Source organism: Excalfactoria chinensis, chromosome 4 (assembly GCF_039878825.1).
Source record: "Excalfactoria chinensis isolate bCotChi1 chromosome 4, bCotChi1.hap2, whole genome shotgun sequence".
Taxonomy (NCBI): Eukaryota; Metazoa; Chordata; class Aves; order Galliformes; family Phasianidae; genus Excalfactoria; species Excalfactoria chinensis.
Window position 1 is genome coordinate 12150367 of NC_092828.1, and position 144179 is coordinate 12294545.

A 144179-nucleotide genomic window follows, 5' to 3' on the forward strand; every position below is an offset into this window, starting at 1 on the left:
TTTGAACACCTCCAGGGTCAGTGACTTATGCCTGCTGGGGTCAGCAGCCCATTCCACTGCCTGACCACTCTTTCAGAGAAGCAGTACTTCCTAATGTCCAGCCTGAACCTCCCCTGGCACAGCTTGAAGCCATTCCCTCTAGTCCTATCACAGGTTACATGAGAGAAGATGCTGACAGCATCCTCACAACAACCTCTCTTCAGGAAGTTAAAGAGAGCAATAAGGTCTCCCCTGAGCCTCCTCTTCTCCAGCCTGAACAATCCCAGCTCTTTCAGCCACTCCTCATATGGCCTGTGCTCCAGACCCTTCATTAGCTTTGTTGCCCTTCTTAGAACATACTCCAGGGCCTCAGTGTCTTTCTTGCAATGAAGGACCCAAAACTGGAGACAGTACTTGAAGTGTGGCCTCACCAGTGCCGAGTACAGGGGGAGAAAATCCATACAGAGAAGGAAACAGTTGTGCTTTATTTGGGGCTTGGGAGGTTCCCAGCTTGCAGTTCTTTCCCAAACAAGGTCCCTGGTGATTCAGGGGCATTTTAAAGCAGTCAGATAAATTGTCATATCTCTACTCTCCACACAGCTTCTGGCTGTTCGCTCTTCTGTTGTGATCCTGTCTTTTCCAATCTTGGTGATTCGATGATTCTATTCTAATGACCTAGGGTTTAGCATTCAAGAGTTTGAACTTATTTAATCACATATTTTTTTCTGTCCACATTGTGCTAGAGTATATAAAAAGATGCAAGCATCAATAAATTAATACAACTCTCCACTGTCAATATAAACTGAGCAACACATGAAGTTCTTCACTGCTCCAGTATAAAAAAGATCATAAAAAGTCATGAGACATTCAAGTTGCTAATTAAGCCATGTGAGAATTTCTGAATACGCTTTATATTGGGCCAAATTAAAAATAACTAATGAAAACTTATTTTCAGTGATATTTTAAGCTTCTCTAAGTTCAGCAACTATCACAGAATCACAGAATGACCCGGGTTGGAAGGGACCTCAAGGATCATGAAGCTACAACCCCCCTGCCTGTCAGGGCCACCAAACTTCCACATTTACTAGATCAGGTTGCCTAGGGCCCCATCCAATCTGGTCCTGAACACCTCCAGGGACGGGGCATCCACAGCCTCCCTGGGCAGCCTGTTCCAGGACTTCACCACTCTCCTAGTAAAGAACTTCCCCCTGACATCTAACCTAAATCTTCCCTCCTTCAACTTAAAACCATTTCCCCTTGTCCTGCTAAAGTATGATTTGAAGTGCACTGCTAAGTGTACATAAATCAGTTATTTAAGTATCTGTGAACTGTTCAAGAGAAGTACTTCAGTCTGTGTGATTTAATAAAGTCACACTTAATCCAACATGTGTAAGAAAATAGAGTGTACTGGATTTTATGGATTACTGTTATTAGGATACAGAATTTGCTCTGCTGAAATCTTGTTAGCCACATAAAGTCATTATATACCTATTAATACATAAATATATACAGGAATACTTACTTATAAGTATATATGTGGTAAACAAAACTCTGCATGTGAAAATACATATATAATTCTTGCCGTAGCATAGATATGATATCCACAACTGCAGTAACAGCTCTGATAACAGAATGCATTTATTAACATGGCAGACCATTCTTGTACACAGACTCTGTTTTGAATAAGAAAATCTCTGCATTTGTAATTACATTAAAAATTAATGACATAACTGCACTATTAACCTTACAGCAAGAAGTCTCTTGAATTTGAGATGCACATTTCTCTGTGCATATTATTTGAATATATTGTAGAAGAAACATCTGAAAGCAGCAATTATCCTAAAATAGCTACTAAAAAAAAAAAACAAAAACCAAACCTTTTTTTCTCCTGACTACCTTCCTAACTACAAAAGGCTTTTAAAATTGATGAGCATTCTTCATACCTTACTGAACACATACAAGGAATAACTGTCTAATAGCTTGCTGTCTCATATGTTTTACTCTCTTTTTAGTAGTAGTGAAGTACATTATCTGATTCAGAGTGATTAGTCACCACTGTGACAGAACTGCATTTGACCCATCAAATAAAAGTGATGTTGAACCAAATTGGTGCATAACAGCAGTGTCATAGCCAGCGGACAACCACACCTGAAGATAAGAAAACTCTTGACAGTTACACTTTATTTTTAAAGAGTGATTTTTCCTCAAGGTGGAAGTGTTTATGGGAGTTTATGCTATGTGTTAAGTTGAATGTGGTGAGGATGCGCCTCAGGTCAGAGGGTCAGTTGGCAGAGCCAAGCTGGTCAATGCTCGGCATTTGTCTGTTATTTCTGCTTCTCACATTCCCTTCGCAGTTTAGTTTATATTTGAGAGGCTGTTGTAAACATGCAAAAATGCACGTTAGTGGAGTGGTGCTGGTCCTTCTTCTGACATATGATGGGAACTTCACAGCCACCAGAGCTGTGGTGGAGGTGAGGGGAGAGTTGGCTCCATAAGAGAAGAGAAGAGAAGAGAAGAGAGACTCCTCCAGCCTTGTCACCTTCTTGGCTTTTATGGCATTTGTTCCTGTGATATTTTTATTCAATAACAGCAGTGAGGCACTGGAACAAGTTGACCAGAGAAGTGGTAGAAACTCATGCTTGGAGACATTCAAGGTCAGGCTGGATGGGCCTCTGAACAACCTGATCTAACTGTAGGTGTCTCTGTTCCAGGGGTCTTGGACCAGATGACCTTTAATGGTCCCTTCCAACTCAAATGATTCTGTGATTCTGTGATTCATCCTTGTTCTCTTACATGTAAATTCAACTAACAAAAATGCAGACTGTGACAGGTATTGTGAAGATGTGACATAAGGAGGAATTAGATAAATGCAGTGCAGGGCTATTTTTTGGATTTATAATGCAAGGGGAACTGCTCTCTTTTGTGTCTGCAGCTTAGATACAGGCGAAGGCTGGAGTTCTTTTGCTATGAAAGACATTTACAAATGATGAAACCACCAAAAAACACAGAACAAAGCAACTCTTAAAATCATTAATATGAAACACAGAAGGCCATAGAGCAGATAAAGCATATCAAATATCATCTTAATAAGTAGTAAATGTTTGTTCTTTAAGCAAATGCTAAATTAAAGAGGGATTCTGCTGTCGGCAGTGACAATACTGTGGAAACTCAGCCTGACTTTACCCTTTGTAAGGAGGACACATTGTTTGAGTTGTGCATGTAGGTCAGACAAATATTACAGATGCCTAGGGCAAATCCCTTCATTGTACTAATTCCTACAGAGCAGCTCACAAAGTACAAAGCAGATTGTAGAGTTGTTTTAAATCTCACTCTTCCTAAGAAGCAGTAGTATTCTAACTAACTGGATAATAAACCACAGGGTGGCAAGATTGGCAATATTGCATGTGTGCAATCTACTCTTGACTGGACAAGGAGCCAACCCTGCAACATTTTCATGTTTTGACTTTCATTCATGTTGATAATCAATCACTCTTGCACTGCTGAGAGCATATTTTCAGCACTGCAGAGAGTTTTTGAGTGAAATCCCAGTCTGCAATGGAAACAAAGGATCTGTGATTCTGTGACATAAAATTATTGCAGAGCCTCCAGAGGAGGGCAACAAAGATGGGGAAAGGTCTAGAAGACATGAAGTATGAGCAGCAGTTGTGCCCTCTCGGTTTGTTCCGCCCAGAGCAGAGGAGATGAGGGGAGGCTGATGGTGGCTGCAGCTCCTTACAGGGAGCGGAGGGGCAGCGCTGAACTCTGCTCTCTGTGATGGCAACAGGGCCTGAGGGAGCTGTGCCAGGGGAGGGGTGGGTGGGGGTTAGGAAAGGGTCTGCATCAGAGGGCAGTGGGCATGGAATGGGCTGCCCAGGGCAGTGGGCACAGCCCTTAGCTCCTGGAGTTCTAGGAGCTTTTGGACACTGCTCTCAGACACAGGGTTTGGGTTTCGGGTGGTGCTGTATGAAGCCAGGAGTTGGACTTGATGATCTTTGTGGGTTCCTTCCAACTCAGGATGTTCTATGATTCTGCTTTTATGATCTTTCATTTAAAAGACAAAAGAAATGTCTTTGCCTTCAAATTACGTTTTTAAAGTCATTCCAAGTAGCATAATGACAGTGAAAGCATGTATGATGTGTTACAATTTTCTGTCACTTCTAAACTTGAAAAAAAAGTTGTCTTAGTACTTTGAACAATTTTGCATTCCAGAGTGATCATCTCTTCATCACCTCCTACATCCTGTGTGCTGACACCACCCACTCCATTTGGATTCCATTTCTTCAACCCATTAGCTTGTATGACAAGCCTGACCCCACCTACAACTACAGTTTGAGATATGTATATATGAGAATATATGTGTGTGTGTATATATATATATGATACATATATAAAATCAACAGAACTAATGGGCTTTTTAAATTTTAAGTGATCCATACCAGCTGTCACAGAAAATACAGAAACTTGCCAGACATAATGATTCGCCTCCTACTATTGCTGTATTGTTCCACCTTTTACTTTCTTACTAATACTCATTTCTATTTCTAATATTTATCAGCCAATGTGAATAACCAACAAAGGCTTGTACCATGTAATATCTTTACAAAACTGAGTTAAGAAGCTCTTAGAAAGAGCAAAGAAAGAAAATTCAGTACACTTTTTTCCAATGATTATCACTAGGCATAATGTTCCAGTTTGCATTTGAAAAGTTCCCTTGAATGGAGAAAACTTAAGAGCTTTGGTATTTTTCTGGAAACATAAGACTGCGTATTTGATATTTTTCTTTCCTAATAGTGTTGGGATTTCCCAATTCTATTGGACTCTGGGTCAGCCTGTAGTTCTCACTGCAACCTGTACATTTATACCAGTGTGACTGAACAATGATCCACATGGAATATCATCTAACCTCCATGAGTTATGTACGCATCTCATAAGAAGGTGAAAGATGTATGTAATAGTCAATTACAGACTACTCAGCTCCCTAGAGAAATTTCTTATATCTTGTTAGCTGAAGCTTTTCTTTTTTTCTCTTGCCTAATTTAAATTGGAATGTAACCATAAATTTAAATATCTAATCCCAATAGCACTGATTAAGTCTAGTTTGTTCCAATGAATTCTAAAATTTTAGTTATGCATTTTAAATTTTTTCCTATTCGTTTTGTATTTAATTGCTCATTGAATAAGTCCTGAGCCATTCACTGTAAAAACAAGCCATCTGTCTTGCATTCTTTTTGCCTCAGCCATATTTCATCCTTTTAACCAATTTAACTTTCCTTACCTTTCCTAAAGCATAAACAAACCTTATCATCTAACTCTTTCTATGCCTTTTTTTAAAACAAGGGAGAGAAGACATGCAATACTACGTTTTTTCTCATGATTTCCTATTGCCATTCCTTTGTCTCTTTTTTCTTTTGATTACTGGTGCAAACTGAGGAGTGATTTCAACATCAGCTCAGAGTGATACCTGAAATTCCTTCCAGCATGTTTTATACTAGATGGTGGAAGAGTATATTTGGCTTAACCCAGACTAAACATATGTAAATACATCCTGCTGCCTGAGGGACTTAAATACAAACCTGTTCTCTAGTTGGATAAAAAGAGTCTGAAGAGTTCTTTGGGTGCCTTGAAAGAAAGCTCAGAATTTGCTATTAAGGAGAACTTTTGTATTTATACATTCATTTTAAAGCATATTTTATAGAAGAAAACTGGTTCTTTTACTACATATTAGCAATCATTTGAGCATCACTGCTCAGGAGAAGACTTGAACTAACTAACTTGACTGTTAGTTACCCAAATGATTGGTCTGTCACAGCTCATGTGTGTGACAGCACTTAGATTGTCTAATCTTGATTTATAGTGGTGTGTTTTTAAAATAATTATAATTTCTTATACTGAATACCATAGAATTAAGAAAAAACTCATTAATTCTTTGGAAGAATTATATCCAAATCGCCTGTTTAATTTTTTTAAGAATGAGAATTAAAACAGCCAATATTTTCTGATGGGATACCATAAACCAGTCTCTCTCTGTACGCATATGCATATAAAATAAAAGTAAAGTTTAGTGCAAAGAGGTGAATCCATTTGAAATTTGGATTTAAGTGATTAACTCCTTGAGCTCATCTTTGCAAATGTCAGACTCTAAGGAAAATTGTATTTATTCATTCTTACAATCTTTGTCATGTTTATTTTTTTCTAATAAATAAATGCTTTCTTGTTTTCAAATTTGAACAGTAAAAATATTTCTGTTATTGATTAGTAAAAATCAGGAAGAAAAGGTTGGAAGAAGTTTAAAGAAGTGATCATCACATTTAGCATAACTTAATATTCAAGTGTAAGAAAAAAAAGTAAAACAAAAAATCAGCATCATAGAATCATATCACAGAATCATAGAACATAAAATTGTAGGTTGGGTCGGGAGGGGTTGTATAGCCCAACCAGTTCCAACCTCCTGCCATGTGCAGGGCTGCCACCCACCAGCTCAGGTTGCCCAGAGCCCCATCCAATCTGGCCTTGAGAGCCTACTGGGATGGGGCATCCACAGCTTCTCTGGGCAGCTGTGCCAGTACCTCCCGAGTAAAGAACATCATCCTAACATCTAATCTAATTCTCCCCTTTTCTAGTTTAGGTCTTATCATGATGTCTCAGTATGGCAGCTTACAAAACAGCAGATAAATTCATTCTTATTCATGTTCTTAACACATTGTAATTAAGAGGGCCTAGCAGGATTATATTTTGCTTTTTTTACTTTTTGGGAATTATCTTAAGACATCCACAAACTCCCGCAACCTCATGCACTGCTTTATTCTTAATTGTACTAACTGGAGTAGGAGGAAAATTAGCAGAATTGTAACAGAAACATGTAAAGGAGCCCTTATCATCCTCTCCCCATGTTTCTCTTAGGTCACAGCAAAAGTGACGTTAATGCAGCTTAGCTTACCAAGAAAGACAGTTGTAGTGACTCAGGTTATGCTTGATTGCTTACTGAACTGTGATAACTCGATTACAAGCCCAAGCACAAAGCCTTTGCTGTGAAATTCACCTCTTCACAGGGTTCAGTCTGTAATAACATCACTAGCACAGTACGGGCCTAGAATGGAACTAACAGCTCAGTTAAGATAACAGCTGGAATCTTGGAATTTGAAAACCTGCTTCACCATTTGGGTCTATACAGTTCAGCTTTTTAGATTGTGTTTCAGATGCTTTTTCTGGAATTGGGCTAAAAGAAAAACATGGCAGGTGTCTCCTAATCATGCTTTACTCTGATTTGTTCTTCTTGCTGTATGAGGTGATGAAAGCTGTAATAGTTTGCATGGCCATCACTGTAAGGAAAAGCACATAAAAATAGTCAAAAGGAAGAAAAAAAAATCAGTTGTTTTGGTGTTTTTTCTTGTGTTTTTTTTCTTTTTTCTTTTTTGCATTTGAGCCTGAAGATGAAAATTCTCCCATATGGCTGAAATACTCACATCTTCCCCCACTACAAAGCATATCCTTGTGAAATGAAAATTGGCTTCAAAACCTGGAGTATGAAATTCAAGTTTTATGCATATTTGAGATCTCAAGTTTTGCGCATCTCTGTACCAGAAAGTCATCTGACTGAATTTCACATCAGAAAGTAGAGCTTTAGCAACTCGAAAATCACTGATAGCAAATGGCAACTTTCTGCAAAAAAGGCCCACTGGATTCAATAACTCGTACACATCTTTATTTCTACCGCCTTTGTGCGTGGACACAGCTGATCAAGCACACACAACCCACCTGTGATGCTTGTACAAAAGAACACAAAGTAATGGTGTCTCATTGAAACAGGAGAACTGAACCTGGCCCCACACAGCACCACCGACAAACACATGGCCGCAGAGAGTTTGACATGTTCAACAAGAAAACCAAACAACACAATGGTGATATTTTCCGTGTTGTCCTCCCATTGCTGGAGAAGCTATAGCAGCAAAACATTGGAAATGAAAAACATTAACAAACAACTTTAACAACACAAAACTCTCTTCAGAGTCAGAGATGAGAAGTTACACAGTGCCTGCACATCTGCAGCTTCCACAGAAACTTCCACAGCCCCAGGCAGAGGAGACAGCAGCCACTTCCTTAGCCAGCAAGAAGAGCAGCTGCACCAGTACACATCTGGAGGCTGGAACTATTTGCAACTGAGCCATGGGCAAAGGGCAGAGGAGTGGCAACTGCTGGCAACTGCTGTCCTTGTCTGCAGCCACTGTCTGCAGAAAGTGTGGATCTGGAGTGTGTCTAACTGGGCCAAGTGATGGGCAAGGGGAACTCAGCCCCTATTGTTAATACTGCACAATGTCCTGAGCTGCGATATGAAATTGTATTGAAAATCCTTTCATCAACATGTTTATAGCTGGGTTCCAGATGGAACTGTAAGCAATTGTAAGATAATTTCATCCTGTTGAAGAAGTCCAACTGAACTGCTCTGTCAGGCCAATATGATATTTTATTGACGATCTCTGATAGGCATTACTTGTTGACAGCGTTTCTGTAATGCACATCAATGAATAGCACTGAGTGCTACATTTTTTCTAATTGTAATAATGGATTCTAGTCCAGCCACCTCATTTCAGTCAGATTACATCATCTCATGTCAGTAGCCCTAATTGCAAAGTAATTTTCAACCTGAATGAGAGGATCTGAACTTGCCAGTCTTGCCCTACAGGCAGTAGAAGAAGAATTTCTTATGGAAATGGTCTGCAGGGGTGGTGTTCAAGTTCATTTTTTACCTAGCCACCACTTAGCAAGCCTCTCGTAACACATTAGGTAGGCAACAATAGCCAATGAAAGAAGACAAATTCATTCACTACGTATACAATTTTAGAAGGGGTTTTTGAAAACACCTTTCTTCATTTTTCTCCATGGTATTTGATTAACTTCTGCATCTCATAATCAGCTGGTATAGTTCTGATTCACTCAGTTTCTTAAGAGTAGCACCAGTATCATAAATCTGAATCTTCATTCATAACTCCCTTCCTTACATGTATCTTTTTATTTTTTTTCATCTTATTTGTTGCTGAATTTCTATCCCAATGAAATAGCATAAATCCAGGCAGAAAGTCTCAGAACAATTTTCTTCTGTTACCCAGTGGTGAAAATGCCCTATTAGGTAATCTACGCTTACAATGTGTGCAGCAAATATATCACAAATAAATAAATCACAGATGCATCATTTAGAATTGCTATCGGGATCTCTGATCTTAATTTACAGTATGAAGCAAAACAATAACCATCTTATTCAGTCAGGGAAGCTTGAACAGAACAATTAATAGAAAGCAATTCTCCATTTATTTCTCTCTCTCTATATGAATATATGTATAGTCATATATACATTTATATTTTGGATATATATGAGTATATACATATATATATATATATTTAAAATCCCAAATTTATGAACTTAAGCATTAGTAAATATAACTTATGGAAGTAGCTGTCTCTACCTAAATGCTGCGCTTGCTTCTTGTGCCATATTCCCCTCTAAGAGCAGCACTAAGACTTACTGGCTTCTCATATGAAACAACTATTCAAGTGCTTATTTCCAGCCTCAACATCCAAGTTACTCAAAGAGTCAAGAAAAAATATTAGCATAACCACAAAAAATAAAGTTCATTAAAAATATCCTAAATGAAAGTCAATGGATCACCTACCACTTGGCAACCTGCTGAGCCTTGCTATCATGACATTACACAGACCTTGAGGCCAGTTTTAAAGAGCATTAGATAGCTTAGAAACTTATAAACATGGAGAAGGTCCAGAGCTTAAGAATTAAGCCCAAACTAAATTAATGTCCAAATAAGAAATAGGTTTCCAAGTTCCTTTGGAAATCCGAGTGTTAAGGAATGATGTCTACAGGGTCTCAGGAAAATTTTGGCACCTAAGACATGTTTTAAAAGGAACTTGAAAGGAGAAATTTGTTATAATTTTACACAAGCAGGAAATAAGAAAAGAAAACCAACTCCAAAGAAAAATTAACAACAACAAACACCCTTGGGAAACTTGGCATCTGATTTTCTTTTCAATGCTACACCCTACAACTACTGTCAAAGTTCTTTCCCTTCAATATGAGGGTTAGATTTCTTTTCATACTAAAAGTTCTAGAAATAGTCTTACAAAAATATGCGTACCTATTGCCAGCAAACTCAGAAACTATAGGAAAATGATAGATCACGATTTGCAGGACAGATAGAGAAACATATCAGGCCCTTCAGCTCCCCAGTTATGAAAAGCTGGGAGGTCTTCATAAGTAGGAGCGAAAAGCCAAAATAGCTGGAGAAGGACTGGAAGGTTGACAGAGTGTCACCTGTCTTCCTTACTTTTAATGTCTAGGCTTACTGACTGGGAGCAATGCAAGCCGATCCCATTTCAGGCTGGCTCACATTGATTCCTAGCAACCCTATCCCTGCTGGCACTCCTACCCATTCATCTCCTGCCAGGTGCACACACGCCTCACCATCAGCACACAACAGTGCCTGGCCAACTACTGCTCCCCACAGCCAGTATGCTTCCCCAGCTCTATGTTCCTCCACCCCACTACTTTGCAGGTGTCCAAGAAAACTTTGGCTCTTATTTATTGAAACAGCTGCTGCTACTCTGCCTCCAACTTCCCCTACATCACCCTAGCTGCTAACGAGTTCACCCGTACTCACTCAAAAACATATTCGAGGAGGAAATAGTTCATGTTGTCACATTAAAAATACAATATACTCAATGAAAAGAACACTTTTTTTTTCCCCCAGCCACCCCAAAAGAACATCCTTGTTTTACACAATTGCTTGTTTTGTTTCCCCATTGTCCACTGAAGAAGTGAAGTTTGATTCTTGCTCAGCACTTGATTTCCTCTCTTCTGGGTAATGGTTCATTTCTTGCATTTCCAAGGAAACTTTATTTCTTTTGGCAAATGCATGGCTGATCTCACTCAGTGTCTTGTTCTTTGTTTCAGGCAGGACAAAAAACAGGTAGGTTGCTCCTGCAAAGCAGATGGCAGCAAACACAAGGAAGCAGTAGTTTTGCAAACCACTCTGTGAACAGAAAACACATGGGATATGGTTACTACGTGCATCAAGGTGAAAAAAAAGCCAAAAGAAAATCAACATCAGGAATGGAGTGAAAGTCCATGTGGGTGGTATAGAGCAATTTTTAAGCAACTACAGTAGGTGCTGGCATTCACTACAAGTCAGTGTGCCTTACAAGTTCATAAAAATGCATGAATCTGCAGATCTTTCAAGGCAGGCCCAAAGACAGAGCAACAGGCTGCAGGCAGAGGTGCTGGGAGGCACAAGGCTGGGGCTGGGTGTGCAAGGAGCAGGAGGAAGTGGGGCTTCTGCTGCCTGCACAGCTTGACCCAGCCTTGCACTTGGGCAGCACTGATGGAGACAAGGCAGGTTTTTCACCAGACTGCTCTGAATACAACCTCTCAATTTCTAGGTACAAAAAAGGAGGCATGCTTTTATGATATCTTGCAGCTGTACATGACATACAAGAAACCTGTCATAGCCAGAGGCACTGGCATCACAGATGTTACAGCTCTGAGATTTGCAAAATAAACAAGGAGGAAAAAAAGGCAGACATTTCTATCATTTCCAATGTTACAAGAGCTTCAAGAAGAAAAATTTCCATGAAATTCAATTCTTTCTTGCCAGAGACAAGTGTAAGTACTATTATCCCTAACTCCTGAAGAAATTCAAAGGGTCCAGGATCCCTGTAGCTCTTTCTGAGCTCCTTCCTTTCTATATGAATTTACCTCATTCTGTGCTCTTAAAGCAAATGTCTAATGAACATTCTTACTTGCTTTAATTAACAAGGGCAAAATTAACAAAAAGTGGTTATCTCCAGATCCACAAATAAGGCAGTTTTTCCACAGTGCTTTGTGTGAAATCATGAATACTAAGCATGGGGAGAAATTCATGTCTCAGACACAATACAAGGTGTTTGAATGGAGGAAGCAGAAGGCTCCATCTTCAACTCATTGTTGAGGCAAATCAGAAATCTACATGGGAAACAACAACAGCTCATAGTCAACACTGGTTGAAATTTGTGGCTGTGAGTTCCTAGACATACATATTTATAATTGCCATTAAATCATGACAACACTAGACAATGACATAACACCAACTTCCCATAAATTTTCTACTATATGTCCACCATAATTAAATAGCGCTATACTGCAGGGTGAGTAAGGAACTCAAAGGGGTTATGCAGTTCCTGGCACTGTTGATATGTTCTGCTTGCTCAATATACATAATATCTAGCATGGAAGTAGAATACAAAGTCATGTGTGGAATGAGGAAGAAAAAGAAATAAACTTCTGCAGATTCATGGCTGCCTGGTCACAGAGTTTTCCATGGATAATTCATTACCTAGTTCAGCCCCTCAGCTCCTGACTGTAATTGGAAAGGATTGAAAGTGCATCCTCTGAAACACTGCCTGTGGACTCTTGAAATCACTGACACAGTTTTTGTTAAATCTTAGAAGCACAAAGTCCTGAACAACCTGACAATCACAAGCCAATGAGCAAGGGTGATGAGGAGGAAAAATATTCTGGGAAGGAAACTGATATGGCTTTCAAGCTTATATAGAGGCAGAAGCAAATGAATTTAGTAGACAGGAAAAAATAACTTCACAGTGCCTCATAAATCATTCTGTCATGTTAAAAAAATCCAAATTTTGCATCTGGCTTCTCTGCATGTGAAATTATTGTTCACTGCAATGGTAAGGTTCCAATCTAGAATTATGTTTTTCCTATTTTAAGATGTTCGTTGAACTAGACTTTCTCCTTGATGCAAACAAGCCATTAGTGCCCAGTTTTACTTAGCCTGGCCACTGGTTCAACGTGCATCTTTGTAATGCTGCCACAGGTTACTCCCAGCTTTCTCTCCTGATTATTTCTTTGCTGACCACTATTTGAATTGGTATTTATTAACTTCTTTGATTTGTGCTAACTGAAACCTTTTCTAATTGCACCAAATACTGTCATGACTGGGTGATTTATCTGCAATTATTTTACATAATATATTTACAATTACTGGTAATAAACTTGCTGTCCTTAATTTCTGCATTTCCTTTTTAGATATAGCCCCCAAGGGCCTCCAGATGAAATTTCAGAGAATAAGAGAAAAATTATACTTTCTTATAAATCCTTCTAATGAGTTCTGTAGGAAGAGACCATTACTTTGCACTCCACATGTTCAGCAAGATGGAGCCTTAATTCCTGGAGAGGAACACCACAGGGCAATCACAAAATGATTGTAACTTTTCTCATCAGCTAGTGTTCAGACATATTATTTCTTTAAAGCGGGTTATCATTTTACACACAAAGAAAAGACAAACATGTTCATAAGCCTTTGTAACTCAGAGTTCAGCTAATATCTTCTGAATCCGTGTCTGCAACAGAAGAATGCAAATTACATTACCCAGTCTAAGCATGAAATCTTCTATCTGCTCTGCACACTGATAAAGGCATTAGGACAGAAGTACAGAATAAAGCAGAAGGTAAATATCACATCTTGAATCCTAACTCAAAAGAAACCTTAAATGGGGCATGAAAGGGATACAGCTCAGCCTAGATTTTTAATTCATTTTTATCTTTCCCTGATGTATTCTGAACTGATTGGTACCAGAGGAATCAATGAATGGATGAGTATATCTTATGCTCCTGTCAAGAGATGCTGAAGGTAGGGCAATGTGCTGGAAAGAGAGTGAGCACTGACTTACTGCACACTCAGGCTGAGAGGGAGGTCTGTTAGGCTGGAGTAGAAGTAAAAAACTGGGGAAAAAACTTCAATGAAAGCCTTCAATGGCCATGCAAGGTACAGATGCAACTCTGTGCACTTGGCCCATTGTGTATGGTCTCAAAATCCTCTGACATGTGCATTCTCAACGACATAAGAATAATGATAGCACACATGATAAAATTCGAAAAGTTAATCTTTTTCTATACATTTGAACATTATTTCACTGATTATGTGGGATAGAAGCATGTATTTCCATCTCCTTTCCATTATTTCTTCAGTGCATCCTTCTGCATGAGCATCTGAGGTTCAAAGTTGCCAAATATTTCAGGATGTTTCCTGAACAAGCAGGCTCTATCTCTTGAGAGGCTCATAGTTATTCAGTCAGAGTCAAAGTCAGATACACAAATGCCCTTGAAGAACCATGATTTCCACGGGTTATGGAAGGCTACCTGCCTTCCTGGGCTCCCAGCAGAGGGTATGAGAAGAGCAGACATGATTTTTACTGCCATCTCTCCACCTTCGGTATTGCTAGTTAGTCAGTAGGCTAGTAAATCTTCTTCAAAGTAGAATTAAAGTGATTTTTTCAAGGATGCACAGGATATTTTCATAGAATCATAGAATCATAGAATTACTCAGGTTGGAAAAGACCTTGAAGATCATCAAGTCCAACCGCAGCCTAACCAGTAGCCTATCTCTTAAAAAAAAAAAAAAAACAACCACAAAACAATACCACAACAACAAACCTCTTCTAAATCATATCCCTGAGTACCACATCCAAGCGGCTCTTAAACACATCCAGGGATGGCGATTCAACCACCTCCTTGGGGAGCCCATTCCAGTACCTAACCACCCTTTCTGTAAAGAAGTTCTTTCTAATATCCAACCTAAACTTGCCCTGGCGCAACTTGAGGCCATTTCCCCTCGTCCTGTCACAAGTCAGTAGTGAGAAGAGACCTGCCCCACTCTCACTGTAAGAACCTTTCAGGTACTGGAAGACGGCAATAAGGTCTCCCCTCAGCCTCCTCTTCCTCAGACTAAACAGCCCCAGCTTCCTTAGTCTCTCCTCATAGGGCTGATTCTCCAAGCCCTTAACGAGCCTCGTTGCCCTTCTCTGGACCTGCTCCAGTACCTCCATGTCCTTCTTGTGCTGAGGTGCCCAAAACTGGACACAGTACTCAAGGTGAGGCCTCACCAATGCTGAGTACAGGGGCAGGATGACTTCCTTAGTCCTGCTCACCACACCATTCCTGATACAAGCCAGGATGCCATTGGCCTTCTTGGCCACCTGGGCACACTGCTGGCTCATATTCAGCCGACTGTCCATCAGCACACCAAGGTAAAGTTTTAAAGTTAAGAACAAACTTTTAAACTCATCACCTTCTATTTTCATATTGGCTTTCTAAGGAGGCTATTTAAAACCCAATGTTTCTATAAATATCCTGCCACTTGAATGTTGAATTACTCATTTTTTGTCCTCTTCGTATTTCTGCAGCTGATCAAGGCTCTGTATTCTCTGAAAAGTGGGAAATTAGGAAACGATTCATTTAAGGAATGCATTTGATTACCACAAAAAGGAATTAACGTCAAAGCACTTAACCAATTCTGCCAAATCAGATCCTCAGCACAGCAAATCAAACCTGACTCAGACAGTGGCTTGTAGCTCTGTAACTGAGGCGTGTGAATAACAAAGTGCAGCACAGCACCGTCTTTTTAAAGATTTAAGTTTAACATATTCTCGGATTGTGTAGGGCAGCTATTGGCATTATGCAAAATGTACAGGCCCAGTCTCTCCTTAAACAATCTCTCCCCATTCTCTCTTTAAACATAATGCTAAAGAACACTGATTTTTTACCATTAGGACTTAAAATGCTCAGAGTAGATGAACAAAAGAGCTAGCATTAAAATTGTGAGATCTCTAGGGTTCATAAAACAAACAAACAAACCAACAAGCAACTGAACAGCAACTGCCCCAGATTTGATCCACAGGCAATAGAAAGCTATTTACTGATTTAACTCATTTTATGGTAAAGATTAATTTCTAGGCAGAACTGCTACATTGAAAATGGGAAAACTTATTTCCTGAGCACATACAGAAAAGAAATGCACAACTAAACAAATTCTGAATCAGATTTAGCAAGCTTACCAAATAAATATTTTTAAAACAGTACATTTCACTCCCTGCAAATGTCAATTTCTTTCCAAATGTGATACCAATGAGATTTCTTCCTACTGAACTACCTTTGTAGGCTTTCACTACTCTTGGAAATATAATCCAGAAATGAACAAATGTGTATCTAGACAATGTATTTCAATTTCCATTTGAGCTTTTATTTACAGAACAGCAATATTTTATGAACTCTGCCTGATTTCTCCATCAATTGCTGCTGGGTCTCATATATGGACTTTCTGTCTTCCATCTTTGCTTTCTTATTTGCTTTTGCATTTCATGGTAGTGAAGTCAATAACAAAATAATTTTTCAATATAGTGGAGTTGGGGCAATCCTAGAAAACACACAATATCAGCCCTAAGTGTTCAACTGCAAGGCTTAAAAAAGCAGGAGATTCCTTCAGCACTGTCAAAACTTTAAGTGGAAGGCAAATGTGCCCCTTCAACTTCCCAGTCTCTAAATTCTCAACTTGAAATATCAGTGCACATTTGGCAATGGCAATGGATGCTTGCATTTGGGTGTTACCATGAAGATTAGAGTCAGTAACGGTCAAATTGGATATTTGAGGTAATGAGTTGACGTTTACTCAATCTTGAGCTAATGATAATTTGTACTCTGCCTCTTTCAGATCTCTCTTTTCTAATATAAGTAAAAAGCTTACATATGAAGAATGCGTATGAAAATTGAAACAGTGTTGTCTTTGAGTTCTGTGCTTTAAAAGCCAACTAGTGAAAATGCTCCCTATTTCAGGGATATGACCTTCCACACAGCCCTTTGCTTTACTCTCCTGTTACCTCAGTAGTTGCCTCTGCCTTTCAACATCAGCATCTGGAGCACCAGCCCTGACCTCCTACGTCAGAGAATTAGTTTCTCATTTATTATTTAAGCCTGCCCCACATCTAGTGACTTATCCACAGTAAAAAAGCACAGCCTTTTCCACTGCCAGTGAGCCAAAAAGGAATCGCAGAGGTTGTTTCTGACAGTTGCTTGTTTCTCCAAACTGAAGTGTCAGCACTCAACTATAACTTAAGACTTATATGCAAACCTTTGATTAAGGTGTGAGTGCTCATCTCTCAGATCTACAACACAATATACATTTGCTTATCAACATGCCTCAATCTACAGTTACAAAGAAACAGAACAAAACAGTACATGATGGTAGATAAATAGATATGCTATGACTTTATAAAAAAAAAAATAAATGCTTTTTATAACCAGACAAAACACTCAAAACTGCACACTGATGTTTATTAGTCCCTGCAAAAATGAGATATTCTATGCTACTGCTCTGTCAAATGTCTGCAGAACACCATGCAACTTGTAGAACTATTGCCTCAGGCTTGCTGCAAACATGTTGTAAGAGAATAAGAAATATTATCCATTGAAATAACATAACCTTCTCTTGGGGCAGAAGTAAAAGAGAGAAAACCACTGCAGTCCTCAAGGACTGTACGTAGGCCTGGAAAGGCGGAAAAGATAGAAAGTTGGTAAATGAATTCCATTCAAATTCTCTTTCTTTTATTCTAGGCAGCTACAGCAGCAAAGTTCTTTGTCATTTAGGCAGGGACCTACATCATTTCCTAGTACAACCATGTGAAGAGATCTGAGATCTCCATCAGTTGCTTCCCCAGCACTTCTCAAGTTTCTCTATCTTTCTCTGCTGCAGGCATGCAGCCCCACAGTACCGCAAGTAAAAGCCAAACTCCACCAAGGAGCAGAGTTAGCTTTGCACTTAGTGGACCTGTAAGCACATCTGAATACTCCTCTGTGATCCCTGGTAACTCCTCTTCACCCATCTCCTTATCTTTATTCCTTTAACATACTTATTACAAAACAGTTAGCATGGGATTTTAATAGAATAAAAAAGTAGGGAATGCTGAGTACACTCATGACCAATAAAAATGACTGTTTTCCTTCATTCCTCTCTGGATTGCTTCTGTTTCCACCGTGTTACTGGGAAAGTGTGTTATTCTCCTATGTAACTTAGTATATCCACTGAAATATTCCAATTTCAATAAAATACATAGGGATATTTTAATGTGTATTTTTTGAAAATGCACTCCATATACAACGTGACTGTAGCACCTTAAAAAAGAGACTCTGCAGTCTTTCTTCTAGGGTGGGAAATTACTGTGGCAGAAAACTTCTGCAGGAGAATATTGGTTTACCATGTAGTCTTTAAGTGCCCCATAACATTCTAAGAGAAGAAACTGAAAAATGAATTAAGAATGTATTAGAATACAGTGAAAAAAGCACAGTCACTTGTCATGTCCTGAAATTAACTGCTAATTCTTAGTAATTCTGTATTTTTACAATACCTTAGAAAAACAACACCATTCTCGAGATAACGTGATTTAATGTCCTGCTGAGCTATCTTGGTGCAGAAAGCTGTCACTGCAATCCTTTTTGAGGAGTAACAGCTGAACACTTGCTGAATACTACCAGAGCTTTTCAAGCATTTTTCTTCTGCTGTAGTTGGTTGTCCCATCTGCTATCTTCAGCTCATCGCATCTATTTCCACACATGTAAACACTCATATTTCTTATTTACTATACTGTCCTGTCCTTCACAATCCAGACTTCCTGAGCATAGTCATTCCTACCAGCCATCACTCACTCACAGATTCCTGTACTGCAGACTCCAGAAAAGATAGAAAAGGTCTCAGATTTTCTACCCAGCAGCGTAGAATAGAACTGCAGATTTAGAGAGGTGATGCCAAAAAAATGCCCACAAGTAATAGTTTTGAGTCTGATTGCATTAGTAGGTGTGTGCCTGTATCTGCTTGTAAATGTATAAGATTAGGGTTTTATTCATCTGAGTGCTCGGGAAATAGTTTCTGTTTATGGATGCACCTGTGAGAAAGAAAGTGCAAGAGGCTCATGAGCAAGCATGTTTGTATTACGTGTTATTTAGCTATCAATCAATCCTCTGTTTAAGAAGCTCTTAGTACTGGAATAAATACCACACAGAAGGATGAGCTCCTTATGGTTTGTGAATAACTTACAGAAATGCCAACACCTGAAATATATTCACTTGTGCTCTTCAGTCAACAATTAAAAACCTGCTCTTCAGTCAACAATTAAAAACCTATCAAAACCTTCACTCTCTTCTGTTCAGCAGAAGATTAAACAATCTGCAACAAACCATCTGATAGGTGAAGGGTGAAACTAGTTAAATTTAATGCAGGAATAGATGCAAATTTTATATTTGTCACTGTATAACTAATCGGTAAGTTTGAAAGCTACATCAAATCTTCAGTGGAAATTTAGAATTTCAAGCACAAAAACACACACCATTGTGTTAGAAAATAGAGATGCAGAAGAGATGCATGGGTTCCTCTGGTCAGTTTTATTGTTTTGTGTGTGTTTGATTGTTCTTTGCAATGAATCACTACTGCCCCAGGAAAAATGATCTGCTTCCTCTTATTATCCATAAAAGAGAAAATAAATTAAGCAGCAATAAGTTTGCAGAAGGATGACTAATATAACGTTGAAGGCCTTCCCTCAAATTTTCCTGATCAAGTTGTTGTGAAATTCACAGGGTATCCTCTGATAAGTCCGAGAAGTTTAACACCTTCTGATCCTTTTGAAAGGAAGAAAATAATTTTTTTTCTCTGTCTTCTATCATTCACAGTCAGCCTTTCCTACTTCATGTTTTTTCTCCAGGTGGAATAGTTTTAGTAACACAGCAACAAAAAAATAGTTGAAAACAGCATTCTGAGCTACTTGCTGTGTACACTTAGTGAGGAACTTCCTCTTATGAAGGCTTCAAATGTTAATAAAATCATGAGAAACCAGGAACACAGATGCCAGGCAGTAAGGTCCCATTAGAAAGGTAGTCTCAGTTCTTGTTGGACACCTGTCTATGTGTCTTTAATATGTCTTTTATAGATCTCCAGTGATGGTCAAGCTGCAATGTCTTCCCACAGTGTTACAAATACACAATAGTCTCATGATTAAAACGGTTTGCCTAACGTCATTCTTGAAGCAGAACCTGAAAATACAGGATACATTCTCAGTGCTCCATCAACTGGACCTGGACCCAGCTAAACAGAGGATGGGGAAGGAACTGCAGGTGGGTTTGGTATGCCTGCAAACTTTCTCAACTAAGTTGAGGATCAAAACACCTCCCAGCTCAAGCTGTTAGCTGAACTAACCCCTTCTCAATGCTTAGTTCATGTGGAGGACTCTGTGCTATACATCTCAAATGTGAAATTCAGTGATCCAGTGTAGAAATTGTTCAAGTTATCCATTCCATTTCAATGGAAACTACAGTTAAAAACTATCACAGGCAAATCAAGTCTTGGAAGTTTCTAGGACACAACAGGACAAAGACCTAAGAAACCTGGTTTGATCTCACAGTTGATCCTATCTGAGCAAGAGGTTGGCTCAAAGACCTCTTGGGCTCTCTTTCAGCTAAAACAGTTGTATACAATCCATAACAGTTGTATACATCCATAATTGCCCACAACTTTCTTGGTTTGCTTATGTTGCTTACATGAAACACAAAATATTATGCCCTTTCCTAATTGATGCTAAGAAGAAATGATGGAATGATTTGCTGTGAATGACTACAGGAACTCATTCTCAGTCTACTATCTGCATTAAAACAAAACAAAACAAGACAACAACAACAACAACAACAACAACAAAAAAAAAAACAACAAGGCAGATTACTCACAGGTTTACATATTGAGCATAAACTCTTCTCAAATATGAGCAAATGCTTGAAGTTTGTTTTATGACATTTCTTTTACTCCAGGTGTTAAGGCTAGCTTAGCACTACCTCAAAGAGAACCTGTTTCATATTCCTAGCAACTAAATCATCTGGAACCAGGAGCTACACCAAGAACACACAGAGAACTAGCACTCTGGGTTCAACATGCCACATTCATGTATTTTTTATGCTGATTTACCTTGTCAATATCATAAAGAAGCTAAACCTCCATTCCCATTGACACACAATATTTCAAAATGCATTGGTGAATTCCATCAGTAGGGATAACACGTAGCACTTCTCAATAACTGTCTATGAGGCAACTTCAAATCACATCCATGCACTACAAGCTCGGCTGTAATACACCTTCTGTGACACATGAGCATTATTTTTCTGGGTGATTAAGATACCTCGATGCAAATGCTTACTTTAGATCTCAAGATCTGTGTATCTAGTGGGCTCCTTTTCATTTTCAAAAATGATTTCATGTATTAAAAGGTCAGATTTTCAAAGACTGACCTGACAGAAACAAATAGAACAGTTGCACTTTTACATGCATTCCAAGTAGGCTTCCATGTAATAAAGTACTTTAAAAAAATCTTTATAGGATTATATTCACAGAAAGTATCATGGATTATTTCTAAGTCTGAACATTAAAAAACATAATATAGGGCTAAAGAAAGAATCCATATTATCTATCATGACTGTGACACAGGCCCAGTTGTTGCCCTGTAACCACATCAATTAAATCATCACAAACAGGAAACAGGGGGAAAGGATTCTGGTTTTAAAGGAGTCTGAGTTGGTTCATGGTCCAACCAGCTACTACAAGCTTTCTGTAAGGTACTGACCCCTGAGCATTTCTGCTGGCTTGTCAATGCTGCTGAAAATCAGACAAACCTTATTAAGAACTTACAGGTCTTTTAAAACATTCCACCAGATACTGTGGGGGCATTAAGGACATAGTTCAGTGGTGGGGTTGGCAGTGTGAGGTGGTTGGACTTGATCCTTCTCCAACTTAAATGGTTCTATAAAGTGAAGACACGGGGAAAATGATACTGCTGAGTAACCTTCAGTGATGTATTTGATATTTCAAAAGATCAAGCTTTGTGTTGAACACAAGTCTAAAACACATTTGGACCAAAATCAGACCTCTTATAATTTTTCTGTATGTATCCCATACAGTAGCTGTTCTGCAATTATTTTATTTTAGACTAAAACAATTCAATAAAATGTGCAGTTTGAGACCTACTAATCACACAATATTGGGTCTTCTTGTAAATTCATTACAGTGTCAGTTGTAATTTTAAGCTCAGTTCTGACTGCACAAACAATGCTTTAAACAGGCAGTGATGGGGATTGGAATTGTAGCTACATTTTAAATACATTGGAAAAATTGATTTATATAGTGGATTTTCACGTTTCATTACATTTTCATGTATGACTCAAGCCAGTGTTTTATTTTATTATGTATTTTTACAGATGGTTGAGAGGAGAAAATCTGAGCACACTAATTAACTGGTGGCCTTAGCAATACTAACTACCAGGTGATTTTTTAAATAACTCTAATGTTAATATGTATTTTTTCCCCAGGAGTTTGGGATAATATTGTAGAAGCGTGCCAGTGATCACAGAAATGCTGTTTCTCAAGCAATCAGATTAGCACTTAAATACACAGAGAGGATTATTCGTTCATTCCATTAAGACATTTTAAAGATTTTTTTTCTGTCTCAGAATTGCAAAAATAAGCTAAGGAGAGGCTACTGACACTCTATAAAGGGTCAGGTGAAACACAAGATGAATTCTGAAAATAAGGTGACTGAAACAGAAAGAAAAGAGAAAGTTAGGGAATGAGGAGATGTTATAGTTTGATCTTGTGAAAAAGGTTTTAAAATGATAGTCTGAATAACACTGCTTTCATCTTTAGGTTGTTTTTAAAATTACTTTTTAAGATCCAAAATCTCTGTATTAAATCTCTTTATTAAAACTAAACTGGTATTCCTGTAATCATATAAAGGGAACTTTTTATGATTCAAAATCATAAATTTCCCATGGCAATAGCAAAATTCATATGGATGCATACAAAAACACTCAAAAAGCATTAATGTGTATGTGAAATAAATTGAAAATGTAGTTTGCCTTTATATTTGAATTTACTGAGGACCTTTTTAAATAGCAGACCTATTGAGGGGGTTAGCAGAAGGTTACATTACAGGGAGAATCCTGAGCTGAGTAAATTCATGTTGATGCTGGTGACTAAGGTGAAGTTTTCAAAAACACGTAGGATTTTTCTAATTGTTTCTCTGCTGAATTTGGTAGATGTTCCAATGACCTCCGTGGGAAATTAATGATGTCAGTTCTACCTTCTTTTGAATATCTCACCTGAAAAGTCTGAACTGGCAAGTCCTTTATCTGAGCTATAAAACTGGTGAAGAACGCACAGACTTCACTAAGCATTAAAACAAACCCTTAACACTTACATCTCTGGGAAGTGGAATTGAAGTTAATGTTAACAGTAGCACAGTTTGGAAGAATGACAGCCTTTATTCTCATGTTAACTTTTGAAGGTGATCCAAGTAATCAAAATGATTAAAGTCATTTTCCTTTTAAAAGAAATTTTAAATTGTGTCAAATGTAGACCAAGGGTCAGATTTTGTAATTCTTTCACGTTCTCCTATAAATTCCTTCAGACAGATGATTTCCAACAGAACTACTTAATAAAAGCAGTTTCACTCTCAAATGATAGTTAACTTATACAGGCTTAGACTAAGACATAGTTTTACAGTATCTGCAAATACTGAAGATAGACAAGTAGCTCTCATGAGATCTTCAGAGATTGGGGGTGGTCCTGGGAGAAGCTCACGGTCAGGAAAAGGCCATCAGTGTGGTTTTGGATGAAAATCTGCTATAAGCCTCCTTCGGCAGATGGCTGTACATCAACTGTAATGAGGCATTTGTAGGAAGCAGGGGAAATGCTATTTTGTGTACATTTTATTCTATTTTTATTTAAAATTTTAGGTTTTTTGGACAGTAAGTACATGCTGTTAAAATACAAATGCTAGTTTTTGGGCAGCTCTTGGTGAAACTGGCCTCAATCCTCCATGCAAATAGATCAGCTGAGGAAATAAAGAAGCAACCCACTGCAAGTGAAGCTTATGTGAGCTTGAGAAAGGTGGCAGAAAGTAAGTGCAGCTTGAAGGAACCATTTAAGGAAGCTCAGACAGAAGGAAAACCAAAGATAATTTATTCACCAAAGAGAATAATAAGGATTCTCATAGCATCAGATAAACCTGAAGTTGGATGGCACAATGACTGCAGGCAGCAAGGACAGTCTGACTTACGAACACAGCCATCACATCAGACTGCATTGCTATAGCACTTCTGTTGGTAACTTGCCATTTAGGGTTGTTCACTGCTAAAATATTTGCTAATTTTTTCACAGGATAATTTTTCCTGTGACATTTGGATGATATAAGGGTAGCACAATTAAAATGCATCGTAAACACAGCAGGATTTTCATTCACTTCAATGAAAAGACGTTTCCTATTACCAGAAAATCACTATTCAAACATTATATGCTACAGCAAACAGGTGTAGCACATCAAGGATTGAGCATGAGTACCTGAATGAAAGGGAAGAGCAGTCCGACTGCAAAGTTGGAGAGCCAGTTGACTGTCCCAGCTACCATGAATGCGGCTGGCCTCTGAGACTGCTGGAAAAACTCTCCTGTGAGGACAAACGGGATCCCACCTGGAACAGGGTCCAAGAAAGTGATGGCATTAGTAAACGTCCTCTACTAACAGCTTCTTTAATAACAGAGGCAAACACACTCTGTATTTCACATTTTAGTAACAAACACCATCCTGCAGTTCTCTTTTTAGGTGCATTAGAAACTAGAAAGATGGCTCTGAAGATATCAAATAGTATTTTTGGATAGTTATTGCCTACTTAATTTCAGTAATAAAAAAAGCAAAACATTTTCTTCTCTGTAGGCACATTTTTCATTGATATTTATTTAACACATTCCCTTACTAGCTGGTACTTCTGGCAAGGTCTATTCCTCCCATCAGCCAAGGACTCTGACCTCCATAATACCAAGCTCTGTTGAATACCACATTTGTCACTCACGTTTCCTTCCACTTAGGCAGTGGGCTATTTTGTATAGCACTGGCATGTTGTTGGTCTGACAATAACCCTCGGGGAACAGCTGTCTAGATCTGAAAGTCACAATTTATCGCTGGCTTCCTTTATTTTCAGTGCAGTATTTCTATAGAAATATTTTCATAGAATAAAGCATGAATTGTAATTGCTGACTGGATACTTATTATAGTTAATTAGACATGTACAATTTGCTTGCAGGATTATTTTGTAGCTGTTTGGAAAAATGTTAGTCTCATAACATTAGTCATGTTTTTAGTAATCTGTTGCTACTAATTTCTAACTTGAGAACCTCATGTCTGCCTTTGTTATTATGCCTCCTTTTCTGCATTATCACTTATCACTTGGCTTATTAGGTAAGATCATAGAATCATAGACTCCTTAGAGATGGACAGGACCACTGAAGGCCACGTAGTCCAACTCCTCTGCAATGAACAGGGGCACCACAGCTAGATCAGGTTTACCAGGGCCTTATCTAGCCTTGCCTTGAAAGTCTCCAGGCAACCTTGAAAGTCACTGGGCAACCTGCTCCACTGCCTCACTACCCTCATTATAGAAGACTTTTCCTTATATCTAACCTAAATCGTCCCTCTTTGAGTTTGAAACCATTTCCCCTTGTTCTGTCACCACAGACCATGCTGAAGAGTCTGTCCCCTAAGATCCAATACTCATCCCTTATGTAAGTCCTTTCACTGTTTTAGGCATTTTAACAAGCTAATATAAACAATCAAAATCAAGATAATTTCAGGACATTATAGAAGACTGTCCATAGGGTCAGGGGACAGGGGAAGACATGTCCATGTTCCAGGGGAAGACATGTCCATAAGGTCTTCCCCTTACATGTTTTTATTTCATCTGTGTGCTTATATTTTGTTCTACTCTTTGAATGCAGACTGCATATTCCCTTCCCGAAGGACAGCTGTGAACACACATGTTAGTGCTGTATGGTGACGCATTGTCATGCAGCCCCTTGTGCTTCGAGCCACTGCACTTAAACACATACACTAGAAACTGTTCTAACAAGTAGGAGATAGTGACTCGTAAACAGGATATGCAGTTGACACACTGTCAGATATTCCTCCATTTCAGATCTTTCATATGCAGAGACCATGATAATGTGCGTAAAAGAAAGGCAAAGTGATGGAGAAAAAGTCTAGATTATACAGTAGTAAATGTCACTCCATTATCAACTAGTATGACTTTTTGTGAGAATATATTTACAACTGTAGCAAGTTCAACTTTCTGTCCCAAAGACTGTCAGCACAAATTACACATGAAAAATATGTAGAGCAAGTAAGTATTCCTATCTTATATGTAGGTAACAGAAATACAGAGTTTGGGCCATCTGTGCCCCAGTCTTTCCACAAGTCACAAGTAGTATCCAAATTCTTTGATCAAAAAAGTGACCACTACTACTTTGACCATGTAGAACAAGCAGCCAAACAGGCATAACTCACTGAAATTCAAGTAATGCTGATCTATCAGTCCTCTCTAGTTTACAATGCCTATTTTGTCATATACTTGGGATTGGGGTTCATATCCTAAACCATGGCAGGCAAAATAACAATCACACCTGTCCTGCTAGTATCTGTTTTAGGTCTCAAATGTCACGTGAGGCAGTGGTTTGCCAGAGCACCTGCCTCTCACAGAGATGAACTGAATGATTGGATACATAGAAACCATGGAATTTATTTATTTATGATCATTTATTCTCTCATGCCTTTGCTGTAGGACAGTCTACAGAGGTGTTACTGTTCTTGTCAGTATAATAAAAATGCTGTTCTAGATCCATTTGAGAAAATACACATTGTAGAAGAGAGGAAAAAAGCCAGAGGCAAAAATGAAAAAAAAAAAAAGCTCAGGACAGAAACATATCAGAAAGAATAAATGTTATGGAAATAAAAATGCACAAGCATTGTTAGTAAAAAAAAAAAAAAAAGGTTCCTTGAAATTCAGATGTAGTATCTAGACACATATTAATCATCACTACAGCTTATTATGAGTACTACTTATCACAAAAGCTCTTCAATCTAATTTGAAAATTAATCAATTAATCTTGTGAAGGTAAAAATAGCATATTGAAAAGGCTTAAAAAAATAAAAACAAAGAAAAAAAAATAAAAAGCAGCTCCTTGGAGCTCTCAAATGTCTACAGCATAGAATCATAGCATCATAGAATCACCAAGGTTGGAAAAGACCTAAAAGATCATCCAGTCCAAACGTTCACCTATTACCAATAGCTCCCACTAAACCATGTCCTTTAGAGAACAAAATTCAGGTGCATGGAGTATTAGGAAGCTTGTAATATGCTTCGAATTGGTCAAGCCATGTTGTAGAATATGCCACCACTGTCTCTGATGCAGGTTTGATCCTCATTCTCTATCTTTACAGAATCTGAGGATTTTCCACAGTTTTTTGAGTGGTTAAGTCATCACAACAATATGGCATCTTACCAACCGCTCCTTACAGTTAGTTTCATTGTAAGGTACGCAATGAATTAATTGGTCTGTGCTTGCTGCCGTTCAATGGTTGCTTGGAAACCACAGCCAAATGCAGTCCAACCAATCCACTGGCTTTTTGAAACAGCCTTTCAGCATTTTATCATGAGTTTTGCTGCCTTGTATGTTTAAATTTGGGTAAAATGGTTTCACCTTAAAGCTAACTGGTATTCTTTCTCATATGTGATGAATCTTGAGATAGTGTTTCTACTGGGAAATTTTCCAAGCATTTTTCAGTTGAACAGCTTTATTTTAGCTCTGATCAAAAAAATGAAAATGTATATTATGATTTCCGGTAAGAACACTTTAGCAAAATAGGTTCCGAGCATTAACTTAGAGAGGTAATGCACTAACCACAATACTTACAGCAATTCATTTCTAACACATTGCTGTTTTCAGCATTACAGTGAACAGAATGGAAGAAGCTGACATATTACAGTGCCACTAAAGACTGCTCCACCTGTTAGCATGGTACCTCTATTGGAAATTGCACATTGCTATTGCAGGCCTTGCATACTGATGGTTTAATGAAACTAGACTACGCATATATGACAGAATTTGATGTGCACCAAAACATTTATATCTATGCATTTGATTTGTTTTCTTCTGCAGTTAGTGCAGTTACACATCGATTCAGTGCCACTTGGTGACAAATATCCAGAGTTTCAACCCAACAGATTTTTGTGTTTAAAACTGGAACAATAGAACAGAAACAATATTCTTGCTGTACAAGCTAGACATTTTCAAATAGATATTTACATTTGCATGAGTATCAATACGTTTTCCTATCAAAATATTAAATGCACATATTGACTCATTTGTTCAGTAAGCAGTTAAAAAGAAATATGGATTAGCAAAAGTTACTTGCTTCAGCACAGAAGTCTGAATGCAGAAAATGTGAAAACTGAAGGAAATACAGAGATCCCAATTTTGTTTTTATCCAGTACCTAACTGGTAGTTGGTCCTAGTTATATACATGATTTATGAAATAAGACTGTTGAGAGAATAACTGCCTAATACAGGTCAGGGAGATTTATTAGATTGGTAAACTGCCTCTAGAGGCAATGGAAACTGCATCCCACAAGGCAGGGAAAAGAAGGGAACTCCAAGTTCCCTGCTCATCTCTTAGCACAGGCTTAAGACACAGCACCCTGTGTTCAGCCCCAGCTGGCAGCTGCACACAAACTGGGGTTTCAAGCTTCACAGTTCAAAGGGCAGCTGAATGCCTTCCCAATAGGAGGGCTTGCAAATCCTGGAAAGCCTGATTGCGGTAAGACCTGCCTGATCTTCCAGCCCTGCACTATGGGAAAAATAGTCTTCAAGATGAGATGTTTTGACAGAGTGTTGCAAGTACTTTGCAACAATGTTCTGTTTTGCTAAAAGATGTCTGTGTAGCTCTTGATCAGATCAAGATCAAGCCAAACAGCTTTTGACCACAAGGCAGGGACTGATATATCCTAATAGGGCTGGAAAACAGAATGCTAGCTCAATGAAAGGCTTCAGTGTGTGCAGTTCAACTGGGAGAAGACAGCTCTGGAAGACAGCTGTGGGGGAGAGACAATGGAAGTAAAACAAAGCTCCTGGAAGAAAACTGCTGGCAAAGAAACCTGATATTCTTCCGAGAGACAACAAAAGGATGTTAGTTTGTAGCCAAGCCTGAGCTGCCAAAAAGACAAAACAAAACAAAACAAAAAAACCAACACAAAAACCCAAACAGATTCACCTGAAAAATATACTGCAGATCTGCTGGTGAGGCACCCAGCATAAGCAGCAAGTGCTTTCTGTCTCTGTGAGCCTATAGATAGAACACATTGATTTTTACAGAGATTCTGAGTAGCTGCCAGGTTATTTTAGCTTGCACGTTCTACTTGGTGGAACAATATGCCCCTCTTTCTCAATAACGGTGCTACATTTTCAGATAGGACAACTGCCTTGCTAGCTAATCCTGTTTAGAGAACTGGGAGAGGAATGTGTGATAAGGGTATGCTGAGTCACAGCTTCATGCTGCAGTGCTCTTAAATGTCCCCAGCCCTCCACAGGAGAACTGTTGATCTCATCTGTTACAGCATTAAGGAAAACAGGCACTTGGCTTGTATAAAACAGTATAGCTGGTTAACAACATTATTTGTTCCATCTAAAGAGCTGGAACTCTTCTGCTTTAGATTAAAGCCCATTTGCACAAAGGATTTTTAAAGCTTCATCAGTCGAAGACAAACCAGCAGTGCAAACCATAGAACCAAATTAGCAAACATAAAAAATACAGAATCCAGCAAAACTAATAATATAGTAACAAGTACCTCATGGATATTAACATTCTTGCTTTTAATATAATGCTGTGTGGAAAAGGCTTTTGCATTTAATAACTTATGTTTGGTTTAGCATCTATAAAAGTTGCTATTCCAACAGCCTATAGAAAATAAGTCCCGGAGGCATTTGGATCTTTACTGGCGCAAGCTAAACCACCTCACTTTAGATCAGTTAAAGTAACAAAGCAAAGGAGTACAACACAAGTACACAGTGATATAGTCTGTTGCAACATCACTGGTTAAAAAAAAAAAAAATCTCAGATCTCAATTATTGATGCTGACATGTATAACATACAGCAGTAAGGCCATTGATGAACAGAAACTACATAGTATTCCCTCTATGTTCAGTTTGGTAATTATTTTTAAAGTAGATGTTCCATGTATTTTTTTCAGTGCAAACGATCTAAGTGTTCCCTTATCTGAACAATCTGATAATTTCTTCTCCCCCTCTTGAATAATAATTAATGCATTTTCTCTTAATTTTTCAGTTCTGTTCTTAGGCAGAATTTTATGAGCACCCATTTACTGACTGAATTGTTTTTATCTCAAAAATTGTTTAATGAAGGCAAAATGCATACTACGTAATTAAAAAGTAAGTTCAGTCATTTACAGATAGCCTCCTTTACTTGAGTTATACCTCTTAAATATAGCTCTGCTCTTGGAAGCTGAAGTAATAATATTTCATGGCTTTTCCTTTTCCCTATTTCCCAGATCCTCAGAACTCACTTAGTTTTGACAGTATGATCTTTTTAATGAAACCTAGACCTGAAAGCCAAGAGCAGAAAGCAGTTTTCTGCTCTGACTTCTACCTCATTTGAGCCTAACATTCACCTCTGAGTCTGCTTGCTCTTCCAGCACAAAATGTCCACTATTAGTTCATTCATAAATGTTTCAGCTATATGCAAGTTATCACACCCTGTTTCCATTATCCTTAGTTATTTCTACCTGGTGTGCATTCAACTTCAGAAGTCCAAATACCACTCCCATGGTCTTCTTCTTCACCAGTCAGACAATTTTATCACCCCTTTTTAGCACAGTCCTCCCAATCCAGCTTTGTCTCAGCATCAGAACTTCCTCATTTTGCTTTTCACAGGTTTGCTCATTATCATCTATTCCATTTTACACTCATCCCTTGCCCACGCTGTTTCTAACAACTCTTCAGTCCTGAGTTCCTAAATGAACTCTCCAGTTTGCAAAGATGAACTGTATTTGAGACTGATGCTTGGTAACACATCTTGAAAAACCTCCCACCAATTTATACAAGTATCTGGTGAAAAATTAAGTAAAGTAATCTGTAAATAATGCAACTCAGAACTATGGAGGACCAAACAGACACCAAAAACCAGTGCTCTGGCATGTGGTTATTCAAAGAAATAATTCAGCTAGATAATTTCTCTACTGTTCTGGTTTATTAGATTCAGGTCTTCCCAATCTGAAGATATTTGAATATGCTGAATATGAGCCGTTTTTCACTGCAGATTATTGCACTGCGGTGAGAAAGACTGTAAAATCAGTCAATGTCCTCTCTGCCCGTACTGGCCCACACGCACCTCATTCTCAACACTGAGTAGAGGATCTTTACACAGTTTCCCTGCTCCTTTTGTGGTTTTATGTTTTAATATTATCTGAAGATGCCTCCTTCATATCAATTATTTATTGTTAGTTTGGTCTTGGGCACTATTAACAAATTGATGCTCCCATTCTAGCGGAAGAACCTGAGAGACTGAATGAAATGTAGTGGGTGATAACACACATAAAAACTGGCTAGATGATCATATAGTCTTCTTGATCTTAGTTTCTATTAAGCAGTAGTTGATGAGATTTGTAGAGCCAGTCTTTCCTTTTTTGTTGTAATGGAACCAGCAGTCCAGACATGAGCCATTCTGCCAACTGATGCACAAATCCAAAGAATACATTTTTTTTTTTTTGATGTTTTGCTAACATTTTCATTTTTCTTGGAGTCATTTGTGCACATACATGTTGGTTTTCTTGTGTTTTTTTTTCCTGATGTGGATGCTTAGCCTAGAATTAAGTGCAGTGTTTATCACAAAACACTCAGAAAATGAAGACCAACATTACATTTCTACTGCTGTATTAGCAATAATTCTTTTTTTTTTTTTCACCATAACCATTTCCCATAACTACTAAAAAAAATACAATACAGTTCAAAAATACATTCAACTTTTAGCTGCCTGTAAATAGTCTTCTAAACATCTGTTGTATTTTCAGACACATTTATCATATCAGAATCTTAATTAAAGCCTGATTTCCTATTCTTCTATTTGAACATGAACATTTTTATTGAGGTATGACTAAGAGTCTTTATGATATTATTCATTCTATAATTATTCTCAGTCTCATTGCAGTGATAATCGGATCCTGATTAAAATCACTTCTGTTAATATCAATTTATTTTTTTTAAAAATGATCTTTAGAAAGGGAGTTTTTACTTTAGTAAATGTAGAGAACCGTCCATTACATTTTCATCCACTGTAGAATCAGTAGTATCATGGAAATGCCTTAAATAAAGACCCACCAGGTGCCTTCAGTTCTAGATACAGGACAAAAAAGACAAAAGCCCTATCAAGTTGAGGCTTTTGGCTTCTGTAATAATCTACTGGGAAAAAAAAAAAAAAAAAAAAAACCAACCAAACTAAAAAAACAGGCATGATTTCTCTGTGATGAATTCAAGATGATGGCCCATTAGCACAAAATGCTGCTTGTTATGAACCTATGCAAGCTAAAACAAACTTGAAAATTCAGTGTGGCATGACAGCTTTTCTCTTGAAATGTGTTAGCAAACAAATTAATCATAATATTACTACATAATTATGTCATTGTAAAGCTGTGTTCCTCCTGAAGGATCCTTAGTGTTAGAACGTTGTACATAATCAGAGATGTTGGGGCAGAAGAGTCTCTCATTGTTCCTCCCATTTAAGATTGGTAACAGACTGTTTTCACTGTTTGTTATCTGGGAGCTTTTGAAGTCTTTAGGATGTGGTGTCTCAAACACCACCAATTAAATAATTCAGCTGTTGCTACAGCTGCTACTGTTTCTGATTGGAGAAAGTTTATGAAGAACAGGAAACAAGCAGTTAACTGTGCCCAACAGCAAACACCAATATTTGTTTTCAACCATACAGAAAGTCAAATGGATAGAGCCTAAATAAAGCTGTCCTTCTTTTACTAGTATCAACTTGAAAAATGACAGTATCAGTTTTGCTGCAGTGAGAGATTTAAAATTGTCTGATGAAGTAGAATCATTCAGAAAGAAGAGAACCTTAAAAGCTATAAAGATCTGAACAAAACCTTAATGGTCAAACAAAACCTTCACCATTTTCAGTCAGTGCCTCATGTTGCTAGCCCAAGCATTATAGCCCTAGAACATTTCAAACTCTACTTTTGAAATTACATAGCAGTTAACTACAGCTTTATGATCCTAATGCTATTATTAATACACCTTAAAAAGTGACACAAAGTGAACAGCAAAGCTGCGCGGGTAATCTCATCTGCTGTAGCATTTGGATTGCTGGATGAGAGCAAATAAATGCAAAAATAATCTAGATAGTTCCAGGTGTGATAAAACAACTGAGGTATAAATAACATGTCTTTAAGATATGCGATAAATGTGCACACACTTCTTTATACCGCTGAATCTATACTTTTTGCATCCAGGGTAAATAATAACCTTCACATGCTTAACAAGTTGACTTTAATCCCTACATTAAAATCAGTGTTTGGATCCTAAAGATGCAGATCCATATTCAGCCTCTACCCCAAGAACTCCCATCCAGCAGACTGCCAGAATCTTTGTTGGATGCATTCTGGAGAAAGAAGAGACCTGTTCTCATGTTTCCCTCTAAGCATCTGCAGCTGACATTACAAGGCAGCAATGCACGTGAAGCTGTGGTCTAACACTGTGTAGCAGTTTATGTGTTCATATGAGCCCCAGCATTTAGCTGTACACATACATTAGAGTATGCCTTATTTTATTCAACAGAATGGAAGGGCATCAACAGAACTAAAAGTTGTCTTTCATTCAAGTTGTCTTTCATTTGACTTTCTGAACTATTTTTTCCCCTGAAATTTTCCCACCTTCAATATTTTAGTCTGGCTATTAAGACCCACTGTTTGGCTCCTACAGCAGCTTCTCATTGTTATACAAAACTAGCGAACATTTGCACTTAAATGTTGGCCATGAAGCTTAGCAGAAAGTAGATGAACTTAGAACTTTCCTTTTGTGCGCATTGCAGCTGCTCACAAGGAAAATAAAATATTTTTATTGTATTGCATTTATGAGATCTAATTTATTAGTTCTACATCTGTTGTTCGACATAATTATTAGTTTTCTCTTTTGTAAATATAAATATTTTATACTAATTCATAGAAGAAAAAGGCTTTTTGATTAAGTACCTATACAGCTTGTAAACTGTGAATTTTAAGGCCTTCAATATTTTTTAGTAGGCTTTCCTTTTCTACTCCCTACTAATGTGAATCATGTACATAAGTCACTTATGCAATATTTGAATAAATCAGCTTTTTTTTAGTGGAGCCCCAAAGCACATGGATGCATTTTTTCAGCAGTAAACTTCTTAAGATTCGGAGTTGTGAGCCATCAGCAAGTAATTAGCTATCATTCAGGCAAACCTGCTAGTTCAGGTAAGAGGAGTGCTCTCAAGTGTCAAAGTGTTCATTTTTTGAAGGCTTCAATTAAAATAATTTTTAAAATCTATTGTTAAAGGGAGGAAGTTAATAAGTTTGCCTGCTGCTAAGAACTCCACGTGTCATCTCCAGCAATTCATTTATCCAATAGATAGTTACCTTAAGAATACTAAAGGATCATTTTATTTTCAGAACTTCCACTAATTGTAAGAATTTAAATAACTTCTGCAATAGAACTGTTAAAAGGTACTGATCTCTATAGAAAGAAGTATTAGAACAAAACAAATAACCCTGTCTTTAATATAATCAAGGGACATGTAATTTTACCCTCCCCAAAATTCAGTGGTGATGCAACCATGTTGTAAGCAATTCTGTTATTTTATTCCTTAACAGCTCAAAAACTCTGTTTACTGAAAGGCAACCAAAAGACAAGTTATTATGCGAAGGCCTTCAACTTCTCATTCTTTTATCCCCTTGATTTAATAGCAATAGTTGAAAATTCTCCTTCCTCAAGTGTAGGCCGTAGCTTTTTCCATCACTAAATGGAAAGGGATTGGTAAATCAGATCTCCTGCTGCTGTGGTTTGCAGCCCACATAAATTAAAGAAATGGCACTCTGCATTAATATGGCAGGCTCTGATTTCTGGCAGCTGGGAGGCTGAAATGGCACCCATAGGGCAACTTGTGTTGGATGAATGGCTGTCTGCTGCAATGAAGAGGCACGACAGGACAGAGGATGGGGCCAGAGAACCCACAGAAAATCTTCAACTGAGACAATTTATGGTTCATATTACACTGTACTTATATGTCTCTGGGTCAGAGATGAGTTATCCCTGAATGGAATTGTAACTCATGTATGGAATATTTAGCTCCTCCTAGGGAAGCAGTTTAAAATCTACTGTTGTGTCCCCAGAAGTCTTATAACTGTTAACAAACCAAAAATTTATTAAATAACCAGGAAAACTAAAAGTTGCTTCTATACATATAACTGTCTTAAATGATGCAGGAACTATTCAACTTTATCAAAGGATGCTTGCCTGCTGGAATGACTGTAAAGGCTTATGGTTACAGAATAAAAGATGCTTTGAGAATTAACCTAAACTTTCAAATCTACCATTTTAAATTAGATATACAACAACACTGATTTATTTGCTTCTTTATGATACATTTTTTTTCTAGTAAAAGAGAACATTTTTCCACCTGAGCAAACTCCACATTCCTGAACTGTACTGAATGAATGGCTCTGTGGGATGCCACAAGCATTAGGAAAGTCGCACATCCCACTCTAAGTGGGGAAGCTAGAGAAAATACACACAGCTTCAGTAAATGCCTATTTCAGGTGGTAATAATGACGCTGAATTTTATTTCAGTACTTTTATGTATACACGCATGCTACCACACCTTTCTTTGTGTTTCACATCTGAGATTTTTTTTCTTCTCTGATGACATTTCAGACTGAAGAAACCTCATGGCTTTCACAGTGACCCTTCTATCACAACTGCTCTGCTGTCATTACAGCTGTATGCTGGCATTCAGGATAAGAGCACAGACTGTTTTAAACTTTAAATATCAAAATGTCTTTGATACACCTCAGGGCATGGAATTTATTTCTTCCAAGTTCTCTTGTGTTTACTCTATAATGTCAGTTTAACATATGCTGAAAATACCATTACCATGTTTTTACTCTACCTATATTTAGCTGTGTTAGGAAAGACTACATACATTCAATAAACCTTGACAAGTATATATCATAAAACTCAGTTATAAGACAAAACCCTCAAAACAGAGACAAAAATTAAATGAAACATTTGTCTGTAATGGTCTTGTTTGCTAAAGTTTCTTATGGATGCCTGAAAATGCAATCAGTATTAAAAGCAACAATTGGAAAAGGAAGATCTCACAACCATATATATATATATATATATATATATATTTCAAATTCCATCAAAGAGTGACTTTCATATCCACTTTCTGTGATGAGCCTAGAAACATACTGCTGATATGATTTTCCCATCCATATTCATTCTGAATGGGAACTAACTTTGAAAGTAGGAATAGATGCAAACTCACATTGATTCACTTCTGATCCAATTCATGCTACATTCAACCTTACACAAACACAACCAAACTCAGGATTTCTTCTCAAGGGGAGTGTTACTCACCTACAGAAATACCTAAATGATTTAGGGCCAAATAAACACTTCTGAGGTGTTACACAATATAAGACAAAGTCAAATGTACTGTTGTTGTAAGCTAAATTTAAATCATGGGCTACATGGTACATGTAATAACAGCTAGAAAATCCTCTCTAAGACTGTTTGTCTTCTCAGGCACATTAGCCTTTTGAAAAATGGAAGCAAAGACTGTACAAAACCTTTGGGTCTAGCATATCATCTGGAGAAAAAGGGACAACACAGGACTTGGAAATAAGGGAGCACAGAATTAGACTGAATCCAGGTCGAATCCCATCCTCATCTCTTTCAGACAGTATTTCATACAGTCCTCTTATAAATTTGTATGAGTTGTTTGCTTAGTTTCTCCTTTCACTGTTTCCACTTAGAAGCTAATACAGACCTGAGCTTCTCCAGTGATTAGGAACTGACTTCCAAATTTGATTCTAAATTCATTCCAGGCTATCTAGCACCTTGACTTGGGATTGTTGTTTTTTTCTGCAGCAACATTTGCTGCCAACTTGTTCTTTTTTCTCAGTGTTATTCTCCCTTTTGAGAATGCATTTAGAAACAGAAAACATACACTTAACCTTCTGTTTTGTTAGGCATTAAGAAGATACTCAGCATCTTTTCTCATAAAACTCTACTTCACCTTCACAGTAGCCCTTCTTTGCAGCCTTCCTGTGCAAACTGCTGTACGAGCACTGTTGTATTCTAACAATCTGCTCTAAGCCTACATCACAACAGAGATGATGTCATACTTGGTAATACAGTGAGTATTTTTCACATTGCAATACAGAGAGATTATAGATGGCAATATGAGGTCTCTAGGAGAAGGCGTAAAAGAACAGGCACATAGTGTGTTAGTATAACACTGCCTTTCAAATGGCTTACATATAAAATAGGATCAGTTACAGAGAAGCTTTCTATGTGACATTCTTATGGACATTTTCAGATATCCTTAAATCTGCTCCTTAGTTTCTAAGTCTCTTTTTCACTCTAACTGCCTACACTTACGCATCATCTGTTACAAGAAATGAAGATGATGAAGTGAGACTTCAACCACATCAGTATACTTGAAGGGCTACCAAACCAACACGAATTTCCTGCACTAAGATAGCTTGAGTTATAGAGCAATGGATATAAAAAAGACTATTGAGATTTAGGAACCTTCCCCTAGTGCTTGTGGTAATAAAATCTGATTTTTTCCTTTCAGAGCACTTCAAGAAACTTGTGGGGAATGTCCCAAGGAAGAAAAGATGTTACTGCACAAAGGTGGCTAACTCCCCTGTGAGCTGGATGTCAAAGGAAGAGCAACGCAAAGAAGCTTTTCACAGGTCTTAGTTCAACAATACTGCACTGGGTTATTTGTACATATTACCAAAGGTTAAAATAAGTCCAGTGCTTCAGTTTACTGTGCCTCCACTATCACTGAATTTGCAAAAGTTTGATATGAAAGAGCCAATACTTCTTCAGTTTCTGAAAGAATATTATAGAGGAAGGATTGCCTCAAAGCTAGCAATATTTTAAAAACAATCCACCTCCCCCTCTCCTCTTTAGTTTTTAAAGATGGGTCCAACCTCTCCTAGTGCAGCACTGCCTCCTCCATTTTTCAAACCTGGAAAGAAGGATGCCATACTTAAAATAGTACTCTAAAGAAAAAAAATAGTAATAAATCTCTTCAAACAAAGATGTTCTTAGGGTCTCACCATATATTTTGTTAAGCTTATTTCTATTGGGAAAGTTGCCTGGAAGTCCACGCCAGCATTGATGTAACTCTCAATTAATCTGCTGGTTCTCTTTTTTCACCACATGTCCCACCATCTGGGGTGACTCTCTTGACACATGGCACAAGAGTCATTCTCTGCTTCAGAGAATGAATATTTAAATCTTTTATACAAACTGAAGCAGCATCAAAAACAAGTAGTTTTATGTCAGCATATCTGACATTCTCTCTGACAGGTGGTGCTACACCTTTGCAAGAAACTGCCTCTGAACTGTACATATCCTGGGATACTACATTTGTTGTTGTTTGTTTGGGTTTGCTTTGTAGGGTTTCTTGCCTTTTTCTTTTTTTTCTAACTACTTGGCTAGAAGGCAAAAAGGCTCAATTTTTAGCATTATATAAAATTACCTCAAATTCCCCTTGCATGCACAACCACATAAATATTTTTCAACTCACCCAGCAAAATTAAAAAATCATTTGCTTTTACACCAATTGTTGCAAAGACACATTGGTTAGACTGGGAATTCATCAAAACAGGTACAAATAAGAAGAACCTACACTTTCCCTGGTTAAGTCAGATTTTAGTGTGGTTCTCCTGAAAGGTACATAGATTCTGCAGGCGTCATTCAACATGTTAATTCTGTATCTGTGAAGAAACAGCTGTTAATTGAGAACATGAGGATAACTGTTTTTAGTGTTTTCAGTTCCTTAATCACTAGAACACAAGGTCAAAGAAGGAAGATGCTTTGCCCATACCTAAGCCAATCTATCACAAATTAGATTTCCAACAGGCTGCACATTATTTACTCAGTCTAAATATCTCTAATCAGTGCGTTTGTTCATGACATTGAACCTGAACAAAGGCAGGAATGCTTTGTAAATGTACTCTTACTACATTTCTTTGAATTTTGTTTTGAATTTTTATTTTTGTTATCTACTTAAGATTCATAGATTTAGGTTAGATATAAGGAAAATGTCTTTTACAGTGGGGATGGTGAGGCACTGGAGCAGGTTGCCCAGTGATGTGGTTGATGCTCTGCCCCTGAAGACATTCAAGATGAGGCTGGATAAGGCCCTGGGCAACCTGATCTAGCTGTGGTGTCCCTGTTCATTGCAGGAGAGATGGACTAGGTGGCCTTCAGAGGTCCCTTCCAACTCTAAGGATTCTTTGATTCTATGATAATCCCATCAGTCATCATAGTATCATAGTATCATAGTATCATAGTATCGTGCGAGTTGGAAGGGACCTTAGAGATCATCGAGTCCAACTCCTGGGTTTCGAGCCCCCTGTGTAGCGAAGCGGCACTTCTACCCCTGCGCCACAGGGGGGATTCGAACCCGGGCCCTCCGGTGCCGCAAGCAGCAGCTTATACCACTGCGCCACTGGGGGCACACAGTCCCTTTCTTTTTACTTTTTATTGGATGACACTTTCTCAGACAAAGCATACATTTCTGGCAGGTCGAATGTGTGGCCAAGAAAAACATATCCATGAATCTCCTACATTTTAAGGTGAAAACTGTAAAACTATTTACTGATTTTGTCCACAAAACCAAAAATTACATTGGAAAGCAATATGTTTCTCTTTAATCAAGAGCCTTCACTTGTGTATAATTAGCCAAGAAAGCACAATGAACCAAATGCACAAAAATCTCTGTTTGCAGTTTATAGAACTAAGCAACTTTTGACCATTTTTTTTTCTCTTTCAGATCATAGATAGTCTGTTTTGAACACAAGAGCCCCTTTAATTTTTGAGCAAATACATGAAAGATTGCTTTCTGTTAAAAACTATGAAATTCCATATCTCTCACATGCCTGAATGTACCTACTGTTAGCATTAATGACTCACTGCTAAGCAATATGCCTTGAAAACATCTGTAAGCTGAAAAACCTGAGTTCAGAAAATTGAAACAAATAAAAAACGCAGTTTATAGTAACAGCTGATTCTAACTGTAAGGAGCAGATGGTACTCATCCATATGCTATTCTGGAAGTAAGAGACCACACAATATATAAGCTATTAAGCAAGCATCAGATGTTCTGACAAGAGAGAAAATACTGTATTGGAAAGACAATTTTATAATCTAGAAAGTTCTAGAAGTGATCAATTAATTAGTTCTAGAAGTGACTCACATGACTTGTGAGTAATTGTATTCTCCTTTCTATAAGCCAACCTTCACTGATCTAACAGAGTCTCTCAGAAAGATAAGATTTAATCCAGGCAGCTCATTGCTTTCTTTGTTCTCTTATGGAGTAATGATACCATGTCCTTTTTTCTTTATGGAAAAACAAATACGGTGCGTAACTGAATGTGGGTTAACTAATAACAAAAACAACAACCAAATATGTATATATATAATTACACTGTTATGCAGCTGAGCTGATCACTGATGAGTACTACCTGTGCAGTGAGTGTGTAGTGTATGACACTATGTATGAGGGGCTTGAAACTGGACAAACTGTAGAAATCCCTTAGACTCGAAACTTTCTTATATTGCAATCTCAGTATGATATTATCATCCTTGAATATACTTTACTGAAAAGATTACCCTTTTAACCATGCTGAAGCGTTTAAACACTTGACTTGCTGATGAGAACACTGAAAAACATTTCTGTTATAGAACAATTCTGATCTATCTTGAAATGTTCAGCATATTTCATTTTATGTATTTAAGGAAATGTGAACATAGGCAATTAAGCAGAGCTCCTCTCTTTTTGTCACATAAAGTGGCAATCTTATGTCCGCAACAGCGTGTTCTTTTTAAAACAAGCGTTATAATAATTTGAGTAATTCACAAATTGAAAATGATACTTGCAGTTCATTCGTATTTCAAATATTAGGGAGGAATACAGAAAATTTTACTATGCTGAAAATAATACACATAAGAATATCTTGATGTGCGAGTTCTAAAAATTGGTTTGTAGTATGGAACAAATTGCAATCTGTTTCAACAGGGTTTTCTAGAAGGAACAAAAGAAGATACTTCAAGTAGCTGCACTTAATTTATTTAAGCTACTTAAAACACTGGAAAGGAAGTATTGAAGAAATTTGAAGTCAATATTTGATTTCCATTAGGCACTGAAACAGCAAGAGCAGCCCTGTTCTACAGAATTCTTTTTAAATAACTCTCAGCCTAGAAATCAAACACCAGTTATACAAGAAGTTTAGCTGAACCTGGGATAATACAATAGGAAAAAGGGATTGCAAGATTACTTGTGCTCTTTGCCTTATGAGAAGAATTGGAAGTAAGGTAGGAGGAAGCCTTACTATGGTGGGTGCATTAATGATCAAAAAGAGGGAGACTGTGGGCTCCTAGTTAAGCCTTTTAGGCACCTTCCCTTTCCCAGCCAGCTATCATATGCAGAGGAATGAGCACAGAGATTAGTAGCAAACTGTTTTCCCAGAAATATTCCAGTATTTTACACATTTTCTTCTAACGTAGCATAATTTTTCCTCAGCTTTTCCAAAAGAGGATCCAAAATATTACAGTTATCTTTCATTAATATATCAGCAACTATTTTCTTCCCTCAAATAAACCATAATCAATTAATTAGATAACTTCAGGGATGAAGATGTGCAAGAAGTTGATTAATGTTTAATGTCACATTCTTTATAAGGAAGAGGCACCAATAAATGGTTAGAGAAAACGAAATCTCAGAGGAACAGAAGTCTTTCAGGTTCACAGCAGAAGATGCAAAACAAGTCGCATGAACAGGGGTGATTTAATCCCTTTTGTTAGAGAACAGTTTGTAAGGGAAAATTTTAAAAATTCATCATTTTTTGACACTCTGTATGTGAACTGAATTTGGATTTAATTCTTTTATCTATCTGCAAAACACTTTTGTTAACATTTCATTATTTGTTAATTGCAGGATCCAAATCTGATCAAGTAACTGAATTCCAGAGCATCCTGTAAGGCAATATTACACAGAAACAAGAATGATCATGGTCTGTGTAAGTTTTTTGATCTTCTATCCAGTAAGAAATGCTCCTGCTGCTCTTGCCTTTTCATTCTCCACTTCTGAGAATGGTCTGGTTTTATTATTCTTTTATTCCTTAAATATGTTCTTCTTAAGGAAAGCAAAGTACGAATATTACAGCCTGGGAACACTGGATTGTCTGTGAAATGGTATCCACCTCTTCCATGAAATCAAAACAAACTAGGGAAAAAGCTTTGATAAATTCATTATAACTTGTAGAAACAGTTAACTAAGGGCGTCAGATTTGAAGTGAGTGTAACCAGCAGAGAACTGCTAAACAAGAGACAGCTCCATCATTGGGATCTTTTCCATCATCTTACTGAAGAGGCTATGTGGAAAGTCCCTTGCACACCTCTAGAAATGCAGAAAAGAAAGAAACTACATACCACTGTCTCCCCCACCCCACTGGTGTCCCAGTGTCCTACTGCCATTGATCTGTTAATCTAAGCACTATTAAATGAAACACCTAGCTTCTTGTTTGAGTATTTTTTTATAGATTGAAAAAACAGTGATGACTGGTAATAGCTAACATTTAATGTGGTACTGATTACAGACTGATCATCAGATTATTTCTGACAGCTAAGTAGAAATACACATGCATGAATTTTTATACGAATGTTACTATCACTCTGTATTGCTGTTACCTTTCCTTCCTTGTCTTACCCTTGAATTCTTTAGTCAAGGAGAAAATACTATCTCCAAAAAGTGATATATAAAACTAACTACCGGTGCAAGAATACCTGGGCTTTAATATACAAATTAACACAAAAGAATATACACATACCTGGTCCAATGCAGAACGATGCAATAATTGCAAGAATGCAAAATATACTGAGGTAAGGAAGCCAAGACACATTATTCTGGTAGAAAAAAAAAAAAAGACATTAATATTAAGTGCATTGTACTTATCATCAATGTCAAAGCAAAACAAAACAAAACAAACAACTGATAATGTTTTACAGAATGCTTTTCTGTTTCAGAATTTGGTCTAGGACCATTTTAGAAAATCATAGCATTTCTGCAGAATTTTGTTAGGTTATTTGTTTTGAAGGTCTTGCTTTCTGTCGTATCCACATAGAAAAATACTAGCCTATCTCCTGCACCACTGAAGCCACACTCTAAATTCTACTTCTTGTCCTAAAGCTCAAGCCAATCTGGAGAAGTTTCTGCACTTCTACTCTCTTTAGATATTTTGGATGTGTAAAAAGAGCAGCTATGATGATCCACAAAGCTTCTAAGTTCTCCAGTCAAAGACTGGGCAGACATCTAGATACAACAGACCGTCTTTGAGTAGGACAGCTCTATCTGAGCTTGCACAAAGCACATGAAAAACACAGTCAAGGCATTTTTTGCCAACAAGGGAGGTTGTGTGTGCAAGCAGCAGCTACTGGGGCAAGAGAACAAGGTATAAATGGTTCTTTTACAGACTTATTTTAAAATCCTCTATTTTCCTCACAAGGTAATCTGTGTTTATTTTACTACAAAATATATATTTCTTGATTCAGATCTCCAAATGATGGGAACTGAAAATACTGTACATGATTTCTACTGAGATTTCAGGACACTATTTTTAACCATCTCTATGAATGTTTGATAAGAATATTATTATGCAAAGAGAAATTCACAGATTCCTGTTCCTTTTTCTATCCATTTCTTTTTCCATCAGCAAATGCGAATATTGATTTTGTTATAATTTTACTATTTTTTTTTGGAAGTTGAGTAAGTTACATATCACTACAGTATCCTGAGAGTCACTGTAAAATACATTTGCTAAAACAAGTTATTATTTATTACTAAATTAAATAATAACTTTAATTAACAGCTATCTCTTACAGTGTCTTATTCCTTTAGTTACGCAGAAAACATGATTATGTTCTCCCGGGCATTAATACAGAGCAAGTGATTTGTAGATCTGCCAAAATTAGACATTCTAGATTTTTCACCTGAACTCACAACCAAGGTTCCTTAAGGGACTAAGAGAGCAAAGTGCAAATACACAGGAGATATAAACTGTCCTGAGATCAACCCTGAATCCATTATTCAGAGCAATACCCAATCTATAATATTTAACAGACCGGGATGTTTCTGAAAAGAAGTGAAATAGAAGGCACTCAGTCTTCAGAGATCTCCAATAGCTGAATGTCTTCATCCATCAAACAGTGTCTTAATTGGCAGAGCAATTCTTAGTCAACGTACAAATCTTGCAATAAAAGCTCTCTTCTGGAGGGCAGTCTTATTGTCATGAGAGGTATGTAAAGTAAAGCTTTCTTGGGCAACACATACAGGTAAGTCAAATAAAACTTAATCATGTTGCTGCATGCATCTGCCTATCTTCAACCAAGAAGTAACATTTGAAAGTCAGATCAATGTTAAGACACAGAAACAACATCAGGCAAGGAACAGCCTGATAGAAGACCACCTAAAAACATGCTGTTCCAGACTGTCACTTCTACATCCCCAAAGCACTCAAAAACTGAGGGAAACAGGATGACAATGAAAAGTAAATTTAAACAATGGAAAATGACTTTAGGTCTGTTTATCAATCCTCCTTTGAACATTTGAAATAGTTAAGGACATGACTGCTAGTAAAATCTGAAAACTTAGCCTTTGCAGAACATCTGCTCTTAGGTCTTCATGTTTTCAATGAAAATATCAGAAATGTAACTTGATAAAAAGATTAAACATGAAAACTTTTCACAATTGGGAAAAAACACCAAACACATCCAAGCAGATGAATAAGGTTAAAATAAACAGTATGAAAGAAAACTTGAAGAAGACTGCTTTACAAGATAAAAATAGAACAGAACTTAACATTTCCCAACTATTGGTAAAATCACCAGTGTAGTTCATGTTATGCCATGAAATGAATGATACAAAATGATACAAAAGCTGATACAGCTAATCACAGCATTTTGAAACCACCAAAATTATAACCAAGCAAAAGACAGACCTTTAAATCCTTACATCAAAACAATTAAAAATACTTATGTAAGAATACAGTTTAAAACAGACAAAAGTGAGAGTAAAAAATACATAGGAGCCATACCTGCAAAGTCAGAGACACAGTAAGAACTGCAAAGAAGACAATCATCAACCCAAAACCTCCGATGAGAAGAGGCCTGCGTCCGAGACGTTCAATAACTAAGCCCTGGAAAACAAGTGGCATGTGAATTTCTTGATAAACCACTGAATGAATAAGAGAACGTAATTTGCTCTTCTGGTAAATATGAAGATGAAACATAAATCAACAGAGTATATTTTGTATGTATCAGCTGTGCTGTGTTCATAATTGTCTTCATAATGTTTACATAGTCTTACCTGTTTGGAAAAATAAATCAGCATGGCATCCTTATTTAAGAGCTTGGAAAAAAGAACAGTGAAACCACCAAAAACATTACTTAATAATAGTTTTATGTATGTATTTCTCCTACAGAGCAAATGTAACCACATAGATGCAAAATATGCAACGGGTTAATTCCACATTAGTATCATTAGCTTGGCAGATTTCAAAGATACTGCTATCCTTAATTTATTGAGTAACCATTTCTTAAGGCTGTACCTTGGCCAAATAAAAATAATATGATGGTAACAATGTCAAGCTCAATTTTTTCCTACTATTCACTTTTTTAGGGGAAAACTTATTCTGCTTTGATGGAATTACCTACAGATTCGCACCAAATTCATATAATAATGTTCCTAATAAAATTTAAATGTCAAAATGTTGAAACAAACTACATCTCAGTTTTGTATTTCAACTATCTCTTAATTTCAACAGTTAATTCAATATGTCTTTCCAAGTGAACTTTAATAGTTAAAAAATTATGTATTAAAATATGTCTTTAAGCATAGCATATTTTTTTAGCACAGATTAAATAATTTTTCCTTCATCTACAGTTTGTTTTTTAATTTCTGGTTAATCTGAATTAAGAAAGAAGTTAGCCATGACAGAGTTTATATTTGAGTATCCAGATTAAAGAAGGGAGGAGAGGTTATAGAAGAGGCATTTATTCACATTCTGAATTTACATTTCACACCTGAAAATAAATTACTTTTGCAAAAGGTAACAAAATCCAAATACTTTTCTGTTAGAGAAGAAAACAGCGATTTTTGAAAAGCTGCAACATTAAACAGAGTTTTGCTAGTCTGAGTCATTAGACTAATATCTATCATAACATTTTTCTAATATTCTGCTTTCTCTGACAACTACTATAATTACAGATTACAAAATGAAAATGAGAAAATGATTTGACGAAGTCCAATATTTCTCACTTCAAATAACTTAAGAGTCAGAAGTCTGAGTCTGTCACAGTTACGTACTGAAGACTGAAATTCCACTTTCAGACATCCCTCAAGCAGAAGATGAATTGAGTAATTAAAATGAAATCTGGAGCAATGCCTTTTTATTTATTTATTTATTTATCGCAACAGTGCACACCAATGCACTGTGAATATCTAGAAGAAACAGGATATAGGGGAGCACAGTCATTCAGGGAAGAAATACCCCTCTCACAGTGCCAGCCTTAGCAGCAGTTGATATAAAAGACTTTAGGACATGGGCACCCTCTCACCCCATGGAGGTGGTCTTCCACACCACAGAGCATTGTGATGCTGCAGAACACAGTGAGCAGCCAGCTCTAGCATTATTTCCTTAAATGAGGAAATATACTCATTTTGACAGATTCCACAGATTCCATGATAGAATTTGTTTCAGAGTAGAGTTTAAAATAGACTTTCTCTGATGTTATTAAGAGTCCAAATGTTCTGAAACTGCAACTGCTGCACTGACAAAACCCTACAAGTTGTCAAGTATTTTCAACTACAATTAATGAATCCATCCTGAAAATACATGTGGCTATGTATAAATGTAACCAAAAGAAATTTTTTACAAATATGAAGAATGAGAAATGGTCTGATGAGCTCATCTGATGATGATGATGGAGTCTTCTACAACGTGTGCAGCAATGGATGCTGCATAGGTAATTTGGCATACCAGTAACATTCCCTTTTTCAATTATAGATTGGTGTTTGCTATTGAACAGTCTCGGTGTTACACCAGCTGGTGGGGGGTTGTATCAGAAAGGAGTGAGTGCTGAATATTTCTTTCAGAGGAAAAATAGTTCACAGAGGACTCATGTACAGAGCAAAATGTGGGAAAAAAAAGTGCCAGACAGTTTCTGGCTGTCAAACTCAAAGGAAATCCCAGCAAAGGACTCCAAAGAGAGTGTACATACACTCATGCCTGCATACATTGAAGTATTTTGGGCACATTTAGGCAAATCTAGGTGGGTTGCTGAGGAACTCCCAGTTTTAACTGTTAGCAGCCAAGCATAGACACAGTTATAGCAGGCCCTGTGTGCTATCTGCAGAAGAGAACAATACTTTCTAATGTATTCTAATTTTATTTATTTGTTTGTTTATTTTCATTCAGAGGAGAGAGGGAATATAACAAAAAGAAATCCAGGTAACACAGTTATTTTCCCTGAGCTGAAGCCAAGCTTCCCAAGCATTCATCATACTACAGAGTCATTGCCATTTAATACAGTAGCTCTTAGGAACTCGAATGTTTCATCATCTGGACACTTCCTACAGTTTTTTTTTGTTTTGTTTTGTTTGTTCTCTCAAAGAATTTATCATTACAATTCCTGGTGGTATATCTTGTGATTTATGGAATGGACCAACTTCATCTTCTAGAGAAAGTAAAAAGCAATTTTTGTACTTACTCACTGGGACACTGTGATGTACCCAGCTTGCTGGAAATTGTTAAATTATTTCCAAAGGTGACACTAGGTAAATCACACTGACAGCATTACAAAACCTGGTGTACACTGACTCAGAAGGCTTCTCCATTAGACACAATCAACCTGGACAATTACATGTAGAAGAACCCTATTTCAGTATAAAGATAAGGACTCTTCTGCTTCACTCAAATGCATGTCATACTTCTTGTATCAGTAACCCAATAAAATATACGTAACCCAACAAAATACAACTGCTTGTGGCACACGTTCAAATGCAGCATAGTAGCCTCAACTGAAATGGGATACTAGACTGAGACAAGCTCATTAAAGGCAAGAGCAATAGTTAAATGCATGCTCCCTATCTGGTCAAAAATTACAAGGCTATGGCAACAGGCAGCACGTGTATTTGGAAAGCACTGTCTTTATGAGGAAGCAGGCAGTCAGGAGGCAGTGCAGAACCACCCCAGGAACTGTTAATAGGTCACAGTTTTTCAAACACGAACAAACCAGTCCACACCAGAAAAGTCTCTCAGAAGGCCCTATTTTTTTATGGAGACTTAAAATATTGTTTGGATTAAGTTCATAGATGCTTCAACGGCCATTCCGTCAAGCATTTTTCACTAAATTTTAATTACAAAATTAATTTATTTTTTAAGGATTTCTTAAGAAAACCTATGATAAAGCATCAATATGTCAAATTTCCCTGCTGTTTGTTCTCATTTTCTTGATGGAAAAAAAACTCAGATGAAATCTGAAATTTCTCGTGTTAAAAAAAGAAACAATAATAATGATAATAATAATAATAATAATAAAAACTCATACTACTATAAATAAGACTGTAAACTGACAATGATTTCATTTTTTGTTATGACTATACAAGTCCAAAACTTGTTAACTTGCAAAACCCACCAAGAGGCCCATGACTCATAGAAAGCTAAAAATGATTCACCAGTTTTCAAGTATTTATAAGTCTGCATGCTCCACTGGTAAGCACTGGCAATTCTTACCTATTGAAGACTTGTAACAAAAATATACGAGTTGGCAGAGTAAATGAAATAATAAGGAATTCGACACATTCGGTTGTTTAGTCATAAAATGAATTTTACAAGTGATAGCACACTGAGTTTTTTGCCAAATTGAGTAGGTTGATACTTACGTAAGTGTGATCATAAACACACATTTGCAGAAACCTATGCCCTGAGCCATTGTAATTAACGTATCTTAAATTACTAAAAATGTGTTTAAAAAAAAAAACAAAACAACAACAATAAAAAAAACAACCAAAATCCTTCCAACCAAAACACTTGTTGACAATAAGGCAACTAATACTTTCTTTTGTCTGGAAGGAAACACCTGTGAATAAAGCTTAAAAAGCAAATGCGGATCTTTTCACTTGAGTCAGCTGCTGATATTGGGGGTTGACAAGTTAAAAGCAGATCACGTTATAAAAGATCAGTCAAGACAGGAGGAAAGATGATTATGTAGGCAAGTTCTGCAGCCCAAATGGGAGGGCAATGAACACTATTCCCTACTCACTTCCTGGCCTCAAATTATACTATTATATTTCTTTCATGTCTCAGCTCTATACAGAAGTCTGGTCTACATGTTAACATCAAAAGTAACTGTACTTTTTTTTTTTTAATGTATTTTGAAAGTAGATATGAGAAAGACTTTATGTCTAGGTTCAGATTTAATGTGACATGCCAACTCCATGTTATTTCCATAAATAGCTGGGCTGAAGTGGATAATCATATTTATACCACTGACATGCCTATTTTATGACATAAAATATCACTCATTCAGGAAAAGAAGAATAACAGAAGACTATGAACTCACAAATGAGTTTTTGATGTATATATAGTTTTGCCTCTGGTAGGAATTATACAACTGCAAAACAAAGAAAAAGTATTTTATTTAAGTACCTAGACTGGACTTCAAAGGTCCAGCACCAAATTTGATTACCTAAGTAAATACAAGTGTTAAGTACCTTCCCAGGCATATCAGTTCACCCAAATCTGAGTTAATGCCATGGCCAGGTAAGATCACAGAATCACAGAATATCCCGAGTTGGAAACGACCCACCAGGATCGTTGAATCCAATTCCTGGCTTTCACAGGACCACCCAAAATTCAAACCATATTTCTGAGGGCATGTCCAAACACTTTTTCAACCCCAGTCCTTTACTACTGCCCTTAAGAACCAGTTTGAATTCCAAGCCTCCCTCTTGGTAGCTACCAGTCTAGGGATCACTATCAGCAAAGGAATTGATTTCTGAGTTTCTATTTTACAGTAAACCATCCATAGTCAGTCTCACTGGACAGAGGAACTTTTTCATTCAAAGAATATGGTCTCCATACTGAACCTCTGCTGGGCTAGCCTGACCAAAATGCAGCCCACACACAGATTTGTTCCAGTCTTCATCTTGGTAGTGCCTGGGTCAGCTCTTAGGGCAGCACACTAAAACCCCACTAATTCCTGTTGTGTGACTTCAATAAGCAATCTTCAACGGAGCAAAGTTTCTAATACTGATGATTTATCTATTAAAAATACCACGTCTGTCTTGTGTCAGGCACACATTCATAAAAGATAGACTAGATATTGACCTTGATCTATGATAAACTATTGTGGCTGGTGTTTTATTTTCTAATATTAGCTTCTGAATACCCTGAAGATAGAAAAGACTGGGAAACAAACAAACAAACAAACAAAAAACAGATTACTCAAAAAATATTTCTAAAGCTTGAAAGCATGGAGTTGTGTCTACAGAACTTTCATTTTCATATATATCCTGCAGAAAGATTTGTACTGAGAAAATGCAGCCTCTAACAGACTGTCACTCAAATGTACAGAGTGGTGTTTCATAAGACTTTTTTTTTCCTGGAAGGCATTACATCATTACTTCCTTGCATGTAATTTTGTCTATCCTAAAGCTCGACAGTAATAAAGCAATTTAGAAAGAATAATGTCCTTGCCTAAAAATGATCACATTGACCATTTGTGGATTAAGGCAGCATGCATTAACAGGATCACAATTTGCAATTCATCCTGTAGTGAAAATATGTCGACATGAACTCCAGCTGTCTGGGAAGTTTCTTGGTCAATATCTCCTTTCCACTGCTTGCTGTTTCTCATTATTTTTCTCAAATATATAAATCTATGCATGTCTCAGCTCACAGATTTCTCTATAAAGATTCCACATATTTACATTTGAAACTGTGAAATGAGGATGAAATTTGTAACAAGTAATTAGTGACTCGTTGCATCTAAAATAATTCAGTATTTTATATTCTAAATGAATCACTAAGTATTTTATTTCATTTCTTAGACATGCTTAGAAATGGTTTTGTGGGACTGAGTAAAGCATATGTAAATCATTTACAAATTCACACAATTGAAATTTTATACAGACAAAACAAATTAGCATGGTAGGCAAATTTAGAAGTGAACAGTTTGCTCATGTAGGCAACTGTTTGTGGCTTTCTACAATTATAGATGATGAGCTGCATAAATATTTTGCTTTGATAAAAGAAACTATTTTTATTGCCAGGTCACTTTTTCCCCCCGAATCTGCATGCAGTAGAATGCTGATTAGAGACTACCTTTTTCTACCTCAAAATTTATTAATAAAAATGGGGCATTCATAATCATGAAGATCCCAAAATTCTTGTGTGTCAGTTATAATTTCTTAGAGCACTGGGTCTAGGCAGGGTGAGCACCTGTCTTTTATTGCACAGGGAGAAGGAAGGCAGAATCCCTTGTCTTCCCTAGACATTGGGATAAATTATTAACCAATCAGTCTGACAGCAGCTAGAAGATAGTAAGGTGATAAGAGCAGTCAAAACAGATTTGTTCAGTGCAGATCAGTACGACTCCTTTTGCTGCTGGGGAGAAAGCTAAGCAGATAGAAAGAAAATGAAAAACATGATGGATTGTGACTTCAGTAAGCCTTTTGACAGAGTTCCACACGACACTTTATATTTATGCATATGAAGCTATTCTTTCCTAAAGTGCAGCACCAGGAACCTTTCATTACTGAATTTCATCAGATCAATTTCAGGCCACAAGTCCTATTTTTTAAGATCTTTTGTTCCTGTAAACATTTTTGAGTTTCTGAACTTTGGTGATCTTAAGTGACACAGGTGATTATAAAAAGGATCTTTCTTACCTAATGAGAATTTTAGGACTAATGGACGCTGGACAGACACAGAATCCCACAGTGACAGCTACCTCTCTAAGAATAGTTTTGCAATTAATTAATTATCATTTCATATAGCCCACATCTGGTGTAGCTTATATTCAGCAGTCTCAATGCAAAGGACTATTTCATACACTATGTTTTTAAATTGTGAAACATATTGCTTTAGGATGCTGTGGATTCTAACAACATTTAAAAGTCGAAAAGTAACAAGACTTTTAATTTAGAATTTAGACTTTAATTTAGAATTAAATCCAGAAATAGCATTTTCAATTGTTTTTATTTATTACTGCACTTCAAAATACTATTCTGGCCATGTTTTAACCTATATAAGGAAATAACATTGGTAATCTAAGTATTAAGCATGTTAATGGATTCTTATAACTTTACTTACAGAAGAAACAGCAGCAAGGGTCTCTACAGCACCAGTGCTTAGGGTAACGTATGGGATTGTTTCTCTGTTGATTCCAGCTTCGCTAAAGATGTTGTTTGTGTAGTACCAGATCTGTATGGAAGTGAATGAGTTATTAATCACTGTGGTTTGGAATACAAGCCTTTGTCATTCAGTTCAAGTATGTCGTCTACCAGACACCAGATGTTAAAATACCGAGTGCTCCTGAGGTATTGAGAGCTGGGCAGGATGGCAAGTGAAGGGAAGGTGCAAATTTCAGTGGATTAGTCACAAAACCGTACACTTCCGCTTGGACTCAGACAGAATTATAAGGAGCTCTAACTCAGTTTGCCTTAATTCACTTTAGGAATAAATCAAAGAAACTTACTTTGAACAACAGGATACAAGAACACAAAGCCATACCACTTGAAAGAACAAATTTGTGTGGTGTTAGAGGACTCTTCAGAGACACTTAACAACAGAGGAAAGATCAGAAAGAAGACACTGAAAGGCATAACACAAACTGCTGCTTCCCTGGACAGAAGGTGTGAGATTTGTCTTGTACTTCACTGCAATGTGGAAACCTGCAGTCAAGCAACTGCCCTAACCTTTCTTTATTAACAGCAGGGAAGAAGGATACTTTCAGATTGAGGGTGGTTTGTTGAAGAGTCAATAGTTTTTAGGATGAAATGAATCATGGATTACAAACACCTGTAAGCACCCTAAATACATTCCTTCCTAATAATTTCTTAATAACTCCCTTCAACAGGGGTTGACAAGAGAGGTGGTGGCTGCCCCATTCCTGGAGACATTCAGTGTCAGGCTGGACAGGGCCCTGAGCACCTGATTGAACTGTAGGTGTCCCCATTCATAGCAGGAGAGTTGGACCTTTTCAGGGAAGGTGACCTTTATAAATCCCTTTCACATCAAACATTCTATAATTCTGTGAAAAGACAGCAGTGAAATAGCAGTTGATGCAACAACACTAATGCGTATTACATTGCATGCTGTATGCATACAGATCTCTTCCTCCAGCTGCCTGATGCCATGTCTTCTCTACAGTAAGCTTGAAGGGCACACACTATGGTAGGTCTTTTGCTTACCAAGAACAGATTGCTGCATGGCCCCATCCATAGCAAGATTTCTTGGCACTGGAAATACAGTCCTTTTGTAGCAGGAGGGGCCCCATGGAAGCATAAGGATCCCATTTGGGAATGACTCCATCAAAGTAACATGCAGTACAATATATTTTTTTAATATGAAAAATTTGAAGTCTACCAGTGAATTGCAACTTCTCTGTAGTTTCACTCTCCTTTATAACCAAGATCTAATAGTGGAATATAAATATTACAAATGTTATGCATCAGAGATATGCTTTATCAGATGAAAAGAGACTAATATGGGTTCATTTACAATTGTCAGTTGAGGTCAGGTTGTCTGGTATTCTGTTATAATCAAATAGATTAATATGATCTGGGCTGTATCATGATTTCTATTTTACATAGAATCTGTCAAATGTATTATTTTTTAATATTTTATTTTTTAAAATATAAAATAAAGCCTTAAAATTGAGTAAACATACACAGATACCAGCAGGATGATTACAGAAGTCTGCCATTTGGTTAATTTCCCCTGAGAAGGACCTGAGAGACTTGCCTGAAAGAGGTCCAGTTTTCCCATATGCCCTGCACAGATGGTGGTTATTGGAAAGATCACACAGACTAACAGGCACTACAGACAAAGTGAAGGGCGAGAGCTATGCCTTAAGAGATGCTTTTGCAGTTAGTGAAACTTTGCTGACAGTGACTCGCACCCAGCAAGTGACTTCAGACACAGACAGACAAACCAAGAACCAGACTGAGTAGTTAGTGACACATCTGTACCTGTGCCTCTACTTTATTTTCTGAGCTTTGGGTGATTGGTCAGGAAAGCCAAGCAGAAGAGACAAGGAACCTGAGCTTGTATTCACGTGGTCCAATACTTCCCTTAATTGCTTTCATCATTCATTTTTTTTGTTGTTGTTGTTTTTTTCTGGATGAACCAGTTAATTTCAGAATGTAAGTTTGATATGAATAATGTTATCATGGGTAACATGGTTGGAGAAATGAAGTAGAAATAAAGTGAAAATGAGGCTTGAAATAGCCAACTCAACGTACAGGTCAAAACAAAAATAGTTTATCTAAGGCACTAAATTATACTTTAAAACAATTCCAGCTTTCATTTTGGTCTGCACCCCTGACACACACACACAAGCAATGAGACCGTGGTTCTGCTCTGCCAAGGAATACTGAACAATTTCTATGACTTATTTAATAACTGTAAAGGCCCCAAACCCTTCTTCCCCCGTAAATTTAGCTGTGTCATTTTATTTTGCTTATGTGATCAAAAATGTTAGAGAGCCTAAATTATAATCACAGAATAGTTAAGGCTGGAAAAGACTACTACATTCATTAAGTCCAATGACCAACCACCCGCACCATGCCCACTAAACAATTTCTTTCATTGCCACATCTGTATGTTTCTTGACGCCCCCAAGCACAGTTTCTGAAGGACACTTACTGCATTTAGCCCACAAAGCTGGTAGCAACCCATGGTGACGACCACAGTGATCACTTGCCATCGTACAGCACGGGTTCTAAGGAGCTGAAGCACTGACACTAATTTGGTGTTTCTTTGGACTCGACTCTCTGCCAGAACTTCTTCTACTTCTTGAGACACATCTTCTTTCCCAAGGAAGGTCTGAAATGCTACAGAGAACAAACTTTAAGCTAGACACTAATCATTTGTAACAGGCTTGTTTCATGATACGTGAGGCAAGCTGGAGACATTTATGGGCTCCAACATAATTATTCTTCTGCCAAAAATATGACTCTATTCTGGGTATAATTCTTGCAATCTATTTCTGAAACTGCAACAAGAATATAAATAATTTAGCACCATATCAAACCTCTCCTTATATTATTTCATATATAATACAGAATAAAGCCTAATGCAGAGTCAAAACCCTGTATAAACTGAGAAAGAAAAGTTTAATATCAAGCAGTTCTCAATGTTATTTAAGTTAGCTACTTTTGTGACCAAACCGTATAGCAAATTTTATTGCTGAAGATAGATTGGATAGAGAAGTAATAATATGTAAAAATGTGTATAAGCCTGTTGAAACAAGAAAGGCAAACATTTGAAAGTAATAGCTATTTGTCTTCATATTGTCTAATTTTCAATACCATACAGATAAGAATTAATTTCTTCAATGTATTTATTATTAGAAAGGACTATCCAAAGAGGTTCAAAAGTTTCTATCTGTTGACAATTGACATATTGGAGCAAATTCAACTGGTAAATATAAGCAAACAACCCTCTATTTTGCTGCAAATAAAACAACTAAGTATTATATCACTGTATGTTGTTGACTCACTGAGAAATCCTTCCAGATTGAATGATAAAAGCTTTTCCTCTCACATCCCCTCAAAAAAGTACTACAAGTGAATACCTCCTGGTGGAGGTGGTGCATCTCCACCAACCTTGTAATACAAATATGGTATAAATTAATGATTACTTCATCACAATTTTATGAACGTATCCCAGGGGTTGGCTTTTTAAGAGATATTTAAAATGTTCATCATCTTGGAATAACTGCAGAGAAACAATTATATTAAATATATTCCTTTAACAAGGCTTTGTGACCCAGTAGGATGCTTACTCTAAAAACAATCCTTTACACAGCAGGTCACTTTAATGTTGCTCCTGTTAAAGGAAATAATGAGTTATTTTTATTAAATGAATAAGTTGATTTATTTATCCTAGGAGCCAAACTCATTTTTGTCTTATCCACTGCTTTGCACAGCACCACATATTAATCAGTAACCTTCACATTTTCAGTCCATTCTTTTGGAACACAAAAAGAACTTGGATGATCAAAAAGCCAAAAACATTGACTAGTCAAGAGTAAAACACCCAGCCTCCATTTAGTTTTAGAAGCTATAAAATGTAACTTCACTCGGTAGGTAAAAAGGCCAAGTAGTGGCCATTCGATGCTGTGAGGGGTTGGCCACATGAACAAGATGGCTGATTTGCTTCATCACTTGGTGAGTGTGCAGTGCTGCACACTCTGCCAGGTGGACCCTAGCTAACAGAAGGCATAATTTTTCAAAGGATGGATGCTCACCACCTCTGGGTGCTAATTCAATTCATAACATTCATTTATTCTGATATTCAGTTTCTCTTTCAGGAAAGGAGAGGTCAGAAATTTCAAATTCTCTAAGACAGCATGAGTGCTGTCCTTCCACGTAGTTCTCATAAATCAGAAACGAAGTAACAGATTCAGGTCTTAGAATCAAGAATTTAAACTGCTGAGTTTTGTTGTTGTGCCATTGCTCAGTAATTATTAAATGACATACAAAACAGTTGTTAAAATGAGTGCAATGTATTTAAAGTAGTGTAGTGTTGGAACAACCTGTAGCATGTTACAGTTGATGTCTTATGCTTTAATTTCACTTTTGTCTGTACTGCTAGAGCGCTGACAAAAATTCAGATAACTGTGAGAATAACCAGGCATATACTCCATTATCCTCCTTTGAAATGATTCTCATAGATTTTTAAGCATCTAGTTTATTGGCCTAAATTAGGTCAGTGCACAATTTTCTTTATTTTTTCCTGTTTGCATTTCTGTAGGGCACACAAGTGAAAAATATAGGTGCAGTCAAGTAAAATGGAAGCAATCTGTCTGTTCTGCACAAGAGAGCTTACTGCATTTTGAGAGGGACCAGGAAGTTAAAAACAAAAACAACAAGCAACAACAATGATAAACAGCAACTACCAAAAATTACCAAGCACAAGGCAGGAAAAAAAATAGACACCTGCTTTCTTTTTCTTTCCTCCCTGGTATTAGGACCAGAGATGTAAAAGTTGATAGGAAACACTGACAGACGCATAAATAATCAAGTCAGGAAATGCTATGAAAATGCCATGCTATCTATGCATATTTTTCAGTAGACAACATTAACAAATTTTCCAGCTACTCAATACAACTTTAGGGTTATTTCATTAACACTGTTTCAGTACAGTAAGAATCACAGTTTTATACATAATTAATGTGGAAATCAACGCTGCACTAACCGGGAAAAATCAGAGGTCATTTAATTTGTTATTTTCATTTCTGCTCATTTTGCATTTTAAACTCCTGCATTGCTGGCACTGAGAATCACAGAAGTCATTCTTATCTCCCACTGTAGTGACTCATTTCCTGCTTCCCTTCATAGGGATACCTTGCTTTCACATCTGTACCCTGCTTGTTCTAGCAATCTTTAGAACTTCTCCAGATTTCTTGTTAATTTTCATAGACCAGAAGATCCTAGCTCATACACCTTTGAAAACTTGAAAAATGAAGCAGTACAAAGCTGTTTGAATATTATTGTCCTGTGCTATCCATGGATATGTTCATTTTCATTTCACTGGTAATGAAGTACACTAAAACTGGGGTATTCAACACTAAGCTTTGTATAAACTCCCCTCAAACAGCATCCTCTTTGGCTACTGTCAAAGACAGTGTACTGGTATGGATAGACCCAGTGAGGCATCTTTCATTAACACTGGCTTCTGTTCTGGGTATTGATGGACATACAGTGAGCCTCACTGTTTGCCTCAGTGCTTGCAGAAAAACCATCTGACTTCAGTATTTTTGAATCAGCTGTGCAGTAATTTCCTTGTAGTAATTTTAAATTATAAAAATATTTGAAAAATGAAACAAACAAACAAACAAAAAACAAACAAAAAAAAAAAAAACAAAAAAAAACCCACAACCCAATGTTTTCTCATACCACTGATTTTTATCAGAGTACTGAATAGCCAGAAGAGTAATTCGTAAGTATTTGCTAAAAGAGATTTAAACAGTTATTTAAATGTTAACTACCACAGTGTAGCATGGCAACATTAATACTAAATCCAAAGTTGATATTCCAGTTCAGTAAATACAGCAGCAAGAAAAAGACTTGCTCACAGACCTGTGAGTGAACATCTCGTTTGGCATTACATCTATACCCCTTCTCACACACCTGGTTTTATAGACTATCAGCTCCCTATTTAGACTCACTTGAAACTAACCAAGATGTACAGAGGAAACAAAATAACCGCATGCCGACTTAGCACAAAAACTGATAAACTGAACTATGCCAGATTTCTAATAAACCAAGTGAATTTTCTAAAAGACACGAGGTTTAGGAAAAGCTTGCAAGCAAGGCAGACACACTGTGGTAACTCCAGCTTTTGGCAGCCAGCTCTAAACCAGCAAGTATAGCTTATAATGCTTAGAGACATGCAAAAAGCACAGATAAACTGAAATAAATCATAGGTGACCTTCCTGACACTAATAACAACTGCATCTAAATCATTAGATTTGCAGCTTTTTTTGTTGTTGTTTCCTGCAGTAACTCTGATTTTAATGTCTCTGATACATGTAGGCTCCATGAGGGTCTTTGAAATGAAAATAATGACTTGCTTTTTTAAAATCAGAAATGGCCTTGCTCTTTTATCACATGAAAAGGTATCAACTCAAACTACATCCTTTAAAGAATTTTAAAACCACATTATTTTTTACACCAGGTGCAATGCTCCTTCAATAACCACGGGAATTTAAATGTGTGACTGAACACAGCAAATGAACAGATTTTGTACGTCACCAACAGATGTTACTGTGACATTATATCCAAGTTATTTGACCCTTAAGACATAATAATGTTATGGTTCTCTGGGAAGCTAGGATACCAAATGACTTCCATTATTGGTTTACATGATGTGTTACTGTAGCTATATTTAAAATACAGATTTCCTCTTTGCAGCAGTATTCTTCAGAAATATACTCCGCTCTCCAGATATTTGTAAACAATGTTGTTAACCATGATTTTTTTCTGCTTTACCAAAATACTACTGATGATCTTGTTTGTATTACTATATATCCAGTAGACACAGTCACAGACCAGGGATTCATTTGGCATGCAACAAATTTTCAGCAAATACCAAATACCTGTCTCACCATCATAGAGTCTGGATCTTAAATGAAGAGAATAAATTGGATGCAATCACAGCCATTGATTTCTTTTTCCTCTTCCTACTCTGTTACCTTTTTGCTATCACAGTTTCTTAGCAATTTGTATGGGAACTGTTGAATCACAGCCTGAACTTCTGACTGACCATCTAAGATGAGCACTGAATAAGTTGTGGGAGCACAGGTGAAGGCAATTCACCTGTGTGAGCAGAAGGGCTGTAGCCTGGCTCCACCTCTTCTAGACCCCATTTAAGTTCTGACTACCACTGGGGAAGGATCTCTTTCTAGAGATCACTTCTCTTGGAGTTTTCCCTGTGAGCCCACACAGGTGAACATTTTCCATTTGTTTCCAGTTATCCCTTTCTAACCATGCTATTCTGTTTACATGTTCATAATGCAGAATTTAATGATAATATCCTTTTAGAGTCTTTCAATCACTTGAATATTTCTTATTATTATACAAGCTATTTGTCAAGCATTTTTCTCCCTTCTTTTATTCCAAAGACAGGGGACTTGGGATGGTTTTTTCCTTCTCTCCATTACCAGACTTCCAACTTATTGAGTAAAGCAGGGTTATAGATTGTACTGTGAGTCCAGTCAATCACTCTGCCCCCAGATAGTTCTCCAACATTCAGCAGTGAAAAAAGAATACAGGATTGGATTTGACTTGTAGTGGTTTCAGGGAGCCAGATGCAGGATATTGACTTCAGGAAGACCAGCAGTGCTCAGCTCCTAGTACTGCTTTTAGCATTGTAACCATAAGGAGAAAGGTCATCTGGACCCGCCTTACTCCTGTGCTCATGAAATAGTTTGCCTCGTAGCATTGTGGTTTACACTCAGACAATGACACCTGCCTATTCTTGCCTCATCATTTCTCTTTTTCATCCCTTTGCTCCTTTTTCCTTGTTATGTCTCTTATTTGCCACTTAAAGGAATCACACTCTTTTACACTGCTGCCAAAAAAGAGAATTAGGCCACTTGTAATTTGGTAGTTAAAGTCTGGTTATCTCCTGAGGGCAGAAAAAAAAAATGGAGAGACTAAAGCAGGCACAGAACTCTGTGGAAACTCAGTGACCTACATTATCCCATTGGATTTTTATTGCTCTAAAATAATTAGGAAGATTAACATTGGCATCTCCATTTTAGAAGCTTTTACATGGAGTATCTTATAAAAAGACTAATGTAGTCATTTGCCTTAAATACAGTGGACCTTTTGCAAATAATGGTTTTATATTTCTCCAAAAAGACATAATCCACAATGAAATGTATGAAATTTGCACAAGTAGCCTTGTTCCATTAGGGGAAAGAGAGAGGATTTAGTCACAAAACAGACTTGCACATTCCTCATGTTATTGTGCAGATCCAACCTAAGACAAATAATTCAAGAGCATTACTGTAGTCATTGTTATAATGGAGAATACTGCATTGTCAGTAATGGCTTATGAGCAGTAGTTTTGTCATAATTCTCTGGTCTCCCTAATACACAGGCTTTTCCTTATGCGTTTCTACAGATAAAGCCACAATGCAGATGATTTTTCTTGATTGTCGATTCAGTTATTCACATTCCTATTTTGTGAATCCCTCACACTTGCTTTCGCTATTTTACTGCATTACAGAAACTCAGCTCTTGCCTCATCTGGATTTCTCTGTGTGCCCTGGTGGAGACAAAAGCTCCAAATCCCATCCATCAAGCTGACAGTGCAGGTCTCTCTGGTCATTTTTCACCCAGGCATTCCATGAATCACACAAACATCTTCCCCACCTATCTGTATACTAACTACATATAGAATCATAGAACTTCTCAGGTTGGAAAAGACCTTCAAGATCATCAAGTCCAACTGCAACCTAACCATAATTCCCATAACTCTAACAACCCTCCACTAAATCATATCCCTGAGCACCACATCCAAATGGTTTTTAAATACCTCCAGGGATGGTGACTCAGCATACAAAGATGCTCTCATTTGCAAATCTGTGTTAGAAGAAGGGAGATTACAAGGCCATGTAGATACTTTACAACAGAGAAATATAAGATTATATGATCTACACTGCCTTACAGGGGGAATTTTATGGATTGTGAACAGCTAAATCTTACCTAACAACCATCTGTACCTATTTTGCATCTGATATCCCAACAGGCTGCCTTGCTTGGGAAGGAAATTGTCTAATCTTGGAAGAATCCCTTTTTAGTAGGTAAGGAAAGGGAAGGAAATTAATTGGAATATATTGACATTACTGTCTTAGGCTCATTATATATGAGGCTGTGGTTGGACTTTGAGGTCTTTTGCAACCTGAGTAATTCTATGATTCATATATCTATCTAGATTCATCAGTTACCAGCTGTATTGTAATCTCCACAGATTACAGTCAAAAAGAGTTTCAATATGTACTGCACCAATTATCAGAGTTAAATCTTGATTTTAGAATTAATCAAGTCCAAGAGCTTCTGTTCATATCTATCAACATTAAAAATTTAGTGATATCGGTCTCCTTTGTTTTTTGGTGCCTAAATTTACAGCTATGCTTGTTACAGTGGCTCATGAAATTCACCTTTTCATCTGACGGAAACCTCATTAAGCTACTGGCTAAAAACCATCTCAACTACCATAGCACTGGAAAATAAGGTGTGGGTAACTTTGCTATTCTGATGTCTTCTACTTCAAAATCTACCTCTGATGCTTCTAGATTCATTTTCAAACATTTTTAGAACATGTGTGTTGAAATTGGCCTATTACCAACAGTAAGTGGTGTGAATTTCCAAGCAGGTGAAGTTGTTTTCATGAGAAATTACAGCAGTTTCTAAGCTCTACATGCAAGAGAGCCAGCTCTACAGTCACTAGTAAGGTTTCCAAGCACTGCGGAAGTATTCTGAATAGATCTCTAAAACAAGTCTTACATTATGCAACATGATTGCAGATGCAGGCTCTTTGCCAGACATAGCTCTGGAAATACATCTACAATTTTATCAAGTTGAACTGAGATGGTTTAGGTTTGGCAGCAAAAGACGTTTTCTCCAACCCCAGGTATAGTGCTACAGAACTGAGCTACTCAACTGCCTGCCCTAAGCTGCTTGCCGTGGTTTCCCTACTGGATGGTCTGTTCAAGATCCTCAGGCAGGTCATTTCCTTTGTAGTCTCTGGAAAAGCTGTGTCCTGCTTCCCCAAATCTCTGCAAAGCTCAGAATTCTTATCAAAGTCCAATTTCTTTTACTTCCTTTTAAAAACACACAAAAAAAGCAAACTATCTGATCCTAAGAGGGTTGCTCTGAAAGTTATGCTGTCAGAATATCAGAGGTGGATGTTTTGGTATGAGAGTAGAAGTTGGGTCTTCCTGACAGTATTCCATTATATTTTGTTGCCGTGCGACAGATGGCAGCAGAGGAGCAGTCTGACAAAATGGTGTCTGATGTGGAAATGCATATGAAGGAAAGGTGTGTCATTGAATTCTTCCCTGAGTGAAAAATGGCTCACACTGACATTTGCTGATACCTGCTGAACATTTATGGAGACCAAATATATCAAAAGCAGGCTCTTTCCTTCTATGTACGGTCCTCTTTTAAAAAGATCACTACAATAAGCAAAAATAAACACTCTTCTCAGTGTGATGTACTAGAAACTGTAACTGGCCATAGTTATTTCAAGGGGCAGAGTGTACATAAACTTTCTTTTTTTGATGTTATTACAGATTATACATAGAATGTAAGGTAAGAAAAAAACATTCTTGTCTGTGAAACTGAAGCAAGAAATATGCGAGCACAGAATGTTTTCAGATAAATAGGTATGTGCCATTTTTATCATACTAACAAAGGTTGTTGAGTCACAGAACATGTGGCAAACAAAGTGACTGGAGCAAAATCCAGGGAAAAAATGTGTTTTCATTAAGAAAATGGCAAAGACTGTACATAAAGGACAGTCATAAAGTCTGAAATCATCTTTCACTCCTCAGTGAACATTGCATGTAGTGTCTAACACATAGCAGGAGGATGATTTGAGTTTCTATCACCAAGCATAACATTATATAAGTTAGCTTGCTGGAGAAATTCATGCACAAAAAAAAAAAAAACAAAACCCAAAGCAACACTTATTTTTAGTGACATAGAAAAACAAATGGAAAAAGCAAGGGAAAGATAATTGCCAAGAAGATATTTACACTTGGAATATTCTGCTTTCACTCATATAAAAATTCCTTTCCAGACTGTATCCCTTACACCTTCTTACAAGAATCTGAGTAACACATCATACCTTTTTCTGCCTTGCTGGTATTATGTTTTTCAAGTAGGAGGTAACGAGGACTTTCAGGAAGAAAAGGCAGAATCACTACTTGTATCAGTGCAGGAACAACGATCACTCCAAACAGAAAAGGCCACCGAGATTCCTGCAGACAGATGCAAATATGATAGTCAGTAGTGTTCTCTCATAGTGAAAGTAGGAACAAGAATAGATGGAAAGTGCTGTAAGTTCATCATATTGACATATTGTGCCAATGAGCAGGGTAGCATCTTCTGTCTGAGCTCAGGAGGGAGTCTGAATACTTTTCTCTTAGATCTCTTTCCTCAAGGGATGAGGAAGACGGAATTTAGGTCATCAACTGACTGAGCATAGAAAGAGAGGCAGGGGAATTAGAAAACAGCGTTACTTAACACATTTCTCCTTTCCTCTGGCATTAACAATCACACGTACAAAAATATTTATACATACTCAAATATATATTCTATAAGTCATCCTCATTTGCACTAATATCACACGTTCTTCAAAAAAACAGAGAGTTTGAATTTTGGGTGATCCTGTGTGGAGCCAGGGGTTGGACTGCATTATCCTCGTACATTCCTTCCAACTCAGGATATTCTATGATTCTGTGATTCTCTTTAAGAAGTAATACAGTGCTATCTTCGCATAGTTAGATATAGCTGCAGGCTGTCTCTTACTCTAATCTCATTGATCAAAGAAAGAAATGGCTTAATGATCCAGTTGTAACATGGGTAAAATCCCGATAACAGCTGATCTGCAGTAAGTTGCAGCCAGTTATTCTATTTCTTTAACTGGTTTCTGTGCTAATTAAAGTGTAAAAAAAATGGGTTTCATTTATCCTGATTCCTTAATCATGGCACCTTGTAGTAGTCCTCTCTTTTAGAGTCATCTAACTAAGACTAACATGTTATACTCTTTCCCAGTTTGCAGTAGCTAGCCCAGCTCCCAGCTCAATTTGCCTTGTTTCCAAATCCATGAAATATAAAAGTACTTCCCTTTTGCCTTCCAAGTGGTCTCCTGGACCTCTCCAGCCAGGAACTGAAGCACAAGAGCAACCTGTAGTATACCCAGCAACCCAAAGCACAGATGATCTGTTTCCTACAATCGTCTCTATGTGACTGCCAAACAAGATCATGTAAAACTGCTCAACCACTGGCAGTTTTCAGATAGAATTTGAGTTTCACTATTTTCTTTTAAATCGACTAAAACAAAGTTATCAACCTCAGACACACTCATTATTTAAAATTAGCTGTAGAGGGCAACCTGAGGAAAGCTATTTGAGGAAAAGTTTGGGAGAGGCAGTAAGGAAAGCTTATCTGCCTCCCTGGGCTTACTCTAATAGAAGATGCTAACAAGTAGCTGGAGAAGAAAGTCATTGAAGTATTATTTTCTGCAGCAAAGCGGTCTGCTATCAGTCCATGTTCTTAAGATACCTTTTCTTTCAGTTATCTAATAACAAGATGCATTTTTCTTTAGTAGTTTTCTCCTTTAAGTTCATCGTTCACCTATTTAACTCAATTCTTTCTAATCTGAGAATTGGTCTTTAATTGAAAAGCCTGCTGAGACTTCAGTGCACCTACTGCTCAGGCATAATGTCTAGCACATTTTCAAAAGCTTGGCTAGATCAAAAGCAGATTGCACCACATCCTGTCTGATTGAACTCTGAAAGGCATGGGGAGTTTGGATCCAGTTTCTCCCTCAAAATAAATCTATCCACTCAGACCCCCAAATTTTCCCTAAACAGATCTGGCTACATTTTATTTCAATATAATTTTCCTCAGTCAAATCAAAATTCAGAGACCCTCAAGCTACTTTCCGTTGGCAGTTTTTATCTTATGTTCTCCCACTTCAGCAATGCAACTTCTCAAACAGAACACACAGCATAACATGAGATGTAACCCAAGCCCAGTACCTGAGCAGGGATATGGGGTAATTTAACAACTGCAGGCAGAATGAGAGGGGTATCTCCTAATCATTCTTTTCTGTTGTCCTTTCAGTGGATGTTGTTGATGTTTAAATGTCTAATGAGAGTAAAGCAACTTGAGAAAGGAATTTTTCAAAGGATTCAAACATCAATCCTATCAGTCCTCCTCGAAGCCTTTGTTGCCACCAGGACTTCAAGATCCTGTTCCTTCATTCTGAATTTATTTATTATTTTAGATTCAATTGAGCAAAGAACTCTACCCCATATACAAGCATCAAGACTGACTGATTATCAGTCTTATTTAAAAATTAAGAAAATTAAACTAACATTAAGACTTTAAGAATTGTTAATTAATCACATATGCAAAATGGGGTCCTGGTGTTAAGAAACTCAAGAAAACAGGCACTGTGTTCTAAAGCTGTATTCTAAATGCACCTGTAAGCAGCCATTTCTTTTAGATGAAGTTATAAAAAAAGAATAATAATAATATAAATAAATACCTGGATATTAAATATATATATATAAATAAATAAATAAAATACATATAAAAGTATATAAATATATAATATATAAATAAATATATATATAAATAAAAAAGAATTTGCTCTTTGTTATCACATCTTATTTCCTGTAGTTTTTTTCCACAATACCAAGGACACGTCTTAAAGTGTGTATTATTACAATGAATATTCTGCCAGCCTATTGGGACTTGTTTGGAATATTATTTCTCCCTTTTTAAAGTGTCTGAGAATGCATGGTTTTCTAGTTCACTTTTCTGTCAGGTAACTCTTCTGAGAGTGTTATTTTGAAATGAGCAGGAATAAGATTGAACTTCTGAACTTATCCTCCACAGTAAATAACACACTCTGGCAGTATAATAAAATTTTCACCTCATAAAACACTGAGCTTCCTTTATTTCCTCTATGAAGGGTTTCTGATTTACTTTTTATTATGCTGACTTCTAAAAAGAACTTGAGATAAAACAATCAAATATACTTTCACATTCTGAAAGGAAGTTTGATCATCCCTGAATTTTGTAATTTAATTGAACTCATATGGCTGTGATGAAACTACTCTTTTTCCCTTTAGGTATGGATGGGGTAAACATCTCACTTTGATAGGAAAAGTTGAAAAATGTATTTTATTTTTAACAGAGTGTGCATATTATAGAAAAAAAAACCCCTCACATCGGTAAGTGACTGAAATCAGTGGAAATGTTTCCATCCATTTCAAAAGGTTTCAAATGGTGCCTATTTGATTCTACTACAGAACATGGGTTTTACTTGTTTTTCTGTTAATTTGCATTATCTACACTCAGATTCTTCATCTCTATACAGAAAAGAATTGTTAGGGCTACACTGAGTTTAAAAGAGCTACATTTGTTGGTATGAATGCATAAATATGAACTCCAGAAAATCAAGCTGAATTAGACTCTATAAAAGGAATTAAAGAAATCTGGGAAAGGAAAGGTACCCTGACCTTTTTTAGGCAGGAATAGAACCTGTTCTGGGACAGTGCTCAGAAGCAATAATAAAATGAAGACAAAAGACATTTTAGGCATGACTTGGAAGCTACTTCAGTGCTTTGCCTCAGTTGTCACTAAGGAGAAGAATAGAGACATTACTGAAAGAAAACAACCCCATCACATTTTATCTCACAAAAAACTTAGAAGAGCATTAAATATTTTAATTACAGAGGACTTGACTCATCACCTGCTTAGAACTGGTACAAATAACATGTCAAGATGGCATGATTTCAATTTTGAACTGTCACATTGTGAATATTTGCTTAGGCTGAGACAGGAAAAACCTAGCTTTGATCTATTTACAAAAGACAGCTAAGTAGAGGAGCAAGTTCAACAACCAGATACTCAAAGGCTGATATAATAAAGTGCAAATCTACAGAATTATGTGATGGTAAACATATATGTGTGTGTGTGTATGATTGTGTGTGTGTGTGTATATGTGTGTGTAAATCATGACTAGGGTTTGTCAATTAAACAAGATTAAACTATATTAAAATACAATAAAGTAAATATTATTATGTCAGAGAATTATTGGCTAAAATATGGGAAATGGAAGATACTGCACAAGTTAAGAGGTGGGAAACAAACTAGCATATGGAAAATGTCAATAAGCCCTGCTGACTGTTGCACTATTGGACTGTATGCAGGTCAATGGCCTATGTAATTATTGGTTACGTTTAATATTTGTTAATTAGAAAATTTTTATTGATAAAGTGATAAGACACTTCCAACACAGGAAATGCTAAGAATATACACATACATATACAAATTAAAAAAGATAATTGAATTATTGTCAGTCATAAAGTAGAAGAGGGAAGATGTGCTGTGTTGCCCTATAAATAACTACTCATTTTGGTGAAAAAATGGTGAGGCTAATTAAGTCTCCTAACACAAGACACATAATAGGAACAAAGAAGATTGAGTGAGGAAATACATAACTGCCATAGGCTCTATTATCCCAATAGACAAATAATTTTAAAACTTCTTTTAAAATCGTAATTTGAAAAGCGTAACAGCCACCTCACAGGAACATTTGTAACTTTAGATTCACACATATGCAAAAAGAATCACATCTACTGTAATTTCTGGCTGCCTTGAAGCATCCTGCTGCAGCCCCAGAAGGATGCAGGTCTCCTAGGTTTTGTGCATCACATCAGCTAGTCCTGTGGGGACATCTAGGGTACACTAGCTTTGATCCCTGGGGTATACCACTACTAGTCTCCAATAGGACTTTACTCCACTTCATTTACTTCTAGCATATAATTAGACATAATGAAAGTGTTATACTTTTCCATTCTACACAGCTAGATAATTGAAATCACAGATAGGATGTGCTGGGAATTAGAGAAGGACCCTGGAAATCATTAGCGTATGACCTTTTCCACTGCAACATAAGCAACAAAGCCACATAAGCAAAAAGCATGCATCCATGAGGCATAAGCTACTTTCATTTCCAAAATGCATCACAGAATTGCAAGAGTTCACTAACATTAGCTCTCTTCTTTTTGCTACGAGTTCTTTATTCTACATGTTAATTATATGTAAATTCTTACTCCAACCTTGAAAGATACATATCTTTAACAATAGTTATTGTCATGGCTCATGGGAAGAGAGGTATAGAAGAAAAGAGCTCAGAACAGTATGAGGAAGACTGATTGATTCATACTCTTATTGTGCTAATGTGCAAGATCTATCTGAAAAGAATATCACTTTTTTTTTTTTTTTTCATTGGTGTCCATCTACAGGCTGTGGGCCACCAGAGCAATTCTGAATTGCTTTCTTTTCTCATTTATGACATACAGACAGCTTTTAAGGAATCCCTGGACCTGAATTTAGAGTCTAACAAGGAAATAAGAATATTTAATGGAGTTTTGACAAGTAAAGGCAAAGAGCAGCCTTCAGCAACAAAGCATGTAAGGCCATTTATTGCATCGCCTTTTTAGTGCAAGTGAAGGAGTGTTTTTGAAAGAACTTGGTAAAACAGCATGAAAGATTCCTACATAAACTTTCCTAAGTACACAGCTATCCATCACTTCAAATATGCGATTTTCAAGGGGTCTTGTAGGACATACCCCTAATAGGCCCTAGGAGATGAGCAAAGCAATGTTTTTAGGATGACATCTTACCCACTATGAAACGGTGTAATCAAGCTAGACAAGTAAACACGATCTAGAGAGACCTAAAAATGTATAAAATGGGGTTTCTGAATTAAACAAAATCTACTTTCCCATTGGCCTACCTACAGCAGACATCTGGTCTGGTCTGAGCAGCAGCCAGAGCCAGGCAGCCACAGGGGAAACTGCAGCAACAGTTCCAGTTTTACCTGTCCTGAATTCATACATATATCTTTTACATGATCTTATCATGTATCTTATATAAGATATCATATATCTTATAGCCATACAAAAATGGAAAAGATACTGAATCTACAGTCTACAGCATTCAAAAGATGTTAACATGCTAAGGAAAAGCTTTGGAGTGAAACACGGACTCACATGCAGGAGAAACACAGCTACAGAAATACCTGGAAATATGTGGAATATGCCAGAATTAGGCCAGAGAATATTCCCTCAAGATCATAAGTGCACATTTGAACTTTCAAAACTGAAGCTGACAATGCACTGGCAAAGGATCTGTAGGGAACAATCTGTCAGAAAAATTCTCTGGCTGATTTAATTGCAGAATCACAGAAAGAAAGAGGAAGCACCTGAAGGGCAGTGTTTTAACAAATGACAGGCCTGAAACACTTTCTGCTTATCGTAAATGTCTGTTTTCTCCTTCAATATGCAGAAAACTACACATGCTATATAAGCAAAACTGTCCTAGATTAAATAATCTTGTAGCCAGTAGCAGAAATTCAGCACTCATGTTATGGCAGATAACATGATTCCATTCCTATGGGCCAGCACCGGGTTGTCATCTGCAGTTGCCATGGCTTCCTGATGAATTAACAGCTCTAGACTACAGAAGGCTAAAATGAGATGCTAGCAAATGAAAACAAGTATGCTATACTTGCAGTAGAATCATAGAATATCCCAAGGGGGAAGAGACCCAAAAGGGTCATCGAGTCCAACTCCTGGCTCTACATGGGACCACCCAAAACCAGACCCTATGCCTACGAATGTTGTTCAGATGCTTCTGGAACTCTGGCAGCTTGGTACCACAACCACTGCCCTGGGGAGCCAGCCTGACTACCCTCAGGTGAAGAGCCTTTCCTGATATCCATGCTTCAATTCACCAGGCAGTCACATGACTCTACAAGAACTCCAAATATCAGCTTTCCTTCCCTGTAGCAATTGATTATGGAATTTCTCCAAGGAGGATCTCAGTCTACTTGTTTGTACTGTCCAGATGTGGCCTCTTCAGAAGACAGACACAACTGTTGTTAAGTGTTGCTAAAGAACTGAATGGGGCCAAACAACCAGATATATTCTCAAGGACTTAGCATAGTTCTATGTCCATGCAGTTTGGAAATCAGTCATGTGAACTTGAGTAAAATTTTTAAAAACTTTTTTAGCTGTTTGATAAGTAAAGGGGAATAATACGTGGTCTGTGTTCTAAAAAGCACTAATTTCTTGTTTAAACCAATAAAATAACCTAACCAAGTAGAATGTAGCTCCTTTAATTAATTAGAGGACCATACGTAACAGTGGGAATAATGAATAATTCCTAAATAAGCATCAAATGATTTGCTGCTTTTTCTTGTGTATTATGGTTGTAGCTACACTCCATATTCTGATCACCAGACAGCATTACCACAGTATAATTTCCCATGCCTCTACAGAGTTACTGTCACCTACCAAAGGCTACGACATATCAGAATCAAAGCCTTGAATGAAAAACATCACTACAATTTTGGTGAATGTGGAGAGAGGAGTTGGACTCAGTGATCCTTGTGGGTTCCTTCCCACTCAGGATATTTGGGATAATTTATAAGTATAAAAATTAGTAGTGATGGGGGGACCATTTCTACAGGTGAGGAAAAAGCAAAGATATGAAGGAATTAAGAATATTTGACCAAAAAGGCAATTAAAATAAACTGACAGATTGGTTATGAAAAAAGAAAAGAAGGAAATAAGAAGACTCTCAACCATTAGCACTTCCGGTAGAATGCTTAGGAAAGCTGCTGTGATAGGAAAAATGAAATTAACTTTAGTACAAATCTTGATAATCTTTGTGAAGGAGAAATCATAGACATAAGGAAAAACTTTCCTCTCAGAGAGTGGTCAGGTACTGGAATGGCCTGGCCTGCCCAGGGAGGTGGTGGAGTCGCCATCCCCGGCAGTGTTCAAAAGGCATCTGGATGAGGAGCTAGCAGATATGGTTTAATAGCTTGTGGTAGCAATGGTAATGGGAGGACAGTTGGACTAGATGACCTTGTAAGTCCTTTCCAACCTTGTGATTCTATGATTCTATCATCACGACATAAATTACGTAGAAAGTAGGAAAATGGACTGTGTGGCACAGGGCAGCACTTCCTCACTTTTTAACTTCAGTGTTTCATACATTTTCTGCATGAGCTCAGAAACAGAGATCAGACCAGAAACAGAGATCAGACCAGAAACAGATCAGACCAGAAACAGAGATCAGACCAGAAACAGAGATCAGACCAGAAACAGAGATCAGACCAGAAACAGAGATCAGACCAGAAACAGAGATCAGACCAGAAACAGAGATCAGACCAGAAACAGAGATCAGACCAGAACTGCAGTAACAAGGCCAAAGAATGAATCTTGACCATTTACTCCAGCAGTAAGTCTGGATCTGTGGACATGCCTCCTGCATCACCTGTACTAGTTTTATAAATAAAAGTTCATTAAAAATCACTATGGGTCTGCTTAACCTACTTGACACAATGAGCAGTAAGCACTTTCTGAATTGCCTCAAGTAATAGAGCTTCTGAGCTCATTTTCATCACTTTTCCACATTTAAATGAACACTGTTGCATTCAATAAGTGAGGAAGTTACCAATTAGGTTGTTAATAAAAGCTTGTAAGGCTATGCCCCAAAGCCTGTGTAAATCCTCTTCTGTAGAGAGACTTCTATAGGACTACTAAAGGCAACAATCATATGTAATCCAGATAAATGCATCAAGCTCCAATTTAAAAGTTAAATTTTCTGCTCAAGCTACTTCAGCCAGGAGTCTGTTCCAAACATCACTCTGTTGAATTTCAGCAAGCAGTTTTTCACAGAGAACACTTCTTGTTAGCAGTGTTACCTCTGAGATTTAGCAAGCCTCTCTAGTTCTTCCCTCTAAACTAACAAGGTGCAGTCAGTTCTGCTCCCTTCCCCTCTATTTCCTCAGACAAGCATGTGATGATCTTACCCTCTCCTCTTTTAAGAGGGAAGGTTGGCCATGTTTGCAGCCCTCCTCATGTCAATTGCTGTTCCAAACAGTCTCTTCCAGCAAGATGTCCAGATCAGCCTTTGTCCTTCTTTCCTTCAAAAGCATCACAGCTTAGAAACTACAATTAATAACCTAAATACTTGCTCCAGTTACAGGCAATACACACTACAGGCCTCACAAGAAATTTGTTATGAAACAACAACAGAAAACAAATGTTCATAACCAGCACTATTTACAATCACTTCTGATAGAAGAAAGCAACCTACCACAGAGCGACCATAAAAACAACAAAAGCTTCTGTGAAGTTTTAAAACAACATTAAAAATTAGGTCATTGATAGACAGACTCAACAAAGGTGTTTTTCTTGATACTAATGTCATCAGCTGTACTCAAAGTTATCACTTACGACAGGCACCGACAGATTGTAGCTTCCTTCTCTAGTTGCTTTAAAAAATGTATAAATTTCAGAAACATAGAATTACTGCAAACATACATATATTACATACTGCAAAATGTCACATTACAGCCTTGGCCTAAGTTGTAATGAAAAGCATTTCAGAATTCTGAGGGAAGGAAGGATTTGCTTTACAGTGACAACTGAAATCATTAAGAAGACCCTGTGAACATGTAGTTCACAGTGGCCATGGATCTAAAATACTGTCTTCACTTCAAATGTATAAGAGATTTCTCCAACAAGAGAAAGAGGAGAAAAATATTTAGTGATCTGGAAAACAACTCCATAAGCATTCACATCATTACTGAAGAGAAGCCGTCATATTAATCAGCAAGAAGTTGATCTAGAAAGCAGCCAACAAACATCTTGAATGTACTTTTAATAATTAAATACAGTGACAGAAGTTTGAGAGCAATTGTCGTGGAGAAGAGGAGGAAGGTATTGCAAGACTTAAAGAATCCTGAAGGATGACACCATATTTGATTCCTTCCACCTTCAGCAGAAATGTCTGGCAATTGCTTGTACCTTTTGCAAAATTCTTACTGATATCAAGGGGAACATCACACAAAGCCATGGAACAAAATCCTGGCTTGACTGAAACCAACAGACAGTTAGCCTTCAAAGTTGGCTAAGACTGTACTGGGGAATCATTTCAAACTGTTTGAGGTTTCCTCCCTCTGTGCTAAATTTTATTAATGTATTAAAAGGAAAATACACCCACGTACCCAACTAGATAAATCAACATAACTGACATAATTTCATTGGAACGACGCTAATTCAAACAGGCCAAAACTTTGCTCCTTTCACAGACTGATGTCACTCATCTTATCTCCTCTTATATAAACTAATTGCTAACTTCAGTGATGTAATATTAACTAACAGTATACTGAACCAGTTTGCAAAAGCAGAATTGCAATCTTCTTAATGTGGAAGGGAAAAAAATTGAGAGATATCCCAAAGATCTAGAAAGGAGTACAAATTTTCACACACCTTATCTTTAAAAGTGCATTAATGGTTTGTTTGTTTGATTAGTTTTTAAATAAAATTTACCACTTACGAGCTGACAGTAGGCAGTTGAACCATGTTCTTGACATTTAATACACTCTTTTGTAAAACTCTGGCTTTCAAAGAAGGAAAAGGGACATTGTCGAAGGCAGGCAGTGATGTGAAAGCCAGTTTAAGTTCTTACCTAAGATCTGTTGCCTTAAAGGAGCAGAGAGGAAAATAATCTATACTTAAAGGTAAGTTGAATGAAAACATTCACCTCCAGGAAAGTTTAACAAGATAAATGAGTCCAAGGACAGAACAGGAGAACTGATCAGAACAAAAAAAAGAAAAGAAAGAAAATATTCAGGGAGGATGCTATGGTATGTTTACAGAGGAGCTGAATTTGAATGGAGATGGGAGGAAAAACTTTTCTCACTTTTCAACTATTTACTACTTTTGCAGGCTGTCAGAAGGGATTCTCTGTTCAGGTTTCGTTGTAAGTGGATTGCTGCAGACGTTTCCTCCACCTTGTCTTGAAAACTCATCTCTGGTTCAAAAGTATTTCCAAGTGCCACCCTGAATAAATCTTGACTTTGTTTTTCAGAGTAATGCCGACATCCAGTGGCCACTAAGTTAATTTCAGCCTATGGAAACAAGGCTATCTTTCGTATCTGGGTATCCTCTTTACATAAGAGTATGTGTTAATTCTTCTCCTTCATTTCCAAAGTATGAGTGAGTTAAAGAAGTGTTGTAATCTCTGGGCAAGGCTTGGGTTTGTGTACAACTTCTAATCAAATAGTTTCAGTTATTACTTTGAAGAGCTGTAAATCAAATATGCAAAAAACTCCCAAGCATTTCCATGATATTCAGAGAAACCAGAAATCAGCATGAATAAATGTATATCAAGTAAGAGGATGGGATGGGAAAACATGCCTATGTACATACAAGCTGTTAAAATTGCTTGCCTTACCTACTTAGTTACACACACACTTTTAAAAGACATAGAAGAAACCACTTTCCAAAGTGCTTCAGAACAAGAAAGTGACTGAGCTGTTTTCTGCTTTTATAAGGAGCTCTGACGGAATATCAAAATATCACTCTTTGCATATTCTTGCATTCTCTCACAGAATATTTTGCCTTTTCAAAGAATACTTGGAGATGAGAAGTCTACTGAATACTTACTGTCCCAAATATCTCTGGCAGCCCCAAGACTTGCCCCATGAAAACACCGACACAGATGAAAATTGCTGTAACCTGACCCAGTGAACCACGGATTTCCTTAGGAGATATTTCACTCAAATACATGGGAAGAGCACTCAAGGAAATGCCTACAGAGGAATGGGGAGAAAAAAACATAAATTGTCATACCACCTTTTCAATATACCAAGTACAAAATGAACATATATGGAAAGGAGTCTAACTACTCTCACACCATTTAGCAGCCACAGGAATGATTATCTCTACAGGCCAATATTTGAAAAGAAGCAGCAAAGATTTCTGAAGAATGAGAATCACAAGTAGATTTTATATTTTCAATCTGTTCATCACAAAGGAAAGAAATTCCAGTTTAACGCTGGTGTAGGTAAGGAAGAAAAAAACAGTAGGCTCAGGGAGAGCAAACAGTGTCAAATGAAGCATTTTTACCATAAAAAGCATCAGTAGATATTTCTCTCAATACAGGTTTACCACTGCAAATCACTTTTAATAGCAGACATAAAACAAGGGTGAGCATGCTGCTCAAAACCAGGAGAAAACAAATGCATGACCCCGATTACGTATACTGTCTCATACTGAAATTGTTCCAAACATTCAACCACATGCCGGTAATCTGAGACAAAAGTCAACAGCTATCAGTATTACCCCTAAGTTGCACATTGTAAGTGAAACACACATGCACATTTAAAGAACCATAGTTTGTGCTTATGGACAGTATAGCCAAATTTTGCTAGAACTGAGGTTTAACGATACAAAAGCAAAAACACTTTCCATTGCCTAGGTTTATGTAATTATACAGATAGGATAAAATCATTTTAGAATCACTGAATCATGATGAATCTATTCAGTTCATCATATCTGCCTCTGCATCAGGCAAACTTTCAACCATTTAACAACCTGTAATGTTGCTGAGACCTTCACTGCCAGCTGCAGGACTCTTCTAGGATAGAGGTGCTTCTATGAGTCACTTTTAAACAGAGAAAACAACATTGCTAGGAGTGAATGACAATGTCCAAACCTCCTTCTTACACCTACTGCAACTAGAATCAGATCCAATAGCTTCCAAACACATAGGAGCAAGAAGCATTAATAAATAGGCTACATCCTCACAGCAAAAGGATTTTCGTTGCTCACACTGTGGGGGCTGAGGAAGGAAAGGGGAAGAAACAATCAAGATGGACATCAGCAGCTAGGGGCAATTACAGTGTCTTCACTGAATGCCAGATACTCCAACCTTTGCTCTACTGTTTTGTCCCAGTGTGTCTAGTCCCCAAAATGCCTCTTTAATGTAAAGATCTAATTGATGGAGGTGAGAAAGGTTATATGTGGCACAGGCATTACAGTTAAGGACAGCTTGATAAAAACTTACCTGCATCAACTCCCATTATAATGCGTCCCAGTATGAGCATTTCAAATGATCCTGCCAGCTGAGAGAGTGACATCAGTATTGCAGCTGCCACTGCAAAGACATTGTTGAGCAACAACGTACATTTCCTAAGAAGAGAAGATACTTTATGTAAGTATCAGCATCAAAACAGACAGATCTTATCACATTCCAATTTCACCTCAGCACAAGAAGGACATGGAGGTACTGGAGCAGGTCCAGAGAAGGGCAACGAGGCTCGTTAAGGGCTTGGAGAATCAGCCCTATGAGGAGAGACTAAGAAAGCTGGGGCTGTTTAGTCTGAAGAAGAGGAGGCTGAGGGGAGACCTTATTGCCGTCTTCCAGTACCTGAAAGGTTCTTACAGTGAGAGTGGGGCAGGTCTCTTCTCACTACTGACTTGTGACAGGACGAGGGGAAATGGCCTCAAGTTGCGCCAGGGCAAGTTTAGGTTGGATATTAGAAAGAACTTCTTTACAGAATGAGTGGTTAGGTACTGGAATGGGCTCCCCAAGGAGGTGGTTGAATCGCCATCCCTGGATGTGTTTAAGAGCCGTTTGGATGTGGTACTCAGGGATATGATTTAGCAGAGGTTTGTTGTTGTGGTATTGTTTTGTGGTTGTTTTTTAAGAGATAGGCTACTGGTTAGGCTGTGGTTGGACTTGATGATCTTCAAGGTCTTTTCCAACCTGAGTAATTCTATGATTCTATGATTCTATGATTCAAGTACACTAGGCTATTATACTTAAATAGCTATAAGTAAATCCAAAAAGGGCCTAACGAATGGTGCTTTGTACACACTGCGTAGAGTACAAAAGCACAATATTATATGTAAATGTCTATAGTTCCAAATCTATACCATAGCTTTAACATAAACAATATCATGGTCAACAAGAGAGCTGTATTTCAAAGGTACACACCCTAAGAACACAAGAGCCATGCTTGAGACCCTGTATACGAGCAAAAATAAACGTGTTCTGGATTTCTATGTGTGTAGGAACCAGTGAATATACTTCCAATTGTAACAAGCTAAATTAACCATAAGTGTTTTTATTTTACATACATTTTGCATTCCAAGCCAAAAACTGATGAAGCAATTCTCAAACGGTACATGCAACTTAGTGTAAATAGCCCACCAAGCTCTCACATAGCACATTTCATTTCAGTCTTTCTGAAGGTCTTAGTACCCCTATTTTTGTAACTAGGTAAGCAGGCAAATAGGGAGCAAACTGAACTCAATCTAAAGCTAACTTGCAAAGCAGTTTCAGATCTAGGAAAGGAAACCTGGACTGACGTACGCCATGAATTGCACTATCCTGACATACAGGCATGCAAACAGACACTGTTTGTGTTAAAGGGACTCAACTGAGACAAAAAAAGATTTGGAGTTTGTAAATATATTTATCACATAATTCATGGCAAACTCTGTGGTACGTATTGCACTACAAATACTAGACAAACATTCATCTACATTTAAACGCCTTTATTCCCTTTTCTGTTCAAATAGTTCAGAACTTTCTCCAGTGCAAAGAAATAAAACATTAGAAAAGGAAGATTCAATCAAAAAAACATTTGGTTGTCTTAGCATTTTTTTTTTCCCCACCAGCAGCTATATTCTAAGAGAAACAATGTTTGCAACCTAGTACCAAAAATTGGTTCTCTCAAGATTAGATATCTGTTCTGCTGTAGAAATGTAATTTCCAATTTTATACTCAGTTGGAAATATTAGCAAAAGATGAGCCAAGTTCTCATCAGATTATATATATTGGCAACCCTGCACATAGCAGGGGGGTTGAAACTAGATGATCACTGTGATCCTTTTCAACCCAGGCCATTCTATGATTTTATGGTATGTACACTGAAAAGACTTGAGAATCTACTCATCAGAATTTGGCTTTTTCCAAAATTGCATCTCTCTTGTGATCTCGAAATTGTCATTTACCCTCATGGTAATGGAAAAATCCAGAAGCCAGATCAAAATCCAACTAACTACATGAACTCCACAGCTGCAAAATTAATTATGCTGGTTTTATTTGAATTAATACTTTTTGCATGAAACTCACAACTAGAAAAATGATTGGATTAGTGTCCTCAAAAAATAATCTCTGTCTCAAAATTCATTAGCAATAAAGATTCTAGAAGTTCATTTTAGGGGGAAGATATAAGTTATATAAAAAGCACTGCAAGAAAACTAGGTGTTTAAATAACAGTCAATGTCAGTAACAGAATGAATTCTGATCACTGTTTTGGTTACCGAGATAATCTAGATAAATTACTTTAATTGCTTTGTTTGAACATAGGACCTCTCGTTACGTGAATGAAGGCCCTTCGAAAACCTTGCCCTGAAACTCTCTTGAAATATAGCAGCGCTTAGAAATCCAGTATTCTGAAAATTATGTCATTAATCTTACAGTTACATGAGGCAGGAATGCTCTTTTCAAAGTCTCGCTTATTTCTGACTAATGTTTTTGATCTCCTTAGTACATTATTCGGTGTCAGTTTAAATAGAGCAGACTTCCATTATACACACAATTCCCCAACCTACACTTGAACCATTTAACAACGCAAGTATTTTATTGTTTTTATTGTCAACACTTCACAATGTGCTTGTCAATTACTATAGTGATATGTCAGTCTGGCTTTCTAAACCAGACAAACACACTGCAATATGAACAGCAAACTCAAGAACCACAAGTTGATGAGCAGCCTATATCCAGCCTCTCTGAGAGACACAGTTCCTTCCAATCTCCAATCAAGTACTCTATGAGAGCATCGTTTTCATGATTAAACAGAAATATACATCATAAACAGGGATAGAGCTTCCCAAAATTTAGGACTCTACCCTTGAAATACAATATGCTTTCATCTTAGAGGTGTGCTTATGATTGGCAGCAGCCACCAACTCAACAAACTTTCACACAAACCTGTTCTACTTTTCACTAAAAAACAAATCTTCCATGGATTCATTTCTTACTTAATTCACTAAAGCAGAGACGCAATTCCAGAAATTAAACAGTCTGACTCGAGGAGATATTCATATATTCAATAAGTGTGTTAAAAGGCAAACTGATGGATAAGCAGTAGAAACTGTAAACAAACAATCAGAAAAAGAGAAGTGACTATGAAAAAAAGAACACAAAATCAAATTGAGAATTGACAGGACAAAATATGGTAATGAAAAGTGTATAATAGATTTACAAGTTAGAGTATGCAAGGCACAAAATGGAAAAATGTGAAATTGCATCGTTTGGAGTAAAAAGAAACAAAAGTACGTAGAAGAGGTGGGAGAAAATGTAGAGACAATCAAGAAAAAAATCTAAGCAGAGGATTCGAGAGCAGGGGAGCTGAGAGATAATATACAGGCTCAGAGTACCATGCAAAGTATGTGATGGAAACAGTGAAAATGTTAATACAAGTAAGAACAGTGAAGATGGAGACTTATATTTGAGCCTCTTGGATGAATTTATTTTGTGATTCAATCAAGCAGAGATTATAAAATGATTTTTAATCATTTATAATTTGTAACTTCTTATTTGAGAATTAATTAATTGAGATTTCGTAATTAAGGAGAAGCCAAATTAGTAGTTAAGATGCATGTTATAGGTTTTTTTAATCCAGCTCCTTCCAAATATAGAGAAATTACTTATCAATTTTAGAACTCTTTAGAAGATGGTATGTAAGAGAAATATCTAGCTGTTACCTACTGCAAAAAGGCAAAGCACACTAGCATTAATATTTGTAAAATATTAATATTTTCTATGGTCAAGTTTTGATCAAAAATTGTATTGGTGAATGTGTCACCAATAAAGTGGAAGAAGAAACAAAAACTTCACTGTAGTCTATTTCTTCAAACCATATTTTAAGTTGACACAAGTATGAAAAAAAAGAGCAAATTTTTCTCTCTATGATAACAAAAGTTGTTGAGACATAAATGAAACATGTTTTACTTGTGTAGCTTTAAGATACACAGGAGACTTGTGGGACAAGAATCTGTCAATCTTTTCCAAAATATTTCCTATTTTGTTTTTTCTTTTTCCCTTTTGCACACTTGTTTATTCAACATTTTTGACACCTCAACACGATGCCAATTCTGAGCAAATTGCTTCTACTGACTCAAATAAAGCACAGTGCAGCCAGATGAAAAGGTATTAATTTTATTCTTTGAAATTCACAACTCTTAGAAATGAGATTTCATAATTTGATAATGTTTTAGTTTGCATTCTGGTAGAGATGAACAGGGTTTTAGAAAAATAAAATACAAGTGAAGAACTCTAGATAAGCTACGTAAGGAACTGCTTTAGAAATCAGTAGTTTTCCAATGCACTTACCTTCCAAAGAACTTCACAATCGGGGTAACGATAATAGCACCCACAAGGCCACCAATGGCAAAAATGGAAACAGTTACAGACCAGAGGAGAGTCAGGGTGCTTGCATCCATTGAGAAGCCATATCTTCGTTCCCAAGTTTCATTGTAGAACTTCTTGATATACTGAAAGAAAATACATAATTATACATATAAAAATTCCTCTTTAAGTATGCAGCTTACAGGAATGGATGAATAAACAGCAACTTGCTTGCAGGAACCACTTTTGCATTTCTGTCTTCCTCCTCCAAAAAATAGGGACCCACCTATAGATGCAACTGTACTACAGACTAACTCAACCAGTCAAAGCATACATACTTTTATGAGCACTGTGGAAAGAAAACATTAACAAACAAGAATAGAGGAGAGATATATAAAAGAAAAACTTCTCTAAAGATGGTATGCTATGATTTAAGTTACCAGTACAGAATTATCAACAGAACACTTGGCACATTTCTGCACATCAGCTGATAGCTCACAGATACACCCTTAACCTCAAGCAAGTGCGGCATCACATTCTAGAATAAGACAAGCTAAATGAAACTGTATTATCTATCATCTGTCATGACTTCTTGAAAATAAAAAAGGTAAAGAACAACTATAAAGGTTTCAGTAGTGGTAACTACAGTTTATTTTGTTGAGTCACCGATCATGAAACAATTTTATGCTAAGAGCAAATAGTTTTATTGCTTTCTCATGGATTTGTCATGACAATAACCTTGGGTAAAAAAAAATAAGGAAGGAAAGAAGGGAGGAGGAAGGGAGGGGACAGGTAGAGGTGAAAATATCTTGAAGAGATTGGTAAATAGGCAGAAATTCAGGTGTAAAGAGGGTGGGAATCACAACTGATACCTGCCAGAGAGCAACGTGACTGACATCAAGAAAAAAATTCAGCTTGTTTCCCATGGTACAGCTCCAAAAGCTGAATGTTGACAGATTGGGTATGGCGTGGGAGGAATTAAATGAAGAATGCACACACTAATCACAGCTGTGGTACTTTCAGTGCTTTCCCCATTTCCTGACCCTTCTTTTCCTCACCACCCTTGTGCTTCTTCAGGAAGCCTGTGTGAATACACACACACAGAAAATACTCTAGCTGATAAGCTACCACAAATCTGTTGAATATTTGTTAAAAGATACAGAAGATTAGGGCATTTGTAGGCGATGACTCTAAAGGGGATCAGCCTGTTTGGGGTAGTGAAAAACTGGGTTCAACATGCCCACCTCAGTCCCAATACCTGTGATGAACAGCCTGTCCAAAACCTGTCTTCCTGGGGCTGCCAAGAGGTTAAAAGACATCAGATCCCTACCTCCAGCAACAGGACTTTTTCCCAAATCATATTCCCATATAAAAACTATAATAACAGGGAGAAAAATAGAGATAAAGCAGACATTTGACTCAGCTGAGTATGTAGCTATATGGTGTTGGTAGGGTCCTAGGAAAACAACTTAAACTTTCTGACATAATCAAAAAATCTTTCAGATGAACGTAACACATGAAAATTCCTTCTGCCTTTACACTTAGTGGATAGGTGTCTATTACACTGCATGAAAGCCACTTTAAAAACAAGTTATAATGTAAGACCAGGGATAAAGATGTGTTATGAAGAAATTTATGATCTGGAATTTCTACTACATCAGTTGCCCATTTTGATTTACATTTAATTATGAAACTCAACGAGGAAAAGAATTAAAGATACTTTAGAAGCTATATAAATAGGAATCCTATTGGTCAAAGCCTACATTGTGCTTACTATGAAATAATACCTATCATCAATGTTTCGTATTTCAGTCCTAAAACGCAGAGCTCAGATTTGCACAAAATGAAATGCTACTTCACTTGTCTTTTCTATCAAGGTGTAGTATTGTAAAAATGAGTGGCTTCATAGCAATTTCTTTAGCATAATTTTAGGGAAAAAATAAATTGAATTAAAACAGCTTCAGCAAGGGGGTTACCTGCTTTGGTAGGGGAGCTGAACTCCATCTTTTGAGATCCTTTCCAAACCCTTCAGTTCTGTGATTCTATGATTCTGTGAAAACAACTGGTCATAGAACAATAGAATGGCTTGTGTTGGAAGGGACCTCAAGGGTCATCAAGTTCCAACCCCCCTGCCACAGGCAGAGTTTTCATCTGCTGTACTGAGTTCTAAATCAAGTTACCCAGGGCCCATCCAACCTGGCCTTGAACACCTCCAGGGAAGGCACACCCACAAACTCTCTAGGCAACAAACTCTAGCACCTCACTGCTTTCTCAGTGAAAAACTTCCCTCTTACTCTTCCTTCCTTTACTTTAAAACAATTCCCTGTTGTTGTCCTATCACTATGTACCCATATAAAAAGTAGATTTCCCTCCTATTTATAATCTCCTTTTCAATACTGGAAGGTCATAATGAGGCATCCCTGCAACCTTCACTTTTCCAGACTGAACAAGCCCTGCTTCTTCAGCCTGTCTTCACAGGGGAGATGCTCTAGCCCTCTAATCATCTGTGCGGCCCTCTTCTGGATCTTCTCCAAAAGCTCCACATCTTTCCTGTTTTGGGGGCCCCATACCTGGACACAGTACTCCAGATGGGACCACACAAGGGTGGAGTAGAGGGGGACAATCACCACCCCTACTGGCCACATCTTTTCTGATGCAGTCCAAGATATTGTTGGCCTTCCAGGCTACAAGTGCACACTGCTGGCTCATGTTAAATTTCTCATCCCAGGACCCCCAAGTTCTTCTCAGCAGGGCTACTCTCAAGAAGTTTTTTGTTTGTTTGTTTGTTTTTTCACAGACTGAAAACATATCTCGGATTACCTTGAACCAAGTGCAAAACCTCACATTTTGTTTTGTTGAACCTCATTAAGTTTACATAGGATCACCGTGATAGCAATAAGATCATAAGTTTTTCAAGTGCACCATGGTTTCCAGCTCATCCCGCTTATTTCCCACACTGCATGTGTTGGTATAGAGTCACTTCAGATGGTCTTTCAGAACCCACAGCCTTTGGTGTGACACCACCCATGCAGCCAGTCATTCAACTGATCTGTTCTCCTCCTTCTGCCCTGATCCCAGTCTCCAACTGGAAGAACTGAGAACACTACCTGCACTCCTAATCCCTCCAACATCTTCCCAAGGGACATAAAGACTTTCTGGAAAAGCTGAGTAACCTGAGTCTGTTCACCCTGGGGAAAAGAAGTCTGAGAGGAGATCTGATAAATGTTTTTAAATATCTAAAGGGAGGTGGGAGGCAAATGGATGAAGCCAGGGTCTTCTTAGTGGTGTTTAGTGATAGGACAAGAAACAATGGCCTAAAATTTGAACATAGAAAGATCTGTACTGACATCAGAACTTATTTATGGTGAAGGAGACAAAGAACTGGAATACATTGTGCAGAGATATTATGGAGTCTCCTTCTATGGAAGAATTCAAAACCTGGATGGACGTGTACTGCTGTGACCTACTGTAGGGTAGCTGCTTTAGCAGGGGGGTTGGAATCAATGATCTCTTGAGGTCCCTTCCAAACTCTGTGATTCTGTAATATTTTTTAATTTCCTGGTTGCAGCCTCACACAACTGAATTTGAAAGACCAGGAGAGGATAGTGCTTGTCTGGCTTTATCATGCTAGATATTTTTTTCTTGATGTCCTGAATGCAAGCCCCCAGAAAGCAGCAAACCTCTCTAGAGGTTAGCCAGGAGGCAGATAGGCATCTCAGAGCCTCTCAGCAGAGTCTCCAATTACTAAGACCTTTCACTTTCTTTTAGTGGCACCAGACCTGACTCTGATCATTGGTTGGGTCTTTTCAATATGAACTGGTATTCATGGACTGATGGAAGAAGGGAACCTGCTCCACTTTTATGACTTATGTATGATAACACAGAACCAGTCAGCCATGCAAAATAAAGGACATACTAAGCCAAGCAACAAAAGATAACACTTTTCTCCCCAGAAATTCACAGCCAAGATAGATAATTACTAGAGGAGGAAGATAAGAACTTTTAGATGTTGGTTTGATACTACAAGGGAGGGGGAGGAGAAAACAAACAACAACAACAAAAAAAAAAAAAAAAAAAAAAAACAGTAGCAACAAAAGAGCTGGCTCTTTTTGACACTTTTAAAGTTAAGAATCACAAATTGCTTCTATAAATAAATTATAGCTTCTTCCCTTCACATTTACATAGAATGTTTTTTGAATGAAGTTCAGGCAGCTAAACAAGCAATTTATTTTCAGTAATGAAAGAAGTATCTAACATGAAATCAGACACCTAAGATACAGAAATAAATCTATCTTCCAGACAATTGAGTTCTCTTAAAGAAACAAAAAACAGAGACCTGGCTTCTCATAGAATGGTCTCCTGTCTTTTTGTCTTTTAACAACACATCTATCCCAAAGCCTACATTTATATCCCATGACAGCTTAATTCCTCCTAAAAGGCTTCCATAAGGGTTCTTCAGAATATTTTTTGAAAGTCCAAGTGCCTCTTGAGCCTGTGGAGAACTCCAGACTACTAGAGGATCTTTGCCCTTCACAAAAGCCATGCCTGCTCTTTCCCAAATCCTCACTTTTGTATTATAGTTTCTGCTAGTTTGTCAAGTGCAAATATCTAATTCTTAACCTGTCTATGTCTCTCCCACAAAATTACTTTTTCCTTCAAGTCACATTAATTCATTCAATCTCTCTGTTATTGATGTTATTTATAAGAAGTGATATTTAGCCGGTATTTTTGGGTATTTTTTTCAGTCTTATGAAAGGCATTTTGTCAGCTGGATAGAAAATCATGACTAATTTTATTCCACATCTCTACGGATTTTAAAATATATCCAATACATCCTCTATAAAAACGGTTCTGGCATGGGACCTTCAGGGACTTTTCTATTCCAAAACATTAGTTCAGTTTTCTTGCTCTGTCCTTGTATTTCTGGAACATCATTTTTTAGCTTGATCTATCAGCCTTACATCCTCAGGTCTTTGAAAGCCTTTTCTCCTTTCTGAAAATACTCAGACCCCATGACCTGCTCACAGTTTTAGCCATTAGCATGCCAGAGTTTATATTATTTTTCTGTTTTCCCCATATGAGCACAATTGTAATTTTCCACAATATGGCTTTAACAACTACCCTTACTGTAATGTTCAGTTATGCTTGATTTTCTCATCTTTCTAAAATATAAAGGCTTCACATTGCCAGTATGACATTTTTATGTAATCTCTGTATCAACTGCAAACACATTGTGTATTAGATTTCTTTTTCATCAAACGTCTTCACTTTTATGCCTCTCTCACTTAGAAACCAAGAAAAGATCTGATGCTATTGGGGGTTATGGTATTCCAGAAAGCATGAGGTACCCCATGATCACTCCTGCAGAACAGTTTTGCACACCTGTGTGATATGATCCCTCACAAACTCAACATTATCTCAAAGTCTTGTCAGGCTCCTCTCACATTTCATCAGGCATGACACAGCCACTAAAGTATCTTGAGGTAGCACTCAGCAGTATATGCCTCCCACCAAACTCTCCCTGTTTAGGTTAGGAACTTCCAACCTTATATGCATGAGCCTTATGTACCTGAAGGCTTTGTATAGTTTGAAACACAATCTCTGCACATGCCAAGTGTGTTAGGGAGGTGGAGGTAGAACATATCAGATACTGTCTTCTTTCTATTAAATTTCTGGCTAGATTATTGTGCCTTGACTTTTAAAAGGAAGACAATGACATCTTGTTACTCCCATTCTATTTCATGTGCTCCCATATGAACAGAAGCAAATTATTAGATGAAAATATGTCCAACAGAACCTGGTTAACTTTGCAGTGAACTCAATTTCATAATGAATATCTAAATAAATCCACTACTAAATCAAGTAATAAATCCTATATCTAATATCATATCAGGTTATATTTAGATTTTGATTTCTAATTTATTTGAGATTCATCTTTGATAGCAATGAATACTAAGAGAAAGCATTTTAGAACACTATTAGCATTTCTTGCTAATACAAATAACTAAAAATAGTATGTAAATTTTTTCCCCTTGTCATTACTAATTTTCTCAGCACTGCTTTCTTATTCGTAATGAGACTTTAGATAAGTGTAAATATTCAAGAAAATAAAGTATGAATCACAACATTTAAGAATAAGAGGCAAACATGTCATCACATTTCTTTTGCCTAGATTTCCACTGACACTAAATGGGAAAGTATTAAACACATACAGGTTTTGAAGTATTGCACATGAAAATGAAAACCAAAAGCAAAAAACAAATCTGATTCAACAAATCCATCATGCATACTCTTTTCCAGTGCCCAATGTCCTCTGGTGCAGACCCTTTTTCTGACCCCCAGCTTCTTCCCACAGGAAGGTGGGGGACTGAGCTATGAGTGCAGACAACTCTGCACAGAGCAGATTTGGTGCAGTTTGTTTTCCTCTTGCAGCAAAAAGGAAGTCAGATCAAATGCAGAACTTTATGAAATGGCTTGTGGTAAAGTTCCCAGCTGAGAACTGCAGGGGCATTTCCCTTTGGTTTAATGAGGTGGCGCAACTTTCAGCACGGAAAGAAGACATACACAAGGGTTTGCACATTCACCCTTAAATGAACTTCCCCTATACAATTCATTGTTCCTGATGATGTGTTCAAATCCTCTCTCCTGGAAACATCTCATACTTTAGTCAACAGTCATTATCAAGCACTTTCTAAATACTTCTGAAAGCATTATATAGTGCTTTCTCTAAAGTTGGTCAACAGGAATTGGACTGAAGTAAATAGAAGCAAAGGATACTCAGCATCCTACACAGAGATGCCCACTACAATTTTGGCTGTAAGCCGCACATGACCAAATCATGTTACTTGTCTTAGCAAGTTTATAAATTAAACTCAACTTACAACTTTTAGGAGTTAATGCACTCCTACTGTAACATCTTGTAAGAGCACTCTTTATTTACAGGTAAATGCTACTCCCCTCAAACCTCACATCATTCCCAGCTTCACCTCATTTGGTGACACACAGCAACACAGGTGAAGACATATGGAACAAAGGTTCGAATTCTTGTGCTGCAGGAATCACAGCGTTGTTACAGCTCGTTCCTCCTCACCACAGCTCTGATGAGATCCCAGACTCTTCTGTTCAGCCTGGCCAGTGCAGGATAGGAACAAGAAGGTGGCCTGTCCCAGACAAATGGATAACACAGCTACACTTGGTAGTATACTGCTCTTGAACCACACAACTATGTACTCTTTGTGTGTGTGTGTGTGTAAACAGGACTATTCCTGAGCCCTAGCTACTGTATAGCTTAACACAAATAAGGAAGATACTAAGTTCTCAAATACTGCAACAACACCCTGGAAAAGGACAGACATCGCCCACACCTGTCAACAGCACGACTAGCTCCACAAATAATGGTGTCAGCTTTCTGTCCAATAGCCACAAATAATGTTTTTGAGCAAAAACAGGTAATCCTGGAAGTACTACTATCCATTATACTTGGAATTTAGCATTGGTATAGTTGCAACTCCAGTCTCCCCATCCTCATTCCTGTCTGATCACCACTATAATCAATAACATGGCTCAAATCTAGCAATCTGAGCACTGGCAAACAGCATTTCTGATCATCCTTTTTGTCTTTTACCCCTACAGAATGTGGCAGGAGCATTTTGATTACCAGATGGTCCATTTTTCATACAGCACTTAAAAGTCTAGAAGTCAGACAATTCGCGCTGCTCCTCTGACAGCACTGACTCAGTGCAGGAAAGATGCCTATCACCACTACAATCAATACCATTGTTCAGAGAATTTCAGCTCCCTGCTGATTCTGTCTAAGCCATACTTATCTCCTGGAGATTGCAGGGTGAGGTGATGGACAGACATGCCATACTAGAATAAACATCCAATCTGTCTAAACTAGTGTTATTGGTACAAACGTTACCAGGAGCTTCATGAAAATTCCCAGAAGCTGTCAAGGGAACAACAAAAGCTTCCTACAGGGTGAGTCAATTTATAATCCTCCACATCGTCGCTTTACCAAATACAAAATGAATGCAAACTGTAAATTTCAAAATTTCCCCTTCCATTATTTGCATGAGTGTCATATCCATCTTCCATACGATTGAGCTGCTCAGGTGAAGCTTAGCCACACATTCTAATAACAGGTTTCCATTAAAGAAGGAACTGAACTTTGGAAAGGAACTTTTTGAGAACGGAGTATCAACAACTCACTGAAAAAATGACCAGTTACCTATTTTAAAAAAAGTCTTTCTTGCAACTGTATTGAATTGCTTAATGTGCTGCTTGATTGAATTAAGTGCCTCTGTAGACCACCGGTGTGAAAACAAAGCATTCAGATTTCCATGTGCTAGCTGATATTTTAATGAAATCCCTCAAATACTATACACTGATTTTACAATGCTCTTCTCATCAGACACACTCCATACATTGCAACAAGTTGTCAACACAGCGGTTTCAAAATCAGAACAAAAGAAATCCTCACCACAAAATGCATAAGAGGAGGCCCATTATATAAGAGGCAGCAAGATACATTTATAGTATCAGAACTGTGGGAATGAAATGTGTCAGTCTCCAGAAATGAAGAAAGTTGCTGAATATGCACCTACAGCTACCAAATATTCACTAGTCAGAAAGACAGGCCATTAAAAGTGCTTTGCCACACAAAACTGTGCAAGAAGATTTAGCATCGTTCTGTGCTTTAGGAAGTTTCTTGTAAAAGAAACCCAGGACAACCCCTCATCTTCACAGCAGCATTTGTTTTCCTGAACAATCCTGAACTTAGCTGAAAACCTCACAGACATCAGAAATAGCTGTTCAAACACAGAGAGGTTAACACAGAGGATTTAACCTCTTCCACCGTATCAGCAGGATGACAAGAGCAGGGTGCTGGAGATAGCACTCTAGATAGACGATGCTGCCCTCTACTGGTACATAATTCCAGTTGTCTCAGTAACTTACCACTGCAGGTGCGTTCACCACAGAGAGATTGTAACCGTAAAGAAAAGACGACCCAAAAGCACCAGTTAAAGATGCTACAATTAGACTTCCAGACCAATTCTGAAAAACAAGGAAAAAATGTAGCCATTGTTAGTATACTCTAAATAGAAAAGCTGCAGTTATAAACACTGCTTGTACTATCTTGCACAGCTCCTGCAGGCAGATTTCCTTCATGCAGAGTAATGGCCTGCAGCACTTCCCATTTCTGCAGGCCAAGAAACAGTAAATCTGAAGTGACAGCACCTCAGTTAACATTTACCAAGGCATAAGTGAACATTTAAACTTCTTTCAACCTCAAAAATTCTTGCTTCAATCAACCTGTCAGTCCCCAGCACCAAAAAAAAGAAAAATCTTACGGAAGGATATCTCAGCAAAAGCAATTTGTCAATGTACAATAACACCACAAAGTACACAGAAGCATATACTTGATGCAACACAATCTGGAGTAGACCTGACTTAGGGGACAGCATAAGAAGACAGAGTACCCCCTCCCTACCCACCCCCTAACCCTAACCTAGGGTTAGGGCATTGTACCAGTAATTTACCCTCTACAACTTTCGTCCTTCCATTCCCTACCCCTCCTCCTACATTTAGCTGATAGCCCCAACTTCTACTACCAGTTTCTTCATCCATACAAGAAGCAGCATTACTCAGGTACTGGAGTATCAGTCACTTGATTTGAAGCTTCCATATTTCAGGGTCCTTTCCATCTCATCCAGCATTACTTTTTGCCACTCAGTTCTGCTCCTGGATTTTGGAGTGCTGCACACATGATCAGTGCCATCCCTAATTTAATTCTCAATAGATTTCCTAAGAGAAATCAGTGTTTTGGTGGCTGCTTGGCTATTGTTTTGTACATCGTGGAAGACAGCTCACCTTTCTTGACTTCTGACATTTCATTAAAGTGGATGACATTTTAAAGCATCTTCTTTATTTTTAAAAACTCTACTAAGAATCTCAAATTTCAGGCACAGTGACTACTGGGAGATGAAGATCTTGAAGCACCAGCTACGTTTGAGCAGGTGGCAGCTGGCTGACATGACAGCAGAGGTGATGAACTGGAGCAAGCTCCTGCAGAACAAGTACAGTAGGGAAAGTGGCTGCAGTGTGGCTATTAACACATGCTGGGGTTCACTTTGCTACCACATGGTTGCTGTCACTTGGATTCACAGAGAAATGATGAAATATCCACTGATAGGGCAGGGGCTGCAGTGCACAGCTCAGCACTCATAGGGTCTGCTGTGCTCTGCAGCTGCAGGTCTGAAGGGCTGTCCAACAACAACCCAGCGTAGTTAACTTCTTCCACATGGTGTGGTAGCCTTTGAAGAGATTACACAGCTCATTAACTGCTCTATTTTCAGTTGGGTCAGGAGGAATTGTACAGCAGGAGAAGAAAATCTTGTGTAAGAAATATATCCCATGGAGTTCATTAAATAAGCCTCGTACAATTTATTATTATTAGCCAGCTTCTTAAAATGAACCTGCCACACACACACAGCTTTGCACCATTACTTCAGTAATACACAGCAGAAATTTCAACATAAGGCTTTATTTGGGTGTTGACAACACCTTGCCCATTATTCCTCTGAGTTGAACAGCCATTCCCTCACTTCTAGGAGTCACTACTACTCTGAATGAGGGATGAGTGGTGTCCCTCAGGGGTCAGTACTGGGACCAATGCTCTTTATTATCTTCATCAATGACATCAGCAGCAGGGTTGTGTGCACCCTCAGCAAGTTTGCAGATGACAGAAAGCTGTATGGTGCAGGAGACATGCCCAAGGGAAGGGATGCCATTCAAAGAGACCTAGACATGCTCTAGCAATGGGACCTAGGAGGACAGAAGGCTCCAGAGAGACCTGAGTGGCCTTTCAATATCTAAAAGGGGGGGCTATGAGAAAGAAAGGAACAGACTCTTCAACAGCGTCTGTTGTGACATGACAAGGAGAAATGCTTTTAAACCAAAAGAGTGATTCAGACTGGATATAAGAAATATATATTTTTACAAGGATAGCAAAACACAGGAACAGGTTCTTCAGAGAAGTGGTGGGTGCCTCATCCCTGCAGACACTCGAGGTCAGGCAGGATGGAACTCTGAGCAAGCTTATGGAGCTGTAGGTATACCAGTTTATTGCAGGGGGATTGGACTAGATGGCCTTTTGGGGTCTTTTCCAACTCAAATGATTCTATGACTCTGTGAATTTAGAACACTGAGGAGAACATACAGGAGCGTTCCCAAAGGGTTCATAAATGGTAAGTGCAAGTTCTCATGTGGTATTACTGCTAAAAGATCTGCTCCAACAACATTAAACACCTTGGAAAAATCCTACAAACAAGATGATAGATGATTTAGACCACGTAGTCTATGCTTATTAAAAACTTCAGTGAACACCCGAAACATTCAGTGCAAATTACATGCACACAGGATTAAGTAGCAAATAAGGCAGTACAAACCATGAGAATACCGTCAAGTTAGAAAACCCAGCATCCACTTTATTTTCAAGTGCTGCAGACAGCAAAGTTTAGAGCCCACTTCAGTACCATTAAGTTTACTCATATACAGCCTGCTGCAGAAGACACACGGAGCCTCACGCAAAGCTTTACAGATCTTGGAACATGAGCTTCAGTTTCTCCATGACCTGTCTCCCCTCATGCACTACTTCAAATATTTGCTCAAGTTTCAGCAATGCCAGATAAAAGCAAAATGAAACAAGAAGGGGAAAAGAAATTTTTTCTGTGACAATATTTTAAATAAATAAGTGAATAAATGAACAAAGCGAGCTGAGGCTCCAGCAATCTGCTGGATAGTGGCTGGAAAACAAGAAGTGGTCACACCTCCCCCAGAGGTGCTCCTTTCCTTTACCACCACCAGAGTGCTGATGTTAGTGTAGGCTGTCACCCTGCATAAAGGTGCAGTAAGGAAGTTCCATACTGGACCACAACAAAGACCCCCAGGAACCGGAGAGCTTCTTACAAGTAAGAGTCCATGTTTCTTTTGCTCTTATCACAGATCCCAGAGCTCTGATAGCCTTTGGAAACGTTTTTACCAACTCAACTTCTTCGCTCAGTGCGCAGTGCAATAATCGTGTACTATGAACCTTCAGTTGCTTTTGTTTTAAACATACACTGGTTTGCATTTCGGTTTTCCAAGCGCTGCTCGGGATTTTGCTTTTTGGTTAGTGGGTGACAGCCCCTTTTTCAGGTTAAAATCAAACACAGTTGTTAGCAGTAAACAGCGCACAGCCACAGAAGGAAGTTTTAGGATCTTTCAACGGACTCTGCTAAGGCTTCTAACTCGCCATAGGCACCTGATATCCTCACACCCGACCCCTCACACCGCTGCTGGGACGGCTCCCGGCAGACAGGTGCGTGCCCACCCGCGACCCCCGGGCTCTGCCCTCCCCCACTGACCGCAGCGCAGCCCCGCACTCCACGCCCTGTTCGCAGGAGCTGCGCTCCTAGCGGGGTCTCTTCCACCTCGTGGTCGGCTCTGCCCCGTCTCCGCCGCCTTTCCCGGCTCTGGCGGCCACGGTATTTTTAGCTCAGCCCAGCCGGCACCGGGCGGGGAGGGCTCCGCGCTGCAACCTGAGCCCGTCCTCACTCGGTGACTTACACCGCTCCCACGGCCGCCGTGCCCCTACCCGCTTCTCCTCCCTCCCTACCGAGCTGCGAAAGGTCACAAATCCTCCCCTTTTTCCCCCGAGGCCGAACCCCGCCGGTGTCCACACCCCTCCGCCGCCGTCCCCGCTCCCCTCGAGTTCCTTACGCTACTTGCGCTTCTCTCCGCGCTGCGGCCGCCCGCCTCCCGCGCCACCAGCGTGTCTGCCTCGGGCGCCGCCGCAGGCTCCATGCCGCCGCCTCCGCACGTGCGCAGCGACCGCTCATCTCCGCCGGGCAGCTCGCGGGGCGCGGCTGCGGGAGGCGGGGGGGAGCGAGGGGCAGCACGGCAGTGCCCGAGCCCCGCTCCGCGGCCTCAGGGATTGGCCTGTGCGGAGGGAGGGATGGGGTGGTCCAGAGGGCTCTGCTGAATAACTTAACCAAATAGCCTTGAGCCCCGGGGAGGAGAAAGGTTTCCGCGCTGCGGAGGGAGCTGTGGTCAGGTGCACTGCCAGAGGGAGGTCAGAGCTTCCAGCTCTTCGTTCCTCAGGGTGCCTATTTGCAAACGTGCATCAAAAGAGAGAGTTCAGCTTCACTTTCCAGTTGTCAGTGCATGTGCCTCAGACTAGTACTAAGCACGTCTGGGAACTATTCTCAGATGTCTGCAATCTGTAGTGGTATAAATCTGTGCTCTTTCTACTGCTAACTTGCCATGTACCCTACAACTACTTTGCAGTTTTCAAAGACACAGAAGTAAATGCCATAAAGCACAGCAGGTTTGAAGGTAGACAGAAATGTAGAAACTTGGAGATGCCATAAAATCATTACATCTGAAAAAGACCACTGAGATCATCCAGTCCAACCATCAGCCCATCCCACCATGCCCACTAACCATGTCCCTCAATGCCACACTACACAATACTCGAACACCTCCAGGAACAGTGACCCCTCCACCTCCCTGGGCAGCCTGTTCAGTGCATCACCACTCTTCTTTGACAAGACATTGCTCCCAGTATCCAGCCCGAGTCTTTGTCCAACCCATGCCCTTGCCACACACTGAGCAAAGCAGCACTTGAACAGGAAGCCAGGTGGTCCTTATTAACACATACAGATATTGTTCACATTGAGAAACATCTGCACAGACAGATAACCCAAACAACACTTCTAAACTTTTTGAATGGTCACAAGGGGCAAATTGGGAGAATTGAGCCTCTAAAGTGCATGGAGTGCATTTGAGATGAATTGGTACCTGTGTTTTATTTCATTTCATTTAACGTAACACAGTGGGAGAAGCTCACTGCAGTTGACACTCAAATGATAATAATATGGCTGCATGTGGGTAACACAAACATTACTTCTCACATGCTGACATAATGGCAAATACACTGATAGAAGAGTTGAGATGTTCACTTACCATTTTTTTCTTCATCTCCTTATTTTGTTTAATCTCCCCATTGCTTTGTTGCTTGTTCTCCATCCTGTTACTTTATAAATTGATAGCTGAGGAGGAAAAGAGGGAAACTTATAGCAGGATCCAGCAAGTGCACCAGGAAGGCACAGCAGCATCAAAAATGCAGTTAAAAGCAGCCAAAAATACATGTCAACTGTGCTGAAGTCATCCACCTGGAGGGCTACGTTTGAATTTACCCAAATGTTGGGTCAGAATGATTCTGAGGCTTCTCTCACCTCCTGACATTAGCTGTGCCACTGTGTGAGTGCTTCTGCAAAGGGTGAGCCTATTTATTCAGCGCCCTGTCAAGAAAATTCCTCTCTAATCATCACCATATGTACTTCAACTGTGTTAAAAGGCATTTTAATAATCACTTATTAAGTAATCTGGTTTCTGTAGTTTCAGGCAGGGTGGATTATCTGTGCTTCATGTCATGGTCTTGGGCAGTTCATCAATCTGTTCAGTTTGTCCTGAATATGGATAATGGTTTCTTCTGCATCAACATCTCAAGGATATCACATTTCAATATCTTTGAGATGTTGAATATTAAGGTATACATAGATTGTAATGATAGATCCTGTCTTGAATGCAAGGTGTCCGTTAGGAGTTTAAAAGACAGTGAGCTATGACACACAGAGACTAACAGTCAACTTAGGGAAAGAGCAGGTTGGAGCAGAAGTTATGTTCAGATTCTCGTGTATATAGGAGGCTTTCTAAGAAGTGATCCTATGTGACAGAAGAAATACCATAGGGAGTGCTGGGGCCATTATTTCTGAATGGTTCCAAGAAATCAGGCTGTGTTTTAAGGTAAGAGGAACTAGGAAAGTGACTGCATTATATAATCACTGAAGCCAGAAAAATTGCTGTCTTCCTTCTTCACCTCCCAGTGCAGTCAATACTGAAAGACTACAGACAACATTTTCCCTTCTGCTGTGTAGAGCTTTAGTCAGTTGCTGCTAAATTACTCTTTAATGAGAGCTTTTAAGGCAAAAGCTTTTCACTTCATAAAAGATAGACTTAATCTTACCACTGGATATTTCACCTGCGCCGTGCCACGTTCAACAAGAATACCAGAAGTAATCCATCAGTATTCCTCTCTGCAGCACCCACATGCTATTCATTTTTTTTTTTTTTTTCACATTTAAGGCAGATAATTAAGTTGATGATGTGTTAAATGTTACACTTCTGTCGGAGTGCCAACAGAGCATCATCTAACTGGAAATTAAGAGCTTACTGGATGGAGAGTATATGGGGCATAACACTGAAACAGGAACAGCATGGGCTCAGTCACAAGCTGTCAGGTAAACAACTAAAGAGAAATTTCAACCTCACAGCTACACCACTAGCAAAGATAGTTAACTCATGTCTGCCTTTCATCGCCACATTTTTATATGGCTGAATTGTCTTAACCTCTTGTTCTTTTAGCAGTCTTTAAAACACCTTTATAATATTTCTGGATTGTTGGGAAGCCAGCAATAGCCAACTGTGCCCCATCTGCAGAGGTGTTCAGATCAAACTGTCTATCCTGTATTCTGGGTACCTCCAGTTTCACAGCTTTTTACAGTATCCAGTGTGATACAGAAATCAAGAAATCTAGACTGGAGAGGGAGTACAGATCACTGAAATGCTTTGTGGGTTTACCAGTGTTCCTTCTGCAGTCTTACTGACTTGTGTGCAGGGAAGAGATGTGGTGTTAGAGCAAGTAAAACAAGATCTTCTGAATGCAGCATCTCACAATGCCTATAGGAGTGACATTCTGCTTGGGAAAATGAATATCTGGAGTCTGGACTGCTGCAGTTGGTTGACATCCACTGAAATACTTTAACAGATGGGGGGGAAAGTGCATTCTATCCCTGGCAAGTGCAGGAAAATTAGTTAAGATAAAGATCCAGAAACATTGTCTTATTTTTTTGTTGTATAGTATGGAATAATAGGTCTCTGCTCCCCCCAGTTTTGACATCCAAATCAGGAACAATTTATGTATTAGATTCTCATAACTGACAACTATCTGAGTAAAATATGTTTCTGAAATTTCATTCATGACAAGGGTTTATTTTCTCCTCACATCGTGCTGTTAAGATCTATTCTTGTGCAACTGAGGCTGTGCTCCTCGTACTGTTTGCATAAAAGGTCAAACAGTCTCAACATTAAAGTGTCATCTGGAGTCAGGCGTGGCATGACTTCAATGTGGCACAGAGCATTCCTATGGTACTGAACCATTTAGCAAGAGTTAATCTGCAGAACAGATATTGTAGGCGCGCCAGCTTCCAGAAATACTTGTTCTCTTAAGTAATTAATTGATACAGTGTTACAAAGCTCGTATATCTCTTTTATCCCCAATATCTGTGTCAGTCCTTAAGTGTTTACAAAGCGGTTATTTCTGTATCTCTGTTCCAGTATTCCAGACATGTCATGATTCTCACTGAGAAAATGAAAAATTAATTTCCATTTCGAATTAATCTGAGCTTTTTAATATATAGATTAGTGGAATATTTAAAATTGTGATCTGTAGAAATCTATTATCCAGGAGAAGAGGACAGATTGTGGAGTAAATGACTGCTAATTCAAATGCTAAGTACTTGTCTAACAGGGGGAAACAGTTTATTTAGTCACTCCAAGAAATCGGTTTGAATGCAGATAGAGCTATCCCTCTGTGCCCACATCAAACCTGTTGCCAAATAGGAGAAGTTGCTCCAAGCTATCCACTTCAATGTCTAGGCATTACTTACCTCTTATCCAAAGTACTCTTCACTCTCAGTGCTCTCCAGCATTCAGCCCGTTCAGAAGGTTGTTACAGCAGTCCTCCTCTCTGAAATAAGGACACTTAAATTATTGAACAAAACATAGTGCCAGCTTTAGCCTTTTTATATCTTCTCAGAATGAATAAATAATTAACCGTAATTAGGAAAAAAAAAAAAAAAAAAAAAAAAAAAAAAAAGTAGTAAAATACTTAGGCTGGAATTCATGTAATAAATCTTCTCTAACCAGTAGAAAATGAACTGCCTTGTATGGCTGCAATACTACACAAGAGGTCTTTGTTTCAGCTACCACATAATGTTTAAAGACTTTACTTCCACATTTGAACCAATAGACATTTGCAATGCAAATGCCTGAGGCTAGGACCTGCATTGTGTATTCTTGCTTATTTACGTTTATCCTGGTTCAGGAACACCCACAGCATTCCATGTGCTCTAAATAGCTTTTAATAGTGATGTGTTGGGCCAGTACTGATGTATGTAGGAGTGCATAGTACTGGCTGGGAGTCATCTCTTTACAAGGTTTTGAAAGGTTGGAGACAAAACATACTGTACAGTAACAAAAAATACAGTAGCTTGTAAAAGGATTTTACTTTATTGTTGTTCTGGCTTTGTGCCACAGATAGGAACTTTGTATCAGTGTTAGTTTAAGTGCTAAACAAAACATGTGTGAGAACAAGGCAGTAACAGTTTGCTCTTTGCTGTCAGATCCGCATATCCCAAAGATAGATCGTGTAGATAAGTGTAGATAAGAGCACTCTTAGGTATGAGAAGGTGTGCTCCATTTTAGCTTTTCCATGTTAGCATGTGTATTGCTTACTCTGAAAATCCTATGCACATTGCATTAGTCTCATCAGCATTTCCTCAAGGACATTGATAGATAGTTTAATTGCATTATCTGTATGCTTGCAGATGCTAAACTATCCACAGTGCACTAGGCAGAGAGGCACCAGTTGGCTGAAATTCTGAACTCTGGATGGGACTAGAAGTAGCACTGTTCAGTTTGTTATTGAACATGTAGTACCTGGTTTCTATTTCAGGTCATCATTATTCTGGCTGCTTTCATAGATCTCTTTTGACCCCGAAAAATAAATCTCAATAAAAGGAACAAAAACATTTTCTCAAAAGATGTTGCCATTCAGTTTGCTTCAGAAAAACATGGGTGTCCTTCTCCAGCTGCAAGATACTGTTGTGAAAACATCACTTTTTTGGAGACAGGAAAGAAGGTCTCTGAAATATTTCTTAGCAAATTTTATCTAGAAGTATCATTAAACTTGGCATCCAATGTCTTAATTTTAAGAGGAAAAAATATCTGGTCATTTAACCTTTTGCAACAGAGATGTTATGATGATTATGAGGAAACAGGAGATTCCTCTCATCAGTATCTGGAATAAGAATGATGGAGCATATGAGCTTCAACTGACTCTTGTATCTTAGATATGAGTGACAGAAGATACCTTCCTGGTTTATACACATTTAATTTACAGTTTCTGCTGTCTAATTTTTAACCAAAATCTTCATAACTTTTAAGCTAATCCAAAGTGGTTAAGCTGTAGCAGTTTAACCATGTGCAGTTCAGATGTGCTACTTCTTAATAGCACCCCTCATTTGTGGCAAGGTTGCGTTGCTCAGCATGTCCCGTGATTCACATAAGGACAGTAAAATAGGTAAGAGGAGGTCATAAAGCTGGCAGTGCTATGCTACAAAAGCAGTTACATGTGGCTTTATAAGCTTTGGAAAGACGTGTCAGTTGACAAAACATGAGTTTTATTATGATAGAAGAGCAGCCCACTGTGCTAGAACTGATGCTGTCAGACTAAACAAAACTACTTACTTCATCCAAGTTCTCTCAAGTTTTAGGTCCATGTTTATGAATTTGTCCTATGTCTATTTGAGTAAGAATACAAAGAAACCAACTCAAGGGCAATTTAAACAGATGATAGAACCAAGAAACAGGACAAATAAACAAGAATTACTTTGTTAGATACTACACAAGAAATAGAATTTCATTTTTTCCTTTAAATTGAAATTATAAACAAAAGAAAAGAGACATCTTTACACACAAGCTTCAGTAAACTGCTCAGCAACTGAATATTCAGGGAGAAGTCTGTAAAATTTTAATTTCACATTCAATAAGAACTTTTTCAATGTTATGATCTTTGAAATAGAATTGCCACAATAAATAACTAGAGGATATATCATATTTGTAGTTATATGTGAAAACTTGTTCACACTTAAAAACGTGATTGGTTTCCATGCACGTGAGCCTACCCACAAATTCAATCTCAAATTAGGAAACCAAACTTTGCTCAGATTTCAGTTCTTCAAAAACACCCTGATGTGGCAAAGAGTAGAATACAGTTTAGCTGAAACAACAACTGCAACAGCAACAAAATCAACAATAAATATATTAACATATGAAGTATTTTGAAAGATTTTGAACTAATTATTACATATTACTGACTTGGATCAGCTACAGCAGAGTATTTCCTAGTTCTTTCAAGGAAAATGTGGTTAATAATTTCCCTTTGCCCTGTTGGTCATTAGCACTGTTTTAACAGTTTTCTCTTATTTATACATGCAAATCTCTTACAGCATCATTTAGGAAAAAAATCTCATGAACAGTGGGTTTAATGCTATTGTTACATTAGGGTTATTTCCAGCATTACCTTCCATGCAAATGAAAGCTAGTTAAATCTTTGCCAAGTTATTTCCAGTGAGGTCAGCCTGGCGTCCACCTACTATTTAGTAAATGTTAAATTAAATATTGACAAGTAGAAGCTTTTTCTATTGTAAGGTCATGCCCTGAGTTAAGACCAGAGTTGCTCCTGAGTGAATAGGAAATACCCTAAATGTAGCTTTTGCTAAAAAGCAGGACTATGCCCCAAATAAAGTCCTTCTAGGGTGGGAATTCGGATCTCAGTACTAAAGAAGGCAGAGTCCCCCCCATCTGAGGGTTTTTCAATTGAATTTCAGAAAATATCTTCTAAATTTCCATAACTGAAATGTTTGAGCAGCTTATGTTGCCTTTATTGATGCTGTAGGTGAGGGAACTTCTGCTCTGCAAAACACTGAAGGCTTGAGACTCACTCCTCTGAGTAGCAGTAGCAGGGGAAGACTTTACACATCTTTGATTAAGACCTCATTATAGGCACCCAAGAGCAGGCAAACAACTTTGTGAAAGAGTTTTCCATCTGGGAATGTAAAAATCCTTGTCACATTTAGGAATTGTTTCCTACTCCCTTTGAAACTTTCAGTGGAAAACCAACAACCTTTTTTGAAACATTGTTCAAGCTTCTAACATAATATTCTAAAACACAAGGCCCTTCCAGATGAAGCTCCGTGTTCTGATGTACACAAAGAACCATCCTTTTTGGTTGACTCCTTCTAGCCTTATCACTCATGGCCTCTGTGGAGGAGGAAATAAAGCATGAACTACATCCTCAGCCAGCCTTCAGCTTGTTCAGAACTTGAGTTGCAGGGCTCATTCTTCAGTCCTCTGGGAACCACAGACCACTGCTGGAGCCCAGAGTCCAAGAATTCCTTATGCTGCTGAATGTGCATAAAAGGAGGCAGAGCAAGCCCAGAGTAGAAATATCCACTCGTGTTGCTTTTATGTGAAAGTCAGTCCTGGAAATCAAGCTAGGAAAATAAACTTTGCCAGCCTTTACCCTATCCAACCTGCCCAGTTATTTTAAATAGTCCCAAATCCCATTTTGGTTTTGAGTGGTCAGATCTTTTCAGCTTGTTTAGCTGTAGTTTTAGGCCTGATATCTAGCTTTTCCTTGTATAGAGACTAAAAATAACACAAGGATATTTGTGTAACAAGTTAGTCTCTGCACAAATTCATGAAGCCTGGCAAGCAGCAACTCAGCATTTGTTCTCTTTGCCAACTACCAAAATATTCCCTTCTAAAAGAGGAGGACAACGTGTTGTAGGAATTGGCTTCAAAGTATTATTACTCTCCTTTATGTAAGTAAAACTTCACATGTAAACATAGTACAACTCAGTATGTTGTGAACATGGTGTTTTTGTCCCTCTTTGAGGAATGAGTGAGTGAAAGAATGAGTCAATTGGGTCCTAATCCCCTCCCTACATACCTCCTCCTATCTTCGACTGTGATTTCCAGAGGCATTTAAACATCCTTTTTTTGTGACTTTAAAAACATTGCAAAAAATATTTTGCCACAGCCAGTGGGCCTGAATTACATGAATGAGAAACATTTCTACATGTTATGAAATTATGGAGAAACTGAAGGGTGAAGTGCCTGCTTTGCATTTCAAAAACAGGTGGGGTCAAAGTCTGTTAGTTATTACTATTTCCAACCATTCTCAGTCAGGGCTCTGAGCACATAATATGTCCTGGGCTCAGGGCCAACATGGGTTGATGGGTGCAGGCACCCAGCCATGAGGAGAGCCTCTGCGGTCTGATCTATGATGAGAAGCCACACAAGGGACTCTCCCTTCCACCTTCATTCCGGATGACATGGTGATGTTCTCAGGTGTTCTCCTCAGTCCAGGATAAGCTGACCCCAACTATTGTCCTCACCAGCAGGTTTTACCTTGCAGCTGGAGTTCAGACCAGCCTCCTAACTATACAATCATCTGTAGATCATTGGGCTGTGTCTGGCCCTGGGTGCTGGGATCATCAACCTGATGCTGACTTGTTGACTTCATTTCCTCAGATCTGCCTCTTAACAAGGGGATGTCTGCTGTTCAGGGCACTTGGTTGGACCTAGCCACTGCCACTAGGTAGCTTCTGTGCTCCTGACTGTCTTTCATCTGCAGCTCATGGCTGCTGCAGTCTAACCTACCAGCCCTCCTGACCACGGTTCTGCACCCTCACCCCCTTCCACTTTGACAATGTCTTTCTCCATAGTTACTTCCCCAAATCCAAAAAAGCCATCCAACACCCAACACCAGTGAAGAATCATAGAATTGTTTGGGCTGAAAGGGACCCTGAAAACAATCTAGTTCCAATTCCCCTGCCATGGGCAGGGACATCTCCCACTAGCCCAGTCTGCCCAAGCCCAATCCAACCTGGATATTTCCAGAGATGAGGCATCCACAACTTCTCTGAGTAGCCTGTGCCAGTGCCTATCCAACCTCTGAGTGAACAATTTCTTCCTACTCTCTAATGTAAGTCTCTTTTCTTTTAGTTTAAAGCCATTACCCCTTGTCCTATTACTACACTCCTCAAAAAAGTGTCCCACTCCAGCTTTCCTGTAGACCTCGTAGGTACTTGGAAGGCTGCTTGGTTAAAGCATCTCTTTGCAGTTACCGTCTGCTAACTGAAAACACAGGCTGCATCAGGACAAAGATGGATTTAAAGATAACAATGAAAACAAAGTTATAGTACCTAAGATACATCAATATATTGTAAGTTCAGATGCCATTTGGACCTGCAAACCAACAAAGAAAGAACCGAGAACCAGAGGTGCAGATGACTGTCCTCAACCCTCCCAGTTGGAGTAAAGCCATCAACCTTAGGACCCAGAGAAGTGGGGGAAAAGGTAAGGCTCTTAAAATCCCAACTATACTAACAATAAACATGTAATTGTTCATAAATTCTGTACTAACAATAAATTCTTAGCACATCTAAGTTGTTCTTCCTCTTCACCCATAAGCAATATCTTGAGCCTAACAATATTTCTATTTCATGTTTTCATTTCCAGAATCACTTGAACTGTGATCTCTAGAAAGGGAGGTAGATGAAACTACAGTAGTTTAAAATAGTATTTTTATTTGTCAGAAGTGGAATTCTATTGGCTGGTTAAGTCTAGTATAGCCAGAAAGAATTCTCCATAAAAAGATTTTCTTTGTTCTATTTGCAAGCAAGTTGTGATGGAATGTTTTTGCAGTAAACTTAAATGTCAATTTTCAATCAAAATGGTAAGTAAGACTTCTTAACCTTAAGTAATTTACTTAACTTCTTGACTAACTTGTGCAAATAATAACCTAACGAGGACAAAATATTCCAGGAAGATATTTGAAATTAATTTCACAGTGACTTCAAATGAATAAGACAACTTTGTGTTCAGTTTATGTAATAAAAAGCATCGACTTAAGTCCATTGTTTTGCATCCATACTTATTCTGCAGAGGGAAAGAGTAATTTGTTACGGGCTTTTCTTCACATAAGATTTAGTACATTTAAAGCTCATTTATACAGGGAGTTGAGCATATCTGCAACAGTGGAACTCAAGGTTGGGTGTAACTTTGCATGAATAACTGCTCACCAGTTCAAATCCTCTATGAAATAGTCCCTAAATATTATTTCTTTTGCTCTCCCTGTTGTGTTGCTTTTACTGCAGTGGACAGATTACAGCTTCATAGTTAGGGAGGAAGGGGAGTGGGGGGGTTGGGTTGGGGAGGGGGAGGAGGAAAGTAAAAGAAAAAGAAAGCCTACCCAAGGACAGTTTTTCACACTGCACCATTGCACACACTGACTATGGATGTTGAAGGAAGCAGCCCAGAGAAGGCACCTAAATCCCACTGAAAGGTCTAATGCATTTGGCAAATGGATCTCTCTTTCAGAGAAAAGACTGTTTGGCTTTTAATCAAATAAACTTTCCAAACAAAAGTATATACAGCTTCTCAGATAACATAAAAGCATCAAGTTATCTGCACAGCACCCTGTGATAGTCCCACAACTTCCTTTTGGCTTGATGCTGACAGCTATCATGTCAGGTTCCTTTTGTCTCTTCTTCACTCATGCTCAAACATTTCCCACAGTGGCTGTTGACTTTAAATACTGACTTTAAACTTCAGTCAGAGTTGATTTCTGCCTACTCTTGCTGTGGAAGATTTGCAATTTGAGGAAGATACAGTATTTTTACAGTGTAATCTAATATACGAAAGGACAATTTTACTGTTAATGATTTGCCTCATATAATATCAGAGTTCTTCACTAGATTATCAGAAGGACTTAAATCATTTCACAAAACTCAAGTTTTATTGCCAAGTATACAAAAATGATGTGACAGTGACTGACTTATATCTGACTTAATGACTAAAGCCACATATTTTGAAAGTCCTGGAAGAAGGCTACTATAACACATTCTGTTTTTTCCAGGAACATTGCTTTCATGATAAGATTTACACTGTTAGTTAATAAAACAAACCTGAGAAGAGAAACAGGAATTTACAAGTAGTAGATCTTAAGTAGATACTCCTTAAGGAGGAATGTATGAAGTTGTGGGATTATTCACCAAGTACTGAAATATGACAATGTTAATAGGGTTTTTATTTAGTATAGATTCCCTCAACTCACAAATGTAACAAAAAACAGGGTTCTTGTGTGACAGATCTGTGAAGCATAATTTAAACTTCCAGATCAAGAAGAGGTACGGCAACATACAAACATACAAGTTACACAAGTGCTTAAACACAAGATGATGGTCATATAATTGACTTTAGTTACTTCTGCAAAGTTAATTTCAGCACATGTTAAGGCAGTGCACGATGCCACCACCATCTGGGACATGTATTACCCAGTGTAGTTACTTAAAAAAGCAGAGCAGATGTGAGAATAGCTTCTGCTTAACAGAGTCCTCTGGGTAGTCAAACCTAAAACTGATTGCAGACAGTTGTAGAAAGACACTTCACGCTTTACATGGTAGATGAACTAATATGTTCATGCAGACAAATGGATGTAGAAAAGTAGAGCTCAGCATTGTGACAAACGGACCAGTAAGAGTTTTAATTTGGGAAGACATTGAAACTATTGTGGATCGCTTTGGTTCCCTGAAGCAGGAAAAAAAAAAAAAAAAAAAAAAGCAGAGCGTGAATCTAAGAAGAACTAAGAATCTAAGAGTGTTGCTACAGATCCAGACTGAAGTAAGCAGTATGTTCTACTTTAGATATTTCCTGTCACAGAATGGCTTAGGTTGGAAGAGACCTCCAGGACCATTAAACTGCAGTTCCCCCTGCCTCATGCAGGGCTGCAAACCTCTACATTTAATACTGCCCAAGGCCCCATCCAACCTGGTCTTAAACACCTCCAGGAATGGGGTATCCACAGCCTCTCCGGACAGCCTGTTCCAGCACTTTACCACTCTCATAGTAACGAACTTTTCCCTGATATCCCACCTAAATCTTCCCTCTCTCAACTTAAAACTATTTCCTCTTGTCCTGCTGTTATCTATCCTTGTAAAGAGTTGACTCCCCTCCTGTTTAGGCTTCCTTCATGTACTGGAAGGCTGCAATGAGATCACCCCACAGCATTCTCTTCTCCAGGCTGAACAAGCCCAACTTCCTCAGCCTGTCAGCTACAGAAGTAGTTGGGAGCAAAGAAAGATGCAGAAAAGGGCAGAAATGCTGAATACTACTGTATGAGACTAAGCATACCAATAAGTCTAACACAGGAAGGAGATGGTTGATAAGTCTCACAACTTAGGAGTTAGGGAGTCTTATCTTCTGAAAATCAATGCCGTAGAATGTTGGAATGAAAAATATAAATAACTTGGAAGAATGAAACAATCATAAAAAGTAGGTCCAAATCCTTTTATTTTCCCTTCACCTTTATCTCCAGCTTCCCCAAATTGCTGTAACTATGATTCTTGATTAAGTGTTTACTTCCTTTTCAGAATGGTTATAATTGAAGTTCTAGCCTTCTCACTCCCATTTTGTTTGACAGTTCCTTATACCATTTCTCCTTCAGTTGAGATATAGCAGTTTGCCATTGGCTATGGGTGCAGTTTGGCAGTTCCTGGCTATCTGTACGTGAAGTCTGGAAAAGGAAGTATTTTAAATATACGAAAGTCTATAGATTCTTTTACTACCCCTTTTTTGTAGTAGAGCAATACCACATACCACCCAGAGTGTTAAATATCGTATGTCCATCATGCCTGCTTTGTTTTCCTCCCCAGACAAAACCTTTGAGAGAACTGCATGTACAGTTGACTTTCAGAGCAATTTTATTTGTTGACATTACTCAGCAATGGCTTTGACACAGCAGGTGTGTAAGGCATGCTCCTGAAACTCATAGAATACATATTCATATATAATAAATTAGAGTCTCAATTAGTGAGAATAGGTCTGGTCTAAAAATGTCTCAGCCAATCAGGTAATTGCCAACAGCCAAATATGGCAAATATGTCTTGCAGGAACTTCTGAAATTTTTTAGCAATATATACAGTCAGTACTTCTCCGATCTTATGCACATTTTCCCCCTCTCATCCTCATTCCTCCCCCTCATCATCACTCTACCCACAGTTAAATTCTGAGCAGAAACCCAGCAAGTCTGGTAAATAACAAAAAATCAGCTCAATAGATGTGTAAGTGTAAAACTGCTGAGTGATCTTCCATAATGTTGCGGATCAACTGGTGAGATGAAGACAATTTATTAATCCTATCCCTGAGTTGTCTCCATGGCAAATGAACTTCAAACCAAACTGTGTAAAATGTGCTAGAGTATTTCAAAGAAAGACCAATAGCAAATACCCACTCCATGTTTAATTACTGATTACCAACAAACAATATGACATTTAAGCAGATCCAAAGACTGTTTTATCAGCTGTACCAGAACAAGATGATAATCTACAAGCAAACATGTTAATGTCACAGCAGTCATGTTTTCCAACTTTGTACTCAAGATCTTAACAGCTGCAGAGAGAAAAGCCACAAAAGAGGGAAACAGCACTGATTTGTCTAAACTGAACTGTTTCACCACCTAGTATGGACTGTGTTCTGCCTCCCCAAATTCTATACTAACCTGGGTCAATTCTCAAACAGTTAAAAATCACAGGAAAATTATATGGCTATTTCACAAGGCTGTAAAGCACAACCCAGGGAAGCCTGAACAACAGAAAACTTTGTCCAAATTTGTCCAATAATCACTCCTTCAAAAGCGACATGAAGCTTCTAGATAGCCAGCCAGAAGCAGCTATCCAGCATGCCAGAATAACATGGACAGAATTTAATGTAGTTACTGTTGCACCTGTATGAATTCTTACCGTCTCAAAGAAAATGATACCTGCCATCATAAATGCTTATGCTTCGGGAGAGCACATATGCCAGATGCCATAGGTTTATATATGCTTTTCATGTGGAATACTCTGCATAAGTGTAACTCCCTGAGGTAGTTCAGTGCATAAATGCTGCATCTTGCAGATTTGAGAGATTTCATATTTCCTTTGAAGCAGAAATTTGGAAGATGTTTTTTCTTCCATTTGGTCTCCTGCTGCTGTTCTGTTACTGCTGTTCCCCATTCCACCACTCACACCATTTGAACTCAAACTATAGAGCTCATTCCTGAAGCTGCTACCCCAGTCTCAACTTCTCTTACCTCTCTGCAGGACTGAGCATCATGCTCTGTTCTGCCCATAGCCCCCACATCCCTATGACTTTGTCATTTGGTCATTTCGATTAATACTTGTTTTCCTTTATGTACAAAGCACTAGTACAACATCATGCCGTATGCAGTTGTTGCAGACTTGATTTTGCTTAAAGCTTTAACTCTTCATCTTCTTTTTGTGCATAAGTAATATAGCCCTAGTTGTATTAAAGAACACATAGTGTACTGTTCTTCGCATTTCTTTTTTAGAGACATTACCTGTGCTCACACTTCACCCCAAAATCTAGAACAGGAAATACTAATGCCAAACACTATTAATCACATCAGACTCTGTGGCATTCAAACCTCATCAGGTGTCCTCTGTCCTGACCTACAATGATTAAAGCTTAAGATCCTCTGTGGGATAAGAGATCCAAGGACAAGATAATCTCTCAGTTCTGAGGTTAGATTGCAGCACATTTACATACACATCTTTGCCCTGATTCACACCTGTGTGCAAGTTCCACATGAGCCACAGTCTTCTCTGCCCAAATAAAGACTGGTCTAAGTTATGAAAGTCTTCAGCTGATGGTGGATTTCTAGGACAGCAAATTATATGGTGCTATCCCCCATATCACTTCTCTGTTACAGCTGGCTGCATGCAAAAGCTTGGACAAAACTCTGACTGCATTTAGACACCGAAAATCCAAAACCATCTTAATTCACTATCACTTCTAAACTGATATTATCTTGCCTAGCAATACATGTTGTTCCTCTATCCACACTGCCTAGAAAATTCTTGGCAATTAGAATGATGGACTCTGCAGATGTGGGAAGTGAAAGGTATAATACAACATCTTCAAGTAACTACAGGGATTAAGACCATACAGCTATTAATCACATGCTGCTTCACTGTTTTTTCCAATAGCTAAGGAGGGAGGAATCTGACCGTTAATTCCTTTTGAGTTTTTTCTCTACATGTTCTTTCATGTCTACAGGAATTACCTTGAAAAACCAACAGCTCAGCAGACAAAATGTTTTTAACTACAGTTCATACTCCTCCTCAAGGTTACTGTTAGGTGTTTTTGCATGAAATGGAACCTCTCCATATCTGCAACAGTCTGAGATTATTCCAAACTTTAGTCAAAGTATAAAAGTTGATACCAAGCTCTGGTAATACACATTCTGTGTTATGACCTCACTATATCTGCTTCATTTGCTCAGGAGATCCAATAAATTACTTCTTTGTTCTTTCAAAAAACATCTTTCCATCTGCTAAAGTTTGTACTGGAACAGCTTTCTGTTATAGGATATGATGATTTTTCAGCTGAAAATCCAAATGTTGCCCAACATTGCCTATTTATACTTCCTTTTAAAACTCAATTAATAATGCAAAACTATTTTATGACCACAAAACCCTCAAATCCTCTATCTTGGCAAGTTGTAAATTAAACAGCAGGATTAAAATAATAAACCCTCCTTCCTCACACTCCATGGCGCAACTGAAAATCCGTCTGCTATTATAGCAAGGGGATTTGTCTACTCCTTAGTTAAACAAAACTTTACGACTTTTCCTCCTTCCCATTGTATGCAGTGTTTGTTCAAAAAGTTTATACTCATTAAAAGTCAAGGATGAGTCAAAAGCTTCATTGGCACATGCACATTAACACTGGGGTTAGGAATGAGGAACAACTTCTGGCTACTAACGCAAAGCCATGAGAAGGACCTGTGCCCCTTGGCAAGATTCCTCTACTTCACTGCAGTAAGCAAGGGACAAAATAACCCCCTTGATTCATTACCTGTCCACTGTCCTCTCCTGTTCATGGATCAGTTTTGTTTGAGCTAAAAGCCAGCAGTAAAAATGCATTCTTCTCAAGCAGTTTGAAATATAGCCTAGGATCAGAAATACAGAATCCATTTCTATTTCAAATCTATCATTGTTTTTACAACAAGGAGGGACTGAATATTTATACTCAGCAATTGGATTTACAGTTTTATAAACTATGAAGTGATTTCTATCTCCAAGGACTCACTGGGAAACGTGAACCCCTGAGGTATAGGATGACTAGGTGGTTATTCTCTGGCATTGGATGGGAGCAACCACCTCATTTCTTCACAGCACTGCTTGTGGGGGTTTGATTTTGAGAAGCAAACAAACCCAGATTATCAGAACTGAGCAGCAGTTCCTTGGTTTTCTCCTTACAGCCGCCACCTTCCTCTTCTTCTCTCCTCACGTCTTTACTGTCAGGCAACATGGAACAAGTCATTCATAGCCTGAGGACCAAAATTATTCTTCAGTTCAGGGAGAAAAGTAAGGGTGAATAAGGAATGAGGTTGCCTTGACATGGAGCTTCCAGGGTGAACTAACACTGGACCAGATAGCTGGAAGTACCACGTGTTGTTGCTGAAGGAGCAAGCAGAGCTGCATGCAGAAGCTGGCTCTCCCACTTCAGTGGTACAGAACAAGGCAGGCCTGCCATCTCAGGTGTCAGAGACTAATGCAAACGTTTGTATTTTAAACACATTTTTGCACATACTTTATTACATGTAACTACACTCACTATGACAATCTAGCAACGTGAAAGGCAAAGTACTCACTGCTAAAATAAGGACTTTACCTGCCTAGCTTCTCTCTTTGTGCTTCATGACTGAGTGAACATGGAATTTCTCTGAATTCCAAGTGAAATAGTTTGGAAATGAAGCTGTTATGCAGAACTCCAAAACACTGGGGACAGCAGGTAAGATTATTTCCGAACATGTATGTAGAAACAAGTACAAAATAATCTGAAAATAAACTCATATGCAAGCCTACTATCTTCATTTCTGGTGTAGTCAGTTACTGCCTCCTGCCTCTGAAGACAAAGGGTCCCTGCAGAAGTAAGGCATTTTATGGCCTTGGGGTACTGTTCTTAAAAATCTTGAAGTGAAAATTTACTTCAAATTAATTAACAGAATTTACTGAGAAGATGGGTTTGTTTTCCTAATCTTCTCGGCAGATTTCAGGCAGTTAACAATCTTTGCCTATTTTACACACTGGGTGCATAAGTAAAGGGCTGTTTTCTGCAGCTTGCTTTGTTTTTCTTCTATCATGGGACTCAGAGGACAATGAATAAAAGAAATACAAGATCAGATCCTTAACTTAAGCCTTCAGTACTCTTCAGAAGACTTGGTTTTTGTTTTGTTTTGCACTAAAATAAAAGGAGAACAGCTTAAATCTACAAGAAAATCTTTCTTCCATGAATAACCTCAACATGTCTAGCATATGTAATACAGAACTGGGCCTACTGATTAAGGAACATCTCAACATATGTACAATAAAATGTACAGAATTAGACCCTGTGATTGAGTAAGACATGTCTTAATTACTTTGTCAGGGTTATGTTGTGCAAAGACTTTCAACCCCACCTTCCAGTTAAGAAAATATCTTTCACAGTTTCAAGAATATATTTTGATTTAAACCATACCCCATAAGATCTAGTGAAGATATTCTCATTAACTTACACAAATCACTCAAGTACAATAGAGAAAGGATACAAGAGTCATTTGTGTGTTACACGTTTCTACACACATTACTCCACACATTAAGGAATTACCATATAGTCCCTTCTCTTCAGATTCTGTTATTGTAAGATTGTTTCTTTGTATAATAGTTAGAAGGCTTATTCCAAACCACAAGATTAAGACTCAGATTTTGTGCCAAGGACTTGAAACTTCCTCTTTTCTTTTTTTCCCCCCCCCCCCCTCCCCCCCCCCCCACCAATAATGAGTATTTTGCTCTACTTGGAGACAGAAGCAATTTGCAATAGAACAACCTATCAAGTTAGCGTATGATTAATCTATGTTTTCATCAATTAAAAAAGCATTAAAGAGTCTTCTGTCTCTGAGAAGCTCAGTGGTTTCAGAACAATACCTTCTGAAGATAAAAGGTGTAGTATATGTGTAGCTTTCTCTCAGAATTAGATTTCCCTTAAAAACAAACCTTTGGTGAACCAGTAAACAGATGAGTGGTTGCTGGGCACCTTCTGATGCTCTGGCACACAAGGAAAGTAATGAAAAATGTGAAGAGCCTCTTTCTTTACTCCCAGTCAGCAGAAAGGATGCAGGATGGGATTAGGAAAGACAGCCAACCCCTGCCTGCAAGTCAGGCTTCAGTCAGGGCACTGTTGATGGAGGTGGGGGACATGTGCCAACTGCTTTCAGTGGCTGGAAGATGCTAAGGCCTCAAATACATCGGCCAAATACCCTATGAAATACATCTTGGCTCCACAGAAATGTCTTCCTCTCTCCAACACCTCCACTTCATTCCCACACAAGGATGATAAGTCCTTAGCACTGAGTTTCTGAGAAGCAGAAGGAGCTGACTGGTAACTAAGAAATAACATAGTCAACAGGCAATGAGAAATGTACAGCACCTAAGCCGGCCTGCTGGGCTTAATATTTATCACTTAAATGCAGCATACTATGTGAGTGAAAAAAAGATCATTCTTTAGAAATAGTACGCATTTATTTTCTTTGTTTATTAGTTTTCCTGTCAAAAGATTAACTGTACTTCAATTAAAGCCTTAGAAAGACAACAGCACTTGTTTTAGAAGGTCTTTGGGCTAGTAAATACAGAAGAATTTCCCCTGATAGACATTAAAACACTGATTAATTTTGTATGCATATGTATATATGTATATATATATATATAAATACATATATGTATCTCTTGTTATGCAGGGTTTTTTGTTTGTTTGTTTTAAACCTTACCTTGCAGAGAGTTCTGTGGAAGAAACAAGCTGAGTACCTGAAAAATAAACTCACCAATGGAATCTTGCATTTTATAGCTTCAGTCACATGGATGGTAATAAATTAAATTTGACTTCTGAATCCAGTTGGCTCTTTCAAGTTATTTTCAAATCACCTTCCTGCAACTCAGCCTTAGATTCAACCATTAGAGAGCGACAACTTCCACTGAGATGGTGCTATCCAAACAAAATGACTACATGCTACTTGAAGAGGCACTGATAAGGAATATGCTGTACTCACATTAGTGTCACACTTAAGGAGCTAAGTGTGCTTCCTCTAACATCTACTATATCTTCTGGCTTGGGTCCAGGACACTGTAATAGCAGTGCCAGTAACTCCTATGTGTTACACACCCTTTTCCCCCCAAAAAGCCATTATCATTGATATTAAATATTTACATAGTAGTGCCTACAAGCCCCAGGATTAGAATTCTACCTCACTATCCAGAAAATAAGTAGTTCCTTGGTAGGGAGTTCACGACACTTTGAGCAAAAAACATAAGGTGAGAACAACAAATGAGAGAACAAGTCCCACTTAGTTACAAGAGACAATTAAACCTCGTCATTCAGGAAGCTCCTAGCTGAAGCACTATTCTAAGACATGAAAGAGGTTAAAAATCAAAGTTGGCTGTGTTTTCACAAGGTCAGTTTTGAACATTCCAATTCCATCTAAATCCTACAATGAATTAAACCTAATTGGCCAAAGAAAACCCCATATAATCCCGCTAATCTGCAGTCACCAAGTGATCATTTCACCAGCCTGGAGCTGGTTTTATAGGAGATTAGGGCAGAGAGCTCTCCAAGCTGGCTCATGGACATGAGGTAGTGTTACCCACATCAGTGCACATCAGTTCAGTGGCCATAGAGCTACAGGTGGGGAAAGGCACAGCTCACCTTCTATGCTGGTGCAGGAGTCTCAGCTCTGTGCTCCTGTAGTCCCCATAGAAGTATGCACAGTTAGGAAAAAATAGCCTATGTATAGATTGCACTACAGTACATCTTAGGGAGAGTTTTCCTGTGAACATTAACAAGACAAAGCACTGACTACGATAAGATAGAGAGGTAAGTATAACAAGTCGTTAAACCCACCCTGAATAAGATAAACTGAGTTTAGATAAAGGCTGGGAGGATGCAGGCAACAGATGAAGACAATATATAAGTATTCAGTTAAACTTTGACCACAAGAGACAGTGCTGATACCTCTTGTACCTGAATGGCTTCTTTGTGGAATAGATTGAATGCTCAAGGCTTAATCCAGGGACTAAAATCTGGATGTATCACCTATTGAAATAATGGAAGAAAATCTGTAAACTTCAGTATGCGCTGAAGTATGCATTTGGTTCAGCCATATAGCCTTATTCTTCGTAAGGAAGAATTTAATGGAATGTTGGTACATCAAGGATGATAAATATTTTCTAGCTTTAGTGCATTTTATATGTATAAACTCTGAAAGTGTTTATAGTTTCTTATCTATGTTTCTTTTTCAATTTAAAAGGCATATCCTGATGAATTTGAGTACTGGATATTAAGATATATCTACCTGAGCACACAAATGGAAGAAAATCCTAGAATCTGTTGCGATTCAAGACAATTGTAGTAGATAAGTTTAAAAAGAATCACAAACATTAAAACTCTGTCTGAATTGTAAAACAAATATATGTATATGTAGAATTGTAAAACAAATAAATGTATATGTAGAGATAGCTTAGCCATTATAAAGGAGGAAGTATAAGTCAGCACGTAAGATGTCTGGTGATCTGAGTTCCACATAGATCACAAGCCATGCCAGCATGCTGTATACTTACTTATAAGACTGAATAAGAGCACAGAATAACCATCTACACATGCCTTTAACAGATTAAGTCAGTATGCCTCAATTCAATTCCTCACCTCGTAAGCAAACATATAAATACAGAGATTCAAAAACCACCTACAATATTAAGTATCATCTTCTACTTACTATGTCCTTAATTAAGGCTGACATTCATTCATTCCCCTATACAAACTTCCAGTAAGGCAGCCTTTCCTCCTGAGTAATGCCAACTCTCTTTTATACTGCTTGTCCTAAGAGTGCTACTGCATCCTAAACTCAGATATACTGACTAATTAAGCAAAGCAGTTCAGCTGCATTCCCTCAGGTGTTCCTGGAAGGGAGGGACTGAGAGGAAGTTTCATATCTGGTGGGACAAACAGGCTAATTTCATCTAGCATTTTTTTCTGTGGGTATTGCTGTTGAAAATAATTTAAAATAGAATTGAAATATATTCAATTTAAAGCAAAGCCAACAGAAAAATTTGCATCGTATTCAGTATTTCTAAAATTCTCAGATTCAAAAGAAAGCAAAATTATACCAAAATAAGCATAAGAAAACACTTAATGATTTCTGTAGAAATATGATTAAATAACCCTGAATTCTTTCAGAAGTACTTACATTTTACATTTGAACTTTGGAGTATGACAGGGATGCAACTACTGTGAGGAAAGAATAAAGACGTTTGCACTCTCACAATTTAGAGACCTTGACAATCCAGATTCTCAGAGAAAAAGCATAGCTTTGCGATATTTTCAATGAGTTGTTAGTTAATTCTTTAACATTCAAAGTGATTTCTATATTCATAAGCACTGGTCTTAAAATGTGATTACAGGAAAAAGACTAATGGCACACTGGGCTGTAAGTCAAGAGAAGTGATAATGGCTATTGATTTGATGTTTACAATGCTACCTCTGCAGTGTTGTGTCAAACTCTGTGTCTCCTGAGATCTCAGAGAGATGTGCAAATGGATGGGAGGTCAGATGAGGGCAGTGAACAAGTTCTGGGGGTTTCTAAGGGAACTCCAGGCTTCTTCAGTGGGAAAAGAGGAAGCCTAGGGGTGAACTGAGTCACTGTCTTCCACTTGATGGCAACTGGGGAGGCCTAGAGAAGACATAGCTGGACTCCCCTCAGAGGCAATGGACACCAAATGCAGAAGGGGAAGTCTTGATTGTAAATATGACAAAAAAGAACGTTCACAATGGCTGGTAGAAATCTGGAAGAGGCATCTGGAGAATTTCTGGTTTCTCAGTGACCTAAGTTAAAGCTAGAGTTAGCCTCACATTACTAGTCCAGGAAGTTGGCCTAAGTAGGCTCCAGAGATCACTTCCAATCAAAATTATTTCATGATTTCACAATGAGCATTTTTATAATAAGCAAGGTTTGGTAACATATATTACGCAAATCCCCTTAAGGAAATAGGTTATTCTAATCAAAGAACTTAACAGTTGTCATACTTCATTTTAGCTTACTTCCTATGTATAAAGACAACAAAAGCAGGTAAACCAATAGACCCACTGAAGACACTGTCATACTGGTAAGTTTCTATTTTAAATCCAGTCTGAACATCTGGGCAGGATTTGGGAATGGGAATACATGTATGTAGATCTTTAAAATTTCTGGTTAAATCTGGAAATGAATTGAGAAAACTCATTAATAGTCACAAAATATTTCAAGCAGCACAGGATTTTGGAGTTTTGGACTTTTAACTAAAACACTGTAACAGGCCCTTCCCACATTTACAAAGAACGGTCAATTTTTTTTTCCCAGATTTTTCTTCCACAAAATACTTCTCATATTTTATTTTTTATTTTTGTACTCGATGTGCTTGTGAGTGTTCCTTGAGTCATATTTTCTCAATGTTTTTAAGTCAAGGCTAAGTTAAAATCTGAGTACTCTTTAAGTAGCTCCATAACCATGGTAGTAGTTTGTAGTAGTTAGTAGTTTGAGCAGTTAATTCCAGACAACAAACAAAATTATTCTAGAGTTAATTCAGAGGTCTAAAATAGAAAACCCTTTAGAATGTAGGGAAAGGAAGGACTAGGATGTATTTGAGAACTCTGTCAAATTATAAACGTAATGTAGATTCATGACCTTCAGTAATATTTCATTTCTGCTTCATTTTGTTCTTTGGCTGTACAGCAGATAAAGCCATTTATTGCTGTAGTCTAAACATGGCTTATGATAAGTGTTTAGACAATGGCCTGGAAGCCAGGGTTGGATAATAATTAAGTCTGTTCTCACATTAGAGTTTATTTAGGCTACAAAGCAGTTCACAGATAAAAAAAATGTCAAGATCTGCTCCCATCCCAGAATTAACCTTTTTTTTTCTGATTTATTCTACTGCAATTATGTAGCTTACTACTAGCAGTAGTTATTTAACGTTTTTACGCCTACTCATGCTTTAGTTTTTTTCCCTTTCCAGTCCAACTACATTTAACATTGCTGTCATATATCCACTCCTCCCTTCTCTGTAGCTGGGCACCCACATAAGAAAGAGCCCCTATCCACTGAAGTCCTCACCCTCCTTACACAGTGCCATGAAGCTCTTCCTTACACTCAGATACAAATGATCATTTCTGCTCCATCCATACTGCACCGTAGTTGAGGTTTCTGGTATCTCAGCACAGTGCTATTTAGAAAGTAGCTTGCAGACAGCTAAAACCACAGAACGTTTTGATTTTGTGTGGAAAAACATAGAAATGGGGGGGGAGATTTTTCCCACTTCTAGAAATGAACCTTAGGTGGATATTCAAGTACTGTTTAAATTCAAAAAATATTCAGGTTGAATGAATATTAGACACTTGATTTATACATTATTGAAGTACATTAATATTTTTACCTTTATAATCAATCCTTGTTTAAAGATGAGGAAACTGAGGCAATGATATTGTAAATTTCACAATTTATATATACACCAGCAGGTCATACAGAAGACCTAACTGGCACTGTAGTGGTACAGCATTAACATTTAAAAAGTCACTGAATTAACCCAAAGATCCTGAGTCCACGTTTGGGCTTTTTTCCAAATCCTCTGGTTTATGTACACTGGCTTTATCCCAGTTCATCTGAAAATTATATTTTTGGAGGTTCGATGGAAGGCACGAAACCTTCCTGTCTGCACAAATCTGAGCTCTTAGAGAAATCCTTGACATTCCTCAGACTCTTACGATGTTTTCTTTCTTTTCTTTTTGTGTGGTCAGAGGATATTTTCTTCCTTTGTTTTCCTTTCAAAGAGGTGTACCTCTGTTATAATCCATGAACCACTGAATCACAGCATCACAGAATGGCTGAGGCTGGAAGGGACCCCTAGAGGCCTCCTTATTTCCGCTCAAGGAGAAACTTGCCTAGGGTTGTGTCCAGACAATAGGGCTGGTTTCTGCTCCAGTGGGAGATCTGCTCCCAGTGTACCATCCTTTCTCACAAATCCCGCAGCAGAGTAACTTGAGACTTATGATTTTTCCCTTCTGGAAAGGAGTGGGAAAACTGAAGATGATGACAGAACACATCTGCAAGGTTCCAGTGACACCTTCATTCCTATTTTGAGGCGATGCAGGCTGCTTCCATGTCAAATTTTTTTGCTTCATTTTCCTGTTTGTAGATGGAGATTTTCTGCTTATCAGCCACATTTGAGTGGCAATGATGGCTGCTCTTCCTCTATCTGTAAAAGTGATTCATTGAAAATTAGGGCACTTTGTAAGCACTTTGATCATGGTAATCACCTCCTACTGTGATATGGACTACTTAGTCTGACTTGGCATTTTTAAAGGCATAAGGAAACTTGTTTACTGGAAAAGCTACTGTCCTTTATTACTTTATTATGGATAATTGCACTTTTCCCCTGATTTGGCTGAGAAAATGTGTTAATGTGGTTAGCAGGCTGTCAATACCTACACTTTTCTAAAACTTATACTGCCAGCTTTGAGGTCAGCAATAATATAATTATTCTAATAGCCAAAATATATGGAAAGCCAAGGACCCAAAGGAATCCTTGCTGACACATTTATTGCAAGATGAATGTGAATTTGGAAGAAATATCTACAGATAACATCCACTGATATGCAAGAACAAGGAAGGAAAACTTTGTTCCCCACTTCATTTGTATCTAAGGCTTGAACAGTGAAATAATTAACAGAAGCAGAATTGAATGTTGAATGTGCCAGTGTATATGTATATATATATATATATATATGTGTGTGTGTGTGTGTATACTACAGCAGAGTCTACAGTTATAAAATCAAGTATTCCTTTTCAATTTTACAATAGAGAGAATCAGCTTACCACTAGCCTTGACCTTGTACTAACAGTTAAAATACGTCCTGGATAATATGTTATGAAATGCTGCATTCACTGAATGACAAGTTTGAACAGTATAATTTCCTGTAGATACATACCAATCAGTCACTTCAATCAGGAACTTTCAAGCATATTTCTAAGTGGACTCTGTGAACATCAGGAGATTTTTAAAAAGTCATTGTTGGGAACCTATGACTTCAGAATTGAAGTAACCACTCAAGTGAAACACAATCCATTTGGAACCAAATCTTACTTGCTGTCTTCACATAATAAGAGACATGCCCATTTTGCACAAAGATGAACTGTTATTCTACCCATTGTTTTTCTAGCAAATCGTTAGCAGCTTTCCAAACACATAATAGAAAAATCTAGACTACAGGTTCATATGACAGGCATGTGGCTCATTATTTCTTGGCGTGAGATCAAAAGATTTTGCCAAAAAATGTAACAGCAAACATAAAAAATACGTTACATAAGCTATTTTATAATAAAATTCCATGTTACAGATCATACAAAATAAAAAATAACAAGAAATAAAGGACACTTATACAATGAAACACAAAGATACGTTTTTAAGTAGCTAAGTCACAGTTTAGAGGCAGTAAAAACATAAATCTTGCTCTCAGTATCATGACTTTCATTTGTATGGAGTTCTCCCCTTTGGCTTCAATAACCACACATTTAAATTGTACTTGAACTTTCACTTCATGAAAAATGATTCCTTATTTATAATATACTAAGAAAACAGAAGTTATAGATTTCACCCCATCTCTATTACTCATTTCTTGGTTAGAAGTAAATGCTTCCCTTCGGCTCCAGTGGAAGTCACAGGGATCTGTTTAGAGGTCTTTGGAGCTGGGTGTTTATCAAGGATGCAAAGAGGATCTGTCTATAAAGACAGAAGCTCCAAGGATGCAAGCCATGGTTTCTCATCTATGGAGAACATCATAGAACTTCTGTTTTCAAATAGTAACAGTGAAATCTGAGCAGTTTCAAAACCTACGCAGGCTGATTTTAGGCCATGATTATCATTGAGAGTATGTTAAATAGTGGATATTATACTTTCCATTTGGGTTCCACAAAATGCTGACGAATGAAGTATCTCATTCCTTTTCACTGAGATTCTATCAAGTTTTGAAAAGATCATTTATAGGGTAGCTGGCAATATATAAAAGCCTGGTGCAGCTTTTATCATGTCAGAGTCTTTAGTTGAATAATTTTCTATTGCCTATTACATTGGTACTTTCTGTATATGAAAACAATTAATATGTAGTATATATTTTAATATATAACTTCAATCAAGTATTAAAATTTGCCTCGATATTAAAGTACAAAATTCAATATGATATTGCCTTACATAAGGCATTTTATATATTGCATTACATAATCTTCAGTTTCCATTTGGACTCACAGTTTACTGAGGCTTATGATTTCCTGCTTGCTACCTGAAGTTTGTTTTTTCCCAAGAAGATCAAGACAACAACAAAAAGTTAACTAATCTATCCAGCATTATGATACAGGGGACCCTGTCATTGAAAATAATCCAGGGATCTTACTGTTAGATCAGATCCGCGGGCTCCCAGTTCAATAGTCTGGATGAGCTCCCCTGCAGACAGGTTCCTTCCTGACAGGCTATGAGAATGTTGTGATTTTGTAATTTTTGCTATTGGTATTCCACATCGTAACATCATGTGGAGCACAGAGAAGAACTACACGTCCCAGAGGACCTCATCGCCAGAGTGGGAAATACATCATGGAAGTGATGCTGGCTCTCTCTCTCACTGCCTGGAAGTGGATGTGGGTGTGCTTCTAAGCCATGGTACCTTCAATTTAAAAGTAGGCTTCTCGGTCTTCAGAAAACTCTCTCTCTTATTTTAATTGATTTATTAGCTTCAATTTCAACTAGATTGCATTATATTGTGTTAGTTTGCATTCCGATATCATAGTAAAATAAGTTTTCCTCCTTAGATTGTTGCTGCTGCTCTGTTTTTTTCCTTGAGTCCAGCTCCCATCTCCCTTCCCCTTCAACTTTTCCCTTCCCATTTCTTGGGGTCAGGGGGCCTACTGCCCTTCTGTCATGGACACAGATTGATCTAGGTAACTCCATGACAGAGAACACACAGTCATCTCAGGGAGCTTCATGTCCTTGAAGCTGTGGACATGTGTCTTATCAAGTAGCTTTCCTGATGAACAGCTGCCACTTGGGAGGCAAGGCTTCTTGATCCAATGCCTAGCATTGAGCCTGGCAATAACGTGAAGAATGTGAAGGGCATTTAGAAACCATTCCATTTATGTAGTGTAATGCCCCTCTTTGCAGTACATCCTTCACCTCCAATTCCTCCCGTGAGGCCCAGTAGAGCCAGGTTTTGTCAGGCTACAGTAAACACAGTGTTGTTCCTCCTATGAACTTTTGTCTGGCTCAGGATCAAGCCCTCTTAGTTAATTTTTTAAATCTTTCCTGCCAAAATCTCCCTGTACACGCTGTACTCCTTTCTCTTCTAACACTTACTGTCTATGTTCACATACAGGAAATGTTCTATTGCTCCAAGAGGGTTAAAATAATGTATTTTCTGATTTATGTCACCTCCTGACAATTCAAGGGCTTCATTTGTCCCAGTGCAACTGTTAATATCTCTTTCTTTTCCTACAACAGGAGCACTGCCCCTCTGTGACTGAGGAAGCACTCTCGAATGTGGCTGGTATGGGTCCCATGTTTGGACGAGACCACAGCGTGTGGGAATATAAATGGAGAAAAGCAAACAGACATTGCTGTAAATCAGGCTGTTTGTGGAATGGCACCATCCCACAACCTGTGGGAGTCTTTGACTAACTCCATATTTTACCTTTTAGGAAAATCTTAGAAATTTTTTTCATTGAGAGTTCCTATTCTTTACCTCTCATTCTCTGTGAATGCTGTCAGTCCTCAGCTGGAGAGTGGGGATGCTGGAGCTGCCAAGTGTTAGCACCAACTGGAGCAGACATTTCTCTTACCCTTTACTGTATTCAGACCCACTGTTCTAGGATCTGCCATCATCTCAGATCACAGTCTTTTCAAACCAGATTCAGAAACACAATACTTAAATTCTGTGTGAAGAATATAGCTTGATCTAGTCTCTCCCACTTCAGCTTGAAAGAATGTGTAAAATCAAGAGCTTTGTAGTTGAATAAGTTCTTGTAAAAGACTGGAGTGCTCACAGTCTCTAGGGCAGAAGCTTCATTGTAAATAAAGAAATCTTTTCATTGCTACATGTTGAGCTTTTAGAAGGTTTCAGTGTTCCAATGAGAAGAGTGTCCATGCACATGCATGTTCACAAGAGTGAACACACATGGCAATAATCCACACAACAGATGACTGAGGAAGAGCACTTCCTTTCACTCTCTCTCCATCCATGTTTTAAAGCACTTTCAGAAATGCTGCAGCCAGAAAACGCCCACAGGTGCATACCTGACAGACCAACACACGATCAGATTTTACTGATTTTATCTGTAAAAATAACAACATTCTTCATCCTCTGTTTCGGCTGCTGAGTCTGTTACTCAAAATGATAGCATCAGGAATGTTTTACTTCAAAACTGTTGGAAAACAAACAAACAAAAAAGCACGTTAAGAGATTAGAGTACTGAATAAGCCTTAACCACAAGACTTTTCCCTGAAATCTCCATTTATATGACTTTTTGTCTCCTGATTTTCTTCTGCAACAAGAAACCACTCTTAAGGTTGCCTATATCCCAGAGCATGCTCTGGGACAGTGCTGCAGTCTGCCTTCTGGAGACAAGGCAGAGCGTGGCCACCATACAGCTCTGCTGACTTTGTTCAGTCTGTATTTTCAGAAATGACTTCATTTTCACTGTAAAGGTGAACTGCAAAAGTATTCTGATAAATCCTATTAGGCAGATAAGACATTAATGAATTTAAAATATGTACTGTTTTAAGTTATGCGGCTCTGTATTTTGGAGATATATAGAACAGTAACAGACCCAAGGTGAACAGGTAGAGCATGACTGAGCTCTGACCTCATCTCTGCTACTTTCCCACTGCCACTTCTTGGATTTCTTTCCTCTTGCACACAGTAAATGACACAAAGTGAAAATACAAATGTCAGAGAAATGAGAAGCAACCGCTCCTTTTTACAGGATTTAGACATTAACTTCAGGAAAAGAAAATTGCCTGGAGAAAATGATTTCCCTACCTTGAACATTCCTGAGCTTCCTGCAGCCGTATATCCTGGTGACGTTCAAGACCAGCTTTGATCTACAAATCCAGACTATTTTTATTAGTTAATGGTTCCTGAATTGTTGGCAATATGTTTTTATCCTGCTTTCTATACACTTATTACAAAAGATAAAGTGTGAGCAGGAAATGCAAACTCCTTCTGATAAAGGAAGTGTGATGAAGAATAATCACTGGTAAGAACAAGAGAAAAACAGACAGCTTAGATAATATAAAGTAGTGTGTACGGCTGGTTTAAATGGCTTCCCACCTTGTCCATCTTAATTTTCCTTTTTAAAATACTCAAGTAATTACTGTTTTAGTTACTGAAGAAAAGTGTGTGATTTCTGTTTATTTTTCCTTTTTTTTTTTTTTTTTTTTTTTTTTTTTTGTTACTCTATCTCCTCAAATTTATGTAAAATGAAGAACTCTCACAGGAAAACACATTACAATGTGAACAATAAAAGTAATAAATGTTGTTAAGAGTGCTGGTAAGGCTTTCTTCAGTTTTGTACTGCAACATCCCCAAAAGATGTTTTTAACTGGGTTCATTTTTCCTTTGTTAAGAACTGCTCCGAAAGTAATGCCTCCTATTTTATTATGTTGGCCCACGATGTCAGAGGTGGGAGTTGGTGGTATGGCAGTAGAGACTGAACCTTGCCAATATTCCATTACATTTTGTTGCTGTGTGACAGATGGAGCAGAGGGGCAGTGTGACAAAATGGCATCTGACATGGAAGAGCACATGAAGAAAAGGTGTGTCATTGAACTCCTCCATGTGGAAAAAATGCAGCCATTGACATTCACTGATGCTTGCTGAACAACTATAGAGAGCAAACAGTGGATGTGAACACAGTGAGGCAGTGGGTGGTGCGTTTCAGCAGTGGCAACGGTGACAGTGATGCTAGTGCAGATTTTTTATGAGCGCAGCATGAAGGACCTTGTTCAGTGCTGGTGAAAATGATGAAAATGTACAGCTAATTGTGATGACTGTGCTGAAAAATAGTGTTTTTTAGCTGAGAATTTGCTGTACCAATTAGTTTTATTGTGTTCTTCATATCTGTTGCAGTTTCCATAGAAATAAATAGGAGGCATTATCTTTTTAAGTCGGAATAGTCATTTGAAGAAAAATGCTCTAAGTAATTTTGAAATGAGTCCTCAGAGAAACAGAGGAGTTTCAATGCTGTATGCTGGGGGATAAAAAACATCAGACATAATAGAATGTGTCTCTCTTTCTTGGACAATTCCATCTTGATCTTTGACAGTCAGAGGGTAGCAATCTCTTTCCTTGTATTGACCTAAGTTGTTGTAAATGATATGGATATCAACCCCATTTATAGCAGTGTAATATCAACATAACTGATATTGTAACATTCTATAAAAGGTGATCTAAGATGTTTTCTTTGTCATTAACTCCAGAATGTAACAGTGGATGTGAAAATTACCTGCTGAAACCAGGAGTGATTAAATGTATTTTTTATTTGTGAATCTTTTGGTTAATGATTAAATTTTTAACCTGCAGGTCTGAGCAGCACCCTGTAATGCTACCTCCACTTTGTGGGGCAGAACCAACTGTAAAGGAACAACCATGCTTGAAAACTCCTTCATAAATGGCCCTGATTCTTCTTCTTTTCCCAAAAGTAGAGGAAGAAGACATACGCAGAAATTCTCTGTAAAAGCCAGAGGCAATGAATAAACACAGAATCTGTAAAACGATCAGTCACCCCTATATTGATTTATCTCTGCTGTGACTGATCTCTCTGATATAGAAAAGAGATTTTAGCACTAGACGTTGAAATTTCTGATGCCAAAATGGCTATGACAGCTGAGTATACGTTTCACAGGCTTACCAGAGGCAGAGGTGTCAGGTGGCTTTCTGTCTACATTTATTTTTCTTCTTCTGATGGCTCAGATGTATGTTCCTTAGGCTTCAGATACAACTCCAATCAACTTAAAGAAATTTGCAGTGTCCTGAACTTTCAACATGGACTCCCTTGTTTTTTTCATCTTCAGGATATCTCAAAGAATCAAATAAATGCCATAAAACATTGGAAGTAAAATAAGCTCTAGTTGATCTTTTAACTTGGTCTGATTAAGGTTTTTCTTACCAGCCAATTATCACATCACAAGATTAAATTTACTACAAGCCATCCTATAAGGATAAATATTTTTGGATTAAAGAGAGCACAGAATTAAAAACCCAACCAACCAACAAAACAAACAAACAACCCAACAATCAAACTAATGAGGCTAAAGCTTAAAGTCTGATATCTCTGTGTGTGAACATGAACTGAAAATCTTCTGCAGTGTTCAAATCTTCCTCCACAGCAAGGTGAAATTTTCATCAGCTCACTTATAGTTGTTTTCATGCTTTACTATGTCCTAATTCATATTAAATGAAACTGACCCTTGAAATATTAAAAGCAATGTTAAGAGAAGATAAAGAATAGGATATTAACATGTTAATATAGGACTGTCCACGTTTCACATCGAGTGCAGCATTTTCTCTCCAAATGCACCAAGTGAGGAACATCTCTTTCTTTTGATGGCAGCTGTGACAGACAAACCATTCAAGCAGAGGAGCAATAATGATGGTTGGCAATTTCCACTGTATTGCCTGGCCAGATTCAATCACAAGACCTCAAAACATAGTGCTGCTGGCTAGAAAGTAGTGAAGCTAGGATTATGTTAATTCAATGTGTCATATATTGAATCATAGAATCATTAAGGTTGAAAAAGATCATTGAGATCATCTAGTCCAACCATCAGCCCATCACCACCATACCCACTAAACCATGTCACTCATATACATGGTCTTTCAGTGAAAACCTTGTTGAATCATTATTAAAGAATAATTCTATCCTCACATCAAATACTATATAGTAGGGCATCCTTACTACTCTCTTTATGAAGTGCCCTAGAACTGAGCTCCACATGGAAATATCCTCTTCACTTTTGCAAGTTTGAACATTCAGCTTGGTTTTCTGTCTGTTGTTAATACGTACATTTTTCTAGATGAAAAAGGACTTTTTTCATTCTTAAATTTCAAGTTTGACTTTTAGGACAGGCTTCTTATGAAGTATCCTGATACAGTCTCTATGAGAGAGAGCATGACAGGACAAAAAGGTTACATGCTCTATATTGCACTAATGTCCCCTTGGGTACTTCTATACAGTCAAAGCATGCCAGGTGGCCTATGGGCTTGCTTCTCCTTTGGGAAGCACTGATCCAGCATGGCTACCCTCCTTTTTTTGCAAGTTCAGTCACCTGTGTTTGACACTGCACCACTCTGGGCAGATCGGCTGTAAGATATGAGGAGCGCAGCATTCTTCTTCTGTTACACACAGACTCCAAAATAGCTGGAACACTCATAACCCTGATTTTTACCTCAAGTGAACTTGTAAAACTCATTATATTTAATGAGAGTTTCCTAACAACAAAGAATTTATGTAGGCCCAACTGCCACACTTCTGAGTCATGCTACAGTGAGTTCTCTTTTAAGTAGACTGGTGTGTTTGGTGCATAGATTGGCTGTTTAAAAGGGCTTAAAATTCGTTCTGATTTGTGCTATTTTTTTCTTATAAAAGGAAAACAGAAAGTGAAATAGATTTCCTCAGTTTTATCTAGAAAAAAGAAGAACTTAATTTTTGTACCAAAATGCAAAAATGGATGTGATTTGATTGCAGAAGTAATAAAGTAGCTTGTTCCAAACCTGTGGATCTTGTCATGCAGCTTATTGGGAACAGTCTTAGACTGATCATGGAAGCAAGGACAAATGTTATACTGACATACTCAAAAACTTGCACGAGTCCTAATTATTGTATACTAATAAAGAAGTTCAAGTTTTTAAAGTTGTAGATCTTACTGTCATGTCTTTTATTTAGCTAGCCATTATCGTTAGGATGACCTTGCAGCTGAGGGTCACGATACCGGAATTGTGATGAGTGAAGTGTAGGAAGTGCTCTCTTGACCTACATGCAGAATATCTCTGGTTGGAAAACAAACAAGCCTTTTCAAACGGTAACCTGGTTTAACACGGACACCAAATCTTTCATCTCAATACTTGTCTTAATGTTGCCATGCTGTGGTTGCACAAAGGTGCCATAGTTTTCCGTTTTTTGAATTTCTGTTGCAGCTCATTGAACTTAAAGTTGTACTCCAACTGTATACCTTTGAGTCAAGTGAAAAAACAAACAGCATGCATGGACAAGGAGTCTGGTTTGCCTTAGAGAGACATTTTTGGTATTATTACTTGTTATCTCTTGATGACACTCTATCTTAACTGCTACACAAACTGTGCTGGTAATACTGAGAGCAAGACTCCAAATAGCTATTTAGAAATGCATTAATGTACAAGATACCTGGACTCATCATGAGGATAGGCTCTTTCCTTTTGGAGTCCATGGAGCAACAGATACCAGTGAACTTCCCTGGCTGGTCATCAGGCTACATAGGGGAAGTGACACTCTGATTCACTGGAAAATAATTTATATATTAACTCTTTTCTTGTGCTTAATATTCAAGGATTGTAGTGAGAAATCATGGGCAAACTGGTCTGAAATCTATCACAAAATCCCTGAGTACATATAAAGACTAAGAAGGCTGAGATATATAGTACCATAGTTTTCCCAGGTAAAAATCCCCCATTTTTTAATGAATAACTATGACCAGAGGCAGCACCTTGGTTAGTTATGCAAAGATTAATGTCTATTCATGTGTTGCTAATTCATAGCTTTGATTTGGCCACACAAGTTTCATGCTGACATGAATCAAACTGGAGCTAAATATAACTTGGGTAATACAAGAAGAGTGGCATCTTCTATAACAAAAATAAATAAATGAATAAAAAGACTAAACAGTACAATAGACTGTCTTACCAACAGTCCCAAAAGGCAGTCCATGGTTTTTGTTACAAGGAACCAGCAAATTCAGGAAGGCTAATCTAGACCATTTTAGAATGAAATTATAAAAGTCAGGTATAAGCATGCTGTTTAAAATTTGTTTTGATTGCTGAAGTAATGAAGTAGCCTCTTAAAAACCTTTGCATCTTGTCATGTAACTTACTGGTGTTACATGGTAGACATAAACTTTTAAATATATTTTTATAGGGCACTATAAGGGCCCTACAGAGGGACCTGGATAGAGTTGATCGATGGGCCAAGGTTAAAGGCATGAGTTTCAATAGGGCCAAGTGTCAGATCCTGCATTTTGGTCACAACAACCCCAGGCAACCCTACATGCTTGGGAAGGTGTGGCTGGAAAGCTCCCAGACGGAAAGGGACCTTGGTGTGCTGATGGACAGTCAGCTGAATATGAGCCAGCAGTGTGCCCGGGTGGCCAAGAGGGCCAATGGCATCCTGGCTTGTATCAAGAATGGTGTGGTGAGCAGGACTAAGGAAGTCATCCTGCCCCTGTACTCGGCATTGCTGAGGCGTCACCTCAAGTACTGTGTCCAGTTTTGGGCACCTCAGCACAAGAAAGACATGGAGGTACTGGAGTAGATCCAGAGAAGGGCAACGAGGCTCATGAAGGGCTTGGAGAATCAGTCCTACAAGGAGAGGCTAAGGAAGCTGGAGCTGCTTAGTCTGGGGAAAAGGAGGCTGAGGGGAGACCTTATTGCCATCTTCCAGTACCTGAAAGGTTCTTACAGTGAGAGTGGGGCAGGTCTCTTCTCACTAGTGACAAATGACAGAACGAGGGGAGATGGCCTCAAGTTGCGCCAGGGCAAGTTTAGATTGGATATTAGAAAGAACTTCTTTACAGAAAGGGTAGTTAGGTACTGGAATGGGCTCCCCAGGGAAGTGGCTGAATACTGGTGGAATACTGATAGCAAAATTACAAAATTGCAAAACCATGACAATCACCATCCCTGGATGTATTTAAGAGCTGTTTGGATGTTGTCCTCAGGGATATGATTTAGTGGAGGGTTTTTAGTGTTAGGGTACTGGTTAGGCAGTGGTTGGACTTGATGATCTTCAAGGTCTTTTCCAACCTGGGTAATTCTATGATTCTATGATATATATATATATATATATATATATATGCAAAAAAGTCAAGCAATTTTAATGGCTGTGGCAAAGCCACAGTGCAAAAGACCTGAGAAAGAACAAATAAATAAAATGCTACCTTTACATTTTTACTTGTTCAATGATTATATTCATTTACTTTTATTTTTTAATGTCAGTACAACTTGACCAAAATTGGCTTTTTCTGGCATCCCAAGGGATTCTCTATCCAGCCAGTTCCTTTACTTCTTTGGTTTGTGAGTCCAGCATGAAGAAACATGCCAGCCTTCATACTGATCTGGGTTCTCTTGGTCCTATTTACACTTTGATATGTAATGTGAGTTGGAATAACATCCTCCCTAAATAAGAATCATAGAATCATAGAATTACTCAGGTTGGAAAAGACCTTGAAGATCATCAAGTCCAACCGCAGCCTAACCAGTAGCCTATCTCTTAAAAAACAACCACAAAACAATACCACAACAACAAACCTCTGCTAAATCATATCCCTGAGTACCACATCCAAGCGACTCTTAAACACATCCAGGGATGGCGATTCAACCACCTCCTTGGGGAGCCCATTCCAGTACCTAACCACCCTTTCTGTAAAGAAGTTCTTTCTAATATCCAACCTAAACTTGCCCTGGCGCAACTTGAGGCCATTTCCCCTCGTCCTGTCACAAGTCAGTAGTGAGAAGAGACCTGCCCCACTCTCACTGTAAGAACCTTTCAGGTACTGGAAGACAGCAATAAGGTCTCCCCTCAGCCTCCTCTTCCTCAGACTAAACAGCCCCAGCTTCCTTAGTCTCTCCTCATAGGGCTGATTCTCCAAGCCCTTAACAAGCCTCGTTGCCCTTCTCTGGACCTGCTCCAGTACCTCCATGTCCTTCTTGTGCTGAGGTGCCCAAAACTGGACACAGTACTCGAGGTGAGGCCTCACCAATGCTGAGTACAGGGGCAGGATGACTTCCTTAGTCCTGCTCACCACACCATTCCTGATACAAGCCAGGATGCCATTGGCCTTCTTGGCCACCTGGGCACACTGCTGGCTCATATTCAGCCGACTGTCCATCAGCACACCAAGGTCCCTTTCCGTCTGGGAGCTTTCCAGCCACACCTCCCCAAGCCTGTAGGGTTGCCTGGGGTTGTTATGACCAAAATGCAGGACCCGACACTTGGCCCTGTTGAAACTCATTCCATTAACCTTGGCCCATCGATCAAGTCTGTCCAGGTCTCTCTGTAGTGCCCTTCTCCCCTCAGGCAGATCAACACTCCCTCCCAGCTTAGTGTCGTCTGCGAACTTACTGAGGGTGCACTCAATCCCCTCATCCAAATCATCAATGAAGATGTTAAACAGAAGCGGCCCAAGCACCGAGCCCTGGGGGACGCCACTTGTGACCGGCTGCCAACTGGATTCCACTCCATTGACCACAACTCTCTGGGCCCGGCCATCCAACCAGTTCTTCACCCAGCGGAGCGTGCACCCATCCAAACCACGGGCAGCCAGCTTCTCTACCAGAATGTTATGGGGGACAGTGTCAAAGGCCTTACTGAAGTCCAGGTAGACTACGTCGACAGCCTTTCCCTCATCTACTAAGCGAGTCACCTTGTCATAGAATGAAATCAGGTTAGTCAGGCAGGATCTACCATTCATAAACCCATGCTGACTAGGCCCGATCCCATGGCTGACCTTTAGTTCGTTTAGAACTGCTGCTTGGCACGGTTATAATGCTGCTAAATGACATGGGGATAAGCTGCAACCCAAAACACTACAGTGACTGTCAGTCTGTGGCATGGCTTTGGTCTGTGCCAGTTAGCCCACTAAGAGGCAAGAAGTAGGCCTAGTTAGGGAGGCAGCAGGCTGCAAGGAGCACTCCCAATAGGCACTGTGGATAAAAGAGTGACAGGTTTGCTTCCTCCACCCTCCATGACCCCTTCAACTTTACCCAAGCAGACTTTGCCCCCTCAGGTGACTCCTGACGGCACGCAGCACACCCAGGTCATGTAACGCAATCAAACTGTGTCCCCAGTGGGTTGCAACACAGCACTCACATTATGTCAGACACTTTCAACCCAACACTTTGTCTTCAGAGCCCAGAAAACAATGCTCAAGAGAGGTGCAAATCCAAGCACTACCTAGTGTAGCCCTGACCAATCTGTTCCACTTGGCCCTATTTTGTCTTGCAGTGTGCAGCTGGGCCACCTTTACTTAGCAGTATGCATTCAGCCATACAGTCTTTGACTTTAAATTTGTTGGCCCTTATGGAGCAAGAAACGGCATTTCTGCTGGGGTCAGAGGGTGGGGTCAGTCTCTGTTAAGCACCGAACAATGGTGTAGTTTCATGACCTGAAAACTTAATCTGTAACTAGTAAGAATTTACTGAGTGAAATTTAAATGCCTTTGATATGCATCAAGCTAAATTTGATGACCTAGTAGTTCCTTCTGACCTTAACTTCAGTGTGATATGCCACCCAGGGAGCTGTCTCACCAGAGGTCAGTTTGAAGCAAACTACAGCCCACGGAATTGTGGCCTGAATTATTTCCTGCAGCAATTATTTTAGCATGACACAATACCATCTTCTCAGGTAATAAATGACAGAAAATCCTTTTCTTGCCTAAGAAACCATAGTACTTCTTTTCTAATAAATGTTAGGACAGCACTGTGACAGATATAGTAATAGTATAAAATCAAGTATAGGTTTCTCATAACATCTACTACCATATATGATGTATATAGGTGTATAATGATGGATTGCAAAGGAGACAAGTAAGCCACATGATCATGTTGAGTAGGAAATAGGAAACTGTTCCATTTATGGAACTCAAAGAAAATAATCTCTTTTATAATATGATGAATCTGACTAAATCACAAGGTAATCATCGGGTGCATTTGATGAATGGCCACTTCTACAATGCAGAACACAGCTTTGGTAAAGCATAACACTGGCAGAGTACCAGCCCTGCTGTGCTCCTGAGACAAGTTTATGTGTGTCAGCATAAAAATATATTGGTGTTGAATACCTCTAGGCTCCTCTTGTGCCACAAGCACTTGAAGTCAGATCCTTTCTGTTGCGTATGGGAGTTGGGTGCATTGACAACATGTATCTAAAAGAAAACTCCTAGAAATACTTACGATGTGGGAGCTGACACATCCTGGGAGTCCTTTTCCTTATTGACAGGGCAAGTAATCATAAGGAGCAAGCCAGACAATAAAGCACAAGGAGTTAAATGGATGACTAACCAGTTCTACGTACTGGTTCTACATACAGTACACAGTATCACAGAATCATAGAATCACTAAGGTTGGAAAAGACCTAAAAGATCATCCAGTCCAACCGTTCACCTATTACCAATAGCTCCCACTAAGCCATGTCCCTCAACACAACATCCAGTCTTTCCTTGAACTTCCCCAGGGTTGGTGACTCCACCACCTCCCTGGGCAGTCCATTCCAGTGCCTGACCACCCTTTCTGAGAAGTAATACTTCCTAATGTCCAGCCTGAATCTCCTTTGATGTAGCTTGAAACCATTCCCTCTGGTCCTATCACTAATGACATGAGAGAAGAGGCCGACCCCCAGCTCACCACAACCTCCCTTCAGGAAGTTATAGAGAACAATAACGTCTCCCCTGAGCCTCCCCTCTTCTCCAGGCTGAACATTCACAGCTCCTTCAGCCTCTCCTCATACAGCCTGTGCTCCAGACCCCTCACCAGCTTTGTTGCCCTCCTCTGAACACGTTCCAGGGCCTCAATGTCTTTCTTGCAGTGAGGGGCCCAAAACTGGACACAGTACTCGAGATGCGGCCTCACCAGTGCTGAGTACAGGGGAACAATCACCTCTCTGCTCCTGCTGGCAACACTGTTTCTGATGCAGTGTACTGTACCAGCATCCTGCTGGTCAAGAAAAGCTTGGATATTTAGTAAATTATGTATTAATAATAGAAAAAATACATACAAAAACAGAGGAAATAAGTCTTTAAGTACAGAATTCAGATTTAAAACCAAGTTCTGTTACAGTATACAAACCAGTAAAGTGCATTGTTAATAACGCAGGGATTGCCTAGGTCATCGTGGAGAAGTATTTTCCAATCAAAGAACTTCATCCTACTGACTTCTACCTAAAAGGGTAACCAAAATTTAACTTAGTTTATCCCTTTAGTAGTCTAGTTTCTATGGAGAAATTAAACCATCATGAGTTGAATTAGGACAATTGTGATTTATATATTAATTTCTCCTAGAAGTATTCACAAGCCATTTTTTGTGCTGCAGTCACAGTAACATTCTGCACTGGGCAGAACTTATTCATTTTGGTGAACAATTGGAACATGATATCCTAAAAACTAGTACTGCAGCATTGTTCCTTACTGTAACCCAGAGGTTAATACTTACGTTCGTCTAATGTCAAGATGATAGAGTAGCTTGAACTGAAAGATACCTGGGAAAACAAACTCACCATTCTGTAAATAATCACTCAAAAGCCACTCCTTTTACAGATGTAGCAACAGTTCTTTATCCTTGGAACAGAAATCAATAATCTGCACTGTTCATCTGACACCTTATAGAAGAGAACACTTCTGTCAGGCCATTCAAATGCTACTCCAAGGGACCAGAAAGAAATATAATGATCTGAGCTGTTTAAATTAAATTAATCTCCAAAGTCAGGTAGCACTTCCATGCTCTTGGTAGAGCATAAAGAATGAAAGCAGCCACATAGACATCCAGCTGTTCTAAATGACAGATAAAACAGGCATCTATCTGGTAAGAATATCTGAGAAGCAGAGGACTGATTTTTCAGTCTGGACAACAGATCTCAGAGTGATCATCTACAAAGTCACACTAATCAAAAGCCAAAGTATGGCTGGGGCCCAGAAGAGGTTGTAGGTTATTACCATTGTTGGCAATGGAAACCTGACCAAAACAAATCTAAAGAACATCCTGAAGAAGCCAGAGAATGGTTGCATGGTGAGAAGGAACTGAAAATGCCACTGCGGATTGCAGAATCTGGGACAGCACTAGGCTCATTTGCCAAGTCTAGCCGAACTGCATGGTTACTGCTGCTTACTAATTACTGCTAATTGTTATTTTTCATCTGCTTGTCCATTATGGATGAGACATGATGTCTGTTCTCTGTGGGAGGACTACTGCTGAGAAGAATTTAGTGCAAAAAAACTCAAGACTTTCAAGAGCTGAGGTAGCAGGAACTGACACTTGTTGATGATACAGGCCCCACAGCTTACCATACTTTATTTTCTTTTTTCTTTTCCTGGAAAAGTGGAAGCATTAGGTAGCAGATGATCAGATCATACAAACTTGTACTCCAGTCCCAGTTGACTTGAACTGTAAACAAGTTTCTTCCTTAAAAGAACACTAGTGGCAAAGGGAAAGGTATTTGATGGTTGGACTAGATGATTTTAGAGGTCTCTTCCAACCTTAATTACTCTATGATTGATTTGCCCTTAGGTGAACACTCTGCAGTCGTCTGTACTCCTGGGGAAACTTCCAGCCCATTTGTCCACTTTCAGCACACCCCAGGGTGCCATGGGGTTGGCAGGGTAAGTCCATAAAGTTCCCTCTCCCTGTCCAGTCAGCCAGACTCCATGACACTGAGCCTCATTCACACTAGACGCACAAGTCAGACAGCTATACAATGCAGCACAGCACCTATACTTGCTTTCTTGAACTTTACCTTGGTAGCAACTCAACTGAGTTTCTTCACATCCATTGTAGATCACAGTCTTATTCCCTTTTAGGCACCCTGGAATTCCTACAGAATTCCTCCTGAATACTTTCAGAGGTAATCAAACAAGATATTTCCCAGAGTCATAAGCTCTAGTGTGAAGTGTCCCTGAAAAGACATAGGAGAGGTGACTTCCAGTCAGAGATGACATGTAGGTCCATGTATTCTTAGAGTACAATAAACTGTTCTGGCAAGATGGTGAGACAGTGACTGGAATTATCAATACCTGTCAGCCTCTCTCTGCTTCCCTGTCAGAAATGCTACATGTGAATGGGTGAAACAACTGAGTTTCTTACAGAGACTGTTGTATGGAATTGCTTTCTCTTCTTTGGTGGTTCTGACCATCTGTGAGAAAAAGAATGGTAGTTCAACATTTGACAAGCACAGTGGCAGACCTCAATCTTGTTAGTCACCTCCCACTTGGCAGGATTGTTGTGCTCCAGGGTTTTTTCTAGCATATTTGCTTCTTCAAGTAGCCTGGAGACAGCTGTTCTGTCATGAGACTTGAGCCAGTTCAGAGATTCTTTTCTGCTTGTGGAGCAAGCTGCTTGTAGTACATCCCTGTCCTTGGGACCCTGCCCACACCGCTACTGCTTTGCAGTACAACCAAACCAATCACACCTGCAGCAGGCTGCCCACAAAACCAAGTTGCACACATGCGGCTGTGCCCAGGACTGTAATCTATCCACCTTGAAAGACCTTTCTTTCATATCAGACTCGTATCTTTGTTGGCTCAGCTGGTCACTGACTGTTACACAGTCCAGTTGTGACATTTTCTGTGCATTCACGGTTATCAGGGTAAAGTCAGCAGCTCTCTCTGACTCCAGCTCCATGTACAATTGATTTTGCTGCCTTGTTTCAAGTTCTGCAGACAATAACTGATTCACTGTGTTGGTAATTCATAGACAGTCGTGTCCTCTGATAAACAGATTAAACAAATCTGTTTAATAAAAATAATAATAATAATAAATAAAATAAAATAAACAACAACAACAAAAAAACCAACAACAAATTATTGCTTGATATTTTGTTTCAGTATCAAAGTGACCATAGAAAGCATCGCTGCTTACAGCTTCCTCTTTACTGATCAGCCACCACCTCACTGGCTCTCTTAGTACTGCTCTGTCCTTACAGTGACAAGTGCTTAAGCTCCAATGCATCCAACTCCTCCCACTGTCTTCCCTGTTTGCTCCTCCCTGCACTCCTCTCTCCCACACTGCCTCACCTTCTCTTTGATCCTAATTTGATCTGGCATTGCTTTCTCTGCCTTCATAAGACAATATTGCAACAGACTCGCCATTAAACAAATAAATACTATATAAATACAGTATAATTTATGAGTTCACGTATCTGTCAATATCTACATTTTTTAATCTCTTAAGTAGGTTTTGCCTGCTCAAGTTACAGCCTATTTAGGAGTTGTTGTACTGTTCTCCATAATTCCTAACAGAAAGAACCTTCTTTGCTGACATGCTGATGTTACATGGAGCACTACTGCCTCCTTGTCAATGAGAACTCTTCCCAATGAGGCGTAATGACTGCTTCTATGGCACTATGCTCACTGATAGCTCTCTACAAGTGAACGGCAACAGCAGACAGCTGGGTGCAATGCAAACAAACATAACATGGAACATGTGCTGTGTTTTAGTCAGAGGTGTGAGCATTCCTTATTGCTGTATGCAGCAGACTGAAATTACACACGAGAACAAGTAAATTGTTTTCAAAACGGAAAGAATTTTAAAGTTTCAGTTGGGATAGCACAATCAGCTGAAAATGAGTGGAAAAGCAGAAATAGGAGATGTAATTGCTAGTGCTGCTCTGCCACCTGGTGCTGGAGCCACGTCCTAGGCAGTCACTTGAGCCTACCCTTCCAGCATGTGATTCCTCAGGGAGGGCTGGCACAGCAAGAGCCCCTGCTCTGGACCCTATCAGGATTAAATTTAGCAGTTTAGGAAGTACACACACCACACTGACAGAATTAACTACTGAAAAGTTATTTGACCCTTTTTGACTTTATTATAATAAATCTAATTCCCTTTTGCAACAGGGCGCCCCTAAGGACTAAATCACGCCTCTTACAGAATCACCAAGGTTGGAAAAGACCCAGAAGATCATCCAGTCCAACCATCCACCCAGCACCAATAGTTCTCACTAAACCACGTCCTTCAACACAGCATCCAAAAGTTCCTTGAAGACCTCCAGGGTTGGTGACTCCACCACCTCCCTGGGCAGTCCATTCCAGTGCCTGACCACTCTTTCAGAGAAGCAGTATTTCCTAATGTCCAGCCTGAACCTCCCCTGGAGCAGCTTGAAACCATTCCCTCTAGTCCTATCACTAATGACACGAGAGACGAGGCCGACCCCCAGCTCACTACAACCTCCCTTTAGGTAGTTATAGAAGGCAATAAGGTCTCCCCTGAGCCTCCTCTAGCCTGAACATTCCCAGCTCCTTTAACCTTTCCTCATAAGGCCTGTGCTCCAGACCCCTCACCAGCTTTGTTGCCCTTCTTTGAACACACTCCAGGGCCTCAATGTCTTTCTTGCAGTGAGGGGCCCAAAGCAAACACAAAAGCTACTTCTTACACAGAGGTAACTACTAACACACCATTTTTATTTAGCATTTATGATCGATATTTTCATTAATTTTATTTTTGTTATATTTTTTGGTTTTATGTACAAATCTAAAAAGTATCAGGTACACGTATGGGCAGGTGATACATACCTTAACCCCTTCCTTACCTTGATGTTTTGATTTTAGCTTTTTCTCTGATGCAGGTATTGCTGTGGTTGCAAGCTGAAGCATGGCTTACTCTGATGAGTGCACTGAAGATGCTTTTTAACTGCTTAGCAGCAGATTCTCTATGAAGATTATAAAAAATACGCAGCAGAAAGTGTCCTTTCCCAGCTCCATATAAACGTGCTGAGAAATCCATAGAAAGACTGACCCTTAGCACCTTACACAAACCCACTTGCGGGCAGCTACTGCTCCACACCACTTCCCCATCCTAAAACGACTTTCAGGAGATACCCCGGTGCATTCACCATCACTGCCTGATGCTGAGAGCTTTGCAGAGCAACAGCAACCCAGCACTGCCCCCTGGCAGCTCAGTGTGCTGCATGCGAGACCTTCAGAGGAAACACAATGCACTAAACCAATTCATTTCTGTGTGAACCACACACAGGCTACAGGCTGCGCATAAACAAGAAGGTGCAGGAAACAAAGGTTCACTATACCAACCCCAAAATCACGCACGTGAATCATAGCACAGACTCCAGCCGAAATTTTCACCTCTGACAATGAGTGCTTCCATGCACTGTTACTCTGAGTAACCATCCCCATGTAATGCTACACAAGATTTACGGAGGACAGCAAATCCACAGTTGAGCACTGAGATCCAGCTGACACATTGAGCAGTTCTCAGGCAGCCTGGATGAGGTTGATAAGCCATGTTTTCAGAGAGCTGCTAAATACAGGTGACTAAACTGTTCGTGTGGAACAGACTTGCTGTAAATCACATAGATCGGGCAATCTGGAACGACAAGCATTTCTGGGTATCCACAAGGAAATTCCTTTTTGGTATCAGGGATAAGCCATACTTTACAACTTTTCTTAGGCAAGATGAAGGAACAAAGAGGACTTTCAGTGCCATTTTCATGAGCATTCCTATTAATTGGTGTAACTGACTTAATTCCTGTCAACACACATTTCACGTGAACTTCCTATGGCATGCAAGAGACACGTCATTTATTCCTCCACTGATTAGCTTAATGCTCAAGCCTCTCCAAAGAGCTTTGCTCTTTTAGTATGAGCATTTCCTGCATATTCAAGAACCTGGTGCTCATTCTCACTCCAGCCGTTAAAAGCTCCTGGGCATAAGGAAGGGACCTTTTTCTCTATGGCACACTTTCATAGCAGAGATAGCCACGGCTAAATTGATCACTGGGAAAAAGATTCAATCAGCAAATCCATGCTCATGCAGCAACTCTGAAGCAGTATCTGCAGTGACATACTGATGTGTAGTAGGAAAAATTCTTAGATCTCTGCTTAGGAACGGAGCTTCAAAAAAACCAGTTCCAGGCTGAAGGATCCCACGGCTTTGCTTTTCAGGCAGTTACCCTCACTCTGAGAATAGGTTTTAACATCCAAAACCAGAAGCATTTAGGTGATGTATCAGATAGTGCGTCTGATCAAGTCTACGCTCAATTTTTATCACAACATGCCCAACTTTCTACAAACATTTCCATGTCCCAGTTATTTGCACTGTACTTTACCTCTCTGTTTACCCATTACCAACTGAAGATGTCATTTGGGATTTGCTGATGATACTCCACAGAACAGCTGCTGTGAGTTTCTGGCTGAGTATAGATCGGCTTCTTGGAAGGCCAATGTTCTGTACCAGAGGAGCAGAAATGGAACAGGCAAACAGGATTAAATCACAAAGTTAAAAGTGGGAAGGGGAATCCACGCAGTACAGCCTCGTGAGGAATTACTGGTCACATTAGTTCTCTAAATCTATCTCTGGCCTAATTAAACCGCATTTTCACAGTAAAGCAGGCAAGCCAACAGTCACGGCAAAGTGAAAACTGCTTTCAGGTCATTGTCAGTTGCAGCTTAAAGGACATTCATGCTTCAAACAGAAACCTTTACTCTCCCGTGGGCTTGAACTGGCATAAAAACACAAATGTGTATTTTAATACAGTAACACCTATTGTGTTTATTTTGTTCTCATTTCCCCTCCTCGTCCCCCTTCTTCTCATTGCATTCCCAGTTTCCTACTCATCAAGTAAGATGCAAAAATCTCACATATTTCCTTTTGAGGTCATTACCATCTGCACCCTACTGTCAAAAGAAATAATGTAGGGCTCATAGATAGCAGAACCTCATGACAGTCCAAATCCATACTATTCTCGTGTTTCTTTCTTGCAGTAGAGAGCTGACAAGTTTGCCTCCAGAGCATCCTGCCACCAGCCAAAGGCAGAATAGGACTCTCAGAGAACAAGAAAGGGAGGAAAAAAAAACCATGCAGCTGAAACAATGACAACTTGTCCAGTCAAGCTAATGGCTTCAGTTACTATACATACATTTTACAGTTGACAGTGAAGGCTCTATTTCCTTAAACTATTTCAGAAACGGAGATCAGCATTTTCTTCAGAAGAAAAATTGATCTGCTTTATACAACCAAATAACCACTCAGTATTTGTTTATTGTGACAAAAACAGACCAAAAAATGACATATTTGACAAGTTATCTGTGGAAGGCCCAGTTAAATAAACCACAACTTTTTGTGCACACGTATATACGTGTGGAATTGAAACTAGAAAGTATGCCATGCTGTAGCTGGGTGCTCACACCCCACCACTGTTTCTTGACCTTTATGTTTAACTTGAGACATTAGTTGTTCATTTCGGGACAAACAGAAGTAATTCAACTGGCCTCCTTCAACTCAATTTGTGACCTCACCTACTCTAGGTCAAAAAAGAGCCAGCGCTCTGACATTTGGACCAGCAGAAGCAGTTCTATAGTCAGATTTGCTTCCAACTACAAAGACCATGGTAGCCTGTAAGGATTTAGAAACTCAAATCATGTGCCAACAAGCAAATCCAATGGAAGCTGAAGCACAAGCAACCACCCACTTAGGGCAGGCATCCAAACGCAAGTCATAATACAGGGTTTCAAGTTCAACAGGCATTCAGCATGGGCACTAATACAATTTATGACTACGAAGTCTTTCAGGAATCAGAAAGCATCACATCCTACACACCATTTTGCAGACACTGTGTACAGCCTTTTATGTACAGAAGAGAACATAACTAAAGTGGTAGGGGACTTCACGAAACTGTCTCTTTCCCCTCAAGAAAAAGAATCCCCACCAAAAAACCAACCAACCAAGAACCCTAACCACCCAAGCATTTCACTAGCAGAATCATTCCTTACAAAAACAAAACAGACTTGCCCATAAACACCTACATAACCTCCTTTGCTTCCAATATTACCTGTATGACAGGGATCGAACAACTGAAGGAATCCACTGAACAGATTCAGTAGCAGTGCTTCCAGATGAGATTTGGGGAACAGCGTATGCAGCAGACAAGGAACAGCACAACAAGCAATAGCAGAACAAAGCAGCGGCTCGACAGAAATTGTCTGGATCTTAAATCAGTATTTTTGAAAGTTGCTTCACTACAACATTTTTGATAGACAGTTTTTTTCCAGCAATTGAGCAATGGTCCACAGTATAAGCAGCAGCAAAAGTGTTTTATTTGCTGTATCATTAGTGTCATTAGAAATGCGATTGGTAAGAAAAACAACACAAATCCACACAGAAAAGAAAGCTTAATAAAAAACAAACAGGACTGGAGGGGTGGTGGCGACGAAAACTTAAGCAGAGAATAGTTTTTTGTTTAAAGAAAAAGCAACAACAACAACCAAAAAACCTCATCCAAGTCTTCCAAGGTTTTCTGGGACACCACCACCGACTTTTGGCCATCAGAGATGGTAACAAATTTTCCTACTGCTTTGCACCAGCGTCCTCCTCCAACCTGGTAGGACTTTTTCAAATCGCTTTAATGTGTTGTAGAGCGTAGATTAAAAACACAAGAACATGATCTCTTTGTAGTAGATAATGGCTTACATGCAACTGTTCTGTACATGCAGATGCACAGACCTTACTCAGCAAATGCTATCTCCTCAAAAAGCACTTCAAGTCATAATAACGCTTCACTTAGTTTAATTCCTGGACTCTCATTAAGGTGGTAGAAGTACTGCATTTTTTAAAACAACAACATGCTTCTCCTCCTTCAAACAGAAAATATCTTTAATATTTGAAACAATTATTTTTTTTTTCTGACATTGAAATGACCAGACATTCTTGATCTATGAAAGTAACAAATGTGTTTCCTTAGCAAGAAATTGCCACAACAATTATCAGTAAACATTATACCCACAACAGTAAGTACATCAAAACCCCACACTTCCATCCTAAAATAAATCAAAAAGCTTCGACATGAAATACATAAAAAGTTTATTATGTATGTACCCCATTTTGTTATCTGGAGGAAAAAAATCTGAGGCAACAGTTTGGTGCAGTACAGAGAAGCAAAGCAATATACAGTAGCTGCACACAGCTTGATTGGTTTCAGATTGCAACTAAATATTCTTACTATGACCGTTAGTACAGAAATGTTCTGTAATTAGAAAAAATGAGAAGTATTACTCTCATGCTGTACAGTCTCATGTCTCTTGGTTAGAAAAGAAGAAGTGATTGAGTTTGAATCTTTCACGCCAACTTGCTAGGCTGTTGCCTCTGGAATGTTCAGCACAAAGGTTAAGCTCCAGACATAATTTAAGTGCTTTTCATGTGCAAACTGTTACTGGCTAAAGCTTTCAAAGTACATTTAATTACAGATATGAACACCCTGTAAAGATATGAGGATATGATAGCAGACCCAGAGGCCAATACAGATTCTTTAAGAGAAATGCTATGTTCCGCTGCAGTAGTTCTAGTCCCTGATTAGGTCCTTCCAAAGAAGCTGCTTGTTTCAATTGTAGGAAATAGACCATTCTTTGACAGAAGCATCATGGGATGTTGTTACCAGAGTATGTTCATCCAACCATGCCAAGCCGCTTACATGATGTAGTCTGTGAGCATCTGTATGGCAGTGCAAAATATCAGAAAATAATTAGGAAGGTGAGATTGATAAAATTTCAGCACTATTCCAAAAGTGATTTTCATGTCCAATCAATACTAGCAGTGTATTTTCTAAGTGATTACATAATAAAAGAAGGTAACAAACTAACTTATATCTGGCTGCTTTAGCTAGATAAAAGAGATTAACATGAAAGCTAAGTTAGTTTGGGAACATATACAGCAACACATCTGCTTCCAGTCTTAGCCTCAGAAAAGAAGCACTATACTGGATTTTAAGACAGACTCGCAACTTTCATAAAGAAGATCCTGAAGCAAACATACCTGGTATCTTGACTCTAGTCTCAGGATCGCTTACAGTCCAAACATATACCATCATATCCATGCCTCCAGAAGCAAAGTGTTCATTGTCTGGTGACCAGGCAATACAAACAACTTTTGCATGATGTCCATAAAAAACATTATGTTCCTGTTTTGAAGTAATTAATGATACAGTGTTATTAGTTTAAGCCACTTCAGAAATATACCAGCTTTCAATGCACGGAATCACAAAATAAACAATGATAATTTTAGTGTGTATTGGAGGTATAAATGAATGTCCTAAATCAAGTACTGACTTCATTTTAAGCCATTTCTTTAAACTCTAATCAGGTAAATAAAATCCAGTTCCTAGACAAAGCAAAGGCTCCATTACATGGAGATCTGTAAAGTGCATATATAGCAAGTCACTTCTTGTTTAAACAGCTTTAAAATAATGTCACATTCTTCAAAAGCATAGTTCTTTTCATTTTTGTTCAAAAATGAAATATTTTTCTGGAATCCTGCTTTTTTTCTACTGTGCAGATTCAATAAAAGCTTATGACTTTAAAGGCTGATCCACATACTGGCTGCTCAGATGAAAAGCAGAAGTTGGCTCTTGGTTAAAGGACAATAGATTGAAGAATGGGACAAGGTTCCTTGCTCTAATGTATCCCTTTTAATTGCTTAGTCCTCACCAGAGAGCTGTTTGCTACAGGCAGCAAAATTACATTGCCAAGTCTGCTGTATTTACTTCATTCAATTTTATCACACACTACAGCATTCTTATCAAACAGCCTGCATTTGTCTCCATTTTACAAAGAGGCACACATTCTCTAATTGACAGGCACATCATTTGTTTATTTTTCCCTTTAAAAACTTCATGCTATTGATTCAGCTGATCCAAATACGGAACCTGTATATTTTGTACTTACTTACACTACCCTGTGAAAACCTGATCCTCTCCCTTACCTCATTTATCTAAATGTTTGGTATTAGATTGAATGTGAGCATTTTTCCAGTAGCCAATCTATGCTGTACATTTCCTTCACCTATTCTTACATTCTGGAGGCTTAACATAAGCTACAGTGAAAAGCAGCACTACCTCAAGATGCCACGTAAACAGTCACAGAAACAAATACAAATTATTTAGCAATTAAAGCCCACCAGACACATGTTCTACAACAGACATTTATAAACAAATAAGAAACCTGATACAGCATTTCTTACCGCATAGCCATCAGGGACACTAAAGACAGTGACAACTTTGTTTGCATCACAAACAGCAAGAAAGGCACCATCGTGAGAATATGCCAGGTCGGTAACAGGACCTTTAGCTTCCAAAGTCTTATCATCACTTTTTAAAGAGTTTCCTTGGATTGAGTACAAACGGACATTCCCATCCTGCAAGATAAAAGTAAGAA

The 144179-nt window shown here is 38.4% G+C and overlaps 2 protein-coding genes across 2 annotated transcripts in view; both read right to left on the reverse strand.

Annotated features, from left to right (window-relative positions):
* Positions 1-10308: 10308 nt before the first annotated feature.
* Positions 10309-93862, reverse strand: SLC2A9 (solute carrier family 2 member 9). Its single transcript, XM_072335099.1, has 12 exons — positions 93658-93862; positions 89854-89952; positions 80881-81041; positions 76540-76664; positions 75138-75283; positions 63713-63845; positions 54992-55179; positions 52436-52546; positions 45155-45256; positions 42893-42968; positions 24234-24361; positions 10309-11015 (listed from the first exon to the last, which is right to left on the reverse strand). Exons 1-12 carry the CDS (start codon positions 93739-93741, stop codon positions 10758-10760), a joined length of 1611 nt encoding a protein of 536 aa, XP_072191200.1. The 5' UTR covers positions 93742-93862; the 3' UTR covers positions 10309-10757.
* Positions 93863-141049: 47187 nt separating this feature from the next.
* WDR1 (WD repeat domain 1) overlaps positions 141050-144179 on the reverse strand; it is a 20313-nt gene continuing 17183 nt past the window's right edge. The window contains exons 13-15 of the mRNA XM_072334696.1: positions 143986-144159; positions 142783-142927; positions 141050-142461 (exon numbers count right to left, since the gene is read on the reverse strand). Of these exons, the coding sequence (XP_072190797.1) occupies positions 142352-142461; positions 142783-142927; positions 143986-144159 (429 nt within the window). The 3' untranslated portion in view covers positions 141050-142351. The remainder of the gene's footprint in view (positions 142462-142782; positions 142928-143985; positions 144160-144179) is intronic.

What these genes read in the sequence shown, in the direction of transcription:
- SLC2A9 (XM_072335099.1), bottom strand. Translation starts at nt 93,741, where the DNA reads ATGGAGCCTGCGGCGGCGCCCGAGGCAGACACGCTGGTGGCGCGGGAG. An exon ending in TGGTGAACGCACCTGCAGTG is followed by an intron (nt 81,042 to 89,853) that starts GTAAGTTACTGA and finishes ATTTTCTTTCAG; the next exon opens with TATATCAAGAAGTTCTACAA. An exon ending in TATAATGGGAGTTGATGCAG is followed by an intron (nt 75,284 to 76,539) that starts GTAAGTTTTTAT and finishes ATTCCTCTGTAG; the next exon opens with GCATTTCCTTGAGTGCTCTT.